The sequence below is a fragment of the Crocodylus siamensis genome, chromosome 4 (assembly GCF_052110815.1).
Source record: "Crocodylus siamensis isolate JL-2025a chromosome 4, ASM5211081v1, whole genome shotgun sequence".
Lineage (NCBI taxonomy): Eukaryota > Metazoa > Chordata > Crocodylia > Crocodylidae > Crocodylus > Crocodylus siamensis.
In genome coordinates this window covers 109,862,895-109,977,093 of record NC_143398.1, presented here as the reverse complement: position 1 = coordinate 109,977,093, position 114,199 = coordinate 109,862,895, and the positions used below count along the sequence as shown (strand labels likewise).

The window sequence follows — 114,199 nt, the reverse complement described above, 5'->3', positions numbered from 1 at the left end:
GGGGGATGGCGTTACAACTCATATCCTTCCATATCCTTGGTATGTGCTGTTACTACTAAACTGTTTATGACAGAGAAAGAGCCTTATGCTACTTCTATGTAGAGGTATATCTATCTGCTCGGGTCAGAAATCCAGCTAAGTGTATGTCTTATGTAGTCAAGGGAATTCCAAGCAGATGGAGATATCTTAGCACATGTTAAAATCCCCCTTTAGGATGAAAGGAGGGCCACACATCCCCTGGTAACTGGGGATCTGTTTCTGGAGGCATTCAGTCCTGCCCACTGGAAAAAAAGGGTGTTTTTCCAGTGTGTGAGGTGCTTACCACTCACCCATTGAAAGCATAGGAGAACTACACATCTTCACAATTCTGGTCATATATGCCAAGACTTAACTGGCAGCTATGCATTAGCTATCTAGCAGGCACATTTACACATGGCACTATGTCGCTGTAGCAACACACTATGGTGACATAGCATTGGTGGGCAAAGCCTGTGATGTCGCAGCTATGTCGCCCTAGCAATGTGCTCCTGCGTTATAGCATGTTTCTGTGGAGATGTAGCGTCCGGAAAGAACCGTGCACCCCGGGCACAGAGCAATACGGGCTGTTACTGTGCTGTCATTTACTTCTTGCAAAAGGAAGAACTAAATGATGGTGCAGTACCAATGGCACCAAAGATGTGGGGGTGAATTAAATGTAGCTCCACAAGTGTGTGCAGTGTTCCACTGCTAGTCTCACCAAAGCCATACACAAAGATTTAAATATCTCCTAATTCCTATTTACTACTCTATTTTAGTATCCAAGGATCCCATTAGGCTTTTCTGTCCCAGTAACTTGTGGGATGGAAAGCACACTAACAGCTTGTGTTAAATTGCTTGTCTGCTATGGCTCCTAGAGCCTTTCTGGAGTCATTGCTTTCAGGACACAACCCCCCTGGGCTGCAGGTATGGACTGCTTTCCTTTTTCCTCCACGTAGAACTTAGCATTTGACACTATTAAAGCACATTTTTGAAGGGCCTTACTTACCAAGTGGCTGCAGCTGCTCTGTACAATGGCCCCATTCTTATCTTGTTTTACCACTCCATCCAGTTTCCTGTTAGTCATGGCTTGGTTTTACCTACGCCTGACTGCACTGACTACCCTAACACGGCAGAGATTGTTAAAGAGCCTGAATGCTGACTATCTTCTGTTCATTCATTTCAGGCAATAACTTCTGCAATCAATATTAATTTAAGTGTAAGCAAACACTCTCATTGGCTTATTACAGCTTTGAACTTGCCCACACCCATTATTAGCTGGTCTCAAGGCCAGGTTCCCAGAGCTGTAAAATGATGTGTTTTTTGCACTGATCCACAGGTGGCTTTACCCAACCCAGTTATACACAGCCACTAAAGACTGGGATCATTTTATGGTAAGCATGAATTTGCATAGTCAGGATTTGTATAACCTCCTTTACAAGAGGAAGATACTACATTTTTGGCAGATGCTTGAAATACATTATGACACTGAACAGCCTTTTCTGTACTATGAGACTCATAAACTGCCTAAAAACCAGATACAGAAAGGAAAAAATGTCAAGCAAGGAAAACAGACTTCTCTAACCGAGCTGTAGGTGCCATTTCCTATGGGATCATAGCAATTCAGCACATCTGCCTGCTAGAGGAACAGCATTAGCTATTTACATGTCTTAGATCTAATGTAGTAACTAGGAAGAAGAAATGCTTCTGCAGAATGCAAGATAAACACTGAAGGCAGAACGCTGTTGGACCTTGTTGATTTGTACTGACTGTGCCAGTCCAGGTGTGGATGTGTAAACGTTTCTTTGTGTGAAAGAAATGGATCAAAATAAGTTAGATTGTTTAATGCTTTTCCACCCCACCCCCTGCCCCCTGAAAAAAACCCATGCTTTGTAAACAAAGGACTCCTAAACATTGCAGGACAAACAGCTTTCTGGCATTTTCCGCATGTGTAAGAGTGCTGCCTCAGCATGAATATATTTTCTTTGCAGAATATATCAAGACACTTGGGCCTCTCCAACAGTTCAAGGCTGATACAAATCCTTCCTGCCAGGGTGTCTGTGGATTTTCCCCCTAATGTAAGTGGACTCTTGGATGGTTTAAAACACTTGTACCTAGCTTTCTGTCACCATCTCCCGTGTGTTAAGATGTGCTGAAATAAAAGGCAGTAGAGATGAAGCACAGTGCAGTCGTGCAATCACTAGTTGATGGAGCTGGGTTCCACAATAGCCAGATAAGTTAAAGAAATGCAACCTACTCTAAGATAGGCTGATTACAAAAGATCACAGACGAAAGGGATGGTATAGCACTACTCTTCTTTTTACTCACGCACATCTTGGGTCCTGCTGCTTTTGCCAAGTGTCCAGGCCTCAGGAGCTGACCCATCCTCTGTCTTGATGGTCTTACAAGCAGTTTTAAAGGTGTCATGATAAATGAGTGTAAGAAAAAGAAGGGAATGAACAGGAAGAGGAAAGATAAGGAAAGGGTGACAGCAAAAATAACTCAGTGGAATAATATAGGTGCATCTTGGTAGTTTAATTCATTCTGGAGAGATGAATGTGATGACGGTTAACGTACTTGTAGTTCAAGTGGTGCAGAGGTGGGTGCTGGATTTGCCCATGAGGAGCCCCACAGTCTAGATCTGGCCCAGGACCCCAGGTGAATTTGACACCTCTGGTTTATTTGACAACATAAAGCAACACAAATGCCTCAGGCAAAACTAAAAATGCTCGTGGCTAGCACTTAATGCTTCAATGGAAAGTGAAAATCCCCTCCTTACATACCCCCTCTCTCCCACCCCCTCCACTTCACAGGCTCAGTAGCCCCATTATTTATCAACATTTCCCATAAGCATTTCCATACACTTTTCAAGCAGTTCCTGCAAGTGTTACCCTTCCGACTGTGGTCCACTAAGGTGTTATTCTGTTTTTTATTTAAGTCTTTCCTGACCACTCAGTTTTTTTCTGTATTGCCCACAACAAATGTGGCAATTATAGCCTCTGTTTATAGCTTGACTCGTTGTATTGTTACATATTGAAACAATAAACTAAACGTCATATTTCTTATAGTAAGCAGCCAAGTCATCATACTGCTGTGAGTCTGTTCTTTCCTCTCCCCCTGTGCTATATTTTGCCACCTTTATGACTTGCCCAAATTTAGATTTTCAAGTGCTTTGGGTATGGGTAGTTTGGGATTTTCTATGGCATCTATGAAGTGCTTAGCACCACTTTAAATAAGTGTTATAGGATGGTGGTATAGGTTGTAGCCGTGTTGGTCTAAGGACATGGGCAGGCAAGGTTTTTGGGGGTAAATTTGATATCTTTTATTAGAGCAACTCAGATAGAAAAATTCTTCTTTGCAAGCTTTTGGGCACAAATGACCTTGAGCAGGCTGTTATATAGGAAAGTACATTTAAGCCTGGGGACTGAGCAATCCACCCTTCTTGCAATAGAGAACTGTCCTTTTAAGAAGAATGTGTAATTTTGGGTCAAATCACTTGCAGGATGGGTGGAATTTGCAGCACTACAGCTGTCCAGTAGCAATTCTAAATCTATCACTTGTCTTTTTTCCTTACTATCTTTGAGGAGAGAATGGTGCTAAGGAGCATGTAGTATGTACAGGGATATTAATTAGCTTGTTTATATTTACAATATGCACAGTCCAGCAGCCAACTCTATGCTTGAAATAATTTCTGTTTAAAAAAATGCAAAGGAAGAAACAGTGAGGCAAATGCCTGCCTTTTCCTACTGCACTGCCAGGTGCCAGAGGGATTTGGTTCAGTGACACTTTATGACCATAGCTTGAGCAAACAGAATTTCAATCAGCTACCAGAAGGTGTCTCACTGTACTAGGGAAACAGATATCTATTTGTCTATGTTCTTAAAATGGCCACTCTCACTGTAGTATCTGGGGCTAAGTATAGACAGTTAAAAGGCCTGAGGCTGAATCAGTTCAGTCTTCACAGGTTAGTCTAAGCTGTGTACAGTGAACCAATAAGCAAGTGAGTAGACATTCACTTTGATTCCAGAAATGCAGCCACATGCCTGCAGTGGCTCAGGCCACATGTCAGGGTCACTAGAGCATGTCTCCCTGCTGGGCTGGAGCAGACAGCTTGGCCTAAAGCTAGCTCACCCACCCTGCAAGGGGGGAGTTTGCAGGGGAGGTTGCAAAGCATCCTGGGATGCGGGGGGACTCTGAGTTAACTTGAAACCGGAGGGCATCTGGAACAGAAGTTCAATAAACCTATTTAAGCTAAATCATTAAGTCTGATACTACATCCATCCAGGTTTATCTTAAAACCATTTTTCCCAATTTTGAAAGCAGTTTATGAGCACTGAACTTCTGTTGTTACAGTTCTGAACTGGTTTCTGATCACTTTTACTGGTATATTTTTGTCCGTAGTCTAGCTGTTTTTAGGGTTGGGAACGGTACCTAATGTTTTGTATTCTTGCACCTGATAAGAACGACTACATACATGATGCTCAATGTCTTTAGCCCTGCAGGGCAGTTCAATCCCATGGAGCTGGTTTCCACACCAGATTCTACATACAGAGTAGGTTCACAGGTCCAATCCAACATGAGTCAGGAGTAGACTGGCCAAGTTCTCTGATGACACCAAACTTTGCGGTAAAGCATCCACACCTGAAGACAGGCGGGTGATCCAGGCTGACCTGGACAGGCTCAGCAAATGGGCGGACAAGAACCTGATGGTGTTTAACACCGAAAAATGCAAAGTTCTCCACCTTGGGAAGAAAAACCTGCAGCACCCTTATAGGCTCGGCAGTGCTACGCTGGCTAGCACTATGGAAGAAAGAGACTTGGGGGTCATCATTGACCACAAGATGAACATGAGCCTGCAATGTGATGCTGCGGCTACTAAAGTGACCAAAATGCTGGCTTGCATCCATAGATGCTTCTCAAGCAAATCCCAGGACATCATTCTTCCCTTGTACTCGGCCTTGGTGAGGTTGCAGCTGGAGTACTGCGTCCAGTTTTGGGCTCCACCATTTGAAAAGGATGTGGAGAAGCTTGAGAGAGTCCAGAGAAGAGCCACGCGCATGATCAGAGGTCAGGAAAACAGACCTTACGACAACAGACTGGGAGCCATGGGGCTCTTTATCCTGGAAAAGTGCAGGCTCAGGGGTGATCTGATGGCCACCTATAAGTTTATCAGGAGTGACCACCAGGATCTGGGGGAACATTTGTTCACCAGAGCGCCCCAAGGGATGACAAGGTCAAATGGTCATAAACTCCTGCGAGACTGTTTCAGGCTGGACATAAGGAAGAATTTCTTTACTGTCTGAGCCCCCAAGGTCTGGAACAGCCTGCCATCGGAGGTAGTTCAAGCACCTACATTGAACACCTTCAAGAGCAAATTGGATGCTTATCTTGCTGGGATCCTATGACCCCAGCTGGCTTCCTGCCCTTTGGGCAGGGGGCTGGACTTGATGATCTTCTGAGGTCCCTTCCAGCCCTAATGTCTATGAAATCTATGAAATCTATGAGGCCAGTCCAGAGGTACAGTTCTATGCTTCATCATGACTCCGTGCTCTGGATCTGGCCATGGAGGACTATGCACCAATATCTGGGGCTGTGTCATTTGGACTGCAGGGTTCCCTACAGGTTTGGAAATTTGGTGGTGGGGAAGTGATGATAACATGAATTGCAGTGCTCTGGAGCAATTAACACAACTAATGCTTGCCAGCCACCAAATTTCCAAACCTGTGGGAAGCCCTGTGGGATGGCACAGCTCCGTTGGCTGTATCCAGCCTGCAGGCCTCAGACTGAGCACTTCTGACTTCAATCAAAAGATGGTTTGCACAGTGTCACAGAGCACTTAGGTACCCTGCTCCTTTAAAGAGTGGAAACTGCTAGGGAAAGAGCCCTAGCAGTGAGTGGGGAGCCCCCAGCCGTTGGTTACCACGGCAGCTACAATGAGATAGTGGCCCACACCTACCAGCGGTCAGCTGACTGGAAGAGGCAGGGCCTGGCTCATATATAAACCCCAGAGCTGGGGCTAGAAAGGCAGTTCCCTGCCAGCAGCCAAGGGGGAAGGAGCTCTCCCAGGGCAATCAAAGGGGAGAGGCCTGACTGCAGGAGCAGCTTCTGACACTGTTGAGGGATGGAGTATTCCCCGGTATGATGTTTGAATGATGTAGCTGGATGGCTTGAATTTATGTTGCAGCCCAGGGGCTTGTGTTTTGTTTACTGCTGTATAAGACCGGTGGTTTGAGTAAGGCTATTAGGGGATGGAGGAGGCCTCATAGGGGAGCCACGGCAGTGTGGGGACCCCAGCGCCAGAGAGGATGCAGCATTTGCAGGTGCACTGACCTCGAGCGCCAGTGAAGGCGCAGAGCAAGACAGGGCTGCAGAGAGCTCAGGGAGGACCGGCGGGCCAAATTCTAACAAGGCCCAGACCGAACAATGTCGGTTCCATCTGCAAGGCATGGGGCGTGGTAAAGGGATGGTTGGAGCCACGCAGCCCATAAGACGAGGGTGCCCCGAAACACCCATTGTAACATCCTGGAGCGGGACCCCCCGGGGTCCTGAGAATCAATCTTGACCGTGTCAAAGAGGACTTAGAGGCAGCCTCCCTATCAATCATTTGATCAAAGACATGGAGGGCGAAAATCGAGGGTGCCCATTGGGCCAACTTGGCACAGTAAGGGGGCCTTGGGAAGATCACAGCCATCGTACAGGACCCTGTCCCGTGACACACAGAAATACAGTCATGCACCTTCCATGTGCTAAATGGATTATATTCACAACTTCGTTATTAAATAAGCCTTACAAAGTGCTCAATTAAAAGACCATTTTAAAATGTCTTATCTATTTCGGGAAGCTGGGCAAACGTTACACTTTCTGGTACAAGTATATTCTAGAATTAATGATGCTCTGCTAGTCAAATGAACTAGACTTCAGTACAAGTTTTGTGGGAATTTAGCTTCAAGCTTTCATGTATAAACCAAATACTAGATTGCTTGAAGCTCAGGTTACTAGAAAGGGGAGAAAAGATTCCAATATGCCCCTTGATTTGACATCAAAAAGTTTAACACAGTTGTAATGTCTATCACGCTGGCTGACAATCCGGGGATATGGTGTCCTAGGTTTCTGGACATACAAGGAGTAATAAAAAGATGCTGTAACTCTTTTCTTCAGTGTATATCTTGCTTGCTTGGTTCAAAAATATTAGGGCTGAGAGTTGTATAATATTTAGCATTACAAATTCTAGGTGCAGCTGTGTTTAAGAATCCTTTCTATGATATAAATTCTCCCTGCACTGTTTGATTAAAACTGGTCCTTTGAAAGGAATTTGAAGCAAATGCTCACTTGACTTGTATCATACAACTGTTCTCAAGGCAAACATAGATTATGTTCAATTCTTGCCCATTCCTGGGGTCTGTCTATTATGTTTAATTGCATTGTGCCAGGCTTGCATTTACACCTACAATATATAAATATAGTCTGCTGTAAAACATTTGTTATCACTCATGATTTGAGCCTAAGTCTACATTTTTATCTTGGGTAGGTGGTTCATTATTCCTGGAAAAGACAGGAAGCGGTGCGTAGTGGGTTTACATTCTGTTCTTCAGGGGACTGTCCTTTTATGAAGGTATTAATATTTGTTTACCTCTGTTTTTTATTATTACTATTAAATATGTTTTGTCAAGAGAATTCTGGAATTGAATTCCTGGAAAAAAGTTATTAGGAAGGTTAATACAACCCAATCCGTAAACGATTTAAACTCATTTACTTAGAAACAGATGCTTTGCTCACAAAGCTATATTAAATTTGCCTTGGGGAGTGCCATTCTCACTTCTCAAGAATAGGGAAAATAACAAATTAAAAAAGCATTGATCTTCAATATGGAGACTTGCACCTGTTCTTTAACGTGTACATTGTTCTATGTGCAGCAGTCAATTAACTGTATTTTTTCTCACAATTTGAGAATTAGCATGGTACCTGTTTTTAATTGTATGACTATGATGAATCGATATTTTCTTATCACATAGTAAGAGTCACATTAACAGTTTCAGGGAGAAATGCAAAGACAGTGAATCTTCACTTCCATACATTGTTCCACTGAACTCTACTGAAATAACTAAGGGCCTGCTAAAGTCTATAGGGAGGTTCTGTTGCATTCAGTGAGATCATGTCTGTGCAAAGGCAGCTCACATGAATACATGTGTTCAGGTCTAGCTCCTGCGTGCACACAAATAATAATAGGCATTTTCACATGTGCTCGGGGGGGGTGTCACTTTAATTAGAGCAGGTGTGAGAGCCACTCTAATAAAAGCACCTGCAGCATCTTGTGTATCGGTGTCCACATGCTACAAACTGGTCATGGGGTGCTTTAATTACAGCTCATTGAATGAGCTTTAGTTAAGTGCCCATACCACCATTCTGAAACATGGGGGATCCTGATACAAGAAGCACGGAGGCTGCTGGAGCGCGCTAATTAACGTTCCAGCAGAATCAATTAATCGAGTCTACTCTGATGTGCTGTAATCACAGAGCATCGGAGCAGCCTCACCGCGTGTCTACAGGCACCCATTTAATGGGCCCAGTCCTGTATTCCTCGTGTATACAAACTTCCCCTTTAGGTCAATGAGAATGTGGAGCATGCTGGGACTGGAGCCCAAATGAATAAAAGTTTTAGCGATTGGTATTATCAAGGCTATACACCAGATTCTGTTATGTCTGTTCCTGTACAGATATAACAGTAGTCACTTGACTGTCATAACTGTGCCTTTCACTCAGCACCTGCTAGTGCCAGAATGGGTGAAGGTTTGGCAGCAGACCCACTATGCAACCTTCCCTTCAGACCTTCATAATCTGGGCACTTGAATCAGAATAGTTGGAGGCTAAAAGCTCAACAAAAGACTTGATCAGGAAAGAACTTTTTTAAAAAGCAAGTTTAAAAAAAAAAAAAGGTTGGCTGCTCTACATGTAAAAAAGACGTTGTAATATGAACCCTCTACAGGAACATTAATTTATTGAGGAATGTTTTGGTTGCCATTAATCCAGAAAAGAGAGACCTAGAAAAGAAAAAAGGATATGCACTCCACGGTGATATCATATCCTTGAACCCACCTAGGCACGAGATGAGGGATGCACAAAAATGATTCGTACAGGAAGCTTAGTTCTGTGAAACTGCATCCTTACTGGTAATATTTCTTTCTGTAACTTCAGTTATATTACTCTTATTGCTGCTGTAGCTATTTTTTTGTAATAAAAATGCAGCCATCCACCCATTAGACAAGAAGCTGAGGTCCCCAAACTTGTGCAGAGTGTAGGGAACTGAGAGAAAGAATGTTCCACAAACTGGAGGTACTTACTACTTGCAAGGCAAAACTGGTGCAGAAACACTAACAACATAAGACACCTACCCCATTAAAAACACACGGTCATCTTGATTCTGTAGTTGTGTATGCTGCTGCTGAGAAGGAAATGCATTTCTAAGTTTTGTGAAAGTCTGTAACGTGTGTGCTTTCTTCCTACTAGGTTCCACTGGCAAATAAACACGATTGGGTTTTTTTTTTTTGGTGGTTTTTTTTTTTGTATTAAGGGCTTCCTTCTGCCTTCTGACAAACTTAAGTTGCATTAACTCTGCCTTCCTGTGTCACAAACCTGGGAAACTACATTACCTCACCTGGGCGTCTGTGATGAGCAATATTTTCGCATTCACAAGCAATGAGTCCATGGGTTTTAAACAGAGAGAACTTTAGTGTGGGTAAACTAGACACAGAGTAAATTTGGAAAAGCCAGCAATTAATACATTGCAAAGTATGAATCCCCCCAGCCAGGAGTCATAGCCTTGTTCTCCTCTCACCTCGTACACTTCTTTTCAACAGAGGTCGCAATTTCTGGTCCAAGATTTATGGAATCCAAAATCTGAGTAGGTCTGTTTATCCCCACCCATCCCAGCTCAGGTGCCTCATCCCAAGCCATCTCAGTTCCAATCGCTGCCTCAAAGGAGTCTCCAAGCCATCTCTATTTTAAAAAAGAGAACTGAGATATACAGAACCACAATGCAATCCAAGCCACAAAGGCAATGGTTCTAGCAGGAGTATCTCTCATGTCAGCATCTTAGCCAGAGCTCTCTAATGAGCACTATAGATTGCCATTCTGGTTAGGGAGACTCCTCACTCAAAAGCCATATTTAGTAAAGTTCCCCTACTCTTTTTTAATTATTATTCCCAGATTCAAATCTTAATTATGCTTTAACCAGAATGTCCCAAACTTCCCCATAACTAAAATGCAACCGAGCCATTTCACCTTGTTCACCAACAGCTAATTGATTCCCTCCCCTGTGGAGTCTCTGCCCGTCTGGATCTCTCAAGCATCGCTGTTCAGAACACCTCACTTGGTTGGTTGAGAACGTCTGGAGTTCCCTGATCTCCGTGGCTGCAGGTTACCTGGCGTACATCCAGAGTGACATACTCTAAGGGCATATCTACACCATAGTGACAGAGAGCTCAGGCTCAATGCCAAGTCAGTAAGCAGGTCCCACCCACTCCAACTCCTGTTCCACATGTGTCAACCCTAAAAATAAGCCAGTGAAGATGCCCTGAGTGCAAGCCTGATGCAGCACTCCAAACTTGAGTTTCCAGAGTACTTAAAAATAGCAGCTTGTGATATCATAAATACCATCTAAAAAGCTGGTCAGATTTGAAATTCCCAAATAAAAGATGGCATTGGGAATAAGGAGAATTATTAAAATAGAAAGCGGCACACTTCATGCCATAAGTTTCAAATTCTTCAGCTGGTTGTTTTCCTTCTTTTTAAAGTCTTTAATCATCATCATCATAATAAAACCCAATTTAATGGTGGTTGTTATTTTGGAAACTAAATGGCAATAATTTAATCTGAAACCCCAGACCATACTTCACTTTTTAACATCGTGCATGTGAATAGTGACTGTATCAACATCAGCATCGTATCTCCTGCTGAGTTTGGCCACCTCATTAGTAAGACAACACTGACCAGAGGATTAAAAGCAAAAAAAAAAAAGTAAGGCTTTTATTTGCATATAAATTGTAACAGAAAACATTACAAAAGTGAGTCTGTTTCTTAAATCTGTTTCAAATTAGAACCACACCCCAAATGCCTTTCATGCTGTTTGTCTTAATACAGTGGAATTGAGCGGATGTTAATGTCAATATGTACTTGGGCCAAATCACTGCCATAGTACTCTGTCAAATCACTGAAGTCCTTTGTTAAATGGTCCTTTGTTACTACATGTCCATCTGGGAAAATTCCTGGAAAAAGAGAAACTGCCTACCTGGCTGTTGACTAAGCATGTAAAAGTCCCCTCTTCTCAACAAGCAATAACCAATTAACACAGAGGCTAGGGACAGAAGTTACATGTAAACTGGTTTAAGTGATCAGAAACTGGTTTAAATCTTCAACAGAACAGAAGTTCAGTGCATGTAAGCCAGTTTCAAAATAGCTGAAATTGGTTTAAGATCAAGCTGGTTGAAAGATGATTTGGGATAACCTGGTTTTTGACACTTCTGTCCAAGACCTCTTCCTGGCTTAAGTTAAATCCAAGTCCCTCAGCATCCCAGCATGCTTTCCAGCCCCAGGCTGTGCTGTCTGGTTCAACAGAGAAGGGGGGAAAGGGGGATGGTGGGAGGCAGAGATTGCCCCCCTGCCAGGTAAACTCCAGTTTGGATCTGGGGCCAGGGAGTGGGGTTAAATCCCCCTTCCCCAGACTAAATCCCCCTTCCCTGCCCTGATAAACTTACTGAAAGTTACTGCTGGCTGTGACTGTGGACTACAAATCCCAGAGGCACATGGAAGCAGGAAGAAGAACTGATGAGAAACCCTGCAGAGCCCTGCTGCTGTGATTCTGGAGCACAACTCCCAGAGACCATGAGGGCAGCAGGAAGAGGAAGTGAATACACAACCCATACTGGCTATGTGACAGAAAACTGTGTTCTAGCACCCCACTCCCTGCTCCCCCACCCCCCGGCTTCTGGCCTGAGCCACTGCAGGCATATGGCTGTATTTCCTGAATCAACGGTGAATGTGTGTCCGGTTGTTTCTCAATTTAACCTCTATAGTTTAGAGTCACCTGCAAAGACTGAACTGATTCACCCTCAGGCTTTTTGACTGTCTGTACTTAGCCTGAGGGTGAGGCTACCTGTGTTTTATTAACAAAATAATCAAAAACAGTCGCCAGAAAAACAGTATCTCAGCCTTGGAATTTGACACTCAGAAGGGGTTAATACTTGTATCACTTGTTATGTTGTATCCTGTTAAGAAGCAGAGATTAAATTACAAATTACAGCTGCAGTCCCAGAAGATATTTTAGTGCCAAAAATGTTTCCATATTTTTATTAACAAAAGTCAACAACTTTGTACTTGCCTTCAGATCTGATCCTGAGAAGTCACCAGCATGCTTTGCTCCTAAGTGCATGTTTTAAATTTACAAAATATGACCCTTAATTGTCTGCTATGATCATCGATAAATGGCCAAGTGATTACTCACAGTTACATTGTCAAAAGGACCGCTTCTGTGAATATAAATATAAGGGCTTGAAGGTATGGGCCTACAGAAGGGTTTGTTCATAATGCAGCACTCAGGAAAATGTAAATATATATTGCTTTTCATTTTTCTGACAGTTGTATTATGGACAAAGCCCTTTGAAGGGCAATACCTTCAGATCCTTGTGTGGCAGGGCACTGCTTGTGCCTGCCACTTTAAGGCCCTGGAGCTGGCAGCTGCCAGGTGCCTGATTAGGGCATCTATTTTGGGATCAGGGACTGCCTATATAAACAGTGCAGTTCGGTGGCTAGAGGCCAGGCAATAACATTGGCCAGAAGGCTGCTGAGTTTCATCTGGAGGTAAGAGAGGAGCTGTAGGGGATGGTAAGGAGGCTCCCAGTCCTGGGTACAACCAGAAACTACACCCTGCTGGGAGTGGGTGGCCTGGTGGGGCTCCCAGTGGCATGGGAGCCCCCAGGAAATGCCAGGCCAGTTACCACCCCGGTGAAAGGTGGGTTGGGGCGCCTTAACACCTAGCCCCCACCTTTGGGTGGGTTGTATTCCATTGGAGGTAGTTGTGGGGGTTGCAAGGAGGAGAGTGGAGAGTTGGAGGCCAGGTATGGCCAAGGCTGTCTGAGCCCTGTTGGGGTTTGAGACCCTGAGGGGGAGAGTTGGGGCCAGGCATGACTATGGCCACCTGAGCCCCCCTGAGGAGGGAAGCCCTGAGACCCCAAGTAGAAGGGGTGTTATAAGCAGCAAGTAGCCCCAATGTGAGGGGGCTGTGATTGAGAAGCCCCAGTGTGAGGGTCCAGAGTGTGGGTCAAATGGTACACCCAAGCCCCAGTGAGAGGGGATACCGAGAAAGAGCCCCAGTGAGTAAGTGGAAAAGATCTGGGCCAAGGGCTGAGTGAACAAGGGGACTCCATCCCAGAATGGGAGAGGCGAGTCCTGACCCCAATAAGTCCTCCACTGTTGGGAGGCAGAGTGTGGGTCAAAAATAACATCTGTAGTAGCACCACAACCTGCTGCCCGGGGGGGAGGGAGAGTCCTCTGTGAGACCCTGAGGCACCAGTTGTGGTGTGAGGTACCCCAGCTCCCCACATCTGTGAAGGAGGACCCAGAGATGGGGATCCCAGGGAAAGAGTAAGGGTCATACATCCTGTCACAGCTTCCCCTGACTGGCCCAGGTGGGGGCCAGGACCAGGAGGGTCATAAGAGCTAGGGGGCCCACCGAGAAGGATGCCCAAGAGTCAGGGGCCTGGGGTCCTGACTGGCCTGGGGGTGGGCCAGGGTTAGAGGAGCCAAAAGTCCCAGTGAAGGGACCACACCCAAAGGGGAACCGGTTGCAGGGAGATATGTGGCCTGGTGTGATGGCGGCAGAGTCCGCCTGAAGGGAGGAACCCAGGTGAGGTCCTACAGTAGGATTCTGGGGCCCTTGTGTGGGACTGGTGCATATGAGAACATCATGATGACATCTGCAAGGCTTGGGCTGTGGTGTAGGGGACGAATGGAGCTGCAGATAGTGCCCCCTGGCATTGGGGCAGAAAAAGGGCAGCCTCCCACTTAATTTACATCTTTATCAATTAATTAAGATCAAGGTGTGGTGGGCGGTTAGCCCAAGAACAGGTGGACGGGCCACACTGAGATCGGCCCCAAGCAGGCCTCGTTACATCTTACATTACTACTCACATGGGTTGTTATATATTTACAGTGCTGAAGTACTGAAGTTTGGTGCCCAGGGCAAAGCCCACAGCAGCAGCTCGCCCTCGCCCCATGCACTGATCCTGTGGAGGGGGGAGGGAGGCATGGAGGGCACATGCCACCTGTCTGCCCCACACTTGCCACGAGTGCAAACAGCAGTGGGATCTGCCCTTCCCGCATCCCTGCAGCCCCCAAATAAACCACTCATGGCTCCATCTCATGCCATGACCTGGCAGTGCCTGTTGGTGCCCCCTCCAATTCAGCACCCAGGGCAGTCACCCCACTCACCCTGCCCCTTGCTATGGCACTATATATTTATAAGTACACACATACACACACTTCCCTGCTTTCTGAAGGCCTGCTCACACCCTATGGTACATGGTTTCACTCTTGTTAAATATGCTACACTAGCCCCCAGACAGGAACCTTGTGCCTGTGCTAATAAGCTCACACCTACCCTAAGAAGCTTTCAGTCTGTCTTACTGCAGCTTTTCTGCTTTGTTTAGATACTATGTAAAGCAGGAACCTGGGCCTTCATGCTATACCGTATCACTACACTTGCTGAATATTTAAATATGCGAAGTGAAACAGCCTCAGCTGGACAGCTCGGTCCACAATACCCCTAGCACAACTAAGATATTCTTATTGGAGGTGTCTGCTCAAGCCAAAGGCCCAAGAGAGATTCAAACACAGCTGTCTTATACCTCAGCTATGCACCAGGCACTGAGCTACTAGGGGACACAATACGTCTACCTCCACCCCTCTGGCCCCACTTCCTGCTTGGGATATGATGTCTAAGCCTAAACTTTAATTTCCTTTGCCTTTGTTAAAAATGGCTAAAATGGGGATGAGAGTGGGGATTAGGGGAAATGTTTCAGGCTACACAAGAGCATTTGTTTAGTTAAAAAGAAAGTGGTTTTTTTTTTTAAATTTTCATTTTGACAAACAACTCCAAATTGAAAACTGTTTTGAGTAGTTTTAGTTCAGCCGCAGAACTGAAAAATTAATTGCCTTGGCTGTCTGGAATCATTTTGCTCCCCAGTATCAGAGACGATGGCTGGTATGGCTAGGTGCTATTTGTTTTACAATAGGTTCACAGAGAACTCCTTTGCCTCAGTTCAAACCAGCTAGAATTGAAAAATGTAATTGAGGAGTTAAAAAGGTTGCCATAGTACTGCTTGGTAGAGGGAACACAGTGCCACAGAAGGCACAGGAAGGGAGAGGGAGTAGGCGGAGTCATGACTACTGCTCTTTATCCCAAATACTGCCCATGCATGCTGTCTAGTCCATCTACACATTCATTAATGCACTTTTCCTACTACACTTTAAGTTTAGTACCTCTAATATGAGGTGGCACATTAGGCTGCCCTAATGCACAGTAGAAAAAATGAACACTTTTTTAATGACACTAAATGTGTAGTAGCCTATTCCACCGTGCATTAGTATAGTAGCATGATTTTTTTTTGTGACACTTTAATGCGCAGTAGAATAGGCTACTGTGCATTAAAGTGCATGCATAGAATGCCCACTGTGTAGGGAAACTGTATGCCTCACTGAGTGGCAGTGTCCTTGACATGTTTTGTGGGGTGGTCCTGCTCTGCACCATATACAGCATAGGCCTTAGTAGCACAATCCAGATGTGCATTGGCTCAAATTGTCTTCTCTATGAGGCCAAAATCCATGTGAATTCCAATCCTGGGATTTTGCCACCTCTGCTGCAACACTCCCTGCAGACCCCCTTCATAGATGTATGTAGAGAAGGGCACACTGGTTCAAGAGAGATCACCAGGACCCACCTTCCCACACTCACTTACATCCACACCTCTATTGGTCCCACACTGACTTTGCTGTGCAATCACTGTAAAAAGGCTCCAGTAGCTGCATTAGTGAGTCGATGGGTACCTTAGCAAAAACAGTTCCACTGGAGCTATGCACTATTCAGTTAAATCAAGCAAGAGGCAGGAGACCCCTGACTCTGGTAGAGGACAAGAATAGATGGCAATAGTACTGAGCTGAAGAGGATGCATCTTAAAAACACTTACTCCATAGAGAAATCTATAGGTGTCTAATGTGTAAATAATGTCCACAGCACATTTGAAGAAAATGCAGTGGAAAAATTGGAATCCAGTTCAAACTGAGTTGTAGGGTGGGTGTGTCACAAAGAAATATCTTTTGCAAACTTGTACTCAAACATTACTCATCAACTACTGATAAGCTGTCATTAGCAATCCTACTTCCAAGTGCAAACCCGCCGACAAAAAGGTCCATAGAAATTCAGTGAAGGAAAACTTGCCTCTACTTTCTCATGCTAAGAGCAGAACAGAATGTTCATTGTGTAAATACAACCACACCCAGACTTGTCATTGTTCAGGGTCCTCAGTACTGCTATAAAATCATTATGGGCTGGAAGAGTTTTTTGAATCCTGGAGGTAAGAGAAGCATGTGTATGTGCATGCATACAGTCTCTCTCTCTCTCTCACATGCATACACACACAATGCCCATAACCTGCACTATCACAGCACTTTGATGTTCACTGTAATTTATATTTCAGTGCTATAAATTGGAGTTCTTGGTCTGTAACAAGTGATTGAGCACAAATTCCATCACATGCACATCACAGCACTGATAGGTGGATACTTGCGTGGAGTCTCTTTGATGGATGGATTCCACAGCACTTAACAATGAGACAATTTTAGCACACCTCTGTGGCATTTTGTTATATTCATTTTACAGAGAAGTAACTCAAGACATACTGAATCTAGCCTTGCCACCCCAAAGTGCTCATAAGCAAAGATCACTTTTGACAATTTGGATTTTCAAAAAAGGCAGCCAGATGCAGCCAGAAGACTCAGTACATCAGTGTCAGGTGGGTGCTCCCATAAAACATTTAAATTTGGGCATGTTGGGCATCTGTACTTGTGCTCCAGGGTGGAGGGTGCTTTAATTAGAGTGGCTCTAAGAGCAATTCTAATTAAAGCACCTGCAGCATCATGTGTATTCAGCATCCTGCATTTCAAAACAGCGGCAGGACAGCTTTAACTAAAGCTCCTTTAACAAGCTTTTGTTAAAGTGCCCCTGCTGCCATTTTGCAATGCAGGGACACTGAATACATGGGACGTGGAGGCTGTTGGATTGCACTAATTAGCATGCTCCGACAGACTCACAGCAGACTCCATTAATTAAACCAGCTGGAGCCATCAATGGAAAGGAAAAAAAATCTTGGAAAAAACCTGTTTGAAGAGAATGGGGACAGGGGGAGAGGAATAAAGAGAAAGGAGTGAAAAAAAGAATAATAAAAAAAATAAAGGACCAGAATCTTGCACATGGGCTGTGGGAAGTTGGGTTAGTACTCACACCAGGACAGAGCTGAGCCCCAAGAGGCTCACTGCATGCATGCCACACCACGACAGAGCTGATCCAGCAGGCTTGCTGCAAGTGTTGGGAAAGAGGGGCGCTGGCAGAGCCATTTCAAATGAAGACCAGAGGAGAGGGGAAGCTGAACCATGGTGCAGTGCTTGGCAGTGGCATGGAGAGGCGGGGTGGATCAGGAGGGACATGGTTACCCACTGCTAGAAGCTAATTGCTTGTATTTATTAGCAGTTAGCTGGCTTTTTAACTGTTCCCATTGCAGCAATGGCCAGTTAGCTGAGGGATGCTAGAGAAAGGAACAAACTGGAGAGTTACACCTGGGTGCTAGGGGGGTTTGCTGGGTTTGCATCCCCTGGGGGCAAGAAGGGGTGTGGCCCTAGGGCCAGCACCAGTCCCCTGGGAAGCAGAGTTCAGGAGAGTTGAAAGTTTGCCTACGGAGCAAAGGAGTGGGAAGGGCTAGGAATGGTGCAACCTGGGATACTGGAGGAAAGAAAGTAGAGGGTTTTATCTCTCCAGAGAAGACTGACAATACCCTGAAGCATCCTGGGTACAACAGACCAAAGACAACCCTCACTTGAATTGGCATAACTTTAAAACATTTAGGGTGTGTCCAGATGAGTGAACATGTGCACTTTGCAGCATCTTAAAACACATGCAGCTCATGTGAAAGGGTTCTCCATGTTGCATATTTGCAGCATGGAGGCAAAATTAGATACCAGAAAGTCTCAGTATCTAAAAAAAAACCAGCAAAAAAAATAAGTGGCACACATGGTAAACAGCATGTGCCACCTGAAACTGGAGCCAGGTCAGCCAGACGCAGGTTCCAGTTGCTGGCCAGGCTCCACACTCCCTGATCGCTGCTGCTGTAGCCCCAGGACACCCTCAGGGCCCCAGGTGAGGCTGTTGGGGCCAGCACCTAGGCCTCCTATACCCCACCTGGGACAACCTGCTGCACACCAGGTTGCACGTGCAGGGGTGTTCCTCAGGAACAACTGTGTGCCACTGCTGTGTCCCTGGGGAAATGCACGTGCACATTTGTCTGGATGTGCCCTTTGAGGGTACTTAGCATAGGTTAATACCCTTTAATGGCTGAATGCTCACATTTTAAGTGTCTTTATGATAGCTTAAGGTAACCTGTAACACCACTTGCAGTTACACTTGGGGTTACATTGGAGGAAAACAATTGATTCACAAGTGAAACGGGTGAGAATAGGATCCCAGTGTTGATTAGCGCAGGTTGGAAAATGGTTCTTTTCTACTGTGAGGCACAAGAGCTAATGGCCAACCTTAAAATCACCCAGTGATTCAGCAGCGAAATCCAAACTCAGATACAAAATACCTGCTCCACATCTGCTGCTTGTGTCTCCTTGACTCCACACCATCAGCTGACATATTTCCTCATCACAACAAGAATTCAAGGTTTTCAAATTCTCCCTTAAACTGATGAAAGCTCATGTTGATGAAGAGTGCTGATTAAGCGCCTACTACAAATATTCACAAAGTACTCATAACACACGCAGACAAGGCTTCCAGTGCAAGCTAGAATTATGCAGTTGCTGAAAGATGGTAACAGAAAATGGTGACAACTAACTTAGAAATAGCTTGAGGAATCTGGGTTAGGTTTCACTCAAATTTAGAGGCAGTGCATCCAGCTCTCACCTTAGGCAATCAACCCCCTTAGAGGTGTGTCAGTGTCCTTTGACTGAGTGTGCCTGGAGAAACCTGGGTAGTTTAGACCAGGGAAGTGTGTTGATCCGTCCTGCTTCCTTGAAGATCTCCCATTACCGTCCAAGGGAGGTGCATATTTTTCAGAGACTTGGCATATAGATTAGCTAATAAAACTTCAACAGATTATTTAACCCACTCCCTTCTTTAGCTTTGAGACAGGATCACCCATTGGCAAGTAGTGTGGAATAATTACCCTCTGTGCCTTTCATATGACATTCCTCTTCATACATCTCAAAACTACATTTTTTTTTGCAATAACATCACAATTCCATCTACTTTATTATCCACTGTAATCCCAAGGACTTCTTCTACTGTCTGCTGCCTTCACTCTGTTATTCTTCATTCTGAATCTGTGCTTTTGATTTTTCCTTCCTAGTGCAGTATTACTCCTTGAATTTCTTGAAGTTTGCGTTACTGATGTCAAGCTATTTCTCTGATTTATCGCAATCTTTTGAATTTTAATCCTGTCTTTTAAAATGCTTTTAAGACCTCCCAGCTTGGTGACACCCAGACATATAGCTGTATTCTCTATACTATGATCTGTGTTGCTAATGAACACACTGTATAAATATTAGACACAGGACAGGACCCCTTTGGGACCCTACTTATACATACACTCAATTTGATGCCAGTGAACTATTAATAAACAACTCTTTGAATATGCTTCTTCAATCACTTGTGTACCTTCCTTAAAGTAATTTTGCCTAGACCACAATTCTCTAGTTTGCTTAGGATACTGTGACAATAGCTTCACTGAAATCAAATCTGCTTTTTCTTCTACCATCTGTTCAGCCTGTTAAACTGTTACAGAAATATATTAGATTTTTTTTGATGGGTTTATTCCTGACAAAACTTACTGACTCTGTCTTGTCACTTTTCTACCCTATAGGTGCTTAATAGCAGATTGTTTAGTAATGCTTTCTAGTATCTTTTTGGTGATTGAAGTTAAGGTGACTGGTCGGTACTTCCTCAGATGTTTATCTCCTTTTTAAAAGTTAAGTACTGTTTTCCCTCTTCCAGTCACCTTGAAACTCACCCTCTTACAAGATTTGTCAGAGGTGATTGTTAATGTTTATGAGATTGTTTTTGATTACTTCAGATTAAATTGCATCAGGCCCTGCCAACATGAATGTTTCTAACTTACTCTTTAACCTGCTCTTTCTCTGGTTTGGCTTGTGTTCCTACTCCTGGTACTAAATCTTAGTATGCCCCTGCATGTGGATCAAGGACACAACTACCTTTTCAGTCCTCCGTGAAAGTTGTCTATGTTGAAAAAGTGTCCAGGCACCTGACTCAGACAATGCTTGAACTTTAGTTGTTGCTCGTGACAATGCAGGCTGACACCTCAAGCTTAAATCAGTTAAAACCAGGTTGCCGGCTACATATTGAGACATGCTAGTGGGTCTACGGTTGACCCAGGTTTAATTTTTACATTGAAAGCAACTGGTAAAAACTCATTCTTAAATTCACCTCTCGTTGAGAAATTGTTCTTAGATGTCTATTGTGCTCACAGGCTATTTTGTAACATCAAAGTATTTTTAATGGATTTCAGGCTTGTTTTTTAACATGTAAGTGACCTTTTGACATACCTCAGATAGCCAAGCCTTTTAAAATTCTTCCCAAATGAGCGTTTTCCATCATGGAAATGTAAGAGCATTTCATAGTTACCTGGGGCTGTTCTGAATGTTTAATACATTACAACAATCAATTTTCTTATGTGATCATTATGCTTTGTATATGTGGTACAAGTACATTAAGCAAGGTTACATTATTATCAGATGAGCAGTTTTGAAAATGGTGGTTTTGATCCTCAGATTATATTGGCTTACTTCACTAACATCAACAAGTTTGCACCGAGAAGCAAAATCGCTTTGGGGAACAAGCAGTTTTAATTTGCCTCACTCATTCACTGTCATGATTTTCAATTTAGTTCTTTTTGAAGAATTTTATTCCTAGAGATAATGCAAGAAGGAAGGAAAGCAGCTGGATATTTTCAGAGCCCAGGGTAAACTTTTGTGGTGCTGTTAGAAAAGCCATCCTTTTTATTTGCAAACTGACCAAACCAGATTTGAAAGTTATTGAGCAAACAAATCTGGAACACCATGCTGTCACTTGTCCAGTACATATTCCAAAATAGTGTCCCACATTATGAAGCTACAATGCATTGCTAATATTTGTGGGGCATGTTTATGCTGTGTCAGCGTTCAAACTGTACCAAATGCAGAACTAAATTTGGCAAACCTGAAGTTCTCCTTCCAGGTCCAGGAAGAAGGTTTCCCAAAGTCATTTCCCTGAAGCATCTGGCCCCTTCTTGTCACAGCATGCATCCACAGAGGGTCCTGGCACAGTATCATCGAGGTTTCAAAATGAAGACACTTGAATGGCTCCTGCTAAACCAAACTTGAGTCTGGAGTGTCATGTTTAAATGCAGATGGCTCAGACAGGCTCAGAATGTAGCCTGGCTTGTTCAGCCCGCCCTACCTGCCTTCTGTGGTTTCAGGAAACTTGACAAAAATATTATAAAGCTGCACTAGTTCCACACTGGTGTCAGGTCAGCAGACTAGCATTTAGGCTGTGTGAAGTATCCACTGAGTAGTGGGAATAGTGTAAGATTAAAAACCTGCTATTACTAGGGCATTCCAACCTGATTATAAGGCACCTTGGGCATTAGTATAATGATACAGTCATAATTTGAATTCATTACATGGTCAAATGTTATTTTCTCCCAAAGCTCCCATGTCTCATTTGGTATATACAGAGGGGAAGAATTAAGGTTACACAGGCAGCCAGAATTCTGGTTTTTCCTAATGTTGGAATACTTGATGTTTTTAAATATAAATAATATATACAAACACACCTGCGCATGCACGGCTACATATTGTAATCATTCATATGTATAGCTATATATGAATATACATATATGGATATACATAATACATACTCATATTATACACTATATGTCTTATATGTAATATGCTATACATACAAGTATTTTAATATTATATGAAAATATACCATATTTACTTGATTCTAAGATGAGATTCCTCCCCCTTCCTGCATTTAACATGGGGGAAGGGAAGCGCCTCATTTTAGAATTGCATACAAGGGTGGTTGGAGACAGGCAGCTGCTGTAGTTGGGGCTCCAGCCACTACCCAGAGTTGGGGCCATAGCTGCAGCTGCTGCCCGCTCTCCCCCCTCCATGCCTTTGCATGCCACTGTTTCCCCCCTGCAGCCTCTTCTCATCTTCCCCACACATAGCCTCCGTTCTCTGTCTGCCCCGCATTAATCTTGCTCCAGCCCAACAAGCTCCATGCACACTGCAGCCTGGGGTACAGAGCACAGACCCAGCCCAATCCTGTAGCAGCGCCTGCTGTGGGGCCAGGCTGGGGCTGCGCTCCATGCCCTAAGCTGTGGTGTGGATGGAGCCTGCTAGCATGGAGCAAGAGTAATGAGAGGCAAAGTGGGCAGCAGAGCCTGGGGAGGGAAGGGGAAGGAGAGCAGGAGCAGAGCCTGGGAGGGAGCAGGAGGGGTGAACAAGGAAGCTTCTCCAAGAAAATACATGGGAGTTGCTAAAAACTTTCATATGCAGTTGCCTGTCAGAGGACATGATAACTAACATACATAGCAGGACATTATTTTGCCTTGATGGTGGAAAATGTGCTGTCCATAGTTATAAGCAGTGAGAAAGCTCACATGCAACAGTTATGCAGCCCCATTCTTTGAAATACAGAATTAAATTAAGACTTATGAAAAAACATCTTGTCAGGAAAGAAACCAAAACAAGCAAAAAAGCAAAAGAACTTCCCAAACCCCCCAAAACATTTTGTACACTGTGGGGATGTTCAACACTTATCAAAATAGGTAACATGATTAGTATTTCCAGCAAATGAGCTGAGCTACTGTATCCTGATCCTGATTATTAGCACCTGTGAAACCATTCACACCTAACTTTAGCAACTGCCAGGTGCTAAATGGTTGAGTGTTGATGTGGCCAAACTTAGATAATGGAATAACAAGTTTCAGGTAACGGAATAACCAAGTCCATTTAAATTGTGAAAATGTGGTTGTGATGTGACATGGTTATAGTTATATGCACCACTGTGCCCTTTCTGTTCTCCCCAAGTATGTAAACCTACATAGTTCCCATGCCTTGACCTCTCCTGGACTGGAATTCCACGTCATCATCATTGGCAACCATCAGTCTAGGGAGACCATAGGGATTGTGGCACTGGTAGGTTACCAGGTACCACTGCAGCTTGTTGAGTGGCTGATGTATGACAAGTTACACTTGGTTGAGCTTGCATTGGCATGCTGAGTACCGTTTTGTCTTGCCTGCCTCTGATGCCTCCTCTTCCCTAGCTCATCATTGACCCGCTCCATCTCGAAGCAATGTAGACCCTGCTTCACGGCAGCTTTCCACTCACAGCAGTCCAAAGCAATTGATTCCTGGCATTGGCCATAGATGCACAACTCATGAAGGTTTTTCTTGCAGACATCAAGAAAAAGGAGTTTGGGTCATCCAAGTTGATGTTTGCTAGTGGTTAGTTCACCATACAGTATATCTTTGTGGCTTCCATCGCTCATATGGTTTGCATGTCCTAACCAATGGAGGCATCTCTAAGAATTGCACAAATCATCCACTTTTAAATAACATTTTTCATGAAGGAAAGGATTTTTGTAGGCAATCTTGTTTATTGGGCCAACCATACAAATTTCCCTGCCCTCTTCTTCCCCCACTTTCCTGCCTGTTGCTGTTGCTTCTCCTGCTTTCCTGCAGGTGAGGGAAGCACCAGAGCTGTTCCTTTCTGCCTCAGCTGGGCTGCATGTGGGCTGGGGACAAGGAAAGCAGCAGTGCAGATAAGTGGAGGCGGAAGCCCTTTGCCTATGCCTGCTCCTGCCCCCCAGATGAACCCAGCTCTGGCACAGCCTGGCTGGGGCAGGCAGGAACAGCTCTAGGGCTTCTCCTGCTGCCAGCACAGTGGGGAAAGCCACAGTGACAGGTGAGGGAGGAGGGAGAGGAAGGAAAAGAGTTGCAAGATTTTCACCTGCTTAAAAAAGTCCCTGGGATCTGGAGGGTTTTCTGCCCGTATTGGTGGGGGGCCGAGGAGTCTGGGATCTGTGTGTGCAGCCACTCTTGTAGTGCAGGTTGCTGCTCCTGCACCCTTTTGGGGTATTCTGGATCCACCCTTGTCTATATTCATTTGGGCTAGGGCCAGAAATTACACATAAACTGGCATAAGTGAGCTGAAACTAGTTCAAATCTGTAATGCAACGGAAGTTCAGCTCACATAACTCACTTTCATCCCAGGATGGGCTGGCTAGCCTTGTCTCAAGCTGTCTGCTCCAGCTCAGCAGGGAGGCATGCCCCCAGGCTTCTAGCCTGAGCCACTGCAGATATTCCCAAAGACATTCCTGAGATCCTGGCACACTAGGGCAGTCTTGGAAAGACTTATTTAGCACTGGCCCAGGCAGATATTTTAGGGCAGAAGGAAACCATTTAGTTCTATGTCTAAAGGATAATTTAAGACACGATGACTACATTAATCGATCCATTGTTGTGCTAGATTGATACCAGTGAAAACTGTCTTATGAGATTATGCTTCTCATGGAAGGCATCACATTAACAATAGATTTTATTGAAGCAAAGAACCTTTCATTAATTTGACAGCTGAGCTATTATGAACAGATTAACTCTGGGTGCGGGAAAATTAAGTACAGCCTATAAAGACAGGTAAAACCTGTTGGTTTGTCTATAGTATGCTGTGAGCCATAACATTTATTTCCAGAGTAAAACATCTGCTTAGTGTTCAACGTAGCACAGCTCAGATTTCCTGAACATTTTAACTGCAGAGACGTACTTCCCATTTCTCTTCTTTAGTGTCCATTTCTCTTCTCTTTCTCTCTTTCTATTACAGACCACCAAACCAAGGGGAGGAACTTGTTCTAGAGTTCACCCGAGAATTGACAGAGGCTGCATGTGCACGGGACATGGTTGTCATGGACGACTTCAACTACCCGGACATCTTTTGGGAGAGGCACTCAGCCAAATTGGATTGGTCACATTCCTTCCTGACCTACATCAAAGAGCTTTTTTTGACTCAGGAAGTGTGAGGGCCAACCAGAGGTAATGCTCTTCTAGACTTGGTCCCAGCCAAAGGAGATGCCCTGGTGACCAACTTAACTATAGAGGGTAGCCTGGGTGACAGTGACCACAAAACCATCACATTCACTGTCTGTCACAAGGCAGACAAACTAGATAGCAGGATTGAAGTTTTAGAATTCAAAAATGCAAATTTCAACAAACTCAGCTCACTAGTAGGGGAAATGCTGTGGGACCTGGGGCCACAGGCAAAAGGAGTACACGAAGAGGGGTTGTTCCTTAGAGACGTGATCCTTAAAGTGCAAAAGAGTCCATTCCCATGCAGAGAAAGGTAGCAGAAGGGCTGGGAAGCCCTCTTGGCTAAACAAGGTCCTCTTAAGAAAGAAGAAAGATGTGTACAAATAATGGAAGCTTAGAGCATGCCCCAAGGAGGACTATACAACAATGGCCCGCACTTGTAGGGAGTGAATTAGAAGGGCTAAGGTGGCAACTGAACTAAAATTAGCAACGGGGATCAAGGACAACAAGAAGTCCTTCTATAGGTATGTAGGGAACAGGAGGAAAACAAATGGGAGTGTGGGGCCATTGCTCAACAACTCAGGACAGGTGGTTGCTGGGAATCAGGAGAAAACTGAACTCCTGAATGAGTACTTTGCTTTGGTCTTTCAAGCTGAAGGGGCCTGGGGAAAAACATGCTTGATATGGTACAGAAGGAGCAGAGTAGGAATGACTGTCTTCCTACTATTGCTGTAGAACTGGTGTATGATCAATTAAAAAATTATGTAAGTCAGCAGACCTGGATGAATGTCATCCAAGGGTGCTGAGGGAGCTGGCCAAAGTCATTGCAGAACCCTTGGCAAAACCTTTCCAAAATTCGTGGTTCTTGGGGGAGGTTCCTGAGGACTGAAAGAGGGCCAGTGTTGTACTCATCTTCAAGGGGAGGAGCGAGGACCTGAGAAACTATATGCTGATTAGCCTAACTTGTATCCCAAGGAAAATCCTTGAAAAATTCGTCAAGGAGTCTACATGCTTGAAGAAGGTAGGATTCTGAATGACAGCCAGCATGGCTTTGTCACAGGCAGGTCTTGTCTTACCAACCTCATCTCCTTTTATGATCAGGTAACCTGGCACCTGGATAAGAGAGAGGAGGTTAACATGGTATACCTTGACTTACAAAAAGCTTTCAATATGATATCCTACAACGTTCTCATGAAAAAATTGGAAGATTGTGGGCTTAACCATGAGACAGTTAGGTGGGTAGGAAGCTGGCTGCAGGACCCAGAGAGTTCTACTGAACAGATCTGTGTTGTCCTGGTGAGAAGTGTTCAGTGATGTCCCTCAGGGGTTGGTGCTTGGTTCAGTGCTTTTTAACATCTTCATCAATGATCTGGATGTGGGGATGAAGAACTCATTGGCCAAGTTTGTGGACGACACCAAGTTATGAGGAAGCATGGTCATGCTTGAAGATAGGCTGCAGATACAGGTGGACCTAGACAGACTGGCAAGTTGGGCAGATTGGAATCAGATGAAGTTTAACATGGAGAAATGTAAAGCGCTTCATCTGGGGACAAACAATTCCCTACATGCCTACAGGCTTGGCAATGCCGATGTGACTAGCACTATGAATGAAGGACATCTGGGGATTATAACTGATCACAGTATGAACTGGAACTGGCAGTGTGATGCTATAGCCAGTAGGACAAGTAATACTCTGGCATGCATCAATTGATGCATCTCCAGTAAAACTAAGGAAGTGATTCTTTTCTTCCACTTGGCATTGGTGAGACTGCAGCTGGAGTACTGCATCCAGTTCTGGGTGCTGCACAGCAACAAGGGCGTAAATATCCTTGAGAGAGTCCAGAGGAGGACCACTCATATGATCAGGGACTTGCACAACAAACCATATGAGGAAAGGCTGAGGGATCTGGGACTCTTCAGCCTGAAAAAGAGAAAGCTGAGAGGGGACATGGTAGCATCTTACTGCTACATCAGGGGCTTGGTAAACAACTGTTCACCAAGGCACCCTTGGGGAAAACTGGGAGCAATGGCCACAAACTCCTGGAAGACCATTTCAGGCTCAACGTTAGGAAAAACTCCTTCACAGTCAGGGTGTTCAGATTGTGGAACAGCCTCCCTCCAGAGGTGGTGCAATCGCCTACCTGGGAAATCTTCAAGAGGAGACTGGACGGTCACCTTGCTGGAGTCACCTGACCCCAGTTGTCTTTCCTTCTTGGTGCAGGGAGGCTGGACCCCATGATCTTCTGAAGTCCCTTCCAGCTTTATAATCTATGAATTGTATAAATGACCACTTTACTTTATGTGTGGGTTAAAAAAAATTGTGTTTGGTGTATTTAGTGTATTTGCTTCTTTCCTAGATCTGAGGAAGAGCATTTTGTGCCTGAAATGTTATCAAACATCTCTCCAAACTATCTAGTTGGTCCAATAAAATATGTGATCAAACAAATGCCGCTTCTCTCATTTTCTTAGTACATTATATAGGGTTTTTAGTTTTAAGATATATGCCTTTTTTCTGAGACAGCAGGAGGAAGCAAAGCCCAAATATTTAAATGCAATGAAGCACCAAGCTCCCAAAACCTTTATTAATCCTAAAAGATTTTATGCATGCACTACATTTATCAGTTTGCATTTTTAGTAAAATAAGGGAGGAAGATGTGAGCTCTGTTGATTAATGTCTTTATTAAAGGCCCCAACAGTTGGAAAAAAGCCATGTTGGAGTTACTACTTGAAAGCAATCTGCTGATTATGGTTGGCAAAAATGGTTGAATAAAAGAGTTTGGGCTTCCTTCTTATCTGTCATGCTTGACAACTAACTATATTTTTCATTCATCAGTGGGGTTTATATTTAAGCCTCTTGTTGGTGAGTTTGTTAACAGAATGTCTACAGCTGTCCCAGACTACCTCATTGTGGCTAGCAGAGCAGTAATATGAGAATTGTAATGATGGGTCTGAAAAAATATGAAAGGAAATATGGGAAGGACAGGTGATAGTACTGGGGAAATCAAGATTCCTACAAATCATAATTTGCTCTGAAATCACATCTGAAAAGCCCTTTGAAGCTACTACCATGAAGGGATTCTGTCAACTTAGTTTTGGCTCAGTATTTCATTTATGTTATTTACCTCAAAGTTTCTTTTATTTAGAGAAAAGTTTTTTGCAAAGATTTATACAGTTTTTGATTCAGTTAAAACAAAAATGAATGGAAATATTCAAACTTTTGTAATTTTTATAGTCTGCAGTGTTAACCCAAATGCAGCAGTTTTGCACTAGCGACTAAGAACTCAAATGAGAGACTGACTGACACTAGCACAAAACTGAATATTTTACCAGTGGCTGAAATTCTCTCATTCCCACTGAATCATGATCAGCCTGAACTTTCAACCAATGAGCTGGGTTATTATGTTCAGCTGGAAAATATACAAGTACACAAAGGGAACAATTAAAACTATTATTTTAATCTTCTCAGATCTAAGAGGGTCCTATGTGTGCATTTGAGGTACTATAGTCTCCATCTTAGGTTTAAAGTAGGAAACAAGCTAAGCTGACTTTGACAAGCTCAGGAGGCTTGAAGGTGAGGCCCTAAGGGACCACGACCCCAGGGGGAGGTGAGTTCAAGAAGAGTGGATGTTCCTCAAAGGAGCGATCCTTGATGCACAAGCTAATGCTATTCCATCTAGGAGGAAAGGCAGCAAGAGGGCACAGCAGCCCTCTTGGCTCTCCAGGGATCTAGCAGACCTCCTGTGTCTAAAATGAAAGACCTACAAAGGATGGCGGACCGGATCCACCTCCAAGGAGGAATACTCTGCACTGGTCTGGATCTGCAGGGAGCAAACCAGGAAAGCCAAGGCTGTGACAGAACTTCAACTAGCTACAAGTATCAAGAACAATAAAAAGTCATTTTTTAGATGTGTGGGGAGCCAGAGGAAAAGCAAGGGCAACATCAGATCCCTGCTAAACCAGATGGGGTAACTGACAGGAAAAAGCCAACTTGCTAAATGGGTACTTTGCATTGGTTTTTCACCAGTCCCAAGGGGTGCCCCTGCCCATTACAGGACAAGAACGCCTGGGTGAGGGTGATTCCTTACCCTCCATCAATGCTGACCTCATGAAGGAACACCTTGAGAGGCTGGACACCTTCAAGTCAACCAGCCCTGACAGCTTACACCCCAGGGTACTCAAGGAGCTGGCTAGCATCATAGCTCAGACCCTGGCATGGATTTTCGAGAACTCCTGGTGCTCTGGTGCAGTGCCCGAAGACTAGAAGGCCAATGTGGTGCCTATCTTCAAGAAGGAGAGGAAAGTGGATCTGGCAAACTACAGGCCCATCAGCCTGACCTCTATCCTGGGGGAGGTCTTAGAAAAGATTATTAAAGAGGCCGTTCTTAATAGACTGCCTGATGGCAGCATCCTGAGGGATAGCCAGTATGGGTTGTTGTGGGTAGATCTTGCTTGATCAATCTTATCTCCTTTTACGACCAGGTGATCTATCACCTGGACAAGGGAGAAGAGATTGATATCATATATCTTGACTTTAAAAAAGCCTTCAATCTGGTATGTCATGATCACCTCTTGGCAAAACTGGCCAACTGTGGCCTTGGCTTCACCATGATCTGCTGGCTGGGAAATTGGCTCTGTGGTCAGACCCAGAGGGTTATGGTTGACAGAAGTCAATTGTCATGGTGCCCTGTGACCAGTAGGGTCCCTCAAGGATCTGTCCTTGGGCCAACACTATTCAACATCTTCATCAATGATGTGGACATTGGTGTCAGAAGTGGACTGGCCAAGTTCACCGATGACACCAAACTCTGGGGTAAAGCATCCACACCTGAGGATAGGAGGGTGATCCAGGCTGACCTGGACAGGCTTACGAAATGGGTGGATAAGAACCTGATGGTGTTTAACACCAACAAATGCAAGGTTCTCCACCTCGGGAAGAAAAACCCGCAGCATGATGATAGGCTTGGCAGTGCTAGGCCGGTTAGCCCTACAGATGAAAAGGACTTCGGGGTCATGAGTGACCACAAGATGAGAATTAGCCTTCAGTGTGATGCTGTGACTAGTAAAGCGAGCAAAATGCTGGCTTGCATCCATAGATGCTTCTCAAGCAAATCCCAGGATGTCATTCTCCCCTTGTACTTGGCCTTGGTGAGGCTGCAGCTGGAGTACTGCATCGTTTTGGGCTCCACAATTCAAAAAGGATGTGGAGAAGCTTGAGCGAGTCCAGAGAAGAGCCACGCACATGATCAGAGGTCATCTGGTGTCTACAGAATTCTGTCTTTGGCAGGTCATCTTTTCCTGAAGAGAAGAACACTAATAAAGCAGCACAATAGTGATGGCCAAACCAAATATAGAAAAATAATATTCATCAGAGCATTTTGGACACTTCAAAAACAAAACAAAACAAAACAAAACAAAAAAACAGTGAGAAATCAGTTTTACTTCTAATTTTCTCCATTTTTTTTTGGCCAGGAGGAAAGGAGAAATACCAGGAATATTAAAGGAAAGTTGATTCTATTTTTCAGGTGAAAGAGGTTAATTTTCTTATCCACATTTCTCTTTTTAGGTTTGCTCAACTCTATTAGAGATTGTGGCTGGTTGTAGTGCTGATTGATACCTGCATGTAGTGGGTAGGTACCTCCACTCTAAAGTTCACAACCCCTCCAATGATGCCAGAAAGATGATGCATTTTCTGTTTAGAGGGACAGTTTCCAAATAGAATCACAATAATACTTTTATATTATCCTTTTTTACAAGCATTTATTTCTTGAGGAATGAAGAATTCAAATAAACTAAACTGGTAAAATTCTTGCCAGTAGCATAACTAGGGGTGGACAAGAGGGGCAGCAGCCCCAGGTACCAACTTACGGGAAGCACCACAAGCATCCCCCACTCCCACAGAGTTCATGGCCTGGCATCAAAAGGAGTCCCACAGTGTTGCACTTGTAGCAGCACTGTAGGGCTGCGCGAAGCTTCAGGTGCTGATTTGATTTGGAGGAGATTCGGCTCAATTTGGCAGCTGAATCTCCAAATCTGAATCGATTCAGGAGACAAGTAAAAAGGACCGAATAGATTCAAAGCTCTCTGAATCAATTCAGAAAAGATTCAGAAAACTTTGGAGATTTGGGCAGTTCCTGCTTGCCGCTGCAGGGAGCTGGACCCAGGGTCTGAGGCTGGAGGAGAGGGAAATGGACCATGGTGGGACCCTTGCCAGGCCCCATCCCCTGCCATATCCTCCAGGCCCCTGAGTGCCCCCCAGCCTGAGTGCCTCTTCAGGCCTCTGAGCACCCCTAGCCTCCACCGGCTCTCCTAGCTGCCCCCATGGCTGCTCTGCCTGCTGCAGCTCCCTGTTCTTTAAAAAAAAGCCAAAAAAAAAAAAAAGCCTGGGCTCACCAACCGCTGCAGCATCCATAGGGGCTTCTTGCGGCTCATGGCAGAGCCCTCCCATGCAGCACTGGGCAGTGGGGGCCAGCAGGGATCTCCCCCCCACCTGGCAGGAGCTGGTGAGTAGGGGCTTTTTTTTTTTTAAGCACTAGGAGCTGGGGCCAGGTGGACCAGCCATGGGTGGGGAGCTGGGAGAGCAGGTGGGGGATGGGTGCTCATGACAGCCCCCCCATGCAGTGTGGGGCAGTCAGGGGCAGTGGGGATCATCCTCCACACCTGGCAGGAGCTGATAATCCTGGAGCTTTTCTTTTTAAAGAGCTGGGAGGTTGGGGCCACATGGGGCAGCCATAGATGGGGCTGGGAGAGTGGGCGGGGGATAGGGCCTGTCCAATTCGGAGATTCGGGTGATTCAGCAGCAGCCAAATCTCCGAATCAGTTTCAGCCAAATTGATTCATGACAGTGATTTCAATCACTGAATCAAATCACTTGCCCCCGAATCGGTTGAATCTGAATCCAAAGTGAATACTAGCTGCTTCACACAGTTCTATAGTACTACACTGCTGTGGCTTTAAGAGCAAAAGCAGGAGTGGGCACAGCATGTAGCAGCAGTAGCAGCACCTGGGCACTGGGTAAGAATCCTGTTTTCCCCATCCCCGCTCCACGCTCAGAACCCATGTCCTCCCACTCCTGTTCTCTGCATGCCCTCCCCCAACACTCTCCTTCATGATTTGTACAGGGCACAAACCCTGCTTGTTAAAAATACTAGTTCTTGCTATTTATATATGGAACAAAGTTGCTTTACTTTCAATGTGTGTAATAAAGCAAACTGACTTCACTTTCCTGGAATTTGGATGATACTTATAAATGCACAAAGTGCACGTAGAATTAAAGGTAAAACACTATGCTAAATATCTTGATGGCTATTGTAACAGGGCACCAAACATGGATTCTGTTCCAGTCCAGACTGCTTCTCTGGACCCAAACATGGAGAGGTACTTACCTGCAGGCACAAGTACAGCAGAGCAACAGGGAGAAACATGCTGGCCGTGTCCAGGGCAGACTGGTCCCCCTGTGAGCCAGGTGCAAAGCAGGAAGAATACATGGCACCCTGAGGCCAGCTCCTACTGGCCCATCATGCTGAACTGGAAGCTAAAGCCAGGTACACCAACAGGATGATTCTCTGGAGAGGGGATGCATGAGGGGATATTATGGAGGGGCAGGCATTAAACCGAGGAGCCGGTAAGATAGCTGGGAGCCAGCCACACAACCAAGAGGAAAGAGGAACGGATGAAGAAGTGACCCAGGAAGAAGCTGCAGCTGCTGGTTAGTCAAATTTAGCCTGAGGTTCTTCTTAAAGGAAAAAAGAGAGGAATGGGGTTATTAGACTAGAAACTCCAGAGATAAGAGGGCTTTCTATTAGGCCAGTTAGAAAAGGGCCAAAATGGATGTAATCTGTTGGGGGACTTGATTGTCATAACAGCTGTGTGACTGTCTTGCATGCTGGGCAGTCCCCAGAGAAAAAGAAGTCTGGGAGCAGATTAATTAAGAGTTGTCAGATTACTAAACAAGATGCTGAGAGCAAGAAAGCAAAAGCTGAGTGACTGATTTGGGGTTGAGAGGCCTGTTAATGGATGTAGGAGGAATCATACTGTCATGCCAGAAGAATGACGGACTATAAGTAGGAATGAATCAAGGTATATGGCTGGGTAATTAGTAGGCCCTGAGGGAGGACTGAGTTGAGCTTGACTGAGGGTGAAAGAAGGAAACTAATGCAGGGTGGGGGCTGTACCCAGACAGAGGGGAAAAAAGTAGGAATAATAGAAGTCATTATAAAGAGACCCAGTGGCAACTGTTGTACTGAGTAAGGGTATAAAGTCTTAAGGATGTTGTGAATCACATGAGAGGGGCCAGTGGTGGCTACCCTTTTGCCTGCAATAGATAGGGATAGCTACTCTGTTACAAGTCACCATATCTCACTTGCTGTAAAGGCAAGACCAACAGAGGTCACAGGCTTGTGCCTATATTGGTGCGGTAAAAGGGCAGGATGTAGGGGTGGCAGAGTCCCATGAAGAAAATCACTGCCATTATCCCTAACAGCATGGAAAATTGAAGATGTCATCTCCCTTTGTTTTTCTTTTCCTTTTGTGCATCATTAAACATCAAAGTCATGGTGCGTGAGCATAGAGACTACCAAAGGAAAAGGGGATAGAGGCTGATACAGTACTGGCAAGTTAAAGAAATTCACAGCCATAAACAAGCAATGTTATCTTGGGTGCATTTTGAAACATCTTCTTTGTTGTAGACATGAATTGTCTATTCAGAGGAAATGTAAAGTGTGACCTCAAACACAAAGATCTACCACTTCCCCTCTCACAGTGTGGCTGTTTTCTGATCTTCCAAAGAATTAGCCTTGCTGCACTATGAACTCAAAGTATAACTCATATTTTTACTGTCATCCAACTCCTGTCCACACATACACACGGCTCTCACCATGTTTGCCCATGCAATGCTCCATTACTGTTGGTGCTTGAGCTAGCAAAATGTAGGGATGTAGCAGCCTCAGTTGTATCACTTGCCAATGGCTAATCCAATCTATCTGTGCATCCTGAGTGGAATTTCACAGTTGTGACCACTCACTTGAGCTAGCGCGAGTAGAGTAGCTCAAGCTAAATGTTGCAGGGAAGACAAGGCCTCAGTAAGTGAGATTGGATCAAGAGTCAAAAATCACTACAGCCATGTACTAAGTCAGACTAAATGGGATTTGTTTGGAGACGCTCTTCCTTTCAATATGTAGCTGAATATAGAGCCCCAACTCAGCTTTGTCCTTATCTGGGGCCCTGGATATGGAGGGCTTAATTTTGTGAATTCGTGTAGTACTAGATCCCATGGACCCTGCCCAACTTCTCTGCTCTGTGCCAGAGAGAGGCACAGTAAAGCAGAGCTCTGCCTACAGAGTGTGGCATCTCCTTGCCTGGACTGCCACGGTCTACTCCCACAGGCAGCAGAGATGAGATAGTTTCACTGTGTTGAGGAAGCAGTGCATGTCCCAATTCTGGGAAGACAATGAATTCAGGCAGTTGGGTTTTGTTCCAGAGCCCATGGGACAGGGTTCATTAGTGACCTGGATGAGGGTGTGGAGAGCACCCTGTTCAAGTTTGCTGATGACACCAAGCTGTGGGGCAAAGTGAATACACCGGCAGGCAGGGACCACATCCAGGCAGACCTGGATAGGTTGGAGAAGTGGGAGGATCTGAACAGGATGCAGTTCAACAAGGACAAGTGCAGGGTGCTGCACCTGGGGAGAGGGAACCAGCATTATGGTTATAGGTTAGGGGCTGCCCCTCTCAGCAGCACAGAGGCAGAGAGGGATCTTGGAGTCAGGATTGGTTCCAGGATGAATATGAGTCGCCAATGCGACGAAGCAATAGGCAGAGCCAACCGCACCCTGCCATACATCAACAGGGGCATCATTAACAGGTCCCGAGAGGTCTTGCTCCCCCTCTATGTGGCGCTGGTCAGGCCGCAGCTGGAATACTGTGTCCAATTCTGGGAGCCGCACTTCAAGAGGGATGTGGAGAACCTGGAGAGGGTCCAGAGGAGGCCACTCGTATGGTTGGGGGCCTCCGTGGCCAGCCCTATGAGATGAGGCTGGCGAACCTGAATCTCTTCAGTCTCTGAAAGAGGAGACTGAGGGGGGATCTTGTGGCTGCCTACAACCTTATCAGGGGCCAGCAGCAGGGACTCGGGGAAAGTCTGTTCACCAGGGCCCCGCTTGGAGTCACCAGGAACAATGGCCACAAGCTGAGGGAGGAGAGGCTTAGTTAGATATTAGGAAGAACTACTTCACTGTAAGGGTGGCCAGAGCCTGGAATAAGCTTCCCAGAGAGGTGGTGCTCTCACCTTCCCTGGAAATCTTCAAGAGGAGACTGGATAGGCACCTGGCTGGGGTCTTATGATCCCTGCCACCGCCAGTGCTCCTTCCTGCCCATGGCAGGGGGTTGGACTAGATGATCTGTCTAGGTCTCTTCCGACGCATCGATTCTATGATTCTATGAAATCTGAGTATTTGGGGCTCAGATAGCCAGGGATAAATACATGAACCTCTAGACTCAGTGACTGTAAAAATAGAAGAAACCATCTTTCAGTTTAAAGAGATGATTCTAGGACACACTACCAGGTTAAACAGTTCCAAATGCTGCATGGCATGGTCTGCTGTATTATGGTTCACTTTGGTGATAATGCTTTTTCCTGATGAGCTTTGAATGGGGATATATAGATAATACATATCTTACACATACTTACATGGAGAACACCTCATATGTACTTTACACTACCTGAACTAAAAGAAAACACTGAAAAACAACTCTCATATATGCAAGACCTGTCTGCATTGTGTTAGGTGGTGCTAGAGAAGGTATCCTGAAAACATGACCCACCCTGTTGCTTCTACTTTGGATGGACCATGCATTGAAAAAAGTCAGGAAGCTGCCATTGTTGGGTGGACCTAATGCTGCTCTCATGAACACATCAAAACAGGGAATGATGCTGGATATACCATGGGCATGCAGCAGAAAACAGCTATGTGACATCATTTGATATTTGGTGCATGTGAGTGGGATCAAGTGTGCAGAACCTGTTTTCATCTGTAGACAACTCTGTAGTTTAACACAGTAATCTTGGATCTAACTGGGTGTGTCTACATGTGTAATTAATGGTAAGCAATAAACTCCAGAATTTATTGCTCTTTGAATGTGTATCTGGGATCACAGTATGTTGAGCCAGGTTGGAGCCGCCCTGGCTGGCAGGTGGTTCTGGGGGGTGAGTCTGCCAGCCTGGGGCTGCTCCCCCTGGCTCAACATGCTGCAGAGGGTCTGGCTGGGGCATGAAGGTGCTTCAGTGTGGGGGTTAGCCAGTAGGCAGCCCCCATGCTGAAGCACCCTCATGCCCTGGCCAGTCTCTCCAGCATCTATCTACATGTGCCCTGCTGTGCAGTTTTTCACTCTGCAGCAGGATCGTACTTGTAAATACTTGTAATTACAAGTATTTAGAAATATTTACAAATACTATTCTGCTGCATAGTAAATTCACAGATGTTAGGGTCGGAAGGGACCTCAATAGATCATCAAGTCTGACCCCCTGCATAGACAGGAGAGAGTGGTGGGTTCAGATGACCCCAGCCACATGCCCATCCAACCTCCTCCTGCAGACCCCCAGGGTAGGGGAGAGCACCACCTCCCTTGGGAGCCCATTCCAGACCTTGGCCACTAACTGTGAAGAAGTTCCTCCTAATGTCCAGTCTAAATCTACTTTCTGTTAGCTTACGGCCATTATTTCTCATGACTCCCAGGGGAGCCTCACCAATTCCCTTCTGCGCCCCCATGATGAATTTATAGGCAGCCACAAGGTCGCCTCTCAACCTTCTCTTGCGGAGGCTGAAAAGGTCCAGGTGCCCTAGTCTCTCCTCGTAGGGCTTGGCCTGCAAGCCCTTAACCATATGAGTGGCCCTTCTCCAGACCCTCTCCAGGCTATCCACATCCCTCCAGTTTAGTTAGTTTACTCCAGCCTAATAAAGGCACATGTGTAGACACCAAGACATTTACTGCAGCAAATTAGTCTATTGTGCATTAAACATCTTGTGTAAATGCACCCACTTAGTACTAACTGGAAAAGGAGCCTGAAAGTGCTACCCTTGCTTACCAACCAGCAGAAATAGGAAGTTTGAAGGGTGAAACAAGAAAAAGAGCAAGCCATTTTCTGATCATGAATCCAACTCTTTATTCTATGGTAGTTCACAGAGTATTATTAACTACTAATTATGTCTGCTAAAGATGGAGAAGATTTTTCTGGTGAGACGCCAGCCCAGGACTTATGATATCTGGATTCAACTCTCAGCTTTGCCACAGACTTTGTGACCTTGGGGGTTTTGTTTAATGTCTCTCTGACTTGGTTTCCCCTTTTGTAAAGAGGGGATAATAATGTTTCCCAATTTCACAGGACTGTTGTGAAGACAATTCCATTGATCTTATACCATGATGATACACTGCACAGAATGCATAGGTCACCAAACACCAATGCAAACTGTGAAAACATCAGGCATGCCTAGTACATTGACAGATCATTTATCCTTACACAGTGAAGGCTTTAGCTGGCATTCTACTGTAAACTGATTACTACAGGAGTCCTTTGGCATAACTAGGCAAGCTGGATAGCTAAACTGCAACTGTACACACTGCTTTGCACCAAATTCTGCTTCTCCAGAGCAAGACCTAACTAAAAATGTATTTGCCCTCTGTAAGGGAGCGATAAGGCTTGAAGGCAAGATGTTCATAGTTTCTAGGTAGGTCAATTAACAACAATACAATCCAGAGGCAGATTTTTTTGTTAGAGTTATTGTTTTATTATGTCTCCCAAGAACATTGTTTTGCTTTCTTTGGAGTCCTGTTGAAATGTTTTTGATCTCACAGCAGTGAGGAAGAACAGCTTTAAGGCACATTTGTGGTTTCCTCCCTACACACCCCGTTTATAACACTGAAATAACATCTATTCCAATTTTTCCCCCTCATAATTGTTAAACAGTTCCTGAACAATCAGGAGTTAAAGGGATGCTGTTACCAGCAATAAATCCTGTACCAGTAGGACTAACTCCAAAGTCGGGGCAGATCCAGAGGGGATTCAACGGTGTGATTGTACCTCCCTTCTACTGTACCACACAGTGAGCTCTCCTAACTCCTAGGGGAGCTGGGCAGGGAGCAGGCACAGAAAAGAAGGCTGCTTGCCACTGCTGTCCCTTTGCACAAATGGAGCCCTTGAGTGAATGGGGTTCCTGGGGGCAGAGTAGAGAACAGGTGTGGGGAGGAGGAACCTGTCCACTAGCCACTGTCCCTGGCTACCCTGGACACAGGGGGCAGCCCCAAGGGCTGCCTCTGCCTGATGTAGCCAAGGAGAGCAGCTGTGTGGGGTGCTGGGCTTGGCCAGGGGTAGTCCCCCTGAGTGGGGCAGAAGGGAGCAAGCATAGGAAAGTAGCTGTCCTGGGCTGAGCCTCTTGGTGGATGGGCAACTGGTGCCTCCTGAGTCAGGGGGGCACTTGCCCCCACCCCCCAGCGGTCAGTCAGCAACTGGTAGGGGGGGTCCCCCACTGCCAACTGCATTGACCGGGGGGGGTTCTCCCCGGGGCCGATTGTGCAGGATTGGTGCAATCAGCTGCAGGAGAATCCCACCCTGCCAGTCGGTGCGATCGGTCGCAGGGGAACCAGGGGGATCACTTCTCCTGGCGTCCCCACTTCCCGGCTGGCACTCTCAGGGGGACACCCTGCCTGTTGCCTAAGCGGGGAACACTGGCTGTCAGGGGTGCACCAGCACTCTCAGTCGCCACTGAAGCTGAGCACCCCATACTGTCGCTCTCTGCAGTGCAGTGGGGCAGGATAGCCCTGGGGCTCCCGTGATGCCTTGGTCAGCTCCTGCCCCCCGGATGGCCCTCCTGGGGTTTCATGTTGGGCCAGGGTCTCCAGCCATGCCTTACCCCCACCTGCATGGTCTGAGGGGTGGTATGCTGTGCTCCCCTTTACATTCAAATCTAATTAAATCTTGGAGACTTCAGACATATTCAACATTTATCAAACTCCATTCTTTTTGAAATCACTGGACGTTTTAGAGTACTCTTACACTGCTGGGCAATTGCGAAAGGCCCCTTCCTCACTCTTCTGCACCTAGCTTGTGTTGGTTTTCATTCTTTACCTTCACTCTTTGGACTCTATATATTCTCATGCTTGCATTTCATACATTTTGGCGCAGTGAAATAAGAGTAGGAGATTCAGTTCCACATCATTAGTGACACACAGCAGTGCTTGGAGTAACATATTGTGAGGAAAGTTTAGATTTTAAATATCTGTTTTCAGTCCCATTTTTTTCAAAATAATGAAAATATTTTCATTTACATGAAATCGTGTAACCCCATGTTTCTCTCATATTGTTTTGGACCTAGAGCTTCTTGAAAACTTCCCTCTGAAACATACAAAATACTTTAGAACCTCCCACTTGTTACATTTGATATTAGTTTTTCAAAGCAAATTCAAAAGCTTTGTCTAATACATGGAAATGACCTGGGGCAGGGTACAGTTGTTAAACCTTCCTGAGACAAACTGTGCAGTGGAAGCATGAATTGCCACACAACTCAATGAGAGGTGCACTTCTCTGAGAGCAAATTTTAACAGCCTCATATCCAACGAGACATCTGGATATGATGCCACATTGTTTTTTGCTTGGTTGCAGTCTTAAGTAAGATACAACTCTGCGGGTAAGGACTGATAAAATTATTTGGCCTAGTAGTTAAGCAGACTTACATGTGCCAGAGACTGAACTCTAAAGATTTCCCAAATGTGGAGAAATTCTCTAACGGGTGAGGACCAGTGCACAGATCTTCTACTACCATTTAGTACTAGGAGGGCAGAGAAAGTTGCTGTCTGGGCAAAAGAAGTGTATAAACAGTTAAGGGCACTTCCAGGGTAGTCGTTTTGCCCCCTGGCAGCTGTGCAGAACATACCTGTTTACTCCAATCTCCCTTAGCTGGCTCCTCTCTCCTGCCTGCCATGCCTTGATGTTACCATTAGTATGTTGTTTAGGAGGCTGCCTCTAGGTGAACAGGCTGAGGGTGCCTTGCTGCCCTTCCTCCTGGCCCTCTCTACTCTGTAATAGGGCTAGGGTTCCCTATTCCAGGCACATTATCAGGTGGCCAAAAACTACTGCAGCTCCACTGACTTTAGCACAGTGACACCAGTTTATATATTTATGTCAATTAATAAACTGGCTTAGAGAGGGGTTTTTTGTTGTGTTTTTGTTTATGTTTTTTATTTTGCATTTGAAGAACAGTTGCTGGCTCAAAGAATACTAAGAAAAACCCATTAATTCCTGCTAAAAGAGGCCATCATATGTTTTCAGCATTTTGGCTTCTCTTCCTTCCCTCCCCCAGGAACAAAGAATGAAAACAGAGTCATGTGTTACTTTGAAGCCTATCTCCTCCTGTTCCCTGTTCCCACATCTAAAGTAAAACTCCTTCAATCAGCACATTACAGTGCATAACTGTGGGGAGGATTATGATTCCAGCTGAGAGAATACGAGTAAGGTTCAGATGAGGTCCTAAGCAAGAATGATGCTAATCTCATGCTTTCATATTTAGTAAGAAAGAAAAGGGACCAATCTCTGCACCCTTTCCAATATACAGCCATCAACAGAATGCTTTTTTAAATGGAACATTTCTTAAAATTAGCCATGAATTACCAGCTGCAATTTTGCTAAGTTAGCACTCACTGACAGATCAGAGCTCAACCCAATTACCTGACATGTTTTTATACTATTTAAAACTCTTGCTGGGACAGTCACCAAGCCTTGCAGTAGTGAGAGGAAGGTGCAGAGGAGAATAGGATGACCAGGCTGTCAGTTCTCATAAAACAGTGGGGACTTTACAATCTGTCAGTGCTGCTGCCACTACTGCGCTCTCAAAGCAAAGAAGCCCTGGGAGTCAGTGAATACATTAATACAGAAAATACAGACCCCCTCCAAATAACTAACTTTTTCAGTGTTTTATAAAATGCATGTAGTAAAAAAAAAAATCTTCTGTTTGTTCTGTTCAACTGCACAGCCTGGAGGTACAGTTTTAGCACTGCACATGCTCAAAGAGTAATTATTATTGTAAATAAAAAAAATACTATTTCCTGAGCAGTGCAATTTAAAGTCACCCCTGGAGGATTCCTCATTTAAAATGTTGCCTATAAAGAATATTTTGCTAGTTAGAATTCCCAACCTCTCTGTATAAACTGCTGTTAGATTAGATGCAGCAGTGTATGAAGCATTGACTATTAGTGAGCTTGCCTGAAAGGTTGCATCAGGAATCCTAAAGACTATCATCTTTGGCTGTTCATATTGTTAAGTAAAATTGAGAACAATATGAATAGGATAAAGGCAAGGACCGCTTTCCTCTGCTCATTCAGGTCACATACAAAAGTCAGTCTTTTCTGAGACATTTCACAGTTCATAGTGGTAGAACTGACACTGAAAGACAACTATACAAATCCATACATATTCTCATCTCTCTAGTATCAATGTAGCCAACTTCAGCCTTTTAGTGAATTGTAGGCTTTGGTTGTCCGGTTATTGATGAAATCTGTCTTCTTGAATTCAGCCTTTGGAATGAAACAAACAAAAGAACTAATTATAATAAATGACAAGTCTGTAAATGAAGGCACTATAGGACAATGAGCAATTTCTAAGCACATACAAAGCATCTGAAACTTTCTGTAAAAGACTGCTCCAGGATTTCATTGGCTTCATTTACTTAAGTTATTCCTTTGGCTTGTTTGCCAGATTTACTTTTTGAAAGTGATTAGTCATGGTTAGGTTCTTTACTTTTTCATTTTCTAATAAATCACTTCAAGTGGATCTGTTTTTCAGAGGGCTCAGAACTTTCTGAAAACTAGATCTTAATAATTGTGTCTAACCAAAAAGTACAGATCTTGCAAACACTGTCCTTGCATCAAGGATTAAAATAGGAAACAAACAAAAGAAAACCCCTGGAAAGATGGCTTTATTTTAAATTTATGGGGGATTTTCAGAGGCTAAACAATAAATAAAAAAAGAACAGGGAAATTAAATTTGCAGGGAAGAGCCCCCTAAATGATGAAACAAGTTTAAATGACCCCCAGTGTGAAAAAAAACAAAAAACAAATGGCGAAAGAAGTGAGCTAGTTCATTGGCCAATTCAGTTATGGCTGATTCTTGTCTAATTTTGAGTATGCAGTTCCACTTGGCCAACACCCTTTCTTCGGCCCTGCCCCTTTGTTTGAATATAATTAAGACCTTTGATTAACGCAAACAAGTAAAAACCAAACCAAACCAAAACCAAGCCAACCCCCACCCCCAAAAACCAACCAAACCGAATCAAACCAACCAAATCAAACCTATCCCCCCCAAACCCAACCCTGACTGCTTTTTAGAAGGTGTAGGTTCCCTGCTGGCCTATCTTTGCTTTTGTTGGTGTCATACTCCCTTCATATCAAATTAGGTCTGTCCATGCTAAATAGATATCTGCTCAGGTGTTGGTCAACATCATTGCTACTGTGGCAGAAGGGAGTATTATCTACATCAACTTTGGCAGCACACAGAAAGCTCCAAATAGATACCCAGTGGGAGCTGAGCATTTATTAACTGGAATGATTCAGCATGTACACATGGAAATACCAAATTAAGACTAAACCCCCACTCTTCTTTATGGTAGTAACAGAATGGTACACTTACCAATAGTGCAGACCTACTTGATACTCTGTTACAACAAATCACATGAGTGAAACTGCAGAAAGAAACTGCTTTGGAGTTTGAAAAGTCCAGTTGAACACAGTTGTACTAACTCAGACCTTACCTTTTTGTAGGCACTGTGGAGATCAGTGTGCAACCACAAGGAGTACAGGAGGACTGAGGCAGCTCTGCCAGCTTTGTTGAATGTAGCACTGCCATTTGTAAAACAAAACCCCCATAAAATACAGCTAACATTGCAGGTCATGAACAATGCACGTGGACTTAAATAGAACAAACACTTTACAACACAATCACTTAAAAACAGTTGCTCCTTCATTTTGAACCTAAGAGCTGAGTTCTTTCTCTCAGCTTTCTTAACAGACCTCATGCCATCTTTCTCAGTGAACATAGTGGCAGTGTTTACATGAGATGCTGACTGCGAAGTAGCTCATTACTACTGTGCAATAGCATCATGTGGTGTGAAGCATGACGTGATGCTACTGCACAGCAGTAATGAGCTACTGTGCAGTCAGCATCACCTAAATGCTGCTTGGTGATGCTACTGTGCAGTAACTCCAGTTACTGCAGTCATTTAATGCTTGTGTATACCAGTAGTACATGACTGTGAAGTAATCACTGCACAGTCAGTGCCTTGTGTAGATGTGACCAGTGTAAAGAGTACACCTCCTTGTGAGCTATCAGTGGTGATGTGCTCTGCAATCATAGGGAAACAAAGGGGCCTGGAGCCTCCTATTTAAGGGTATTTATACCGTTTAACAGTGCTCCCCAGCAAGGAGCTCCCTGAAAGGCCCCAAGTGCTGGTGAGAGTAAACTTTCATTATTTTATGTATTTTATTTTATGTACTTGTCGGGCAAATTCACCCTTAAAACGTCTCTACTCTTTTATGAGAAAAGAATGGTCACAAAGAACAACTATAAGAGGGCTAGTCCTTCAACAGATAATTTCACTTTCTGAAGGACTATTTAAGAAGACAGGGGCAAGCAAGTTTACTCTTGGATGGAGTAATTATTCAAAAGGATTTCACTATATAACCCAGTGGGCATGTTTACCTGTGACGCTACATCGCTGTAGCAATGCACTATAGCGACGTAGCATCTGCAGGCAAAACCCATGATGCCACAGCTACATCACCACAGTACACATTATAGTGCATCACTATGGTGAAGTAGTGCCTAAAAATAACTGTGTGGCATGCACAGTGCAGTACTGGCTGTTAGTGCTTCCAAAAGGAAGTACTAAATGGACGGTGCAGTAACCATATAGTGGCACATGTACATGTGCCCACTATGTTCAACTGAATTAACATTTTGATTATTTAAACTGTGTATTAAGATATATTCTTTCCAGTGGATGTTGCTGCTCTTTTGTCATGGGGAATTATATAATGTTATAATGTTATGTTATAATGACTCACCTGTCACTTATGCTGATGTTCATAATCTTTGGAAGGCCATCACTATTTAGGAGAAGCCGTGCATTTTGGGAATTGTTTTGGGTCAAATTGTACAAGGTGTAGCAGATAGAAGCAGTGGTATCACTGACAACCTCATCAGGATTTGGGACAGAGTCAGGAAGTAGGGAGACCAAATCAGGTAAAACTTCTCTAGCTACAAGATGAAAACGAAACATGGAATCCAATTAAATATATCCTGTATATTCTACATTATACACACAACACATCATGCTTCCACTACCTGTGGTGCTGGGGGTGTGCTAACAAGTGAAATGTAATTTCATACTGAAGTGTATAATTGTATTTTATATGTAATTATAGGTATAATGATGTCTAGCTATAAAGATCACATGGCTTATATTTCTTAGCTAAGATATATTTTGTAGCTTTCTGGTGTCAATCAGACTAGCATAAATTAATGTTTCCCTCCAATAAATCAAGGATGAGGGTGCATGACTGAACTGAAATTTAATGAAGAAATGGCTCTAAAAATATTTTGCACTAATTAAGCCAGTGTGCACACAGCATCAAGGTTAGTGTAGCACTTGTATGTGGTCTGAGGTATGTATTAGTCATATCATGTGTGATGCTGAATTTCCTGTATTTTTGCTCAAGGCCCTGAATCCAGAACTTGCTTAGGCCAATCTCTGTTCAGAAAAACACTGAAACAGGAGCTCAACTTTAAACATGCTTAAGTCCCATTGTTTAAAAGCAAGCAGCTTGTTAGCAAAGCAGTGCCTTCCTGAATTGGACACAAAATTGGTGGGAGTGTAGGGGATTCAGCACATTTTGGGAGCTGAGCAGCAAGTTGAAGAATGGATCTCTACTAAAGAACTGATCAGGGTAAATTTTATGCTGGGTTGAGTAGGCAAGATGGGTAAAAATGGATAAGAAGCTTTCTGAGTTGAGTGAGTGCACTAGTGCAGTATCTTCTATGATTCTCAGGGGGCTTGGAGTTCTGCTGGATTGATGTGCCAAACATACCTTCATAGGCGGTATGATCCTCTAGCCAGGTGTATAGTTTAATACATTCTCTTGTTGTTAAGTACTATAGACGCCTATGATACAGAAAGAAGTCCCTCCCCTCAGCAGTCTCAGAAGGTTGCTGCAGTCAACAGTAAATGGTAACCTGCCTGCAATTCCTTCAATTGAATTTTTCCTCAGAAAATTAACACATGAAGTGAATACGCTTTGTAATACAAATATTATGTTATATAAAAATGTTCCATGATACAAATGGCTTTTGAAGAAAAACTAGAGAAAAAAGTTAAGAAACACACCTCTTCCAAAAATAACAATTTGTCTTTCTATAGTGCATCCATTTTATGTTCCAAAACACTTCACAAGCTTGTGTGTTTTAGGCTTCCCAACACTTCTGAGCTAATGTAGCACTGTTTTCTATTTTACAGATAAAACGCTGACTCGGAGAAAGGCTACGTGAATTGCAAGAAGATTACATAGGAAGCCTTAGTCTTTATGGAACTCAGATTTCTTCTTACTGTACCTTATTCATTATTTGAAGCATAGGAAAATCCTCCCTCTTAAAAAACTAAATGGATTCAAGTTTTCCCTTAATATTATCAGAAAATAATACAGGCGGGAGTATTTGATGAGGAATACATGATAGAATTTGAGCTGAGGTTCTCAATTTGGGCAAAACTCACATTTTAGGCAATAGAAAAGGCATTTGAACAAGGGCTGGCAACTATTAATAAGTCAAAGCAGGAGAACTGGAAGTAAAGAGAACAGAAAGTCTGGGAGGAAATGTCAGCCCTTTGCTTACCTATCTCATTCTGCAGAGAAATGTTACGAGATAAGTTCCTAAGCAATGAGACTGCCGTCTTCTTTACAACTGGGTAGGTCACATGTAGCATACTTCGAATACTTGGAAGGCCGTTTGCCTTCCGGACAATGGTCTGGGATACTGCAAAAGGCATCTGTCAAACGGCATACAACTTTACTGAGTAATTAACTCACAGAACTGCAGAAAATGTGTCGTCTCATGTATACGTACAACTGAGGTAGTGCAATTTCAGGTTTCTGGAGGTTGTGTGCAACTTACTAGTCCAGATTCTGAGCTACATGCAATCTGCTATTTAAAAGATGGGTGATCAAAAGCCTTTTTAGTGGCACTTGATTCTGGGTCACCTGGCCAGTCTTTGGTATGCACCAGAAAAGGCTGATGACAAGAGAAACACCTTTAAAAATAACTTGTCTGCCAGTGTGCCAGACGTTGTTTTCTATTCTGGGAGGAACTGTGGGATTTCATACAAAACCAATCACACGTTTACAGGCATATAAATGTCTTTACATATTTATTATACACACTGCTCCATTCTTGTCTGTCTCCTGTGATTAGCCACAAAAGGAAACACTTACACAGAGAGGCAACAGACTCTTTATCTGTCAAACAAAAAGTAGCCACAATGTTGAGCCTTGGCTTTCCCTGCCTCAATATTCTTAAGTGTCTTTTTTATCTATCTTTTCTTTGAATTTGCAACTTTCCCCCTGGGAGTCAGAGCTCTGAGCTGTAAGCAGAGCACGCTGCAGCCCTAATTGCTATGCTCCTAAATTGAAAGAAAAAAGAAAACACACAACTTACTGGTCCAGTACCAGCGGTGAGATTCTGGAGAGCTCCCAGGGATGCTTCCTGGGTGTAGTTTCTTGTACTTTTGGCTATTAAGGAGAGATATGTCCTAATCAGTGTGGAGTGCCAAAGTGATTCTACACCTTTGGGATTGCTCTTTTCCTCAGGCAGCGGGGTGTCCTGTTGCTTCTGTACAGTTAAACAGATCAGACCTTTAGCAGTGGTAACATCAAATGCAGTCTAAACCTGCCATTACTGCAACTTTTTATAAAGCAGTCAGTGGGAATAGGCTACTTGACACAGCTGACGAGAGACAGATCTATTCATGAGAACTGTGTACAATAGTAAGGTAAACTTGGATCTCCTTATTGCCATTTTCTATTTTAGTGGTGGAAGAACTTAAAAGAAATCCCAAATGGATGAAAAAAAAAAGCTGATAATCCTTTTCCAGGAAAAAAGGATTACCTCTGTATTTTCATCATCATTATTATCTCCAGTTATCTGGGTCAAATTTATGTAGCTGGACACATGTACTGTGGTACAACAAATATGTACAGCACAGGCCCTGTGTGCATAGCTATTTCTAATGATCACACTGAAAAAATCAGAAAACAAAGACCAGCCCCCCTCCCCCCTAAAAAAAGAGAAAAAAAAAGAGTAATATATTTCTAGGTGTGCCAGTCTTGACGTTCTGGACACAAACCCAGGGTGATTTTATTGTCTATTATTTTAATGTCATTATTGGTAATAAAAGACACAGGGTTGGATGAATACTATGAGATCTCCAACCTAAAGAGCCAGAGCCTGGAAGCCTGTGGCCCAGAAAGAGCCAAAACATTGAGGCAGCAGACAGGTTTGAGAAGAAAGCTCCCTCTTGCAACTTTGCCAAAATCAAACAACTGCCTCTGCAAAACATTTTGATGTTAATAGATCAACACTCTTCAATGGAAAAACCTTTCATCGGAGAATTTCCAGCCATTCCAACTTACAAATGAACTATGAGGCATAAATAAAAATGCATTTATGATTTTTGTTGCCTGCCTCAAAATCAGTGGAAGACAAATGACAACTTTTAACTTTTGTATATTTTTTATGTCTTTGAAATCATCTTTACTAAAGATACCCAAGAAGTAGAATATCAGAGCATCATAAAATACACAAAATTTGCATCGCAACCCATGCAAATCAATGATATTTTTTATATCATTGCAGCTTTACACTTGTTTGGAATATTTTCAGTGAATCAGATAGTACCAAAAGGATCTTGGAGTGGGGCGCCTTATTCTATGTCAATAATATGCATTATTTATACAGTCTCACAATTGTACAAAGCAAAAATCAAGACTCCAGCGGGACTGATTTTGCATCCACTCGTAAATCAATACTAGCTCTGCAGAAATCAATGGATTTGCAAATTTATCAGACTGTAACAACATGCCTGGGAGCTGGTACTCTGAAAATTAGCTACACTGTCTCCTGGCACATTTTGTGAACCCAACCCATGTTTTACAAAATTTGATTATTTAATAATATAAGGCTGTCTTTAGCCTCACAAAGTGGGCTTGTAGCCAATGGAAAGGGACTAAAGGGAAGATTCCATTTGGACATAAAGAAACTTAATCTCGCCCATGTTTTAGTTACTGGGATCAGGGTTAGGGCTGAAGGAACTGAGGCATGGTTTGAAGTGCCTTCAGCAACAACAAAAAGCAGCCCTGAGGTATGCCACCTTTGTAGTGCTCTCTTGTGAATTTTGCCAGACACCGAAACCAAGGATCTGGCCACTAGTATCCAAAGCATCATGTACAGATGTAATGCAATCCTGCCATCTTTTCAGGAATGTGCTCCATGCTCCTGAAAAATAGACTAGCAGTATCCCTATAGCAACAAAACCAATGCTTGCGTATCTTTAAAAAAAATAATAACTGAATGAAGTAATTCTTAAAAAAAGGGTTCCTTGTAGACTTTAGACTTTCATCAATAGGATATCAGACATTACAACACTAGCATAAGTGGTTCACAAATACATATATATTGCCAAATAATATTTATTTTGAAATAAGTTTGGCAGGGTCACACTACCAGTCAAGTTATTAAAAAAGAAGTACCCCAGGCCTGTCACACCTGCCATGCGAATACTATTCAGCCACTAAAAATATCGAATGGCAATTCAAAGTAAAACTGATCCATACTTTACCTCTTTCACTTTTCTGCTGCGTATTCCAAAGCAACCAAGTTTTTTCTCATAAATGGGGATACTTCTTCTGTGCATGTAGATGTGCTGAGAGTAACTGCTGGGAAGCTCTGACTCCAGCTGGTAGGAAAGGTTGTGTAGAATGCACACACCATTCTCTGTGGCCTGTTATAATCAAACAGTAAATGTCATTAAGGTTTTAAGTACATATGCAAGAGACAAGTATGGACATGGGACAAGCATCTGATTTAGAATCTTATATGCCCAGACATGGTGGCCTAAGAAAAAACTAGATCGTGGGCCACACCTCATTTCTGGTTGGTGAGAGATTTTTTTATCAGGCCTGTCAAGCCCTGTGGTGTCTCAGAAACTCAGAGGTGTTCATCTTGGAGATGGTATGAGCGCTATCAAATGCCACTGACTGTATGTAGCATTGGATGCTGGGTGACAACCCTAGATTGAAGGGAAACCAGCCCAATCTCTTCCTCCCCTCTGCCTGATGCACTAGTGCTCACTGGGGAGCAGCTTTGCAGCAGCCATAGGCTTCTCCTGAGAAAAGTGCTGTGCTACTCCTCCTTCACTCAGGGAGTGTCTACATGAGTATTTATGTGTGCTTAAACTTAATGCACCTTTGCTAAAGTAGCATTAACGTGATTTAGGCACGTGTCTATACACGGATGTGCTAATGAGCCTTAAGGCACATTAACTTTTAGGTGTGATTAGCTAAATCACATTAGCCCACATACAGATGTGTTAATGTGCATTAAGCCTCTACACATGAGCTAATGTGATTTAACTAATTGTGCCTGAATTTGATACTTGCTTTATGCAAGTGTCAAATTTACGTGGGATTAGCTTAAATTTGCCATTTTTAAGGCATATTAAGGGCATGCATGTGTGGGCATATGCCCTTAATGCACCTTAGAAATGGTCATTTTAGGCTAATTCTGCTTAAAAGAGGTATGTGTAGACATGCCCACAGGGAATGAGATTACACCCCAACGTGTGAACAGTATTGAGGAAAGGTTGTGGCCAAACCTTATTTATATCAGACTGATGAAATGCTGTCAGCAGTGGGTGGCTGTTAACATACACATGCACGCACCTTTTTTACATCTTCTCTTAACATGGCTGCAAAATACCCCTCATTTATGACATTAAACTACATCTAATGGGCTTAGTTCAGATGTCAGGGAAGCTACGGTTTAATTGAAAAGGACCAAGTGATCAGAAATTGCATGGAAGGCTACAGCTACTAATCACAGTTTGGCATTGGAGGGAGGAGTAGACAACAGGTAAGATAAGGTTGATGGCAGTTCTATATGGCATTGCCACTAATCCCAGAAAGACAATGACAATACCAGAGTCTTTCAGAGGGGATGTGCAACTTAGGTTGATTGCTTACTGAAAATGTGTGGGAAAGATGGGAAAAGTTACACTGTAGAGGGGACAGGATTCACAAGACATATGATCTCTTTACCCAGAAAATGGAAGTCCTTGCTCACTCTCTGCACCCTTTGGTGTAGGGTCTATATAGATCTGTTATCTAATGGTGGAATAACTAACAACTGTTGACATCACCTAGCCCACCTTAAAAATGAGGTGTGTTAATTAGGCCCCTTTCAGTTGTTACTGTAAAGTGCTTATATGATACAAGGATCCTTTTTGTTTCAATGTCTCACTGGCCCACTGATTTTGTGGGCTACTAAGGTCAACTGTAAAGGGTGGATACTGGAACAAGTGGTCCTAATACAAGTTCCTTTTTTTTTGAAAGGTATGGGAATAAAATGCTTGTAATATGTCTCAGTACCGAATGTAGTGAGAGCTGCTGGTATAAAAGTTATTTTCCCTGACATTCGTGGTACTGAATATTCCAGTTATAACAGCCATTGAGAAGACTTTGCCAAATATAGGTTTATGGTTTTTTTGTCAGTCATTCCTGAATATCTGTGTTTAAGAATGTCTTGGGCTTCCACTCCTGCCTCCCTCTTTCCCCCCTCCCAACATGCTTTCTTTCTGAAGAATCACCTTGTTATCAGGCTGATGGTCTGCAATAGTTCCTTGGATGTAATAAACAAGAGAATCAATCAAACCATCACATTCTCTCATTTTTTTCCTTCCTTCTGGGCCAGCAGAACTCATGTTTCTGTGCAGAAAGAAAGACATTGGTAAGAAAACATGTGTTATAGATTGCTTTTCTTCCACCTCAGCTAAGTTTTAGGAAAGATACTGAAGTCGTTGGTCTCTTTGCTGTAGTCACAAGATCATCTAAAAATGATCAAATAACACAAGCCTCTACTAACTCAAGCTGCCATTTTAAAACCTCTGAGCATTCCTTGACAATAACATAGGCAGCAGGAGGAGAGGTGAACTTGCATGGATAAAATAAGTTCTGAAGAAATCTTCACCCAAAAGTTCAACTGATATTTTCTTAGAGTTCACATATACCGTGTAGACTGTTTCTGCTTTCCATTTCCAAAGTTTGCCACAGAACAATTTTATGTTTGCCCAGTTAAATGTCATTCATTTTAGAGTCTCAATTTTATGGGACCCAATTGCATATAAAACCTACAACTTCATCTATGCTTTTGTTGCCTTGAGGCTAGACTATTCTAATGTGTGCTATGTGGGGCTGCCCTTGATGACCATCCAGAAACTGCAGCTGGTGCAGAACATGGTGGTCCACTTTCTAATGGGAGTGGTCTCCAGTGCTCCAGAGTCTGTACTGGTGACAAATAGCTTTCCAGGTGCAATACAAGGTGCTGGTTTTGATTTAGAGAGCCCTAAATGATCTGGGCCCTACAGACTTAAGGGACCACCTTCTCTCATGTCACCTTGATCCCTAAGGTCATTTAAGAGTAACCTCCTGCAAGTAACATCTCTGGGCCAATTTTGCTGGGCCAAAAACATGAGTGGTCATTCTTGTAGTAGCTTCTTTGCTTGGGAACTCCTTTCCCTTTGTGGCCTGCCAGAGCCCTAGCCAGCCTTGGAAGACCTTTTTGGGCAGACATTTTGCAAGTAAGGTTAAGTTGCGGGTATTATTTGAAGAGTATTTTCATTATGCAAGTGTGTGTATACACACATACCCACACGCACACGCGTGCACACACACACACACACCTTAGGGCTGTGGGAAGCTTTGGGTGCTGATTCGATTCAGAAAAGATTGGGTCCGATTCAGTGGCCGAAACTCCAAATCTGAATCGATTCAGGGGACCAATTAAAAAGTTCAAATTGATTCGAAGCTCTCCAAATTGCTTCAGAAAGCATTCAGAGACCTTGTGTTATTTGGGCAGTCCCTGCTGGTTACAGCAGGGAGCTGGACCCAGACTCCGAGCTGGTAAGTAGGGGGCAGGGGAGGCGACCATGGGGGGGGATCCCTGCCAGGCCCCACCCCCTACCTGCTCCCTCAGCCCCTCTGAGCACCCCCCAACCCCCACAAGCTCTCCCAGCTCTCCCCATGGCTGCCCTGCCCAGCCCCAACTCCCGGTTGTTTAAAAAAAAGCCCCAACTCACCAGGTGCTGCCAGGCGGGGGGGGGGGCACGATCCCTGCTGCCCCCATTTCTCCATGCTGCATAGGAGGCTCTACCATGAGCCCCCAACACCTGCCTGCTCTCCTAGCCACCCCATGGCTGCCCCGCCTGCCCCAGCTCCCGACCCTTTAAAAAAAAAACACCCCAAAATACCTCAGACTCACTGGCTGCTGCAGCAGCCTTGGGGCTTCTGGGGGCTCATGACAGAATGCCCCCCATGCAGCTTGGGGCAGTGGAGGGCAGCAGAGATGCCCTGCTTGACTGGCAGCTCCTGGTGAGTGGGGGCTTTTTTTTTTCAAAGTCCAGGGAGCTGGGGCAGGCGGGGCAGGCATTGATGGGGCTGGAAGAGTGGGCAGGGGATGGGGCCTGTCTGATTTGGAGATTCAGCTGATTTGGCAGCAGCCAAATCTCCAAATCAGATTCGGCCAAATTGATTTGGGACAGTGATTTGAATCACCAGATCGAATCACTGTCCCCTGAATTGGCTGAATCCAAAGCAAATACTAGCTGCTTCGTGCAGGCTTTATATACATGTATAAAATTTCCTATTTTATCAGCTTTTATACGCCTTTTTGAGGGGAAGGGAGGAATATAAACTTAATAAATGAAAAAACTTCAAGAAATATTCATTCCTATTATTGAATGTGGTCTGAATTAGAGAATGCTGAAGTCATAAATCTAAGCCTCATTACTGAGGCCCCAGGCAGCTCTTTTGGCTAGAGACTGTATGCCATACCATGTTTCATGTTCCTTGTTTGAAAATAACGTTCAGTACATCCTGATATCAGAGCTTGTCTCAAACAGAGAAACAAAAAAAACTCCTTTAAAATCAGTCATTCAAAATAAACATGGCCAAACATTTAGAGCCAGCAGGCTGCAAATTATGGTGGTTTAGAATTCTGTTAATGACAGGTAGCTGATGGGTTATGGGTTCAAAAGCCTCCTCGAGTTCACATATAATTAAATGGACGTGATGTCTTATCAGCAATGTTTTCTTGAGGGGTTTTTTGTTGTATTTTTGCCTGTGGTAGCATTCACTTGGATATTATATTATAACTTTCATTTTACTTGATGTCATATTTGTTCTTAGTATTCATATTTATAAAATTATTTGCGCTCATGATATGATACAAAGTAGAATTAAAATCAATATTATTCCCAGGGACTACCATTGCTTTGCAATTCAGTTTTATCTAGACTCAGAAACAGGTCACCCTTTCATCACTTGATTATTATAGTGACAGAAGTATGTGTAACAGTTATGTTTGTGCATAGCAAAAATAGTTTCAGGGGCACATAAGAACTAAAAAAAATCCCATACAAATGATAAGCATGGAGTTTCTGAGATGAAAGACACTTCAGCTGATTTGAAATTGTGTTTTGTCACAGTATGTTAACTTAAACTCACTGCCCCACAACTGTCCTATTTAGACTCTGTCTTATTTTTAATGATTTTGATGTTCCACCAGTCAAGCTATCCTTTGTCCTGCAATTCTGCTGTCTGCTAGCTGCTTTTGGTAATGAAGCTCCTTTAAATTCATTCCAGTGAAACTATACTTGTTTTTGATTCAATGTTAAACTGAATAACACAGCCTTAGAGGATTTGTAAAGCTTCTAGTTTATTTTTAACTGGAGAAAAAATGTGTTGTATTATATATAATGATATATATCACCACCCGTACTCCCTTTTCAAAATTCTAGATCTGCCCATGTGTGTAGCTGTTCTGTCCAAGGAACAGGAGAGAAAACAAATTATGACTCACAGGCAGAACTCAACCCTGCTCCAGGCTTGTTCTGGGAAGTAAGTAACCTATCCATCCCCTTTTGTATAGCAGTTGGCTCTCTATTGTGAGATCCAGCCAGCTGAATGTGTGTGCAGGTGTGCAGAGTGCTCAACTCTCTCTCTCTTTCTCTATCCCCTTGGTTTCACAATTTGAGCAGAGGACTAAGTGGGGCTGAGGAAAATTAATTCCTCTTACTGTTGTACATGGCCAAATAGGAGCTGTGAGCATCTCACCCCCAAAAGGGCCAGGATGGGAGTCCTTCAGCTTTGCCCTGAGTACAGTTGGTGGAAATCACAGTCTGCATGGCTGGGCAGCTTCAGAGTACTAGCTCCTTGGAAGGCTTGGGATCCTTAACCAGCCTGCAGCCTCCATGGGGGTGCTGTTGCTATGGACCCTGCAAACTGAGTTCTTTTCCAGCCTGCCAGGCGTATTTCTGACATAAACTTGCTTGTGCATTATCAGAAATTCATCACATAGATATGTTTTTGTAGAATATTCCAGTTTGATGAGTCAGCATGTTCCAACAGAAAACTGTTCAGCTGGAAAATTCCTACCAAGTCTACTCCTGAGCCAGCGCTGAATTATCAATGCATCGTAATGTTAGAGCGTACAATGCTGCTTGAGGTATTCTTCTTTGGATGATTCAGATCTGAGGTTTGCATCACTTGTAGTCATTAAAAACTTCATGGCACTTCACATCCCCCGCTACCCCCCCAACCTATAGAAATGTGAGTACTCACTAGTCTGGGTAACTCTGCCCACCTAAATGTCTTATTTTATTTCCACAAAAAATATATTTGCTCTCTTTCTTCTACCATAACCTTTTGAATTAACTATTATGGTGTGCTGTAGCTAAAGTAGGCTTTCCATACCTCATCAAGACCTTTCTAGAGGCTTCACCAAGGCTAGGGACACACATTACACATACACCAGTTTAAGTGATCAGAAACTGATTTAAACCTGTAACAGAACATATGTTCAATGCATATAAACCAGTTTGAAAATAGCTGAAACCGGTTTGAGATAAACCTGGTTGAACGTAGTCCGACTTAACTGATTTAGGACAAACTGGTTTATGCAATGTCTGTCCCAGACCCTTAACTGGTTTAAGCTAAACCAGACACCCCCAGCATCCCAACATGCTCTTGGGGATGGGTGGGGCTCTCTGCTCCACAGCAGGTCTGGCCCCTCCCCTCTGCTACCTGGCTGGAGCTCCAGTAGAGACCTGCAGGCACAGCAGGGTCTGTTGGCTTCCTCGTGCCCCACTTCCCCTCCCTCTCACCAATCACTGCTTAAGCAGAGATCCTCTTCTTTCCCACATCACTGACTCTAGCCAGCATGTGGTATGCTAACTAATGCTGTGTAAGGCAGATAGGACAGTGTTCGCTTAGGGCAGTGGCCACCAACCTGTTGATCCTGATTGATGGGGGCCCCAGTCCAGCCGAGTGGTGGGAGGATTGGAGGTCTGGGGGCTCCTCTGTGGTGGGGGGGCTCCCCCCATCTCTGTGGGGGCAGAGATGGAAGAGGCTGCTGCCACTGCACCTTGAGCCCCACTGAAAGCTGGCCATGTATGGGTGCAGCTCAGCTAAACAGCGGGGACTCATGTGGGGATGGACTCGGTCAAGCTGGGTCTGGGAACATCTGGTCATCCACAGACGTGTGGGGGGAAGGGAGGATCCCGCCACTGGGCGCAGCGCAGTGGAGGTCCCGGGGGTTCATTCCCCTCCCCCACCCGAGCTCCAGGCACAGCGCGCAGCCTGCAGTAGTGGCCTCCTCGTCCTGAGCACAGGTGGCGGGGGGCACAGGCCCCTGAGGCCTCTGCTGGGAGTGCCCCCCATGCACCCCTGGATGACCTGATCTTCCCAGACCTGGCTGGACCAGGGCCCGATCCCACTTCTGTGCTGTGGTTTCGCTGAGCTGCGCCAGCCTGGCAGCCAGACAAATGTTGTGTTGGGCCCCGACCCAGCAAAGTCTGGGACTCTGCATTCCAGGGGTGCATGGGGCGGTTCCTGCCACTGGGTGCAGCCCAGTGGAGGTCTCAGGGGCCCATGCCCCCCAACCTGTGGTCCAGGCACAGCAGGCACCCTGCAGCAACAGCAGGAGCGTCCTCCTGGCATACAGGTGTGGAGGGGCATGGGCTCCGACGCTTCTGGAGCACATGCGGAGGGGACACATGCCCCCAGGGCCTCTGTCAAGGTGCACCCAACAGCAAGAGGCCTCCCCCGCCCCCTGGACTGTGGAGACTTCCAGACCTGGGTGGGCTGGGGACTGATGTCACGTTCATCTGGCCACCAGGCGGGCACAGCTGAGCGTAGCCACGGCACAGAAGTGGGATTGGGCCCTGGCCTCGCCTGGCCAGGTCTGGAACACTCCATGGTCCAGTCAGGGCAGGGAGTGGGTTTGGTGGGGTAGCCCTTTACTTTCAAAAAGTCATCTTCACCATAAAAAAGGTTGTAGACCACTGGCTTAGGGCTTTTTGGAGGTAAATCAACAGCTCAGCTGGTAATGTCCCTGCATTCCTTCCTTTAGAAAAGGCAGACAAGGTTCTTTGGGTAAATATGGTATCTTTTATTAGACCAACTAAATAGCTGCAACATTTTTTCATAGCTAGCTTTTGCATTTAAAAACCCTTTGTCAGGCTGAGGAAGCATCTGCAGTTGGTGTGTGCTCTTTCTGGATGGAATGAATAGTAAAGAAGCCAGAGACTGGTATGCATTTTTCCTAGGAAAAAACTGTTTAAGAAGAGCTTGTAATAAACAAGGCTTTGTTTTCTGATGCCATGTTAAATGCTGATAATACAGCTGATAAGTGGGGGGGACCCTCCCTAATCACAATGTCCTGCCCCAGCTCAGCCCTGTACAAGGCAAGTGAGGACTGCTCTAGCATCCCCTGGCTTCTAGTCTGAGCCACTGCAGGCATGTACCTACATTTCTGGGGTATCTGTCTGGTTACAAAACTGATTTCACCTAGTCAGGTTAGACTAACCTGCAAAGAGAATCAATGCAGGCTCAGGCTATTTGAATGTCTGTCTCTAGCCCAATTCTATACTGAAACTTACCTCGGGATATGAAGTTGCATGTAAGGGTATAGATTATGAAATATAAAGGATGATTTTGAACAAGGCCAAATGAGAAAATGTATATTCTATTGTACTATTCATGTTGAAGTTGAACCCTAGTTCCCTGAGAGGGAGAGGGTGGGAAGAGAGGAGAGAGAGAGAGAGAGAGAGAGAGAGAGAGAGAGAGAGAGAGATCCTGCCCCTGAAAGCTTACAAAACTAGACAGCCAAGACAGAGAGAGAAAAAAGGAAGCATTATTCCCATTTTACAGATGGGGAACTAAGGCACAGATTTAACCAAGGTTACATTGGACCTCTGTGGCAAAGCTGGACACCAAACCAGATATCTTAAATGCTAGTCCAATTCCTTAATATAAATCACTCTTCCTTTAAAGAGTTATGTTGCACACTGCTTTGGGCCATTCCAGTTGCAAAAGGGCACACAAATGATAAAGATGATGATTATTGCAAATAGCAAGTACTCATCTGTTGAAATAAATGAAGCTTGGCAGCTGAGGTATGCTAACTCCAATACCCGTCATTTTGTTGACTAGTGAAAGGCAGAATGGACATTCCACAGACTACAAAGGGCCTCCCACAGCATCCGGCTGTCTGATAAGGAAGCAGGCCTCCTATTCTGCACTGTAGGAGTCCTGTCCTGCTTCTTGGGCATTTCTGCAGCAACTCAGACAATGCTGTCACATTCTATCCATAAATATAATACATTGCCTTGAAGAAATGTCATAAAAGATGAATTTCATGCCAAAAAAGGAGATCGACTCCTTATTAGCATTCAAGGTATAACCCAGAGAGCTTTATGTTAAGAGCAGGTCTTTTTTATGTTAGGAAGCAGAATCATGTCAGTTATGCATTAACATATATGTTTTATCTAAGGGCAGATTATTTAGCATGTAGTTGCTAGTATTTAAGGATGGCAAGTGACACAGCCCATCCAGTCTGGGATACATAAAGCCAAAACAGAACAGCGCACAGTACTTTCAGGTCAAGAAACTGAACATTATCTTTACAATTCCAACAACAGCCTCCCTGCCTGGGAATGCTTTGCCATACTGCTCTGTAGAGTTCCTTAAAAAATTAAACCAATGTTTTCGATGTGCCTGGTCGTCAGGCAACAAACCCTTTCTTTTCAATGAATTAACTCAGCCTGTTCAGGCCACATTGCCAAAGGTTTGTTCTGTTTCAGCAATGAGAATACTATTACATCTGAAGCATGGTTCTTGGCAGGTACTGAAACAGTATACAATACACAGTGTTGTTTTCTAACATTCAGTTTTCTGACTCATAGTTATTGCATAACTATGTGGGGGGTGGAGCGGGAGGGATGGGGACCGCAGCTACTGGCCCCGCTCTCCCCAAGACAAAGCGAAAGGTGTTTGTTGTGGGAGACTCCATCCTGCGGGGCACTGAGGGGGCAATCTGCCGCCCCGACCCCTTAGCCCGGGAAGTCTGCTGCTTCCCGGGGGCCCGCATCCGAGACATTGCGGAGAGGATCCCGCAGCTCCTCCGGCCCACAGACCACTACCCCATGCTCCTTATTCACGTGGGCACCAGTGACACGGCTCGGAGCACCCCCAGCCGGGTCATGAGGCGCTACAGGGAGTTGGGAGCGGGGCTTAGGGGCCTGGGAGCTCAGGTGGTGTTTTCGTCGATCCTCCCAGTCTCGGGCTATGGGCTGAGGAGGGAGAGGAGGATCCATGCGGTGAACCAAAGACTGCGGTGCTGGTGTTATCGGGAAGGCTTTGGCTTCCATGACCACAGCCTGCTCTTTGGAGGGAGAGGCAGCGAGCTGCTGGGAAGAGATGGCCTCCACCTCTCTCCCCTGGGGAGGAGGCTCTTCTCAGCCAGGCTGGCTGACCTGCTCCATCAGGCTTTAAACTAAGCCCGCTGGGGGATGGGGGGACTACTGCCCCTGCTGGCCCGCTGAACGGCCCTTGCAAAGCCAGCGGACCAAGGCACTTAAAGGGGCACTTAAGGGAGCCCACCCCTGCCCCAGCCCTGGCACAATCTGTGGGCAAGGCAAGAGCCCCCAAGGGCACACTTGCCTGCCTGTACACTAATGCCAGGAGCCTGGGCAACAAGCAGAAGGAGCTTGTCCTCCTCAGTGCAAAGAAATATGATGTCATTGGGATAACGGAGACCTGGTGGGACTCCACCCATGACTGGACCACGGGGATAGAGGGCTATACCCTGTACAGGAGGGATCGTGTTGACAAAAAGGGCGGGGGTGTAGCTCTCTATGTAAAGGAAAGCTACATGTCCCTGCAAGCTGATGTTGGCGACCGGCATGGACAGCTAGAGACCCTCTGGGTAAAAATTCGTGGGGAATATGGCACAGGGGACACAATGGTGGGAGTCTACTACAGACCTCCCACTCAAAGTCCCGAGCTTGACCAGGAGTTCGCCCGGGAACTGACTGAGGCCGCTTGCTCCAGGACCTTGGTTGTCACGGGTGACTTCAATTACCCGGACATCTCGTGGGAAGATCACTCAGCTAAATCTGAGCGGGCGCAAAGCTTTCTCTCGTGCGTGGATGACCTCTACCTGACTCAAGAAGTCTATGGGCCAACGAGAGGCAAAGCGCTGCTTGACCTGGTACTGGCTACGGGGGACGACCTAATCGGCGACCTAGTGATTGATGGGAAGCTGGGTGACAGCGACCATGAGCTGATCACCTTCACCATCCGCCGTAAAGCTGGCAAGTCAGTCAGCAACGCAGAAGTCCTTGACTTCAGAAAAGCCGACTTTGACAAGCTTAAGAGGCTAGTCAGTCAGGCCCTCAGGGACCATAACCCCAGGGAGTTGGGAGTTCAAGAAGAGTGGTTGCTTCTCAAGGAAGCGATCCTCAGTGCACAAGCTAAATCTATTCCAACACGGAGAAAAGGCAGCAAGAAGGCACAGCAGCCCCCCTGGCTCTCCAGAGACCTAGCGGACCTACTGTGGCTAAACAGGAAAGCCTACAAAGGATGGAGGATGGGATTCACCTCCAAGGAGGATTACTCCGCGCTGGTCCGGTCCTGCAGGGAGCAAACCAGGAAAGCCAAGGCTGCAACTGAACTCCAACTAGCTTCAGGCATCAAGGACAACAAAAAATCCTTTTTCAGATATGTGGGGAGCCGGAGGAAAAGCAAGGGCAATGTTGGACCCCTGCTAAACCAGATGGGGCAACTGACAACTGACGCCCAGGAAAAAGCCAACCTATTAAATAGGTACTTTGCATCAGTCTTTCATCAGTCACACGGGATGCCCATGCCTGCTATGGGACAGGGAAATCTGGGTGAGGGGGATCCCCTACCCTCCATCAATGCTGACCTCGTGAAGGAACACCTTGAGAAGCTGGATACCTTCAAGTCAGCTGGCCCTGACAACCTGCACCCCAGGGTACTCAAGGAGCTGGCGAGCGTCATAGCCCAGCCCTTGGCACAGATCTTTGAAAACTCCTGGCGCTCTGGTGTAGTGCCCGAAGACTGGAAGAAGGCCAATGTGGTGCCGATCTTCAAGAAAGGGAGGAGAGTGGATCCGGCTAACTACAGGCCCATCAGCCTGACTTCTATCCTGGGGAAGATCTTAGAAAAGTTTATTAAGGAGGCCATCCTTGAGGGACTGGCCCAGGCTAACATTCTAAGGGACAGCCAGCATGGGTTTGTTGCGGGTAGGTCTTGTTTGACCAATCTCATTTCCTTCTATGACCAGGTGACCTATCACCTGGACAAGGGAGAAGAGATTGATGTCATATATCTTGACGTCAAAAAAGCTTTTGATCTGGTATCCCATGATCACCTCTTGGCCAAACTGGCCGGTTGTGGCTTTGGCTCCACCACGATCCGCTGGCTGGGAAATTGGCTTCGTGGTCGGACCCAGAGGGTTGTGATTGATGGCAGTCACTCATCGTGGTGCCCTGTGACCAGTGGGGTCCCTCAAGGCTCTGTCCTGGGACCCATACTGTTCAACATCTTCATTAACGATGTGGACATTGGAGTCAGGAGTGGACTGGCCAAGTTCGCCGATGACACCAAACTTTGGGGCAAAGCATCCACGCCAGAAGATAGGCGGGTGATCCAGGCTGACCTGGACAAGCTCAGCAAATGGGCAGACAAGAACCTGATGGTGTTTAACACCGAAAAATGCAAGGTTCTCCACCTTGGGAGGAAAAACCTGCAGCACCCTTATAGGCTCGGCAGTGCTACGTTGGTTAGCACTACAGAAGAAAAAGACTTGGGGGTCATCATTGACCACAAGATGAACATGAGCCTCCAATGCGATGCTGTAGCTAGTAAAGCGACCAAAATGCTGGCGTGCATCCATAGATGCTTCTCGAGCAAATCCCGGGACGTCATTCTCCCCTTGTACTCGGCCTTAGTGAGGCCGCAGCTGGAGTACTGTGTCCAGTTTTGGGCTCCACAATTCAAAAAGGATGTGGAGAAGCTTGAGAGAGTCCAGAGGAGAGCCACGCGTGTGATCAGAGGTCAGGAAAACAGATCTTACGATGACAGGCTGAGAGCCATGGGACTCTTTAGCCTGGAAAAGCGCAGGCTGAGGGGTGATCTGATGGCCACCTACAAGTTTATCAGGGGTGACCACCAGGATCTGGGGGAACATCTGTTCACCAGAGCGCCCCATGGGATGACGAGGTCGAACGGTCACAAACTCCTGCAAGACCGTTTCAGGCTGGACATAAGGAAGAATTTCTTCACTGTCCGAGCCCCCAAGGTCTGGAACAGTCTGCCAGCGGAGGTGGTTCAAGCACCTACATTGAACACCTTGAAGAGTAAATTGGATGCTTATCTTGCTGGGATCCTATGACCCCAGCTGACTTCCTGCCCTTTGGGCAGGGGGCTGGACTCGATGATCTCCCGAGGTCCCTTCCAGCCCTAATGTCTATGAAATCTAAGGTGACTACTTATCCTGTATCAAAAAAGAACATCACGATGTTCCTAAAATCATAATCTACTATCATTCAGATCACGTGCACAGGCTTAAACAGCCCAAGTTCAGGGTTCTGTGGTTCTTGTACTAACTGACAAAAAAGACTGGCACACTAAGGACAGGGCTGTGAGCATTTCTTGTATTCATTACACAGTTTTAGGTATCTGCAATCTTTTTAGAGGTTGAAGGTGAATCTCCAGTTTAGGACTGGTTTGGTAAATGAAGAAGAACCAAGTTTTTAACTGTCCAGATCAATAATATTTTTTACTTATATTTATCTTCTGTTATTCATCTGGTAGCTTGGAGAGCATGTTCATATTTTGAAAAGCAGCTTTCTGGTTCATTTCACTTCTAACGTAAGAACTGTACCACGTACATCTACGTGTTGCACAGCATCTACTAGTTGCACAGCGACATTGTTACTGTACCGTGTTTTAGTACTTCCTTTTGGAAACATGGCACAGTAACCACCAATATTGTGCTGTATGCATGGTGCACAGTTATTTTTAGCAGCTACTTTGCCATACCGCCATGCTATAACAGGGGGAGTGCGCTGCTATGACGAAGTAGCTGCTAGTTATGTAGCATTCATGGGTGTCTACACATCACTATAGCACATTGCTACAGTGATGTAGCATCATGTGTAGATGTGCCCGTAATGTACTAAATTTCAAAGTTTACTTTTTAGGCTGTGATAAAGCCTGCCGGCTACAGACGTTAACAACTCGAGCAACGATCCCATCAGGTATTGCAAAAGAAAAGGACTAATTATACATTTGTATTCTAGCAAATGCACATACATATTATTTGGCAACACCAATCTCTCTGTGCCCTGATTTCCTTTGCAAGACTCTGGCAAGGTGTTCCTTTGAATTCTGGTAATGCTTTGGATGGGGTTACTACATTTCCAGTGCCAAAAAAGAGGACACCTGCCACGCAAGGGGGTAGGGAGTATATGATTGTGGGTGGCAGTGATGTGCCAGTGCCCTGCCCCACTTACCCTGTTGCCCCTCAATCCTAAGCCACAGCCCCGCCCCCAGTGCCCCTCACTCCTGACCCTCAGCCCCACCCTGCTCTCTCCAGCCCTGCAGTGTCTCGCAGAGCCCTGCCCCTGTAAGCAAGGGCACCAGTCCTGGTGCCACCAGTCAGGCCATGCAGCTCCCTGCTGCCCCTGAAGGGCCCCCTCACCCCATCCCCTGCTGTAGGGGCAGGTATATCCCTCCCACCTCCACTGCCCTGGTGCAGCCCCAGTGCATGGACAGGAAAAACTTCAAAGCTGACCAATACCCTGGACATTTGATCATATTAAACCCCCCCTTCCCCCCACCCAGACGGAGATTGGAGGATCCAGAAATATAATGTGTCTGGAAAAATCTGGACATATAGTAACCCGAGCTTTGGACAAGATTCTTCACCTAAAAAATGATTGCTACTTTAACTCAAGACTAATTTAAACTAGAAACTCTTGTGCTAGTTTAGCTAAAACTGGGTGTGTCTACAGGAGACATTTACTGTGAAGCACACTGAGCTAGGGTGGAGCAGCTATGTGGCTGGCAGGCTGACCCTCTGGCCCCCTGCCAGCTGGGATTGGTCTGACCTAGTCATGTTGCTGTGGTCCCTGGTGCATGATCAAACACAGAGCCTGGAAGCAATAAACTCTGGTGTGATATGTGCCAGAGTTTATTGCTGCACATTAACTGCACATATTCATTACATTATTACAGAAACTGCTTTAGTTAAATGAGTGCCGTTTTCTCAGGTTGACAAGTCCTAGGGCACTGGATTTGGTGACTCAGGGACCCCAATTCTCTCTCATCTCTACTCCTTTGTGACTTTGGGTAAGTCACTGTGCTTCCCTGTGCTTTTGTGAGCCAGGAGCAGGAAAGACACAGGCACACGTGTGTTTTACATACACGTGTGCCCCCTTACCTGACCCGCAGCGGAGGCAAGAGCAGCAGAAGTGAACAGAGCAGCAGTGGGGGCAGCAGCAGCTGATCCCCCTAAGGTAAGTGGGGCAGAGGGACTGACGCAGCTGAGCCGGATCTGGAGGGGAAGCCCCCCGGATCCCTCTTAACTGAGCTCGTAGGGAGCCATGCTCCCGAGCCGCGTGAACAGAGTGCGCAAACAGGCACGGTCTGTAAGAGCACACCGGCGTTTGCACCGGCGTTCACGTCGGAGGGGGAGCAGGAGGGGCCCAGAGGCTGACACGTTAGCACGGGGCAGAGGATCCGAACTCAGCTAGAAACTCAGCGACTCCTACGATGGTGTCAACACGTTGTGCTGCCAGGGCCCCTCCCCGGGGGGCGCGGCCTTCCCGGGGCTTGTCTGAGGCCTCCACCCAGACGGAGCCCACGGGGGGGCTGGCGTCCCCCAAACCCCTGGCCTGCGGGAGCTGCCCAGAAAGGCCTGGGGGGGCAGGGACTGGAGACCCCCACACCTGTCCTGCAGGAGCCCGCCTTAGGGCCCTGGAGGCGCAGGTGAGGGAGCTCCAGGAGGAGGTTAGCAGGCTGAGGGGAATCAGGGAGACAGAGGAAGAAATTGACAGCTATTTTCTTTCCCTGCAGGGTGGTACGACCAAGAAGGATGCACCTCAAGATGAGCCCTCCACTGCTAAGTGGCAGACGGTCACCTCCTGTGCCAGGGCTGCTCGAGACACGGCAGCACCAGTTCCTCCAGTCCAGCTGGAGAACAGGTACGAAGCCCTGGCAGCCCTGGAGGAGGAGGAAGGAGAGGACGAAACCGGGGAGGAGGCAACTCCACGCACACCATGTCCCATGCAAGCTGAAGGAGGCAAGAAGGCCAGGAGGAAGAAGCATCATGTGATCATCATTAGTGACTCTAATCTGAGAGGTACGGAGGGCCCCATCTGTCGCTGGGACCCCTCGGCACGTGAGGTATACTGCCTACCTGGAGTGAGGATTCAGGATGTGAAAGAGATGCTCCAAACTGTAATCCAGCCCACCGATTATTACCCCATAGTCCTAGTCCATGTGGGCACTAACGATGCGGCCAGGAGGAGCCCTGATCGCCTGATGGAGGACTACCACGCTCTGGGGTGCGTGCTGAAGGAGACGGGCGCACAGGTGGTTTTCTCTTCTTTCCTGCCAGTGAGTGGACGAGGCAGACGGCATGAAACGTGCATCACGGAGACCAACTGGCGGCTGCAGAAATGGTGCTTTGAGGAGGGCTTTGGCTTCCTCAGCCGCAACCGGCACATCACGATGAGAGACATGCTGGGATGGGACGGGCTACACCTTTCCCCTAAAGGTAAGCATGTGTTCTCTTCTAGGTTGGCGGACCTCCTCTGGCGGGCTTTAAACTAGGCTCACTGGGGGAAAGGGAAGATGAGGGTGGAGGAAACATCAGACTGCCAGATCAAACAGCACCCACAACTACAGCCCAGCCCAGACCAACGAGCGAAGCGAATAAACAGGTAAGAGATAGGGGCCAGGGTAACGCTGGGACTAGAGGGTCAGTACACACACCCACAGGAGGCCTCAAATGCCTCTACACAAACTCTCATAGTATGGGCAACAAGCAGGAGGAACTCACCCTCCAGCTGTTTGACACGAGCCCGGACATAGTGGGGATTACGGAAACGTGGTGGGATGCAACACATGATTGGGCGGTGAATGTCAAGGGCTATAGGCTGTAGAGGAGGGACAGGATAGGAAAGAGAGGTGGGGGCGTGGCGCTCTATATTAAGGAGGAATACACATCCTCGTCAATTAGCAAGGAGCCAGGGGAGGGGCACTCTGAAGTGCTTTGGGTTAGAGTACAAGGCAGTCAAGGGGAAAGAGACTTAATGGTGGGAGTCTACTACAGACCTCCCAACCAGGGAGAAGAGCTTGACCAGGAATTCTTGGGTCAGCTCACAGAGGTAGTGAAGGCTAAGGATGTGGTAGTCATGGGGGACCTGAACTTCCCGGACATCTGCTGGGAAGAACAGTCAGCCAGGTCTGACTGCTCACGTAGGTTCTTGGCCAGAGTGCAGGACCTCCATCTAACCCAGGAGATGCACAGCCCCACCAGGGGAGACGCCTTGTTGGACCTAGTGTTGGCCACGGGTGATGACCTGGTGAGGGGGCTGCGGGTGCTCGACCACCTGGGTGACAGCGATCATTGCCTGCTGGAATTCACCATCCAGCGCAAGGTGGCAAAGGCATGCAGTAAGGCAGCAGCCCTAGATTTCAGGAGGGCAGACTTCAACGAGCTAAGGAGGATAGTTGGAGAAGCGCTGAGGTCCCGGGGGGGGAGGGGAGCCAGGTGTCCAAGGAGAGTGGTCGCTCCTTAAGGAGACGATCCTCCAAGCGCAATGGAAGGTAATCCCAACGAGGATCAAAGGGAGCAGGAGAGCACACAAGCCTCCGTGGCTCACCAAAAGCATCTGGGAATGTCTCATTGCTAAAAAGGAGGCTTACACCCAATGGAAAGAAGGGGTCATCACCAGGGAGGACTATTCTGTAGTTGCTCGGGGATGTAGGGGGGTAGTTAGGAAGGCCAAGGCAGAGATGGAACTGGGGCTAGCTTCCCAGATTAAGGACAATATGAAGTCCTTTTTTAAATATGTAGGGGGTAAAAAGAACATCCCGGGTAATGTGGGGCCCTTGCAGGGTCCTTGCAGGACGCGTTAGGAAAGTTGGTTGTCACACCAGACGGCAAAGCTAACATGTTTAATGATTTCTTTGCCTCCGTCTTCCTAAGTAGGGACCAGAACAGCCTCCTCCCTGCTGGGCCCCCCTCGGGCCCCCAGGGAGGCACACCTGGGCCATGGGTTAGCGAGGATTTAGTTAGGGAGCTTCTGGAGGGGTTGGACGTATTCAAGTCAGCTGGTCTGGATGATCTCTACCCTAGAGTTCTAAAGGAACTGGCCGAGGTCATTGCAAGTCCACTGGCACAACTTTACGAGCACTCGTGGTGCTCTGGTGAGGTACCGGAGGACTGGAAGAGGGCCAACGTGGTCCCCATCTTCAAAAAAGGCAGGAAGGAGGACCCGGGAAACTATAGGCCGGTTAGTCTCACCTCGATCCTAGGCAAGCTGTTCGAGAAAATTATGCTGGCACACATCCAGGAGGGGCCAGCAGGGGACTGCATGCTTAGGGGCAACCAACACGGGTTCATCAGTGGCAGGTCCTGTCAGACCAACCTGGTGGCCTTTTACGATCAAATCACCAGATCATTAGACGCAGGGATAGCAGTGGATATAATCTTCCTGGACTTCCGGAAGGCTTTTGACACTGTCTCTCACCCCGTTCTCATTAAGAAACTGGGGGGCTGTGGTGTAGACACCCACACAGTCAAATGGATCGCCAACTGGCTGGAGGGCCGCACCCAGAGGGTGGTAGTGGATGGGTCCTTCTCAACTTGGAAGGACGTGGGCAGTGGGGCTCCGCAGGGCTCGGTCCTCGGGCCCGCACTGTTCAACATCTTCATCAGTGATTTGGACGAGGGGATAAAAAGCACCCTGTTCAAATTTGCTGATGACACTAAGATGTGGGGGGACGTGGCACACTGGAAGGATGCAACAGGCTACAATCAGACCTAGACAGGGTACAAGGGTGGGCGGACGAGAATAGGATGGGTTTCAACACAGACAAGTGCAAGGTGATGCACCTCGGAAGGAACAACCGGCACCATACCTACAGGTTGGGGAACTCCCCTCTTGTCAGCACGGAGGCGGAAAGGGATCTGGGGGTCATCATTGACTCCAAGATGAACATGGGCTGGCAGTGTGGAGAGGCAGTTAGGAAGGCCAGCCGCACCCTGGCATGCATCCACACATGCATCTCGAGCAGGTCCAAAGAGGTGATCCTCCCCCTCTATGCGGCACTGGTCAGGCCGCAGCTGGAGTATTGCGTCCAGTTCTGGGCGCCGCACTTCAAGAGGGGTGTCGACAGCATGGAGAGGGTCCAGAGGAGAGCCATTCGCATGATGAGGGGTCAGCAGGGCAGGCCCTATGAGGAGAGGCTACAGGACCTGAACCTGTTCAGCCTCCACAAGAGAAGGCTGAGGGGGGATCTAGTGGCCTGTTACAAACTAGTCAGAGAGGACCAGCAGACACTGGGGGAGTCCCTGTTCCCCCGAGCACCGCCAGGAGTGACCAGGAATAACGGTCACAAGCTGCAGAGGGTAGGTTTAGGTTAGATATGAGGAGGCGCTATTTCATGGTCAGGGTGGCTAGGGTCTGGAACCAGCTTCCAAGAGAAATGATGCTGGCTCCTACCCTGGGGGTCTTTAAGAGGAGGCTAGATGAACAGCTTGCTGGGGTCGTTTGACCCCAGTACTCTTTCCTGCCATGGCAGGGAGTCGGACTAGATGATCTGCTCAGGTCCCTTCCGACCCTAGAAGCTATGAAACTATGTGTTCTTTGACACCTGCCTGTGTTGTTTAACTTGTAAGATGTTCAGGCCAATGATGCTTTCTCATCATATGGAGCCCAAATCTCCTGTAGGGCCTGGAAATGCTGCCATAAAGCTGATATTAATATTTGTATTGCATGTTGACTGAGTAAAGGAGAAGAAAACTATCCCAATGGTGAGTACCTCTAGCTCTCTATGTAACAGGCTAATCCAAAATGCTCTGTGAAATTCATTATACTTGAGGGGATGTTGAATCATGCCTACTAGGTGGAATGAGTATCAACCCAAAGTAACTATAAAAGATGCAGTGTCCTTTAGTTTATTGTTATTCCAGAATATAAAATAATTATCTTTGGGCCCCTGCCACATGTTACACTTCAGATGTGATTAATTACCACTCAAGCTGTAAAAGCAATGAATGGTGTCATACAACAAGAAATAAGCCACAAAATTATTCCACAAAAAGTGTGTAATAACTGTGTGGTGGCTGGTTTTTATCACATCACTAATTGCACGTGTGGTCAAGTATGCCTTTGTGGTTGGGATCCCCATCAGCTGACGGGGCTCCCAGCTACAAGGGACACATGTGCTCCTGTGGCTGGGAGCCCAAATCAGCTGCCAGGATTCCCAGCTATGGGAGTTTGCTACTTGCTGGTGCATGGGGAGCCCATTTGTCATGTCAGGAAGTGCAATTGTATGGATTATACATTAGATCCTATTGCACCTTTACCTGTATGTCAGGCACAGGCCTTGGAAAATTACATTAAAGACTGTAGTTTAACAGTGCTGCAAAATGAAAACCATGACTGAAAGTAAATAGTTAAAGAGAGGGAAAGATATCTGTGAGTAACATCTTTTACTGGACTGATTACTTGGTTGGGAGAGATTTAGACGAGCTTTTTGGAATATGGGAACCATCTTAAGATACCAATTAAAAGAGTTAAATAATTATTAAATCACTAAAGTGTTTTTGAAGTTGATCCATAAAGGATTCATGTATGGGCATTTGTTTTCCATGTAAATGCTGATAATAATGATCGTTAAGGTACTGGCCTGGGATTTAACACAAAGTACAAGATCATCACTTATATCTTTTGTAACTCCTTCTGTGACCATGTGCAGGTCACATTGCTTAAGTTCTCTTTGCCTTAGATATCCCTTCTGTAAAACAGATAATATTTTTCTGTCTTAGAGGAATGCTGTGAGAATCAACTTGTTAATGTTTGTATGGTCATTAGATAGTGTAGTGGCAAGCTCCAGAGAAAAGCTTATAAAGAAAACAGTTTCTCTAACAATAAGGTCAAAATATCCAAAAAGTCTAAACAGCAGTAATCTTATTAGGATGTTCAACTAAATAAAAAGGAAACCCTCACTAAAGTGGTCATGAAGACATGCCTCAATGCATTGCATAAGAGTTAAAGTGAATTCTACTCTGCAGACTGAAAGCAGAGGGGAATAACAAGTTCACCGTCTGTACAATTGCAGTCACTTGTTCTGACACGAGTAAGGCCTCTGTTGGATTGACTTTCTGTTGCTACAGTTGTATCTTATCTATGGTGACTACACATATAAAACTAAGGGCACTGTTCATAGTAGTAAATGAGAGAATATTTGTTGTGAGTCATGATAACTGAGCAGGGCGTTTTTGTCTCATAATTGATATGATGAATATTTTATAAATCACTTTGTAAATCACTCATTTTGCTCTTTAGTGTGCATAGCTCCTTATAGTTAATAGAAATTCACAGATTCATCAAATCTCCTTATAGTCAATAGAAATGCTTATTTCATTATCGGCTCAATCTGATTAGGCCCTAAATATCTTATTGTTGAATAGACAATTACTCAGCTGAATTTAAACTGGTACCTTCTCAGTTAATTTAGCACGTGTGCAGTCCTTTTGAATATGATCTTACTCAGACAGGTTCACCAGAGCAGGGTGTGGTAGTACCGCTTTGGTCAGCTCTGACTTGGCAACCATAAAAACCTGCCTGTCTAAAGTGCTTGAGCTTGCTACATCATAGTACTTTTAACTCTAGTACTTTTAACTCATAGTACTTTGACTCTAGTACCCCAGACCCACTATGGGAACACTGCACTTGCTCAGATGCTTGGAATCTTCTCTCCAGAAACTGACTTTTTAGATGGTGGACCTATATTTTTTAGACCTTTATTGAGATGATGATAAAAGTGATGACAATGACAAAGCAGTTTCTTAATGTGATCATAATACTGAACGTTCGCAATCAAGTTGTTGATCCACCCAGAATTCCAAGACGTGCCCCCACTCCAGTGGAACCCATATAGCAGGTGATGTAGGCAGCCTCTTTTGAGACCATCCCAAAGTGGACAAACATGTAAATGCTATACTCTAGCCTATTCTAATTACCAATTTCTAATAATGGAATTTATTTGCCAGTCAAACGAATGCTTGCTTAGGACAAGCCATCCTGTACATATGGATGTAAAAAGATATGTACTATAATTTATATTCCATAACATTCTAGCGCATAAAAAAAACAAATTAAAAACCCAGTACTACACAGCTTTGCTTTTTATGTTACTAGGCTCTGAGACAATTACCTTTCAAATAGTAATGATTCAGCTCTTGCAATCTTAAACCCGCCCTCCTAGCCAGAGGCACAAATATTCAATCTATGTGCAAATATTTTAAGGACTTAGGAGGTCTATGCCAGAGAGGGAGTAAAGATCAGACATATTTTTATGCAGCTCCTAAATGTACAGCTATTAGCAATATGGATGAGTACAAATTATACCTATAAATTGTGCTGAATAAAATTAAATCAGTTCTTCAGGAGATGGGACAGTGGGGTGGAAAGCAGTGCTTCAGTCACTGTTATATCTGTAGTCTGAGTTTTATTCTACGGAGGTGTCACCATTCACCAATAGACTTAGATCAGTAAGTAACAGAGCTCAACATTGCTGACCCATAGGTCTGGAAAACAAAACCAACTTCCCCTTAAAAAATCACTCTTTTGCTGGACACTCACATTGTTTTCTAAAGCACAGAGGGCTGGGCCAAGCTTCAAAGGATTTTATAGGCGTGTTTTCCATTTTTGGAGGGATTGCTGGATCGTGTCTTGGATGAAATTCTCCCCAGTCCCACACTGACTTTAATGGTGCTTTTTGTTTTTTAAGATCTCTGTTATGATGATGATAAAGGTGATGACACCGAGAATGTGATTGCATACTGAACCATGCCCAAGATTCCATGGGTATGATTCGCCCATGATCCCATGGGGAAATCCTTATTATTTCAATATGACTGTTTCCAAAAATATGTTTTGCATAACTGGCCCTGTTTACCTTTAATTTTTGACTGAGATTTGATTCTGTTGAGTACGTCCTGGCAGGGTTGTAGGATTTTCTCAATAAGGTTGTTGTTACTGTGTTACTGTGCTGCAGTGTCCTTTGAGTTCAGATTCATATAAATCAGGCTTATCAAAATATGACCTATGTGCAGGCCTGAAAACAGGACTATCCCCTAGGTCTAAAGTGATGCAGAGTTCAAAAACATGGATAAGACTGGGAGCTTACCTCAGGCATCCTGTGGCATTGTAGAAGATATCAGGGTCAGATAAGACACCTGACTTGGGGTAATCTCTATCTGGCCAGCCAGAGTAGGGGATGAGAACTGCCTCAGTCAGTTGCTGCAATGCATCTCTCATCAGCATGGTTTTCAGCTGGTCATTGGAGGACATGTTCCACAGCAAACCTACAACATCCAAAATAAATCAGAAAGGCAACACGACCTGCTTATGGCTAATGCAAGGCTAATCCAGAACACACTGAAAAATGCATGATTTGCATGTGCTTTAAGGGGCTTTCGCTCAGAGACGAAAATGTTATAAACTTTAAAAAGTTAGTTCCTGCAATCCTTGATTAGAACTTCCAGCATCAAAATGAAGAAACCATTATTGCTAACTTCCAGTGCCAGTTGAGTGCTGTGGGTGGAGGAGAAAAGGCATGTCTTGATCTACAGTGTTATACTGTACATGTTCAGATTTAAAACAAGTTTTAATTAAGCAAGTCAGGTGGTTAATAGTTCATTTAGTCTTGGTTCACAGAACAGGTGTTGCTGCTGCTCTTTCTGTGCAGACAAATGGTTGTTTTTAAATCCTTTGTTAGTACTCTCAGAATGAAAAGCTAGCTAATGAGATAACTTTTAAATTGAAGTCCATGGGTTCTTTAACTGCAACATTAATTTTTATAATACAAATATTCCATGAGGTCTTAAATGTGTACAGCAGATCCTTTCCTTTCTTATAGGGATGAGCAGTAAATAGAGAGGAGGTCTAAGATCCAGAGGTGAAGGCTGCTTCTGGGAATCAAGGAGCAAAGGATTCCATCTGGCTCATACTACTCTGATCAGCATAGGGAGGCAGAGCAGTGCCCACTGGCTTACAATGCGAGGAAGGGACTGTGTGCTTCTGACCTTACAGAGAGATAAGTAATTAGCTGTTGGTCTGAACTCAGGAAGAAGGCAAAGCAGAGTTGCACCTTATAGACCAACTCTGACTTAGTCTATAAAGCGTAAATCTACTTCACCTTCTGCCTTTTCAGGGATGACAATGGGTTTTCTTTTTTATTTACTTTTCCTTCTCTCTTGCAATCTTCATCCTAAAATAGCAAATGGTGAACACATTAAAAAACCCAGTCAGTTGAGTGATATGGCTAAACCAATGGAATGAGTAATACCGCTCTTCTTCTGCCTTGGGGGGAAGGCAGTGATAGTAGTATGTTAAAGGGGCATAAAAACAGCAAAAGACAAAAGGACCTGAACCACATGGTGGGATTTTATGGCCCAGAAAGGGTCAAGGGATAGGCATTTCAGTATCTAGCAGAGGCAGAGCATGAAAACAGGACGTATTGTTTCATGTACTTCTGCCTGAGGGAAATGGGGGGAAAAGGTGAGAGCATGCATTGGAGATAGTGACAACCTGCTTTGCTTTGTTTTCTGTAGACAGATTCGCCCCCTAGATTCACACAGTCGACAGAGATTCTCCCTCTGGAATTTCTGCATATGCATTCCTTCTCTCGGCTCCCCACAACAGAGCACTTCAAAGTTACTGATAAACGTATCCTCCTCGCCCCCCCTGCACTGAGGAAGTATTCTTTCTATTTTCCGGATAGACAACTGAGGCAAAGGATGACCTGATTAGATTTGCCCAAGGCAAGGCGACAAAACCCAGATCTGTTTCTACCCGGTCCAGGGCCCTAAACCCACTCCAAAATTATGCTGGCAATCTGTGGAATTCACTCATTTTCCTGACTACCAAAATCACAAATATTCACTCATTTCTTTTATTCATTGGGTTTATATGCCCTCCTTCCCAAAAAAACCCCCAAACAAAACCCTCACAGTAAGAAGACCAAATCACTTATTAAATCAGATAAAATATTAAACATTATATATGAACAAAAAACTTCAAAACACTACACCAACTCAATCTTGCTTGCTAAATTCCTGGCCTCAATAAAGCCTTGAGGCGCTTCCAGGAGATTCCCAGATTGTAAGGCCAGAAGGGACCTTGGAAGATCAGGCTTGGGCTCTGGTGGATGACAAGAGTTCCAGAGCAAAAGAGCTACTACCAAGAACAGCCTCCCACACATTTTTTGCTGAATGGATTTGATGCGCAGATGGTACTAGTAGGAGGTTGTTTTTGGCTGACCCTAGGCACTGAGATAGGACATAAGGGAGAAAAAATAACACTTCCCAAAGTACCTCAGCTAACTGTGCATGGCTCCTGGCATGGATTCACACACTACAGGATAGGGGCAAAACTAATTGTGAAGCTAGCTGTGCCTTCTTACACCAGCACAATTCAGGTATGAACTCACTCTTGGGGTTCACAGAGGCAGTGGTTATGCAGTCCTAGGCAGCTTAAAGTTCTGGTGGACCTTCCTTAGAAACTTCATCGGTGGGTGTTGCAATGGAGATTCCCCGAATCAGCACATTACTAGGTCTGTTTGAAATTTCACCCCCTACCTTCTTATCAGTGGCTGGAATTTTAACTAACTAACAATTCTTTACTAAAGACTATGTTGCATAGTGTACATTGCAGACACTAAGGTGGGAGATTTCTGTTAGCAAGTTTCTTCCACACTTAATAGGAAATATTGTTCACCCTCTGAGGAATTTAACATCTGGAATGTTATCTTCCAGCCATCTGCCTCTATGAATGCTTTCAGATAAATGCTATGTACTGTGCACATTCACAGCTTCCAAAAGTTTGAAGAAAGGTCAATGGATTTTTTTTAACTAGTTAGGTTTTCCACTATTTTACTATAACGTATAAGGCAATGATTTTAAAGGATGTATACTTCTCCCGACAAAGGATATACACTGCTTCTCTTCACTACAAAGGCAGCTTTTGTTTCTTTTGCTATTCTGAGTTTCATGAACTCCATCTTTTAAAAGTTAGTACAGTGAAGGCAGATGTTCCTCTGATCCACTCATGGATAATGTTTCTCTTATAATATCTTGATGCAGGTCCTGTTTTAACTACAGTAATTGCCAGCAATGGAAAAAAACCCACTCATTATTTTGGGAGTAATGCTATCATCTGTGAATGAATTTTATGAAGGGGGAAAAAAGAGAAACAAGTACACGCACACAAATCCACGCAGTTAGTAGGCAGTAAAACAAGATCTGAATTCAGAATGGTTTCACTGGACTTACATTAAACAAAATTCATATGACAATAGAATGAATATACATAGACTTGACAAAACACTGTATTAGATAAGAATGAAAAAAGTAAATGTTGAATTGTAGAGACAGCTACCTAGAATACAAGATTAAAAAATGCCAAAATATAACTTAACATGTTACCAATACTTGTACAGCGACATATTTTTACCCATGTGAGAAATATAATTGGCTTCAGCAGGATTACAGGCATGATTAATGTTGCCTGCATACAAACACCTTTGTAAGATGGGTCTTTTTCCTTTTAGGTACACAGCACAGTGTATTCATAGTAGCATATTTTGTTCCCCTAGATGTCTTATATGCGCAAGCTTTGTGGAGCTTCCCTGACCAGTTATAATTTGTTTCATGACAGTTCTGCCTGTTTGTACTGTAATCCTGCCTACAGGAGGAATTTTCTTTCATTTCTTAGATTTACGTTGCATGATAACAAGATCAAGAGGTTAGACACACCCCTCCAGGCTTCCCTGGCTCCCTTTCAAAAGACTGATTTTTGTCATGCCAGAGCTCCTCTATTTTCTGTTCCCTTCAAAGCTCACTATAAAACAAACAAAAATGCCATTTCTCTCAGCTCTTGCCATCTCCCATCAAGTTACACACTGCCCTATAATTCATTGGCAGCTTCCTTCCTAAAAGAATTATTAATTATTAAAGAAAAGAAAAAATGTTTAACATGAAAGCAGAGTAACTATATATAGTTATATACTTAGTTATATAGTTAATTATAGTTTCTATATATAAAGACAAGAAACAAAATATAGTTACTCTGCTTTCACGTTAAACAATTATTCTTTTCTTTAATAAATTAAAATGAAATTAAGAAGCTAGCGACAGCTCCATGCCTTTCAGTGTGAACTTGAGGTGATTACTTAACCTTTTTGTGACTATGCCAGTTTGGAAGACATGGCTAAAACCTATCAGCTCATTACACAGCTTCCAAACCACTGTACTAACAGCACAGCCAGTCTGGTTGGTACACTGGCATGGCTCCCTGCTCCAGCTCTCTGCACTGTCTAGGGTGGAAAGCAGCACTCTGCATCCAGCATTGTTTTCCACAGTTTCTCATTGCTGAGCTTGCACTTGTTCAATTAAAAGCTACATGCCAAACAGCAAGACTGTTTGCACTCTGCTCCCACCTTCCCACCCCAATTTGTGGTCCATCACTACAAGCACATATACTATGCAGGAGGTTATACAGAGATGGGGAGAATATCACAGAATCACATTTACTCTCCAGGGAAACTTCTCCACTTTTCCTGTTATTAATGTTGTTTTGTTCCCCTCTGTACTGTGTGTATACATGTGTTGGCTGGATGGGCAGGGAGGGAGTGTCCATGATGACTAGTCTTACAGTGTGTATTATTAGGAACTGAGAGCAGTACATTTTAGTCTTACCAGACTGGCCTAATTAAGTTTAGGCAGGTAGATCAACATTAACAATCCTGGCACTAACTAAGTAGTAACCATGAAGATGAACTTGTAAGCCTGGAATGTTCTCATGTGTATAAAATAGATCTTTTTCTGTCATTTTGTTAAGAATATTTATTGCAAGACAACACTTTAAGATTCTGGAGGTCCTCCCTTCCACACTGCTTCGGCAGGTAACTCAGCTTGAAGTCTTTACTTCAGATACTGAGCTTTGGTGCCACACTTCCTACACACCACTAGAATCACATAGCCTGCCTCTGTCAGTCTTAACCAGAGATTACATCACTATTACAGAAAATCACAGGCCTTTGAGTCATTGGAGGGGATTCTCACTATCTCACGAATTACGCCTGGTGTTTCAGAAGTCCAGTTTTTTTTTCAACTATGATAAGTTATCAAACCATTCACAGATGGATGATAAGAGTTTAATTAGATGAATGTCCATGCACTGTCCAGATTGCCACTCACCTCAACTAATTTAGTCATAAATTACTAAGTATTAAATAAAAGTCAGCATGTAAAAAAAAATAAAAAAAAAATAAGAGGAGCCTGCCATTTTGAGTTGGGAGGATCTGGTGTGAAATTCTGCACTAAAACCCTTCCCCTGAAGTATACATTGCAACACATGTGCACTGTGCAATATGCAATATGTAGGCAATATTCCATTATTCCTTCAGAGGCCCATGACATTCAGAGGTAAGGTGACAAAATGGGTGGGAGAGTCTTTTAAACTGGAAGGCATTACACTGGGGTGGGCAAAAATTTCAGCTGGAGAGCTGCTTAGTGAGTTCTGGGGAGGTGTCAAGGGCCACAATGGTAGCCCTGCCCCCTGATCGCCATCTTGGGACCAGAGTCCTGACCCTAACCCCTGACCTTTGCCACTGGAAATCCTTCCCCCTGCCCCCAGAACTACTCCTTTTGGGAGGGCGGGGGTATGGACTGCCATCTGAACCAGAAGTCCTGTCCCCTGCTTCCATGGCAGCAGAGAGCATGGAAGATAGCTGGCTCCAGGGTTCAGGGCTTCCTGTGGTGGTGTATGAGTGCCAGGAGCTGCATGTGTGCTGTGCGGCATCCCGCCTGACAGAGGCAGGCTGGGCAGGTCACGCTCCTTGCTGCCATGTACAGCTCTGGCCAGAGCCACACGCAATGCCTGTACAGGCCACAAGCACCCCAAGCACTCACCACCTGCTGCTGTTCCTGGTGGCAAGGGCTGTGTACCAGGAGGTCCCCACACCCCTCCACCTTCCCCCACATGCACACCCTGCCCACCTAAACTCTGTGTTCCTGCCACCCCCCTGGACCCCAACTCCATGCTCCCTGCCCCAGCCCAGCTGCAGCTCCACCCACCTGCCCCCACCATAGCTTCCCCAACCCCTGATGCTTCCCTACCTGTTGCCTGGAGTTAGCACTGCAGCAGGGAGACAAGGAGAAGCTGCTGGACACCAGGGAAGCTGAGCAGGTCCCCTGGCAGCTGAAGCAGTGGCAGCAGCAGCCCCATCCGGAAGCTGTATGCTGGTTGGGCAGGGCCCTTTCATGCACCAGAGTGGGAGCAAGGTGCATGGGCTAGGCAGGGTACAATTAATTGGTGGGTGCCCATGGGCTGGATGGAATTGCCTGGTGAGCTGGATCTGACCCGAGCCATATTTTGCCCACCCCTGCATTACCCAACCTAAGAAACTGAGGAAGCAGAGCTGCCACCTGGGTTCAGAATAAACACAAAACATCTCTGAGATCACTGAAAATACCTTAGGTTCTCAAGTTTCAATAACCCTCTGACTCATAGGTAGGAACCTACCTAAGTTGTGGTGAGACAACAGGTTTTTTGTGGCTTGCTCACTGCGTACAGAGCCGATTTTGTGGGCGTTTTGCTGCGGCTCTGCCCCCCACTGCTGATTGGCAGAGAGGCCCTGGTGGCCCCTCCCCTTGCTGTTGACTGGCAAACAGCACCTTCACTCAGTCTACGTCACTACTGCTTTCTTTGCCCTGCTGCTTGCCACCAATTGGTGGAGGGTGCCTTCATTCAGTCTACCTCACTACCACTTTTTTGATTTCACAGGCAATCACAGCCAATCCTGGTGACTGCGGTAATCGCAGGCAATGGTGCATTTTGTGGTTTCCATGAAATCTGTGAAACTGCGACTTAGGTAGGTCCCTACTCATAGGTCTCCAATTGGGAGAAGGATCAGCTATGGGGAGATTTAATAAAAAAAGAAATAGGAGAAAACATTGCTGCCTACTAAAATATTTGAATATTTGAACTTGCAGCTAGATTAAACCTTCCCTCCACCCCAAACAAACAAACCAACGAACTGCTGTTGTAAAGTCAATCTCATTCCTTGCCGTCTGTGGGACATGAGGACATCCTGGAACATCTTGTGTTGTGCCAACTGCCACAGACTGTGCTTTAATTTCCCAGAATTTTCTAAATCATTCAGGTAAACATTCATGTTCAGTGATTGAGATAACTGCAGAGACAGGATACCCCTTAAACTGAATACCATTATGATAAATTAAAGCACAGTAGATTCATCCCCAGGTCTAGAGACAGACATTCAAAAATCCTGAGCCTGTATTGACTTAATTTTTGAAGGTTAGTTTAATCTGCCTAGGCTGAACTGGTTTGTAACTGTACACACATCCCCTCTGGACTGAAGAAATACATACACATGCATGCAGTGGCTCAGGTTAGAAGCTGGGGGGTACTAGAGCAGCCCTCCATTCCCGTCTACAGTGCTGAGCTGAGGCGTGGTCAGGCCCCGGCAGAAGGCTCTGATTAGGGAAAGGTCCTCCTCCTCCTGCTGCTCCTGACCAGCCCAGCAGGGAGTTCGTAACACAGTGTTTAAAAGCCTCTGTCATTAGTTCATGCTCTTCTTAAACAGCTTTTTCCAGGGAAGAAATAGAGGGACATTACCAGCTGACCTGTTGATTAGCTTGAAAAAGCCCTAAGTGGACACTGTCCTGGCTACCTTTGTCTTGTCTACTGTATGCAGATACCTCTCAGCATTAGCTAGCATGCTGGTTATAGTTCATGCTGTGGGAGAGGGGAGCCAGAAATCCCCACTTGAGCAGGGAGCGGTGGTAGGGGGAGGGGAAGCGGGGGCAGGGGGAAGCCAGGCAGACACTGCTGTGCCTGCCATCTCTGCTGGAGCTCCAGCTAGGGAGCAGAGGGGCGGGGCCAGTCCTGCTGCAGAGCAGAGAGCACTGCCCAGAGATGCAAAGCATCTGGGATGCTGGGGGACTCTGGTTTAAGTTAAACCACGAGGAGATCTGGGACAGACATTGCATAAACCAATCTGACCCAAATCAGTTAAATCTGATACTACATTTAACCATGTTTATCTCAAACTGGTTTCAGCCATTTTCAAACTGGTTTATGTGCACTGCATGTCTGTTCTGTTACAGGTTTAAATCAATTTCTGATCACTTAAACTGGTTTATGTGTAACGTCTGTCCCTAGCCCAGAGGTGTAACTAGCAGGATTTGGATCCTGGGCAAACCCTGTGAGAAAACTGGGGATGGGGGATGGTGTGGGAGGGCAAGGGCAAGGGGTGGGGCAGGGTGTTTTGCCGTACCAGAAGATGCATTGACAGGGTTTATACAGAGTCTTACCTATGCTGGGGACTCAAAAAATGGTTCCAGATGCTTTTGCTGCCACCACAGCATGGTCTGCCCACCCCAGCTGTTGCTCTTGCAAAAGCAGCAGTGTCCATGCACCCAGCAATGGTTGCCTGCTTATGCTGCCAAGACATGAACTCTGTGAGGGTGGGGGGCAATTCTGGTACCCCTCCTAAGTTGGTGCCTGGGGTTGGTGTCCCTTACACCCTCCCCTACTTCTATTCTCTTTACCCTAGAGCAGTGGTTTTCAACCTGTGGTCTGTGGACCCCATGGGGGTCCTCAGATTATGTTTAGTGGGTCCATGAAAGATTACTATGATCTATCAAAAGTTTGTGAATACCTACACTTACAATTCAAACGGGTCCATACCTTCATGTGAAATTTTCAATAGGGTCCGCAAATGAAAAAAAGTTGAAAACAACTTCCCTAGAATGATCAAAGTGCTTCCAAACAGTACTAATGATGGAACTTGTAGCACGGACAGGACACAGCCATTTGTACCAACATATCATTTAAAACTGTCATTGGGCCACTGGCAATAGAAGAAGCAGAAATTCCTAGTGCAAAAGTGCTATTGTATATTGAAAGAATATATGGCATAAGAAATTATATGAGGGACTTGATTTTTCAATAACTGAATGTGAAAAACTTGTTAACAGTGTGGTGGGGGCAGAATTTAGCCGAGATAACACACAGACTGGAAACAAAACCTTAAATAACCTTAAAAAATTAAAAAGGACATGTTTGAGTAACACTATTTTAAGGACAATTTAATTTATCAATGTTTTTAATTCTCTCCTTTTAAAAGAGTAAATGGATCTGAAAACAAAATCTTACTCTACCTACCCATTTTGGTTTTCTTTGAGAAACAGCACAGACATGGCTTTCCTTTTGGTTCTTCAATAAAAACAACCTGGCTTCCTGTTTGTGTACTTAGTCTGTGTACCACTGCCATAGAGAAGCACAGGGGAGCACTTGCCCTTTGACTCGCTGTGGCAGGGCGCAAAGGCAAGGCTTATTAAAACACCTTTGTCTCTGTGAGAAACAGAGACTTATTTTTCCCCTAATGAAATGCTAAATTAATATACAGTGGGGAAACTACAATATTTTTTATCCAGAGGGCTTTCCCTGACAAATTATCATGGCCATATTCTAACACCCTTACTAATTTTTTTACACAGTCCTCACTCTGGCAAACTCATATTGATAGGAGTGGGGACGTAATCTCTGCAAAGCCTGAGTAAAAAATGAGCTTTACCACCTTATACAGGAAGGGGAGGGAAGTATTGCTATGGGTCTACTTTCTGGTTATCATCAGCCCCACACCAAGAGTCACTTGTGGGTATGGGGATCTGTGATCAAGGAGAGGGGTAGGGAGGAGCAGACCCCAAATGTGAGGACATCTATTTCTGACATACAACTCAAGCTTAGAAGTGCTGGGATATGGGTGAAGCTTCCCTCAAGAGGGTGCCACCTATAGACTGCTTTGTAGTAATAGTGGCTTAAAATTACATTTAAGGTTTTTTTTGTTTTGTTATATTCTCTGTAATAAATTTGGGTGTCTGTGTTTATACCGTTCACCAGGAGGGGTTTTTGTTTATGTGGGACAACATAGTAATTTATTTAGTATTTCCCAAGTGGTCTGGGTGGGGGTTCGAGGCAAGCTAAAATATATTTAGTACCCCAAAACTGAACCTGGCCCCTGTTGCTGCCTATAAGTGCTCAGCAGAAGGGTTACACTAAGAATTCAGAAGCAGTTTATACAGGGGAAACTGCAGTGGCCTGGTACCATTGTTGGTATAACGCCTTAGGAGAACTGGCTTTAAGTGAAAACTTCAGGGGTAGGCCCAAGCTAGGGGCCTAAATTGGCTCACAACATCTCTAAATTCTTAATTCTTCTCGACTGAACTGGACACACCCAGGGCATCTATACACATGCTCCGAGGTACAGGGGTGGGCACTTTAATTAGAGTGGCTTCAAGAGCCGCTCAAACTAAACCGTCCACAACGTCACGTGTATTCAGAGTCCAAATAATGGCAGGGGTATTTGAACTAAAGTTCATCCATCACCTAGACAAGGGAGAAGAGATTGATGTCGTATATCTTTACTTTAAAAAAGCCTTTGATCTGGTGTCCCATGATCTCATCATCAAAAAATTGGCCAACTGCGGCCTCAGCTACCTAACAATCCAATGGCCGGGGAATTGGCTCTGAGGTCGGACTCAGAGAGTGGTAATAGACAGAAGTAAATCATCGTGGTGTGCTGTGACCAGTGGGGTCCCCCAAGGCTCCATCCTTGGACCTATACTCTTTAACATCTTTATTAATGATGTAGACATTGGTATCACAAGTGGACTGGTCAAGTTCGCCGATGACACCAAACTCTGGGGTAAAGCGTCCACACCTGAGGATAGGCTGGTGATCCGAGCTGACCTTGATGGGCTCAGGAATTGGGCAGATGAAAACCTAAAGATGCTCAACACCAAAAAATACAAGGTACTCCACCTTGGGGTAAAAAAACCTGCAGCATGCCTATAGGCTCGGCAGTGCTACGCTTGCGAGCACCACGGCTGAAAGAGACTTGGGGGTCACAATTGACCACAGGATGAATATGTGCCACCATGTGCTGTCACAGCTGGTAAAGCAAGCAAAACTCTGGCTTGCATCCATAGATGCTTCTCAAGCAAATCCTAGGATGTTATCCTCCCGCTGGACTGGGTCTTGGTGAGGCCACAGCTGGAGTACTGCATCCTATTCTGGGCTCCATAATTTAAAAAGCATGTGGAAAAGCTTGAGAGAGTCCAGAGGAGAGCCATGCATATGGTCAGAAGGTAGGAGAACAGACCCTATGATGAGAGGCTGAGAGCCATGGGACTTTTCAGCCTGGAAAAGTACAGGTTCAGTGGGGACCAGGTGGCAGCCTATAAGTACAACAGGATATACATCAGGATCTGGGGGAATACCTGTTCATCAGAGCGCCCCAAGGGATGACAAGGTGAAAGGGTCACAAACTCCTCCAAGACTGCTTCAGGCTGGACATAAGGAAAAACTTCTTTACTGTCTGAGCCCCCAAGGCCTGGAACAGACTGCCTCCAGAGGTGGTGCATGCACCTCCTCTGGACTCTTTTAAGAAACATTTAGATGTTTATCTTGCTGGGATCCTTTGACCCTAGCTGACTTCCTGCCCCTGGGGCAGGGGGCTGGACTTGATTATCTTCCAAGGTCCCTTCCAGCCCTAATGTCTATGAAATCCATGAAGCTTTAGCTCAAGTGCCCCTCTATCATCTTGAAGCATGGGGATACTGAATAGATGTGACATGGAGGCTGCTGGAGTATGTTAATTAACATGCTCCATTAGACTTGATTAATTGAGTCTGCTCTGACGCATGCATTAAAGCAGATGTCCAGCACGTGTATAGGTGCTCCCAGTGTCTGCCTATGTAAAGTAAGCAATCATTTATACTAAAGCAGCCCTGTGCACCACAATGAGCTCTCCAAACTTGCATACTGATGCTCCACAAGTATTACCTGTTATTTGCTTTTTAGTCTCCACATCCCTGGTTTGTCTGAGTAAACGGAGCAGGACTGGAATCCCATCCTGCTCAGATACTTCCAGCTTGTTGTCATTATCCTCATACACCAAGTTCCTCAAGGCTCCACATGCTGCCCGCTGGATGTCCTCATTTTGCACATTCAGGATTTGTAGAAGCTTGGGAATACCATGAAGAGAATAAACCTAAGAAAGGAACCCCAAGAGAACTGTTGCAAATGTTTGGGCATGGGGAAAAATACATTCTCAGTTACAGAATTAAAAAAAAATGTTCCATTTACTCAGGGCTAACAATTTGCTGAATGAGTTGAAGCTCTGAAGTTGCAACAAAGTAGATTTAGGTAGGAGGAGAAGCCAACCACTGGAATAGATTGTCTAGAGAGGTTGTAGTATCTTAATGGAAGTCTCTAAAAGCAGGTTACACAAATGTTTGTCTGGGGTGATTCATAGAGGGATGATCTTAAGCTGAGCAGGGGGGTGGGCTATATGATGCCTCAAGGTTCCTTCCAGCTCTGTTTTCTATGATTGAAGAGGCAAAGCCTTGACCAATGAGGAAAATGGGAAAGTGCACACAGTAAGGCAGGTTAAATGTAAAAGCAAAACAATATAGGTCAAAAGAATTCCAAAAACTTCTAGCAAAGGATGATAACATTAATAATAAAACTTACAAAAATACACCAAATGCAGAAAGGCAGCTAGAGAACTGGTGAGACTGCTGGATGACCAAAGTATAAAATATGCATTTAGGTATGAGAGGGCCATAGAGGAGGGAAGCTAAATGAATTATTGGCATTGGTTTTTACTGCAGAGAATGTTGGAGAGATTCCCACACTGAACTGCTTCTTGCTACTGGACAGATCAGAAGAGTTGAATTATACTGAAGTAACAACAGAGGAAATTTTAGAATAAAATCAATAAATTAAACATTTATAAATCTTTGGATTAGATGGTATTCACCTGAGAGTTCTAAATTTCACATTTGTGTTACTTCAGAACTGCCAGCAATGGTATGAGTATTATCAGCAGTGGTTTCTGAGCCAGGGAACTGAGGGGGACGTGACTATATAATATCCATCATCCAAAAGGTGACCCCAGAAGTGATCCTCGGAACTACAGACCAGTGAGTCTCAATTCTATCCCTGGCAAATTGGTAGAATCTATAACGAAGAATAAAATCAGCATGTCATATAGAATTTCCCTTTACAAAAACCACGCTGACTCTTCCCCAGTATATCATATTTATCTGTCTCACCAATCTGTTGGAGTTCTTTAAGGGTGGTAACAAGCACATAGACAAGGGGGATCCAGCTGACATAATATATTTGAATTTCCAAAAAACTTTTGGCAAAGTCCTTCACCAAAGGGTCTTAAAAAAAAAAATCAGTGAGCTATTACTGCATTGCAAGAAGGTTCTTTCATGGACTGAAAGCTGGTTTAAAGATAGAAAGCAAAAGGGAGGACTAAATGGTCATGTTTCTGGATTGAGGAAGGTCAAGACAGACAGTCCTCAGACTTACAATTGGTTCCTGAAAACCATGTCTTAAGTAAAAAATTTGTAACTTGGAACCGATTTTCCCATAGGAAACAATGTTATAAATGGGGGATTGGTTCCTGAACCAAGGCCCAATACCTTATTTTCACCCCACATAACCCAGAATTTTGTACAGTACTTAATCAATTATATAAAATAAATGTAGCTATATTACTTGTCTATATATATTCGTTTATGTATTTATAGTGTAAATAGCAATCATATTTATTTGTAAGGACTTCTTTGAGGTGACTTTGCTGGACTTTTTGAAGGGTTCTTGGCAGGAGTCTTCTCAGGAGTCTTGGCTACAGGTTTTCCTGGAGTCTTGTCTACTTTCTTAAAGAAAGTGCCCAAGGAAGTTTAGACAGATGCTCTCTTTTGCTTGTAAATTTCTCTGTAGCAGCTGTACATGCTGGATATGGCCCTATTCACTGATGCACTCCATTCAATGTCAGGGTCGTGTTCCTCAAACAGAGACAAAGCAGCTTCCAAATGTTGAAATGCCTCAGCCAACACTTTTGTTGTCAAGACTTTATGAGGAGTCTCTTCAATAGTGGGTACATCTTCTTCCTTTGCCACTTTTTGCTGTTCCAATTCAATGAGGTCCTCATTGGTTAATTCTTCAAAATGTGATGCCAGCAACTCATCAACATCTTCTGGCGCAACATCTAAGTTGAGTTATTTGCCCATTTCAACAACATTTTTGGTCACCTCTTCAACAGTGTCTGTAAAGCCTTGGAAGTCAGTCTAACTTAGGACACAATTTTCTCCAAACACCATTCAAATTTAATTGTTTGACTTCATTCCATGCCTCACTAATGTTCTTAACTGCATGTTAAAGCCTTTCCAGAATTCGTTCAGAGTTGGTCCACCTTCCTTCTCAATTGCTCTGATGGCCTGGGCAAATGTGCACCTAAGATAGCAGACCTTGAAGGATGCAGTAACCCTCAGGTTCACGGGCTGCAACAATGAGGTGGTGTTGGGGGGCAGAAACACCACTTTGATGTCAGAATGCATGTCATCAGGGATGGCTGGATGACCAGGAGCATTGTTGAGGATTAACAACGCTTTAAAAATGCAAGATTGTTTTTGCTGCAATAATCACTGACACTTGGCACAAAATGATGATTAAACCAATCCTCAAAAATATTCTTATTGACCCAGGCCTTTGGACTGGATTTCCATATCACTGGGAGAAACGCCTTGGAATGTCCCTTGAAAGCTCTGGGGTTTTCCAAATGGTATACAACTAAGCATTAAGTTTAAGGTCACGTGCAGCTTTTGCACCAAGCAAAAGAGTGAGCCTATCTTTAGCAGCTTTGTACCCTGGCATAGATTTCTCCTGTTTGGCAATGCAGGTTCTCGATGGCATTTTTTTCTGAAAGAGTCCAGTTTCATCAACATTAAAAACTTGCTAAGCACAACAGCCACTCTCTTCAATGATTTCAGTCAATGTCTCAGGAAAAGCACAAGCTGCCTCTCCATCAGCACTGGCAGCTTGAGACCTTGATGTTATGCATATTGGCCCCGGCTTTAAAACACATCAACCATCCCCTACTTGCAGTAAAAGGCTCAGCATTAGAACTCTCCCCCTGTTGTTGCTATAGATTATCATAAAGACTCTTAGCCTTTTCCTGAATGATGCCTAAACTCACAGGAGCACGGCGTTTATTTTGATCCTCCAGCCAAATGATTAACAGTTTCTCAACCTGAGCAGTAAGTCCAACACACTGCTCAGTTATTACAGGTGAGTGCATAGAAGCCAAGTCCTTAACATGCTCCTGAATTCTTGCTTTGTCTATCAGGATGGGCATGATAGTCATTTGGCAGATATCCAAAGCTCTCCCCTTTTCAGTTGGGGTCTCCTTTTTCAGACCTCTTAATTATTTCCATTTTTGTTTCCATAGTAATTGTTCTATGTTTCTTAGAAGAAGAAACATCACTTCCACCAGATTTATGCTTTTCTGCTATTATGATGGGCAGTTTGGAAAAAGTTTGGAAACAGAACAGCACATGGGCAGTGCAGTGAATTTGTAAAGTACTGTACTGTACAGTACTGGGACTTATTCTTTATTCAGTACAGGTACAGTACCATAGTGCTTTAGTGGCAGCAGCAGCAATGAGTGAGCACCAGATAAGTGGCACACTGCCGCTCTGACCATGTGTCCAGAAGGGCATGGGGGGGGGGGGGGCATATGCCCCGGATCTGCCCTGAGTGCAGCCCACCCCTCCCGAAGCAGACCAGATCTGGGGTCACACGTTCCTCCCTGATTGCTATGCCCTACTGGACAAGCAGCAGGAGCCACTGGACAGGCTACAGCTTCTCTTGTGGTTACCCGGCTCAAGCTGCCTCACCCCAGTGTGCACAGCTAGGGGACAAGCTGGATGAGCTGCGGCTTCTCCCATGGTCATCCGGCACAGCCCTGGCACTGCCTGCCTTGCCGCAGTGGGGGCAGCCGGGGGAGCAGCTGGACAAGCTGTGGCTTCTCCCACCACCTGTAGCCCCCACTTCCAGAGCCCAGAGCAGCCCCAGCTGGGCAGCATTTGCCCCAGCCCCTGTTCCAGCCCCCCCCCCCAGGGGCCCTGATCTGCCCTGCCATGGCCTTTTCCTTCCCTTTCCACCAACAGACCTGTATCCAGCATTCAGCATTGTAAAGTTGAAACCTGGGTCAGAAATTCGAAACCCAGGTGTCAATTTACAAACATCGTAACTATGGTTCGTCGTAACTAGAACCATCATAAGTCGAGGACTGTCTGTAGCGGGATACCACAGGAATCTATGTTGGGCCTGGTTTTGTTTAACATTTTCATCGATTACCTGGGAAAGGGAGTGCACAGTGATATCTCATCATTTGCAGACTGTACTAAATTATTCCAGGTAGTCAAATCCTAAGCTGATGGTAAGAAGTTGCAGAAATCTCTCTCAAAGTTATGCAAATGGACAAAATGTGACAGATAAACGTCAATGTTAATGAGTGCAAGTAAAAAATAACCTCAACTACATGTACTCAATGCTGGGTTCTGAACTAGCTGTTACAGCTCAGATAAGTGACCTTGGAGTCATTGTAAATCATTCTAAAAATACTGGCTTAATGTGAAGCAGCAATAAAAAAGGCCAATAAAATGCTGGGCATCATGAAGGATAGTAATGAAAACAAAACAGAAAACTTCATCATATTGTGAGTATTGTGTGCAGTTCTAATTTTTGAATCTCAAAAAAAGAATAGTAGAATTAGAAAAGGTACAAAGAAGGTCAACAAAGATGACCTGGGGTGTAGAGAAACTGCCATACCAGAAAGGCTAAAAAGGCTAGGACTCTTCTGTTGGAAAGAAGGAGGCTGAGGAGGATATAATGGAGGTCTAAAAAAAAAAATCACAAAGGATTTGGACAAAGTAAATAGGAAACTGTTATTTAACAAGTCCCAGAATACTAGAACTATGGGGCATCTACTGAAATTAGCAGAAAAGAAGGTTTAAAGCAAACAAGAGAAAGTACTTTTTTATATGCAGTGTGCACTTAACTAGTGGAGATCATTGCCACAGGATGTTGCAGCAGTAGATAGTACAGCTAAATTAAAAAATGGGCTAGGCAAATTCAGGGAGAATAGGTCCATTAACAGCAGTTAAATAGAACAGTCAGGAATGCATCTGTTGCCATCCCAAAATCAATAACGGTGGATACCAGGAAAGGTGTTACAGGGGTTTCTTTAGATTTCTTAAGATATGCCCTATTCATATGCTCTCTCTTTAAGTCATCTACTAAAGCTCTTGTCAATGACAGGATATTGGGCTAGATGTATCATTTGTCTGACCTAGTATGGCAATGGTTATGTTCTTATGTAATGTCCAGTAAAATATTTAATCACTCAATGCTTTAGCTTCCTTGCTTGTAAGATGGCCTCAACAATAATTGTGTACCTAAAGGCATGTTGTAAATTACTTTGAATTACTGAGTAGTAGATTTTTCACCGTTTTAGAAATCCTGTACCTTCCCTCATTGCCTTGTGCTGGATTGGATGAGGGCACAAAAAATGTGACAATGCAACATATTTATTAGGTATTTCTTAGCTGAATCTTAGCTGAAGTGTACCATATAGGAATTTAATAAATGCAGTACAAAAGTGCACCTCAAAAGGCAGCTTATTATAAATTAAATCAATGCATAATCAATTTCTAAATCACTCCTACAGATCTGGAGGAAAGCCCTTCTAAATTTTTGTTTTCAAGATCAGGTTGAGAAGATCTGACTTCAAATGCATTCAGAGCTTCTTATATCACAATACCAGTAATGAAACAAAAATCTCTTCCAGGCTCAACATGTTCAGGTAAATCTTGATATCCCATTTGTGTGAAGATGTGATGTATACAATCTCTGGCCTCTTTAAGAACAAGCTTCTCATGCAGAATTAGTTATACACCATTAGGAATGGCTTAATCCAATATCACATAATGCAACAGGCTATTCTGGACAGCCTCATCCTTGTGTAGCATGGACAGCAGATGCAGGACTCAGAAATGTGATACATCTGTTTTCAGTAGTATGGAACCCAACAATAAAGAGAGAGCTTAATCTAACCGGCAGGTGCTGAGAACAGGAAGAAATGAAATGAAACAAAGCTTTGTGTTATTTTCATGCCCTGGCAAAGTACTCTGCATGCCTGTCTTTGTTTTAATTCAAATGCATAAAAGGAAAAGTTTCCTGCTAATACAGCACTGGCCTGATTCCCTATGCTTTCAAAGCCCATCTCAACTCTAACAGAGTGAACTGCAGAAATATCCATCTCAAGATAAGTGGATCAAAACACTCAGAAGGCAGCTTGACCTATTTTCAGACTGCTCTCAACTTCGTGTCTTTTTGAGATTGCTTGCTTAATTTTTCTACTTTAAACATTTTACAGGCTTTTTCACTATAATTCTGATTTTAAGTGAACTCTAGAGCTTGTGAAAACTAACTGACCCTATTTGGAAACCATGGGCTCATCAGAGTCCATGAAAGCTATTGGCCTATTTAAGTTGTGGGATTGGTATGCAGAGCCAAGCAAAAGATAGCCACACTCTCAGCTAGGGAACAGATCACAGACTGGAGAGTTAAAACAAGAAAACCTAAGACTTCAAGAGAGTCAATGAGTCCTTGAACCACCAAGAGGAGTGTGTCATTAGAAGAGAAAAGGAACCTACTATCTAGCTGCCAGTCCTGAAGTTTGAACTCCTTTGTTTATCCATAAATGTACAGCACAGGAAGCAGGTGCCACAGCAATGCTTTTTAAACACTATTTTGCTAGTCTTAAGCTCTGAGGGCAGTTTATTATTCATGCCTGTTCAGTCTAAAACTTTGTCAAGACTAAAAATAAGAATGTTAGTTATGCTTGTGTTTTTTACAGTACAGACTTTGGTCTGATAGGAAGCACATAAAGACCACAAAGGATGATGTGTGGTCTGACAGAAAGCAGATAAAATCACAGAAGATGATGTTTAACTTCCCCAAATGACATTGCTAAGTTAGGTTATAGATCTGAGCTGTAATCTGTAGCTGACAATGAGCCAAACAATTGCTTAATAGGCTGGCATTTTAGCAAACAAAGGATGGTTCCCACATGGACGAATGTGTTATGCAGTTAAGAGAATTATGAATGTATCGGCTATGTATACAAGATGTGGAGTATGCTGTATTATGAAAACTGATCATGTAGAACGCTTAGTCCTTAGATTCCAAATGTTATGAAACATTGCTAAGGAGGTGTCATATACTAATCTATCTATCTATCTATCTATCTCCTTTAGACTGTGGGACAGGGTGTTCCTGATAAACCTGCTGACCAAAGTCAGAAGAATTTGTTAGGGGAACAGGGAGCAGAATTTTTCAGTGCAACACCACTGACTTCATATTTAACAGAGATTCTGCTGGTATATGCTTATGTTAGCTATTTTAAACACAGGTTTCTAACTCCTTTACAGAAAATGGACTAAATAGAGCTTTTTAAAATAAAGAAATCTGTATCTCTTACCTACTATTTAATATTCCAACGGTTATAAGTGTAGCAGGAGTGATTAAGTGCTATTACACAGACTAAATAAGGACTAAGCATAAGGACTATACTCTAGACAATACTCCTATGAAGGAACATAATTGTCTGGTAACAAAGCTAACTACAACTTCTAGCTTGCAGGTCTCAAAAGGGAGTTGAAAATATATAGTCATTTAAGAAACCGAAGGGCTTTACTATTTTTTTCTTCTTTTTTTCATGCTTGTATTCTGTTAGGAGCAAAAAACAAATGTTCCTAAATCTGGGCTGTTCTATGATCTCGACATTTTAGCACATGCAGTATGGTAATAAACTACAATCCTACAATTTCACTACAGAGTTTGGAACTACTCAGTATATAGATGTAAATCTAGGTGTTGGTCCCATCACTACGCAGATTCAGACATGTTTTTACTCTAACACATATGCAAGACCAGCTCTTAATTCTGCACAGTGGGTCCATCTCATCTTTATTTTAAACATGTACTAATACAAGGGGAACAACTTGCTAGGCAGCAGTAGCACAGAAAAGGAGCTGGGGATTACTGTGGACCAAAATCTGCATATCGTTCAACAGTAAGGTATAGCTGCTAAAAAAGAAGGGGAAAAAATCCCCAACCACAGAGGCAAATCTCATTCCAAGATGTATTAACAGAATGATCATCTGAAAGGCAGAGGAATTCATTATTCCACAGTACTTGGATATAGTAGAGGCTGTGTTCTGTCCTGGGCATCACACAAATAAAGTATAAAGGAAGCAAACTGGAAATAGTTCAGATGATGTGCAGCAGAAATTATAAGAGATTTAGAAAGTATGACTTCAGAGAAAAAGTTGGAAGTTGGGTTTTATTTGGTTTAGAAAAGAGAAGGGCAAGACAAGACATGATACCCTCTCTTACATACTTAAAATCAGTTATCTGTAAACATTTCACTTAGATCAACCTAGCTAGGTTGATCTACATGCTGAACTGTACATCTGTTTGAGAAGTTTAGACTAAGCAAAAAAATGGCTGACCTGATTTAAATTAATTCACCTGAGAAGATGCACTAAGTAGATCAGGTTAACCTGAGCCCAATTTAGCTGAACATATATATATGTTTGGAGTGCAGTCCTAGTGCTGGGAAAGGCCAGATGCTCACTCCAGCCCCAAGGCTGTACTTTTCCTGCTCCCCCTCTCCAACCCTGACTGAGCTACAGTTAGCCCTCCAACTCCACCCTCCCTCCCCAATGGACAACCCCTTGATCCTGCCACACCCCCAGACCTGCTAGCCCCTTCACACCCCAACTTAATTACATCATGCTTCTGGCACGGTTTGTAGCACCAGTGAATGTGGGAACATCTGTACATGCCCAGAGTGTTAATAGGAATACAGTGATTGATTATACTCAATGCCCAGTGAAGGCAGAAGAGATGGTTGGCTTAATTTGCAGCAAGGGTTATTTAGGTTGGATACTTGGAAAAAGCTTTCTAATGATAAAGAAAGTTAAAGCACTGGCACAGGCTGCAGAGGGAGCTTAAAAAATCCTTGTCACTGGAGTTTTTTAAGAATAGGTTAGACAAACATGTCAGGAATGGTCTAGTAGTTATACTTAATCCTGTCTCACAGAAGGGCTATGGACCAGATGAGTGTGGCAGGGACAGGGGCCCAGCCCCTGCTACACTCCCGCTGAACCAGCCATATTGGCTGGGAACTCACCAGTTTCGGTCCGGATGCACAGCGTGGCTATGGAGCATGGGAAAAACACAGCTGCCAGCAATCCCGGGAGCATAAGGACACGTGCTGTGTGGAACCGGCAGTGAGGAGCAGGCAATTTAAAAGGAAGTCGCTGAGAGAACTCGGCATTCAGTGTCCCCAGCATGGGAAAAGACCAGTGGAGCCTGCCAGATGGGAAGACCTCAGAGGAGAAGCTGCACACAGATGCTCTGGAATTGCCAGGACCAGGACCAGCCTGAGCAAGGAACAATGAACTCTCCCCAAAAGCTAAGTAAACATTGACTGGGGGTGGGAGGCAGGAGGTAGGGGAAGTCTAGAGCAGAGGGTGCCTGAGTAGAGGGAAAGGAAGCCTGAGGGATTCATTTGTAAGTTTTGGTTTGTAAAGGAAAGGAGGGGGATCAAGGCCCATGGCTAAGTGACCCATTCTTTGATTTGGTGCATCTATGGCACAGAAGAATGCTGGGGGAAAGAAGAAGATGAAAAAAACCCCCCACTTCCCTGAAGATTTTAGTTACAGTTAAGAAAGAAGCTGGACCCTGTTTTCATAAAAGGGGACTTGTGAAGAAGCCAGAGTCAAAAGGCCAGGGGAGAAAGGGGAAGAAAGTTGAATGAGTTCCCAAAGATCTTTTGTTTTGATTTGATGGGAATGTTTATATATCTGCTGAACTGATGGGCTAGGGAGAGACATTAAAGAGCCTGAATTGATTCCATCTTTGCAGGTTAGTCTAACCTGGCTAGGTTAAATCAGTTTTGTAACCAGGCAGACATCCCAGAAATGCAGGCACATGCCTCAGTGCCTCAGGCTAGAAGCCAGGGGAGGGGCTACAGCAGTCCTCCATTGCTTCCACAGGGCTGAGCTGAGGGGGCATGGCCAGGCCTTGGCAGGATGCTCTGATTGCTCCCTCCACCTCCTAAGAGCCCAGCAGGGAAGATTTATCACCCCTAACTCAGTGTTTATCGACCCATTAAGAAAACAAAGCCTCTCTCCATTAACTAAAGGAGCTCTTCTTAAACAGCTCTTTTAAGAAAGGACATTAAGCTACCTATTGATTAGCTCCAAAAAGCCTGTCTGCCTGTCCACAGCACAAACCATAGCTAGCATGTGGTATGCTAGCTAATGCTGAGATGTCTGTGTAAGTCAGAGGGGAGGAGGGAATAATCCCTGCTCAGCAGGGAGAAGCCAGGCAGATGCTCTGTGTCTGCAAGTCTCTGCCAGGGAGCAGAGGGGAAGAGAGCCCCGCCCAGCCCAGAGAGCATCCCAGGATGTTGAGGGTGTCTGGTTTATCTTAAAATCAGCAAGAGATCTGGGACAGACATTGCATAAACTGGTTTGAGCCAAATCAGTTAAGTCTGATACTACATTCAACTGGGTTTATCTCAAACCAGTTTCAGCCATTTTCAGACTGGTTGATGTGCACTGAACATCTGTTCTTTGAGGTTTAAACCACTTTATGATCACTTAAACTGGTTTATGTATAATGTCTGTCCCTAGCCATGGAGGAGGAGAACTGGATGCTGTGAGCTGAAGACCATGGGGAGAGAGGCAAAGAATAGTCTCTATTCGCCATTCATGGAGAACAGTGACCATCAGCCCAAGAGGAAATGGGCAGAGTGTAGGGAAGGTAGAGCCCTGCAGAAGAACTGCCATGGGTCAAGCTGATTGCCCAGTCAAGAATATCAGTCCTCCGAAGCACTCATGATTCATCAAGGCATGGCAGACGAATGGGAGGTAGAGATGGAGGTCAGAATAACCCAATTCAATGCTGAAGCAGAAGAATACAGCCCGCTCACAATAAGCTTGCGATTACTTATTTTCCTATGATTTCTAACACAGTCACAAGCATGCTGCTTCTCAAATTGCCCTTCTGGGAACCCAAAAGAGATGGCTAAGTTTTCTGCTTGTGTAAACTGGTACCATTCTATTGACTTTAATGGGACTACAGAAAATTACACCAGCAGAGTGTTTGGCCAGATACATTTCTTATGAGGGCTCTTAAATGACAATCCTCTTTTCCACAGCAGTGCAGCACATCATAAGCGAAGTTCTTTGCTCTACAGACATGGAATTAGTAGGGGGATAATTACTCACTCTTCGTCTGGCTTCTGCTTTCTGAAAACACTCATGCTGTATAAAGGTAATTGCAGCAAGTATCCTTGACAGTGATGATGGCGATGATGTATTTTCGTTATTCAATATGTTGATTGCATGTTCCATGGTCATCTCCCTTTCTGGACTCCTACAATACAGCCATGGAAGATGTAGTGAACCAACATGGCAGAGCACCTGAATGCAGGTGATAGGTGGTTTTTTTAAAGCAGGCTATTCATCTCTTTCAAAACTCTTTAAGTTTATTTAAAACCTGATTGTCTTTCCAGTAACAAAAGATCATGATATTCACATGCAAAATATTTTGGGAAAAAAATGAACACATGACAAGTGTAGTTGTTCTGAAATGAGGGCTAGGGATAAACATTCAAAAAACCTGAATTGATCCAATCTTTGTAGGTTAGTTTAACCTGGTTAGGCTGAATCACTTTGTAACATGCCTGCAGTGGTCCTGGCTAGAACCCAGGGGATGCTAGAGCAGCCCTCCCTTCCTTTCTCAGGGCTGAACTGACGGGGGTGTGGCCAGCCCCTGGCAGGATTAGGGAGGGGTCCCCCCCCACCTTGAATGATAACGGAGAATTTATCAGCTCAGTTATGAGCACTTATTACTTCAGCAGAAAAGAAACAGCCTCTTTCATTAGTTCAAATTCTCCTTAAAGAAAGGACACAAAGGGACATTACCAGCTGAGCTTTGATTAGCTCCAAAAAGTCCTAAGCCAAGACTGCTGTTTGCCACAGCACAGACCATAGCCAGCCTGTGTCTGTTAGCTAATGCTGTATTTCTATGTAAGGCACAGGGGACGGGGGATCCCTGCTTATCAGGAAGTGTGGAGAAGAGAGGGAAAGCAGGCAGACATTGCTGTGCCTGCAAGTCCCTGCTGGAGTTGCAGCCAGGGAGCAGAGGGGAGGAGCCAGCTCTGCTGTGGAGCAGACAGCCCTGCCTAGCTCAAAGAACATGCTGGGATGCTGGGGAAGTTTGGTTTAAGTTAAACCAGCAGGGGGTCTGGGACAGACATTGCGTAAACTGGTTTGAGCCAAATCAGTTAGGTCTGATACTACATTCAACTGGATTTATCTCAAACCAGTTTCAGTCATTTTCAAACTGGTTTATGTTCACTGAACATCTGTTCTGTTACACTTTTAAATCAGTTTCTGATCACTTAAACTGGTGTATGTACAATATCTGTCCCTAGCCAAGGAGATTCAGTACAAAATAAACACTACTGGAATTACAAACAAATGTAGAAGTTCAAAAAGGTGAAGCATTCAGCTTCTGTAGGGGGATGAACAGTACATGAAAGTGCAGGCCCTAACAAAGGACGAGTTAAAATTATAGGGGTTCTTAGTGACCATCAGGTATTTCAATGTTTACTTTTCTCACCAGTACCATTTATATAATATTATTGTAGCTGTTTTAGTGTTCTATCCATTTTTTTTCTGCTGTATTCATGGAGTGCTTGAAGCGCTGACCTTTTTTTCTTGGGTGCTATGCAAAATACTCTAGTAGTTTCAAGCAGATGGAAAATGCCTGCTTAAGGTAGAACAAAACAAACAACCAACAAAAAATGAAAATGCCATTTACTAAACTGAATGTGTAAATATTTTCACAGTGTCATTCAGAAACTAGGCCTGCACACAGACCTTTGGGGAGGTTATATTGCATTAAAATTGGTCGCCTGATCTAAATTAGTTTGCCCAGGTGTGGATCTTACACTTGGATCCCTAGTAGGTTGATTTAAGTGCAAGCTGTAGAAATGATCCAGGAAGATTAGATTGGTCTAAAAATAGCTAACCCAATCTAAATTATCCTTACCTCTGAGGTAGTCTAACTTAGATTCTGTTAGCCTTTTTTAGACTGATCTAATTGTCCTGAACCTCTGAACAGTTCCCAGTGCAGCCCCAAGGCTAGAAAAGCCCCAGAACTGTGCTTTTCCTACCTGTTCCCCTGACACCAGGCTATTTTTAGCCCCCTAGCTCCTTGCCTCACCCCCAAATGTACAACCCCTCCCCCCAACCCAGCAATCCCCTCGATTCTACAAGCCACAGTTAATACCGGTTTTATTAGCATTCAGATAATGTGGGGAGCTAAGGAAGTAAGTTGTAGTGGGGGAAGGGATGAGGGATAGGTTATTTGTCTGGGTCCAGGGGGGATAAAATTAGCCCCTGGTGAGGGGCAGGAGGGCGGAGAACATTTTTTCTGCAAGAACATTTTTTCTCCGCTTGTCCCACCAAAGCTCACTTGCCCACCCCCCCATCTCCCCTGTGGATCCTGCCTGACCCCAATACCCCTATAGACTTCTTGATCCCTCCCACCCCCACTAGCACCCTCTATCTTGATTTATCTTTGATTGGGTGGCTATTTTTAACTCAATCCAGCCTCCCCCTAAACTCCCCAAATATCTGTACACAGACTAAGTGTCCATTTTCCTGCTACTTCTTAGTCTTTTTGCCTTAATGACAATTACATCAGACAACTAAATCAAAAGATGGAAGGAGAAGTCATCAGGTTCATTATTTTTTGATAAAAATTACCTACAAGGGATCTACACCAATAAAATGTGTATGCATGCATGCATGCATGCACATTAAGCATAAACTTAGAACAGATTTTTAAAAAAGTCCCTCATTACCCTCCAAAAATATTTCTAACTTACAGACAGCTGGCCAGGAAATGAATTTCAGTTCCAAATGTTTTTGAAGTTTTTGAAATTACAGAAATATTTGTTAAAATCCTAAATGGGGCAAAAGGCCAGAAAATTGATGTTTTTGAGAAGTGAAAGAATGCAATATTTAGATTTGGAAATACAGATGTTTTCAAAGTGATGCTCTCCAGCTGCCCCAGCAGGTAGCCAAGCCCAAGATCCAGTCTGCACAATGAACTGCAGCTACATATTCTAGAAGATTAGGTTTACCCTCACTCTACCAGGTGGACTGAAGAGAAGAAGAGTGGGTGGGACAGGCAATGTTCTGTCAAAAAAAAAAATGGTTATTAAAACATTTTTCCCAGAAACATTTCTAGTTTGCCGAATTAGAAAACTCTAATGAAATTAAATTTAGTTGGAATTTTCTTTAGCAGCTTTGAGTGGCAAGCTATAAACAGACATTGCCAAATAAAGCTGATAATCTGTGCAGGGATGTGACCAGACACACAGCTGATCTGCTTCATCAGGCAACAAAGACATTACCTGTTGTTCCCCAGAGTTGGGTCCCTGCTACTCTTGGAGCTTCAGGGACCCAATCCTGCAGGACAGCTGCAAACAGAGGAACTTTAGGCTCCCTGCTGGCAGACAAATGCCCTGGGAAGCCCAACACTCTCCCACCATAAAGATAAACAGATGTCCATCACAAAGTGGCACACAATTATGCTATCTACTGCTGCAGCCACAATTTTGGGCATCTGTAGTGTAATGAGGGACACAGACATCTGTTTGCTTGGCTTTTGTGCTGCTCCAACAAGCCTAAGTTAACGTCTGTCAGGGCTGGTGGTTGATTTAGGGCTTAACACATGAGTAGTTTAGCTGCAAGAACAGAGATCAAGTCCAACATCTGCATCACAAGTGAAATTATACTTTTATATCTTCTAGTTCCTACCTCCTATTCTATTTTCTTCTTTTTTTAATCATGCAGTTTTCTTTCTTTTTTCATCTGTGACTTACTATTTTGAGCAGATATATCTAATATGTAGAGAATAAGGAGTGCTCAGTAGGACAAACACATGCTCTCAATAACAGCAGGGCAACTCTGTAAAGGACAGGGCACAAATAAAAGCTGGAATGAAGGGAAACTGCCTGAGAAGGTCAGAGGGAACAGCAAAATAAAAATCTGGCCAGGACACGGCAGGATGCTCTGATCAGGGACGGATTTAAATGCCTACCCTGGCCTGCACTGTTCTAGGCTTTTCGCCACTCACTGCTCAAGGAGCAGGGATGTTGCTAGCCCTCAGCCCCTGGCTAGCACTCTCAGACAGAGGGAGGGGGAGACAGAGGACTGCTTGTGTGCTGTACATGTATCTGTTGATGATACTGAGCTTTCCAATCTCCCTCTCCCTGCTTCTTCATACTGTCTGCAGCAAACCTGACAGGCGAGGGAGCCAGCATGGAGCTGATAATACACAGTTTATTAGCCTGTCAAGAAAACAAAAGCCTCTCTCATTAGTTCAAGCTCTTCTTAAACAGCTTTTTCCAAGGAAGGAAAGGAGGGACATTACCAGCTGACCTGTTGATTTGTTCCAAAAAACCCTAAGCAGACATTCCTGTCTGCTTTTGTCCTGTCCCAGTGAAATTGGAGACACACACACAGACACCTCTCAGAATTAGCTAGCTTACCACATGTCAGTTAGGGTTCATTCAGTGGGAGATGGGAGGGAGGGAGTGGGGTGATCCCTGCTTGAGCAGCAATTGGTGGGGGGGGGAGGCGGAGAGGGGAAGCGGGGGCAGAGGGATCCAAACAGACCCTGCTGTGCCTGCAGTTTCCACCAGAGCTCTGGCTAGGGAGCAGACAGGCCAGCCCAGGGCTGCAAAGCATCTGGGATGCTGGGGGACTCTGGTTTAAACTTAAACCAGGAAGGGGTCTGGGACAGACATTGCATAAATCAGTTTGACCAAAATCAGTTAAGTCTGATACTACATTCAACAGGTTTAGCTTAAACTAGTTTCAGCCATTTTGAAACTGGTTTATTTGCACCGAACATCTGTTCTGTTACAGGTTTAAACCAGTTTCTGATCACTTAAACCAGTTTATGTATAATGTCTGTCCCTAACCCATGTTACTGATTAGCAAATAGGTAAATTAACTTCCAGGTCATTCTAAGAGACAGCTAGCCAGCTTACCTTAATTACTAAAATACACGGGAGCTGAAATACAATTTTTGTCTGATCCTTTTGTGATGGCCTCAGGATAAATCAACATTTGACTCAAAAAGAAAGTTACTTCCTAAACAGCCTTGTAACATCCAAGAGCAGCAGTATGCCAGGAGCCGTACACATCTTTAGTGTGAGAAAGATTCTTGTGCATTGCTTTTCTGGTATTAGCTGAATATTCTACATGCATTTTAAAATGCATTTGTACACAATTTGAATTCTATGCAGATATAATCTACTATTTGTCAATTCACTTAACATGTATAATTATTTTATATTGCCTTAACTGATTGTTAAGGGACAGAAGTTGAACTGAATACAAACTTACATGCCACTTGAAAATCAAATGACTTGAAACTGGGTTTATTGACTATCACTGTGGGTATAATAGTATTCTACAACCTTGCAATCAAAGGAGGAAGGAGTAAACCTTGACCTCAATATTAGCAGAATTGAAACTTTACATTTTTAAATATCCTCCTTTTCATAGCTGAATAATAATCACTGTGAGCTTTTCTTATGTGGCCAAAAGCTGCAATTTTTACTTACAGCTCAGAGAGAGGTTTTGGGGAAGGGAACTGCAGTTTGGATAAAATCCTGGAGCCACTGAAGTCAGAGAGTTTTGCAATAGACATCAATGGGGCCAGAATTTTGCTTACTCTATTTTACACAAATAAGGCCCAAATCCTAATTCTGCTCACACTGGCATAATTTGTGTAGGGTCTAACTATAAGGAGTCATTAAAAACTGATGGAGGATTGGAGGTTATGTTTCAAAGCAATTAATACTCCAGCATTTACTCCAAGAGAAATCCTTTTCTAAATCTTCTGTTTGTGGAGATTACTATTACAGAAAAGCATCTGCAGGAACAAATAATGTTCTGTTCTATTGATATAACTTCATAGCAATTTAGTTTTAGGCTGACAGTGAATTGACTCGACTTCAGAAAAGTTACTGAGGATTTACAGTGGTGAAATAAAGCAAAGTCTTTTAAATGCTCAATTCAGCATTAAGCTGTGCAGTGGGCAAGAGCAGACTAACTATGTGATCATGGACCATGATGAATTGCAAACAAATACTAAACACATCTAGGAGGCAGAATTTGTTTTAAGGTGGTTGAACAGAATAATACATCTACAAATCTTATTTCATACAAGCCACTGTATGACTTGATTATTTAAAGACAGCTTGCTTGGCTATATTTTAATTTACCTTGTGTTTTATATCAAGTCTTTTCTAGCTTCTAATACAGGCTATCCTATTCTATACAGGCTTTTATTCCTTGGGTAAATGCAGAACTGAATACAGTTTCAGACTACAGTTCAAATTTGAACTGTTAGTCTCTGTCACCTTTCTATCCTCTGCTCCAGTACTGCATATTATGATGTCTGAACACTGACTGTACATGGAGAAACGGTCAAGTCCTGTAGCAAGACTCCATCAAGTGAGGTTGCGAACATAAAGGCTAGCAAGCCAAAAAACAGTTTGGGGGAGTGGGCGAGAAGGAGTCCAGAGGTTATGTGATTGTAGAAACAGGAAAATTCCCTAGCAACAGACTTTATTATCACAAAACACTAAAGTACATGAATAAGTTGAATGCAAATAAGAAGCAAAAACTGGACATAAATTGTACAAATAACACTTTCTGAGGAATCATAGGAATCAGAGCTGGCTGAAATTCAGAATTTTCATTTTGAGGGACAGTCCAACATTTCAAAATTGGAACACAGACTAAAAATTTTGAAATTCCCTGTGGAAAGGAAATTCAGAAAACTTTTCCATCTGGAAAAAAAATCTAAATACTGGGAAACCTGTTTAAAGTTTTAGAAGTTGGGGCAGCCTGGGGAATTTCTCCAGGGGTGAGGGAGTCACTCTCTAGCAAATGGAGGAGGCTAAAAGCTCTGAGAGTCGTTGCTATGGAACTGGGAGGCTAGAAGTCACGGCTGCATTCAGGTTCCCAGTCTTCCAGGCTCTTTGCTGCAGAGCAAAGATTGAGCCAAGGTTCTTAGGTTTTTCAGGCTGCCCGATAAAGAGCTGTGAAGCCACACGAGTCCCAGAACCATAGCACTCCATATGCTGGGGACTGCCATGAATCAGTCCCTCCTGGTCTGGGTCGCAAGGTAAGGTACTCAGGAAACCCCGTCTGTTTTTTCATACAAATTTCACTCAATCAAAATGTTTCCATGAAACTTTTCTTTTAATGAACTAGTATATTCTAATAACAAAGTATTTCATCAGAATGTTCCTGACATACTCTAAGAGAAACCTGAGTTGAACTGCTCTGGTCTATTCAATGGTACAAAGCCTATCAATATATTATTGTAAAATATGTTAGATTGCAAACAATTCAGTGCAAATGCCACATTTCTAACCCCAACCTTCAAGCTCTGCACTGACTTAAGAGCCATTGCCCAGAGGTGCACCTATTCTTTCTATTCAGCTGGAAAACACATGGGTACAAAATCCATATGAAAGCTTCTGATTACTTGCTATAAACTGGAGGAGAATTAGGCTCAGGCTTACCGTAGCTGAGATCCAGTAGTGGCTACTCTTTCAGTCTGTAAGAAACCAGTTCCTGCTGCTGCCACAGCAGCTGTCAGTGCCATCCTCCTCCCGTCAGTCTCTGCAGCACCAGTTGGCACTGAAGTTGGCTTGGAAACGTCTCTTGTGGTTTGTGCGCTTCTGGCTGTGCTTTGGTGCCAGCTGGACCTCAAGGATAGTCTGTTCTGAGATGCAATTTGGGATGCAATAGATGATCTGACTTGTCCCGTGGCACTACCCAAGGTCAAGTAGTTCTCTTTCTCCAAGAGGTTGGTCATACTGTGACTGTTCCCATCTCGTTGGTACAAAGGTGCAGCAGGGCTAGTAGGGGGGCTGTCAAAGACTGGGTTACTAATGGGCCCTATATGGAATTGTCTTGGGTAAGTACGCCCTCTGCTTATAGAAGCCTCCTTGCTGTAACTAATGATGTCAGAGCGAGCGTATCTTGGTGAAACAACAACATTGGGCCTCCTACTACTATCTCCATGCCTTCGAGTGAATCCAGACTGATTCCCTCTGTTGTAATAGAAATCATTGTGCACGTATACCATCTTCTCAGGGCTACTCTGGGGATAAATCTCTAATCTCTTTAGAGGCAGCCTTTGAGACCTGTCTTCTACTGTCGTGTAAACATTATATTGTAAGGCTCTATTCCCCCAGCCATTTGTAAAAGTAGTTGGTGAGCCTGCCTGCACAAAAAAGATGCAAAAAATAACAAAAGTCACAAAGAAGATAGCACAAAGAAAATAACAAAAACAAGGCTGCTAATTTCTATTTGAATAGGTCAATAAACTGTGATTGCCACTAGAAGTATGGATGAAAATGGGTTTTATTACACTTTTGTGACTTCCCACTGAAACTAAGAAGGAGTATTTTCTAGTCATTAGCCAGAGACTGAAAGTCAGGACATCAGATTCTACTTGCATCTCTAATACCTGAGATTGTACTTTGAGTTAGTAAGTCACTATGACCTGTATATTCAAAGGGGTTCCTACACTGTTTGGCATCTCAGTTTCGGTTTGAGTTTCCGAAGTAACATTTACATCTGCAGTTAAATGTCTATCTATGCCTTCAAGACCCTGCAAAAAATGGAAAATGTTGGCTAGGTCAGAGAAAAGCATATTCTGTGATGTTGGTAATAGAAATATAGCAACACAGGACTAAGAGGACCCTCTAGTGCAGTGTTTCCCAACTTTTTCCAGCCCAAGGCATGCTTATATTATTAAAAATGTTCTGTGGCACACCTGTTGAGGCATTCCTCATTGCCATATTTATGAGCTCATTGTAGCTCCTAGCTGTGGCAAAACTCTGTGGCACGCCTGTTCATTTCTGATGGCACACCATTGTGTCCTGTCACTGGTCAAGTACACCTGGAAAGATGCTTGTAAAACACAGGTTTTACTACTAATTTTGTAAAACACAGGTTCCTACTAATTTCCAGAGACAGATTTCACAGCTTCTTTATGGAAATCTGGTCCAGAGTTTCAGCACCCGAACAGAAAGTTTTTCTTAGTATTCAACTACAATTTCCTTTACAGCAGATTGAACCAATTTCTGCTCTTTCCATTATTAGTGAATAATAGCTTTTTTTCCCTTTTTTTAAACCAGAAGACTGTTATTATGCCCCTCTCTATTTGTTTCTCTTTTGTATCTTAAACAAACTCAATTCCTTTAAACATTTTTTACCTGGGCCACATTTTTCAAACTTCTAATATATATTTTTTTGCTCTTCTGTACAACTTTCCCCAATTTTTTAAGATGTAGTATTTAGACTTATGACTGGCCTCACTTATGACAGTTACAAGTCATTTCTGTTTTTTTCCCTTCATTTTCCTTACCCTGTCAGATTGATAATATGTGCCTCCGTACGAAGGTCTTGACACAAAATCATTTTCAGTCATGCCCAGTTTACAAACATACTCTGGAACACTGGTGGCTCGATGAAGACTACCTGTAATTGAAAAAAAGCAATGTAAGTATGAACTTAAGAAACTGTTTTGTTGTAAAAGGACAATTTGTGGTGACACGTATGGTCAGTCTATGATACTGGTACATGGAGATTAAATAGTAAAAATTGAAAAGTATCAGGAATTCAATATACTACATTCATATTGTGGATAAGCAAGGCTTTCTGATGGCAACGGGTCATTTTTTTCAATTGTGTAGTTGTGCATTTTTACAAAGCAGTACATATTTTAGCTGTCTTATGAATGGAAGCCAATACATCTATTCCACAAAACGTATTTTGATACAGCAACTAATATATATAGAAATATTTTATAGTATGATGATTTTTTAAATTAAGTAACAGAGTCATATACATACAGAATTTATGGCAATGAATGGATACTTAAAAGAACATGTTCAATAGGTATTGTTTTCTATTATAGACACTCTCAAGATACACATGGAGTTAAAAACAGGGTCTGAAGTCAACACATAAAATATGCAAGCAGACCACAGATTTATGAAAAGTACAGATGCAAAGTGTTAGTGACAAAATATATTTATATGTGCATGCTATCATTTGTTAAAATAATGCAGCTACAATTTCGATGCATCATGAAAATACCAGCACATCTTGTTTGTAGAATTCGTACTTTATAGTTTCTTAACTCAGCTATTGATTGATTTTTTTTTTTGGGCTCTAACCTCCCGTTAACATCCTGAAGCAGGCAATGCTTTGTTAATCCCTTGAATGCTGCATCCAGAGTGCACTAAAAGGCCATGAGCAAAATCTAGGGATTATGAAGACATATGGCATACAACCCTGAGAAATGAAAGGAGGTTAATGATGCTTCCAATCCATATCTGAAAGGTTTCATAATCCTATAGAAAGTGTGGGAGGCATGCTGTACACATTCTCTGTCTCTTTCCAAGGACTAGCACTGAAGAAAAAATTGTGTTATTTGTTGTTGTTCTTGGGTTACAATCTGATTTTTCTTTTAATAAAAAGGAATTTCCCAGTTGTTATCCTTTAATTAATGTCATGTTTCTTAAAGTTCCTTGATTAAAAAGAAAATGAATGACCTTGTAATGCATTCTACTGAAATCCCTGCTCAAAGGTGTCCTATAGCTGTGAGTACCTCCACATGCATGTAAAACATACAAACTACTTCTATGAAAGGTAAAGCAAAAGTCAAAAGCTCAAGAAAAGTTCCTCTAGCAGTCATAATTGGGTTAGCATGTTATTCAATAATTCATGTAGATGCAAAAACAGTGTTTAGCAAAGGAGAATCTTGAAGAACTCAATGGTAACATTACTTTGATCGAAATGGCAAAGACTATTCTAGATGCTAGGCAGAAGAACCAACCTAAAACGTTTCATGGCTATGCCAGCCAAAAGTCTCCATCTCAAACTCTAGGGGCCACATTTACAAAGCAGCAAGATGCCAAATATGCAGATAAGGGTAGGGTGTACAAGAACATCTAAGTGAACATGTATCTAACAGCCATTGGCTTTCAATGGGAGTTAGGCACCTAACTTGCTTAGGTACGATAGGTATCCTTAGGCACCTTAATAGCTTCTCAAATCCGGCCTTGGTAATTATTTTATGGTTGGGACTTGGTAAAAATAGGACAGACCAAGAACACAGAATTAGCTTTGAAGAAGAATTATTAAGGATTTTCGAACATGTGTATGTTGAAAAGCAGAGTGTAAAGCCAATTGGGTGAATTCAATTGGAGGCTTCAGTTGCTTTGTTCTGGCAATGCAAAACCCCCGTAAACAAGACTTACTTGACTGACAAGTTTGTGTCCCTGGAATGGCAGCATGCAGTCTGGTCACAGCAGGCATGTGATCATTTCTTTTTGACATAAGTGTGAAGGGTTTTTTCTTAGCCAAGGGTTACCTAAGAACTTGAATAAGCAGTGCCATGAGAAAGCCCAAGTGTCCACGCACTTTATTTGATTTATTTTTAGATCACACCGCAGTGCTGTCCTGAGTGCCCAACAGTACTAAAATGTAGTATAATAATCTGTCTCTTTCAAAATTACATGCATCTTTTGAAACCTCACAGGACTAACACAGCTCCCAAAGAAGTCCAGTTATTTATATATTGCTTAAAAAAGCTTCTTGAAGCAACTCCTCCAGTATCATTACTCCATTTCTTGTTTGTTTTGTGCTTTATGATTGGAATTTTAGGAGAGGCTGAAGGGATCTGGGTGTGCAGCTTACTTTGACTTTGAATGAGAGCCGGGCATTAAATTTCCCTGGGACCTTTGAAATTCCAGCTGATATTGTTGTCTATTACTTATCTAGTTAGAACATAAAAGTCCTTGAACAAGGCCCATGCCTCCTGCATGTTTCGGACTGCACTGAATCCATTGTCTGTACACAACAAATAATAAAACAACAATGTTCCCCATAGATCCCATTAACTAAACTAGTATAAGTGTCAGGCCTTTGCACAGTCTTTGCATAACCAAAATATTGTTGATCAGAAATTGCACCATTTAGAGACTTTTTGGTAAACAAAAGCTTTTAGACTTTTACCAGCCAAGTGGTTTAACCTTCAGCTGTCTTGTTAAACTATGCTTCAGCAAACAAAACATTTTTTTTCAGTAGCAAACACAGGATAGTCGTCAGGTTGTGGAATTTCACATTATATTCATAGTATCTACTGTTCATTTTTGCAACACCAATAAACAATGCTGATGGCACTTCTCCCTTAGATTATGCGTGTAAAACAAGGTGTGTGGCTTGTAAGAAAATGATTCTCCTACTTGTGTCAAAAACCAGTGATTTAAAGGAAGAGGGGCTAACTTAAACACTGTGCAGTTATTTGGCTCACAAAAGGAGACCTGATTTATACTTAGGTTGTCTCCCTTGAAGGAGGTATAGCATCTGCTTTCTTTTCTCTGGGTTCTGTGCTGTCTGGGGCTATATGCTTTGTCTCAAATTTTGCAGTTTCATCAGCCTCAGGGAGACAAAAATTATGAGTTAGTTCCAATTCAATCAGCTTAAAAAACAGCTGAAAAGAAAAATGAGTTTAAAACTCACTGGTGTAATTAGATGCTTGAGCACCCTGTGCAGCATTGGCAGAGGGTGTGGCGGCAGTGCAGTGGCTGCTATTTTTGCGTCCCCTCCCCAAAGGACAGCGCTGGAGCTTTGGTCACTCCCCCCCTAAAAGTAGTGGGCTTTTTAAAAATGAGGTCTAGAGACGTCTCACTTTCCTTTAGGGTTAATATTTTCAGTCTTTTGTCTGCAACAAAGAAAGGTAGAATTTTAATCTTAGGTTTTATATGTTGGTATCATTGCTATTGTTAAGAACAGCAACAAAATGATGCAACTGCCAAGACTCCAAAAACCGAGTCTTTGGGGAAGAAAAGTAACAAACCACCAACATTGCAAAACCTGTGTTAATACTGGAAAAAATGGCAAGTAAGATGTGTGGGAGGAGTCCTAAAGAGGCTGAGTGGACTAGTGCAGATATCTTTGGAGAGTATTTCTCCTGCATCCCTCCTTACTTCCTTGGGCGTGTGACTAGGGTTATTTACGTGTCTCAAAACGCATATGTACTTAATTTCTCCCAATAAATAACCAGTAACCATGGGCCATGGTGCCTTGCTTGTATCTGTCAAGTCAATTGATCTATATCCTAAAAATACAATGATAATAAGGCAAATCTGGTGCCCCTGTAACTGCACAAAAGATGAGCAGGATAGACATTCCTTATGTAAAGCAATTCAGACACTAGATAGTTCAAATCTGGTATGTGGTCACGTCCCACTTCAGAGGCTTTGTAAAGTATCTTTACTTGTCTTTGGACAGTTACTACAATCAAGAAGAAATCAAGAAGTCCTGCAGATATTAGTATAACTGCACCCCATGTATGAACAAGTCATCTTGGGCCACGATCCTACCACGGGTCTTGATTTTTCACATCATGAATTCCTGTTCCTTGCTCTTGCTCAAGGTAGGTGAAAAAGCCTCTTTGAAAGTTTTGGGCTCCTGTCTTTCTTTTTTCTTCTTTTTCACATTCCAGCACTCAAGAGCCACCAAATTATATTGGAATGTCAACAAATCATAGAACCTAGAGACAGTATCCTGTCTATCTCCCTGCCAATGCAGATCTAGGCCATACATTACATTTCCAATAATTTAAGAGGACCCTTCCCCCCTCCGCTTAATTCTTTAGGAAGCAGTAGCAAAAAAATTAACAACGAGGACAGGAACAAAAGATGGCACTCTTCAGCAAATGCTCCTTTTAGCTAAATGCCTTTCACTAGAAGGATTTAACAGGAAAATTAAATGTTCGGTCTGTCCTACTGAACCTGATCTTCTACAGACATTTAAACCTTCAAAACTGGACAAGACAAAATCAGCCAAAAGCAAAGCATGAACTATATAGAAAAGAGAAATGTAAGGGAAATAGTTGATTCTATAATTCTTAACTGCCTTACAGGTGTATGTCCAAAACTGTCCATTAGGAAAAGATATAGTTTTCTAATTCAAAAAAAAAAAAATTCTGACTCATACAGTGTAAATATGTACACAGACAGCAACACCCAGGCTTTTTTTTTTAAAGATATACTGGGAGATTGTACAATCACATCACTCATTGGAATTGAATAGGGGTAAAGAAGGGCAGACAAGCCCAAAGGTAGTACTGAATGTACCAGATACAGAATTGAAAGGCCGATGAAGACATACCAGAGATCCAAAATAGCAAAAAAGAGCAAAATGCTTGAAGTGCATACAGAATAACTAATACTGTTAAGTTACACACACAGACTGAAGAGAACTGCAGGCTCACTACTGTGTAATATTTTTGACACTGTTAACTACAACATCCCAGTCTTTAAGTAGAACCAGATAGGTACAGAGACATTCAGAAATTTCATTGTGCTGTTTTAAGCTTTTGTCAAAAAGAAACAAATCTGAGCATTTAACCTATAACTATATAGCAACTGTGTACACAACAGCTTGAAATATGCTTGAAACATGCCACTTGATGTCTTGGCAAATATTAATAAATATCTATGTAATGATTTAACAATGAAAATTATTCTCCACTGACTATGTATGTCTATTAACAAAGAAACTGAAGCAGCTCGTTTTAATCCTTTAGCAATTGAGAGAATTCTCAGTTCAGGATTAGCTACAGATTCTCTCAAAGAACAAAGAGCACAAACTTAAAAAATGAGCCTGAACTTCTAATGTAAAAAAAAAAAAAAGAACAAGATCTCCCTTCCCCACTTCCTTCTACAAAACCCAACCTTTCAAGATAAGCATATGAATCACGAAACATCAAAAGCAGAGAAAAAAATCCATTCTTTCCTTCCTATGTAAGCCTTTAAGGCTATGCTGCTGCCATTAATTTGATCCTTTAAAAAAAGTTGCACTGTCTGATGCTATATATTTGTATATTTCTCCTGTGGCATACAGTAGAACTTACAGGTGCGTAGAGCATAAGGATTGGCCCCCAGTACAGTATATATACCATTGTATCATTTTAGTCCTATGTGACCCAGTGCTTACATGTTTTCCTAATTTAAGTACATGAGTATGTCAGTTAGGTATGTGCTTATCTTGCTGAACTAGGTATGAAGTGTTTACAGACTGGGCTTTTATGCCAAAGGGAACTGATACTTTTCTTGTTCATGTTCCCTGGGACTTCAGAAGGTTTAGGATCAGTCCCTTGATTAATTTAGCCACTAGTATCAAAATTTAAAAGACATCGTAATTAAAGGAAATGGGTATTTTTCTCCACTTATAACAGTAGCATCTCCAAATAAAATACTTACAACATGAAGATTGAAATGTCATGCAAACTTAAGGCAAATATTGAGCAAGCCTTTGGACAGGAGTTATTTAGTTAACAACAAAAAAAAGAAGAACCCAGAAACGAAAAACAGACCAAAAAACAAACAGACAAAAACCAAAACCCAACAATGAAGCAAATTCTACTTCATTTTCGTCTTTCTGAGCTTCAGGGCGGAAATAACTGATAGGGATGAAATAACCAACAGAGATAAGATAAACATGAGCGCATATATGTATAATAAATAAGTCTAAAAGAGGACCTAACTAGGTGCAAAGCTCGTAGTTATATAACCAGTGCACAGCTCACAGGCATTTTATCTACTATCCTTGTTTTTGAAACTTACTTTTTTAAAGTTACTGGCATCTTAAAAATGTAAAATGTCTAAAGTACTTGAACTTTAGTGGGGGGAAGAAAAAGGCAGCAGCAAAACAAAACCATGCCAAGCCCACCCCCATCATGAGTGTAAATACCCAAGGAGCTAGAAAAAACTAGAAGAACTCGACTTTCATAGTTCTTCATGTATTGTTGATATAGGTGTTGCCTCAAGCCACCCCATCCCCTCATTTATTACCTTAAGCTGCATTTTTCAAACGTCTTGTCTCCATTATCAGAAAAAAATGCATTTGAATATAACAAACGACACAACTTTCACAAATGTTTGGAGGGTTATATATATCTATATCTATCTATCTATAGATATCTATCTATATGCAGCTATAGATATCTATAGCTATATAGATAGCTATAGATAGATAGATATATCTATATAGATATATATTGCAAGCACACATGCAATATTTGGAAATAGATCTCACATGCTGCCTACAGCTACTACATACCTGACTGTGAAACTCAAAAAACCTGGGTAGATGGGTGCTCTGCATAGGATTTTTTTTGGTAGGATTGTGGCTGTATCCTGTTAATTTTTAGTCACTAATATTTTAGCTGGGTGCTGGACCAATCATTCATATTCTTATACAAATACAATGTGGCCATTTCCATATAGACATACAACTTCTAGCAACAACCAAGTGATAGCATATTCTAAGCCAGGTCATTTATATTTTTACATAAAAAATACAATTGAAGCAGCTTTTTTGATTATTGAGCCTTGACTCTTCAGCTTTTCAATGTCTTTAAAAACACAGCCCTATACCCATCCTCATCATACTACTCAAGCTGAAGCAGTGGCATACTTTCTCAGCAGTTCACATGAAGCTCTCAACACCTCACAGAATGCAACCAAATCTAGATAGAGACAAGGGTGCGGCTAGATGGATCCTTTGAAGGATTTGCGCTTCATTCTAAAAGTTTGTAAAGAGAGGGATCAATTACTTTTGTCCATGCAGTTCTCTGCACATCACTGTGCCATGTCAATACTAGTCTTGAATAGAATTATTGTTCTATATTTATTTTTTGCTCCTTGCCTGTGCGTGTTTTGCTAAGCCTCCCTTTTGTTTGCTTGATTTTTATGTCTGGGGTCAGAAAACAAAACAAACTATGGCTTTCTTTATTTCCTTCCTACTTTGTTTAACAGACAGGATTAGCTAGGCAAACAAGACCCTTAACAATTACACTGAAAATAGTTACAGTTGGTGGGAAAGAGGCCAGACTTATCTCTAATGACTGTAAACCAGAAGTCATCTCATTAAAGCAAAAGGAGAGGAAGTGGCGAGGTGCAAAGCTCGCAGTTCATTTAATCAAATGGGGAATAAAACAAGAGCATTGAAATTAAAAAAAAAAGTTGTGTGGGCAGACTTTTTGGTAAAATACTGTAAGAAGGGGACAGGTTCCATCAGATACATGTCAAAGCCATTTCTTCAAGATCCCCGCAAAGCTTACAGGTGCTAAGATCGAGGATGGAAGTGATATTATGTTAACCAAAAAAAAAAGGCAAAAAAGCTGAGAGGTACAGTCATCCACCCTGGCAATCTTCAAAAAGTCTTGATGTCCATCTTGTTGGGGTCATCTGACCCCAGCAGTCTTTCCTGCCCAAGTGGAGGGGGCTTGACCCGATGATCTCTGAGTCCCTTCCAGCCTTATGAAACTATGTTAACGCCCCTCCCCTCCCCCCAGAAAACCCTCCGAAAAGCTAAAGTTCAAGATCTTCAAGAAGGATTTAAGCACATAAACCCCAATGTCTTTCAACTCAGACTGGCACTTCGGAGCCCCTTTGATGGAAAACAAAACCAGCTGTCCCTCCCATTTATAGGGCTACACACTCATGCTTGAAAGCAAGGGGAAAACCAACAGAAGCTCGTCACACCTGGGGCTAACAGCTCACAGAAGCGAAGAAAGAAAAGAAAGGAGGAAAGAGACCCTGGAAATGGGAAGGCTGGTACCGGCTCTCCCAGGGTGGGTCCAAGGATAAGTGGCACCCTAGGCGAACGGTGTACCTTGGTGCCCCCACCACTTCCAACACAGATGAAAATATGAAGTCTACAATGAACTTAAACCTCAGAGATCTTTTCAGAGGTCTTTTCTCCCCTTCCCAAACCACAGGTCTTAGACCAAGGTGGAGCCGTAGCCGGCCGGGGCTGTCATTCAGAATGATGTTCCTGTTATTTTGTTCTGCGTATAATTTTGGCGCCCCCCCAAATTTTGGCACCCTAGGTGACCACCTCGTTTCCCTAATGGCTGGACCAGCCCTGCACTTCCCTGTTGCAATGGGCTGGCAGATCCTTGCCCACCCCTGGCACTGGGTTACTAGGGGCTCCCACCAGCTGGGCCCTGCTCAGGACCCACGTGGCCGGCAGCGCCGGCGAGCGGGCGAGGGGCGGGCACGGGGAGGGGCACAAGAGGTCGGGCACTCACCCGGGGAGCTCCGCCGGGCCAGCGTCTCCTGGACCTGCCGCTGGATGCGCAGCGCCTTGTCCTCCCCACCCACCCGCCTCAGCCTGGCCTCGGACGGCAGCGCCAGCGTGGAGCTGTCCACCAGCCCCGCGCCCAGCACCGTGCGGATGTAGCCCGGCTCGGACCCCGCCATCCTCCCTCCCGCGGGACAGGGCGCCGCCGCCGCCGCTTCAGCGCGGGGCTGCACCGACTCGGGCGCCGGCCGGCTCCGCCGCGCAGGTAGCCCCGGGGCAGCGCCCCGCCCCGCCTCACCCTCAGCATAGCTCCTCCCAGCCCCCCCCCGGGGCACAGCCCCGCCCCGCCGCGCCCCGCCCCGCGGCGCCTCCTGAGGCAAGTCGCCCGCTGCCCTTCCCCTCAGGAGGCGCCGGGGCGGAGGCGGCGGGAGCTGACACGCTTCTCGCTCTGAAGCACTTTGTTCCTCCTAAACGTTTGGGAAGGGTCGGCACGCCGCA

The 114,199-nt window shown here is 44.1% G+C and overlaps 1 protein-coding gene across 1 annotated transcript; it reads right to left on the bottom strand.

Annotated features, from left to right (window-relative positions):
• Window positions 1-37,564: 37,564 nt before the first annotated feature.
• PKP2 (plakophilin 2) lies at window positions 37,565-113,970 on the bottom strand. The gene is made up of 13 exons (XM_090043324.1): window positions 113,709-113,970; window positions 104,964-105,076; window positions 103,108-103,814; window positions 95,708-95,855; window positions 84,327-84,534; window positions 72,580-72,757; window positions 51,372-51,489; window positions 49,347-49,508; window positions 47,168-47,341; window positions 46,349-46,502; window positions 44,527-44,719; window positions 43,215-43,302; window positions 37,565-41,982 (listed from the first exon to the last, which is right to left on the bottom strand). Exons 1-13 carry the CDS (start codon window positions 113,878-113,880, stop codon window positions 41,914-41,916), a joined length of 2,484 nt encoding a protein of 827 aa, XP_089899450.1. The 5' UTR covers window positions 113,881-113,970; the 3' UTR covers window positions 37,565-41,913.
• Window positions 113,971-114,199: the final 229 nt, after the last annotated feature.

Excerpts from the sequence above, each read along its gene's own strand:
- PKP2 (XM_090043324.1), bottom strand. The coding sequence starts at position 113,880 with ATGGCGGGGTCCGAGCCGGGCTACATCCGCACGGTGCTGGGCGCGGGG. Across the intron at positions 105,077-113,708 it reads GGCCCGGCGGAGCTCCCCGG|GTAGTCTTCATCGAGCCACC; the intron begins GTGAGTGCCCGA and ends TTTCAATTACAG. Across the intron at positions 46,503-47,167 it reads TCACCGCTGGTACTGGACCA|ATGCCTTTTGCAGTATCCCA; the intron begins GTAAGTTGTGTG and ends GCCGTTTGACAG.